The sequence below is a fragment of the Canis aureus genome, chromosome 15, assembly GCF_053574225.1.
Source record: "Canis aureus isolate CA01 chromosome 15, VMU_Caureus_v.1.0, whole genome shotgun sequence".
In the NCBI taxonomy this organism is placed as follows: Eukaryota; Metazoa; Chordata; class Mammalia; order Carnivora; family Canidae; genus Canis; species Canis aureus.
The window spans coordinates 35196979-35341157 of NC_135625.1; the positions used below are offsets into that span (position 1 = coordinate 35196979).

At 37.0% G+C, this 144179-nt stretch overlaps 1 long non-coding RNA gene across 1 annotated transcript; it reads right to left on the reverse strand.

The window, feature by feature from the left end:
- Nucleotides 1-15772: 15772 nt before the first annotated feature.
- LOC144284502 (uncharacterized) lies at nt 15773-73650 on the reverse strand. Its single transcript, XR_013352934.1, has 3 exons — nt 73468-73650; nt 70814-70876; nt 15773-16003 (listed from the first exon to the last, which is right to left on the reverse strand). It is a non-coding gene; the product is annotated as an uncharacterized LOC144284502 (long non-coding RNA).
- Nucleotides 73651-144179: the final 70529 nt, after the last annotated feature.

The following is a 144179-nucleotide window of genomic DNA, read 5'->3' on the forward strand; positions in this document are numbered from 1 at the left end:
TTTTGTTTCTTAAATTGCACACAAGAGTGAGTGCTAAGAGTGCAAACTGTTGCATCCACTCTGGAAAACAGTATGGAAATTCCTCAAAAAGTTAAAAATAGAACCCTACAACCCAGCAATTGAACTACGAGGTACTTATCCAAATGATACATAAATTTTGATTTAAAGGGGCACATGCACCCCAATGTTTATAGTAGCAATGTTCATAATAACCAAGATATGGAAAAAGCCCAGATGTCCATTGACAGATGAATGGATAAGGAAGATGTGATATGGGCAGCCTGGGGGGCTCAGTGGTTTAGTGCTGCCTTCAGCCCAGGGCCTGATCCTGGAGACCCAGGATCGAGTCCCATGTTGGGCTTCCAGCATGGAGCCTGTTTATCCCTCTGCCTGTGTCTCTGCTCTCTCTCTCTCTCTCTATCTCTATCTCTCTCTCTGTGTCTGTGTGCCTCTCATGAATAAATAAATAAAATCTTTAAATAAAAGGATGTGATTTATATATATATATATATATATATATATAAAATGGTATATATAAATATATATAATGGTATATATATAAATATATATATAATGGTATATCACTCAGCCATCAAAAAGAATGAAATCTTGCCATTTGCAACAATATGGTTGGAACTAGAGTGTATTATGCTAAGCAAAATAAGTCAGTCTGAGAAAGTCAAATGACCTATCTTAAAGTTGTCTGTGGCACTGCAGTCTTCTGGTGCTGATGGAAACTGCTGAGCTCTCCTGAGGCCTTAACTGGTCTCAAGGCCAGTTCTCCTCTGGTGCCCTGAGTCAGATGAGACGGAAACCCCGTCCCTCAGGCAGCCCCTTGAATAGCCAGAACTTCAGACATTCAGTCCACTCTTGTCTCTCTTTCTAAGGGCAAAGCCACCAGTTGGGCGTTTTCTCCTCATTGCACCATGCTGTGCTGGCTTGGGTTAGAGCTGTTGTGGATAAAATGCAATGGCTCTTCTCATGTGCTTCAACGCAGCTATTCTTGGTTTTGTGATTATTTTTGTTACTATTATTTTTTAATTGATTTATTTAATTTTCATAAATGCTTGTTGCACAGTATATGTATCTCTGTGATAGAACAGAGTTTCCTATTCTACCATCTTGCTTATTCAATTCTCTGAGGAGCTGATTTTTACACAGTGAATAATTCTCTTCTTCTAATGGCAATGAACTCACTCTGAAATCTTAGGAGTCTGCATTGCTACTCAAGTTTTGGTGCTTTGGGATATATTCTATAGTCCATTCTGACCTACTATGGAGACTTACAGCAATTTTGGGTAGGCCAGGTCATATGATCCAAGTAACAAGACCAAGCGCTTCAGAACCAGAACATGATGCAGAGGCCTCCCTTGTTCTGGTCATCATTCAAAATTGGCAGATTTTCAAGTCACTCAACAAATGTGTTGAGTAATATTTCCCAGTGTATATATGCACTCTCTAAAATATGGAGAGGTTTTTCAAGTATTGTGCCTTTTTCTTAGTAGTCAGAAGTATAAGGTGAAAAAGCTTGTTTTTTACTTTGGAGGGATATCCTCAAATGCCCTAGGCTATTGGTTACCAAAGATTTTGGAAGATCCTTGAATATGTGCAGAGTATCTTCTACTCTCTGTCACTCTTGTATCATACCAGATTTTATCCAGAATACTTTTCAACTTCCTAATCACCAGATTTAATTTGCATGATGTCATCACTCTAAGAAGATCAGCATGACACACTGCAGAATATCAAGATTATCAAGGTCCCTTATGATTCTATTATGACAAAGAGAGGAAAGTTAGCAAAATCTTAAAACAAACTATGAATATATTTTGTAGTTTATTCTATGTGAATGAAAATAGCTTTTTAATGGGCATTGAAAAAATGCATATACTATATCAATAGCTGTATGCCAAAATCCAGAAATCAGTTCTAGTAGAAGACCCACTTCCAACGCATTGGCTGTAATTGAGGTTACCAGTTAGTTAAGTTTATGTAGTCCATGATAATCTGCCATGTTCTGTCCTGTTTTCACAAGGTCCAGGCTGGTGAATTCAATGGGGATGTGATGAGGACTACCTCTGCATCCTTAAGTCTTTGAGGATGACACTAAGTCCTGTCATTTTATCCTTCTGAATTCAAAGCAAGCTTGATTCTAATAAAAAATGTCCCTTCTTAGGATTGTCAGTATGCTTGCTTATTTAGTCATAGATATAAGAAGCTTACCTTGCACTCATTTTGAGTATTAATGTGTTCCCATGCATTGTGGGTCCCTAGTAATTGTGTGTTCATGGTGGACACTGAATACAAACAGAGAGACAAAAAATGGGGGTATATATCTCTTCTTCTCATGTTCATGCTTCATTTTCACATCAAACTTTACTTACAAAACCTAGGTTTGGGGAATTTCAAGAAGACTACACCAGAGCAATCAACCAAGCATGGAGCTCTTCTAAACATGTGGTATTGGGGGACTGCAGAGGTCGCATGCCCATGAGGTTGTTGCTGACCACAGTCTTACATAGTGGAGTTGTCAAGAGTGATTACAGAACCAAGTTTAATAGGAGGTCATGCAAAACTTTCCTTAAGATCTAATCCACTGTGTCCCTAAAAACCATTATGTTGCCAAAGAATATCTTTTTGCAAATTGAAAAATTCCTTAATACTTTTATGTGACTTTTTAAAAGTAATTACTCTGATTTAAATTCAAATGTCATGAAAGTAATGTATTAGTTAATTTTGTTTGTTTATGGATATTTTGTTTCTAGGAGTTTAACCAAACTTTTGGGCTACCGCCAGACAAGAGCTATACTTGGGCTGACTCCCAGTTCTGAAGATTGTGGATCCAAGCCCAAATTTCAAGGTCAAGGACTAGGGACTCTTTGGCTGCTTGGAACTATTAGTATTTAGAAAGAAAGGGCCCCAGTGACCTAAGCATTGAAGAGAGAAATCTTAAAGCCCACTGATTTGTAGCACCTCATTTCCTACTACGTTGAGTTCTCACAAGGGGAATCCATTAGATTTTAGAATAGAAGGAAATACATTACATGTAGAAATTCTTGTTTTTAAACTTCTGGTTAAATATGAAGGAAATAATGTTTGGTAGTCAAGGATGAAGGGAAGATTAAATGATCTAGATCTACCAAAAGGAATCTGGCCATAGAACTATGGATCCAGGGAGAATAGCAGGTAATCATAAACTTGTATGTTTTGCAAATGACCTTACGTCTAATGCCAGGCCCACAAGGCTATGAGAGCCATACTGTTTTGTATTTTGTCAGTATTTGCAACAGCAGTAATGTCTGAAGTTATTTAGCCACCTGCTCTCATTTAACCTAAGAATATTAAGGAATTGACCATAGCATTCCCAATATCTCTGGAACACAAGAGAAAACTGTCACTCAACTATATAAAAGGCCAGGGTAAAACTCAGGTAGATAAGAATGATTACACAGAAGACAGAGATTTGGGCAATGAAAAAGCTAAAAGTAAATTCTGAGTTTCCTGCCCTCCAAACCCATGCTTTTCATTCAAATACATTTTGGTCTGTACTTTAGATGATTTTCTCTGTGGTCTTAAATGGATTTTTACAAGGTCTGTCGAGTTTCTACATGCTGTTACATATGTTTTAGTAATGCTGATGTTAAGTTTTGCATGTGTTTTATTTTATTCCCCTAGTAGTCTTAAAAGTAGGACAAGAATTATTTAAAGGGGAAAAGAGATTATTATTTCAGTTTAAGAGTCCCAATAGAATGGAGAAAACTTGGAAAGTGTAAAGAGTTCTATATTCCTATTAAGTGTGACTCAAAAGCCACCCTTGGTTTTACACTATCTCTATCTATAATTTTACTTCTCCCTAGCATTTTTTTCAGTCTTGTACAGCAGCTAATCCTCATAAAGGAAAAGCCACACATGAAATTTAAACTCCAACACTTTCACTAAAATTCCTGTAGGAAAACATCTTCCCGTTCTCCATGACCATATTAAATTGACTACATGGAATACAGTCAAACTTCTCCTTTTAATATTCACCTTTGGATAGAATCCAGCCATTAACTAAGAAATGTATAGAAATCAGGTGTTATAGGACATAGATTATCTGGAATATGCTTTTGTGGTGGTTAGAAGTTAACACTTCAGGGAGGGAAACATTATTAGGGTGAAAAAACCCTAACAACGTATGCATCAAATTTAGCTACTTATCTAGTCTAGTAAATATCAAAGTATATATGATGTGTACATCTATACTTGCAAAGAATTCCAAAGAAGACCTGTGAATAGGGCCAGATTTTAAGTTTTATGCAAAAAGGGGTCAGATAGTAGAAGGCTCCCCATGTTTTCTCCTCAAATAGAAATTTTTAAAAATAAGAATTCTATTTATTTTATTTTCTCTTCGAATAGAAATTAAAAAATAAAAATCTGATTTTCTTCTCATATAAGAAATAAAATAGAAATTTTCTCTCCAAATTCTTTGTTAGTAGATATTAGAAGGGAGAGACAAAGGTTTATGGACAATAGGCCTACAGAACCCCTTTTCTGGTATTAATAATCAAACCCTAAAATGTTCAGGTCAAAAAGCAAGACCCATGGATTTCACACTGTCATACCTCAGGCTGTTAGGTATCTCAGAGGTCATATTGGAGAACATAAGGAAAACCAAGGTATGGAACTACCAGCTCACGATTCTCATTTCAATTGCTAAGTTCTCCTTTTCATTATTCTTATCTGGGAATTTGCATAAAATTATGTGAGAAAAAAGAATCCTCTTGCTGAGAAAAAGTCTGAAAACTACTGATATTATAAATTCTTTCATTTTTTTCCTTAATATTCAGCTACTCAACATAGTACTATAAATGACCCTACAAGTCTCAATGACCCAGCAGCCATAGAATTTATACCACATAAATTTGTGATCTGTGAAAGTTATCATCCAATCTCATGCACTGCTTCTTCCTTCCTAATGCTCCATTTGCTTATTTCCCCTTTTGATTATCAAAGCTGGACTGTTAGTCACCTACACAGTATCAAGTGTCTACCACTTCTTTATTAACAAAATCCCAATTTTATTTCACTGCCTACCATGCTCAGCTCAAGCATTACATCTCACAGCCTCCTTTAGCAATTATGACACTGAATTCTGGTCAATGAGGTGAGAGCAGAATTATTGTGTGGGACAGCTGAGAAGTCTCTTTAAAGGGAATCAACTTAGTGTAGACGTAGGTCTTTCTTCCCCTTCCCTCTTTCTTCCTTTGGGAGGTCTGGGGTGTAAAGTTGATAGGTGAAGCCTACAGTGGCAGAGCAGATGCAAGAGGTATTTTGGTTTCAGATAATTTCTTGAGGTCTCCATACCAACCGTCTTTTATTTAGAAGAGTAAACCTTTGTGTGTTTAAACCACTTAATGATCTTCACACATACTTTATACCTTATCTATGCTTGTGCTTTCCAGAAAACAACTGGTCTTTATTCCTATATCCATTATAAATCAAAATGAATTACTTCTCTATTTCATTCCCTCAGAATCTCAGGTCTTTTAAGTTTACTTAATAATATTTTCAATAACAACTGACAATGAAGATTTCCCTTTCCATACAGCATTTGTCTAGGACATTCGGCATTTTTACCACGTATTTTATTATATTCTTACTCAGTAAAACTAGGCATACCTTATATAGAAACAATATTAATTGAAATATGTAATTAGCAAGAATGCAAGTGCCCTCCAAATATGTGAAAGAAAATTTAAAAATAGAAATGAAATTACAGAAGTGGATTGTTTAGAGGAATCATTTGAATTAAAAAAAAATTGAGTATAGTTGACACACAATGCTATGTTAGTTTCAGATGTACAATATAGTAATTCAACTTCTCTATACATTACTCTATGTTCACAAGTATAGCAACCATCTATCACCATACAATGCTATTACAATACCATTGACTAGATTCTCTATTCTGTGCCTTTTACTCCCTTATCTTATTTATTCCATGACTGGAAGCCTGTGTCTCCCACTCCCCTTTGCCCATTTTGCTTATCTTGCATCCTCCTTCCCTCTGGCAAACATGTTTGTTCTCTATATTTATAGGCCTGATTCTGCTTTTTATTTATTTATTTATTCTTTTTTTTTTTTTAGATTCCACATATGAGCGAAATCACAGTATATGTCTTTCTCATTCCGACTTATTTCACTTAGCATAATATCCTCTATGTCATCTGTGTTGTCACAGATGGCAAGAGCCATTCTTTTTTTATGGATGCATAATATTTGTGTGTGTGTGTGTGTGTGTGTGTGTGTGTGTGTCTTCTATATCCCTTCACCTATTGATAGACACTTAGTTTGTTACCATATCTTGACTAGTGTAAATAATGTTGGGCAATCCGGGTGGCTCAGCAGTTTGGAGCCTGCTTTCAGCCCAGGGTTTGATGGTGGAGACTCAGGATTGAGTCCCACATCAGGCTCCCTGCATGGAGCCTGCTTCTGTCTCTGCCTTTCTCTCATGAATAAATAAATTTTAAAAATGTTAAAAAAATAATGCTGCAATCTTTTTGCATTGGTGTTTACGTTGTCTTTGAGTAAATACTCAATAGTAGGATTTTTGAATCATATGGTAGTCCTAGTTTTAATTTTTCTTAAGAAACTCCATACTATTTTCTACAGTGACTACACTAGTTTGCATTCCCACCAACAATGCATGGAAGTTCCTTTTTCTCCACATCCTTGCCAACACTCCTGCTATTCCTTGTCTTTTCAATTTTAACCACATTCAGGATTTTGGTTTATAATCAGCCCAATTAGTAGTTCAGACTTTTGAACAGAATGTAAGCTAACTGAAAAGGCAGTTTTACAGTAAGGAGATGTTTATTCTCCCCTTGGATTTTACCTTCTGAACAGTCATTTGCTGGAAGTTCTTGGTTTTAAGTACAGGCTACAGGAAAACCCAAGTGCTTTACTTTGAAATTATTAGAAACTTTGAAATTCTACCAAGTATTCAGGGTGGTTACTAAAAGTGATTTTTTTGTGTGCTTTCAGCTACTACCTAAATTTTGAGAATAATTTGTACTTATGCTTTCAAAATTTGAAGTACATATGCAGAAACCCTTAAAGACAGGATCTGTCAATAAACATGTCCGCCAATAAATACAAAGTACACCAAAGTCACTTCTAACTTTAGAATCATTGAGACATAGGACATTAAAGCTAGATATATTTGGGAGAGTGTGTACTGTAATTCCTTCATTTCTTCTTTGTGTTAGTGGGTATAACAAAATGTGATTTTGTTGACCTGCTGATTTCATTATTCTTTCCCTCAGTATAGAGCATCTGCTTTTAAGTGTAAAAAGGATATGTTGGGTACTTGCCAATAGAAAATAAAGGGAAAAGAAAAAATAGATTGGACTCTAGATCCTGCACTGACTTCAGATCTTTATGAACTTTCTGATATCAGTGACCTTTACTGCCTTACAGTGTTTTGAGGTTGTTGATATAAGAAGGAAGGGAAGGAATGTTCTCAGCTATTTGCCATTAGTCCTTTCTGAGCCTTATTTCTTAGGGAGCTTATCACTTTCTGAAATAAAATAGATGATCCTTGTAAGGTAGAAGAATGACTTCCAGGTGCCATTTTGAAGATCATGTTTTCTGGTCATTTGCTAGTGTCTAAGTAGCCCAGTAAGTTTTTCCACAACTGTGCTTGTAGAACACATACTGTAGATGTGTAAGTAGAAGCAGGTGTAGAGGTAGATGTTATAATATTTAATTTTTCCCCTTTCATGCTCTAAATCCCTTCTGGACAGAGACCTGTCAATAATTTTTTTCTTGTATACAGGGAAATATTAACCAGTACAGTGCCTGGAACCCACTTATAGTATGTTTCCATCATGGAAATTATAATGTGAATCCCGATAGGTTTGACATTCATTTAATCAATTTTGTAGCAGAGCTGAGTTCTTGTTTTATGCTATATGTTCAATTCACCTCAGGAAACCAAGAAAACAATCCATTCACCTAAAAACCAACAGTTATTTCTACTGTGTTTCAGGTGATAGAGACTCTGCTCTTCAAAGTTCTTACAAGCCAATAAAAAATGTACAACATTTTTCACATGCACAAAATTCTGGAGATTCTAAAGATAATCTTTATAGTCACTCAGCTGTCTCATGAGAAGAAGGGGACCAACTTTCTTGGAGCAGAGGGCTCAGGTTGGAGTCATAATGAGAAATAAAATGGAGTTGACAAAGGGGCTTCATTTGAGGAAAGGCCTTAACTGCCTACATGAGAGTTTGACCCTGTTCTGCTTAGCAACAGGGAGCCATGGAAGATTTTTAAACATAGAAGTGGCAAAATGAATGTTGTATTTCAGGAAGATCCTGGTGTACAGGATAGATGAGTAAGCAGAAAGTCACTATAGTCAGAAAGACTAATTAGTTGTTAATTTCTGTCATCAGGACATGCATGCATTGAATTTGAAGTTGAAAAACAACATAAATTCATTAATTTAGAATATGTTTATGAAGCACCTAACTTGCACCAGACCTTATGTTAAGAATTGAGAATACATCTATGTTTTTCTGCTTTGCAGAACATACATACCAATAGAAAGTATTGGTGTGTGTGTGTGTGTGTGTGTGTGTGTGTATAATTGTGGATGTGGGTGTATGTGAAAGGAAAAAAAGAAACAGAGAAAAAGAAGTCAATATTTAATGTAAGAAATGGAGAATAAAATAAGGAAAGAAAAGTTAGTATGAAAGATGTAAACCTTACCAATAATATGCTTAACCTCACTAGATATCAGAGAAACAGGTTTTAAAACCATAGTAAGGTAACATTAGACTGATAAAATTTTTAATAGGTTAACAAATAGCAAATATTAGTAAGGATATAAAACCTAAGAACTCTAAAACATTTCCCATCTAAATATATATTAATATAAGAACTTTTTAAAAAAATATTTTATTTATTTATTCATGAGAGACACAGAGTGGCAGAGACACAGGCAGAGGGAGAAGCAGGCTCCATGCAGGGAGCCCAATGTGGGACTCGATCCCAGAACTCCAGAATGACGCCTTGAGCCAAAGACAGATGCTCAACCGCTGAGCCACCCAGGCATCCCAGTATAAGCACTTTTAAGAACAATTTGAGGGGATCCCTGGGTGGTGCAGCGGTTTAGCGCCTGCCTTTGGCCCAGGGCGCGATCCTGGAGACCCGGGATCGAATCCCACGTTGGGCTTCCAGTGCATGGAGCCTGCTTCTCCCTCTCCCTGTGTCTCTGCCTCTCTCTCTCTCTCTCTGTGTGACTATCATAAATAAATTTAAAAAATTAAAAAAAAAGAACAATTTGACAGTATCTTAAAAAGTTGAAAGCAGACATTCTTTAAACAAAATAAAAATCAACTACATGTCTGTTGATAGGAGAATGGAAAAATAAATGAAGTACTAATCAGAAATTAAAATGAATGGACTGAAGCTATATTTATCAATGTGTATGAAACTTCAAACATAATGTTGAGTTGAAAAAGCAAATTACAGAAAAAGATGTGCGAAAAACCCTATGTAAAGTTTATAAACCTTCAAGTCAATAGTATACACTAATTTCCTCAAAGAAATACTTGAGAATGAAAAGCATGTGATTTAGGACAGAGATTACTTACAGTGGTCTGGGGAGATGAGATTGGAGGTAATATAGACAGGCTTCAAATTTATGCACATTTTTTATTTCTTATGTTGAATAATGGATCATGAGATTTCACTGTATTTTAAAATTTTTTTCATTGTACTATATATATCTTTAGATTTTAAACAATTCCTAATAAATTCTAAACGTCTTACCCATAATATGACATACACATCACAGACATCCTGCAACTGCCTAACAATGAGGAACTGGCTGGTGACATTAGTTTTCAGGTAATTTCTGGCCTGCAATGACAAATATCCCTATTATTTAAGAAAAATGACTTTTTACCGGGAACTCTGAAATTTCCAGGAAATTACCAGAGCTACCAAGTACTGCCACTCTGGAAGATGATGCTTTTTTATATAAGAATGTATTTGGGAGGAGGTGTCTTAGAAATGGTCTATCTCCTGACCACATCTATATAATCAAGCATACCTAGGCAAGACATTGACTTTGATGATGCAAGCTAATGTTCTGCCTATAAACTAGCAAAGATATTGCTAAACCTATTTAAGGACTTAACATAGGTTCAATTTTCCTATTTCCTGACAAAATAATGGTGATGGATGGGTCTGAGTCTTCCCTGGAGTGGTTCAGAGTCTCTGGAGATGGGGCTTTCACTATAAGGAATGTTCTTCCCTGCCCCACTCCAAGATCAATACAAAATCCAGCCTTGGATTTCACATTAGGTGGCTCCTGGCTGCCTGTATTAGGCTGTCCGTCTCCTATTTATGTGCAAAATGGCCGAGTTGTCTTCTGGGTGGTGTGTCCCTCCAAAGACAGAGTCAGGTTTCTTATTAGTTTGCAAAATAGCGTACTGCACTAACTGTATTCTCAGCTGAAATTCTCAACACTGAGTGAGTCACACTGAAGATCCTGTTAAAGCCAGTTTGAGCAGCTTTGTTTACAGCACAGAAAAACTAAAAACATAAATTTGGAGTCTGACCTGCACTTTAGATGCATCCACTTGGACCTATGGGTACTTGATCTGCTAAAGGTTCATTGGACTACTCTCTTCTTTTAATTATAAACTATTGAAATCCACCCAAGAATTCTGACTGAAATCAAGAGACTTGGAGTTATAATAAAATCAGAATTTCTGTGTTATTCTGTGAGGGAGGCAAGGCAGGGATGTTAGAGCCACTCAATAAGCACTAAATAAATCATGTTCCCTTGCTCTGGTGCAGAGGGACCTAGCACTTCCTCTGTTAGGCCCTGTAGATCGACCTCTATAAAAATCTTAGCAGGCACTTGCATCCCAGCAGGAGCCGTACTGGGATGAAATCTTGGAGTGCCTGAGGACAGCACCCCCTCCCCATTCCCATGGCAACTGTCAATCTCACAGGAACAGAAGAGATGTCTTAGGTTTGAGACTTCTTTTGGAATGCTCTCTGGGATGGAAATGCCTTATTAAATTTCAAAGATTCAAGTACAGAGACTCCAGGGAGAAGATCTGCTCTTCTATTGTGCTGGGGTAGGGAAGTGCGCCATTTTCCTTTTATCGGGAAACAAACATTGGCCAAATGATGGAAATTATAGGTTGGCATATTTGCTCAAAATAAAACAGAATTCTTCACAGAAGTAGCGCTGCTCAGTAATGGAGTGGCCTGTCTCAGAAAAATAAGCATTCTCTGACATTGTAATAGTTCAAGTAGAGGACAGATGTCCAATAATCAAAGATGATACAGGCAAGCAAACAAACAATTGAACTGAACAAGGTCCCTGCGAAGGCTGAGACGATGTCAAACACAAAGCTTGAGCTGAAAATTCAAGCTTCATTTTTATATAGAAAATTTGGGAACTGAACGAAATAATGTAAGATAGAAATGCAGGGAATATAGGACAGAGGTTGTGTGAAATCTGGTTTTGTCTTTGTTACTAGGGGGCTGAGGAACCTTGGACTAGTCATTTGAGCATTCTTAAGTCCAAGTTTCCTCATGTGTGTAAAACGAGGAGACTGGACTAGATGTGTTTTGTATTCTTGACAGCAACTTAATATTTTCTTCTGGAGAAAGATGAGGTATAGATACCCAAGTGAATAACTGTCAGTTAGTGAAATCCTTTCTCATCTCTATTTTAGCCCATATAACGCAGAATAGACCAGGACATGGAATCCTGAAAATATATTGGCCTCCTGTTGATTCTGATATGTTCTCCTCATGTTGTCCATTTTAACAACACAATAGTAGAGAATTCCTGATACCAGTTAAGTAGGGTTAGGATATCTGGTGTTGTGTGTAGGTGACTAAATCTTCCTTCAGAAGGAAGATAAAAGTCCCCTTTCATGCCTTTTCCAAAAAGCAGAGGACTTCTTCTGAGTTCCTATTCCATGGTTCTAGCAGAGGCAAGCTCATTGAGCTTAATAAGCTCTCTAGAAAGGAGCTGTACTAAAAGAATAAAATGTCTCTGCCAATGCTACACTTTTCAATGTCACAAAATCCCAAAAGTCTTCAAAGTTCAGAAGAGGTCACGTTCTAGTCACATGGAATAAATATGAAATTGGCTTTGTTTCATATCATACAAACCTATGATATGAAACTCAAAGATGAAATGTATGAAATACATTTGACAAATGAGAGTTTTATATTTCCAGTACCTTCAATACATTTTGTCTTTATTGTACTGAATACCACATGTGATATCTGGATTGGGAAATTGAGCCAATTCAGTACTGTCATTTGTATTTTATAATTAGGAATGGCGTGTAATATATGGACATTTGTGCCTTTTTTTGTAAAGCCTATAATTTTGAGCCAAACAAAACCCCCAATTAGTACAGATTTGAGTTAACTCAGCAGCTTGTGAGTTAAGGAGGAAGAACCCAATGTCAAATGCCATTTCTTAATTTAACAAACATGAAATATTTCTGCCCTGCAAGTGCTGATCTTGGGGATTTCCTGGTACTTACATTTCACCTCAACAAATCCCCATACACCACACAAAAATCAGCATTACCTTTAATATTTCCAATATGATAAGCCTTCTCTCTGCCAAATCTAATTAGCTTTAGAAATCTAAATTTCTAACATAAAAATCTTTGAATAGGGAAAGACTTATAAGTGGCTAAGCAACAAACACATACAGTTTGTCACTTACAATAAGTTTATTACAGCAAATATTGTAGGAAAATTCTTTTAAAACAATACAACTCTTAAAAAACAAGTTTGCTACCATAAGTTTTTTAAGATTAGGAAAGACTATATAGTTCAAAATCCTTTCCTTTTTCTTTATTTAGCTATGTAGCCTCATTCTGTATGTTCATCTTTATGATGCCCTTTGTTCTTTCCTTCTTTTCCATTTTTTAAACTTGAATTTTCTCTTCCTACAGAGACTCTCATTGTCCTCCTCGCTAGGATAGCCAAAATTTCATTTACTCAAGATTGATCTATAGCAAGAAGGATACAAAAACGAATGTTCCTTGAATTTCTGGAGAGATTAAATAATGGGTTATTCTTCAATAATTGGAAATTCCTTTTATCAGAAACAAGACAAAGCAAACAAATACTAAAACATATTGCTGAGTGAGCCAATCTAAGTTCCTTAAACTTAGAAAGTTTTTTGTTTCTTTGTGTTTTAGGAAGCCCAGCCTCTTCAATATGCTCACCCATCCTACAGGTATACCTTCAGTCTCTCAATCTGTAAGTATCTAGTGCCTTATGCTCTCTCTTAAGTCTCAAAAAACCTAAAATTATGTTTTGGATTCAGTCCAGAGTATAAGTGATAACAATACAAAGCATTCACTATCTGGAAGTCAATCTGTATTGAATGGGGAAAAAAGCTCTGAGTGACTTTTTCCAAGAAGATCTAGTATGGCTATGGGTGGGGTGATACAACAAGGAATTGAGCCTTCTTATTCCTTCCCCTGCCAATCATAAAAGCTACCAATGCATGAGACCAGCCCAGACCTGGGCTTCTTTTCACTACAGAGATGTGGTGAAGGTTCAGAGAAGGTCACAGAAAAGGCTTAAGATCTGACCATTTATTTACTGTAATGAATTGATTTCATCAAATAGGAGGGAGTGAGAAGTTAAGAAAAGTAGAACATTTGAGCAGCCAGGGAAAAGTCCCCTTGGTCAGAAAAAGATGAAAGCAGCACACTGGAGCTTCCCATTCTGATGGAGGTTTCTGTTGATTTGAACATAATTTCTAGAATCCCCCCAGCATAGCTTCCTAACTTGACCTTTTGTGATTTGTGGCCTTAAAGCCACAAGACCAAACTTCAATACTTATAGCACTTTGGCACAAGGGGTCAGGCTCTGGAGAATTTTTATCCTTAAGTCTATAGTTTTCTGGCTTTTGCTGGCTTGACATTATCTGTAAACTATCTGGAACACATTTTGATCATCAAAATTTACTATAGAGGTCTGGGGCTAAACCAACAGAAACTGCTCTTTTGGAGATCATCTCATTGGAGCCTAGAAAATTAAGAATCTCTTTAAATCGAAGTTAGTAAAACAAAGTGTCCAAAAGCAGTGGCTCTCAGGATCTTCCATGGTCTTTTTTTTTTTTTCTTTTCTTCTATGGTCTTCTAATCGACGGTCTGATGTAAAACCCAAATCAACTGCATATATAATGTGCATGTATGAATCTACACTTAAATCTTACCCAAACATTTTGAAGTATCATCAGAATTTCATTAACCTAGCCTTTTAAATGCAGCCTAGTCCATCAAACCCTACTTTATAATCTTATCTTCATTGTTTAGTCTCCTCTCTGAACTCCTGCCGCATCACTGGTCTACAAATATTTGTCAGTCAGCTGCAAGCAGGAATTATTTTAGATATTTTAAGTAGAAAGGGGTTTAGAAGCAGAGATTTGGTGCTCACAGAATTTTTCCAAGGGTAGGCAGGATAAGCTTTAGGCTAAGTATCCAGGAGAACCTCCAACAAGACCTCCTCACTGGCCCATGAGAGGAAAATCTGTTGCACTGTTCACAGCACAGGGCACCAAGGGAATTATGAGGCTTATTACCCATTTGTAGAACAGGAATTCAGATTTTTGGCAGATGATGCTACCTCCTGAACTGTCTTTCCAGACCCACAAAATTAGTGACTGGACACTGCAAGGTGGCTACAGAAAAACCCATCTCCACAACCTGGTTTCTAGCTGGCCGTGATGAGGAGACGACTATCTAACTTCTGCCTTCCAACTCTCATGTAATACCTCTTATTGTAAGAATCAAATTTGCCTGCAGCACTCCAGTTTGAAAAGAGTCTAGGAAATGTAGTTTTTAACCTTCTGTACTCTGTAGCATAGAAAATCACACTAGAAGTAATTTATGACACATGATGAGTGTCAGTTCACCACAGCAACCATAAACATTATTAATTAGTTTTCTTTCCGACTCTGACATTGCTTTTTTACAAAAAAAGAAACATGTTGAGAATAAAACCATATCTCAAACTTTGAAATACCTAGAAAAATTCATGTTCAATAAATATTTGTGGGTTTATTGCTTTAGTAAGTAATCTTTTTTTAAAACATGCCGTTAGGGGCAGCCTGGGTGGCTTGGTGGTTTAGTGCTGCCTTCAGTCCAGGGTGTGATCCTGGAGACCCAGGATTGAGTCCCACGTCAGGCTCCCTGCATGGAGCCTGCTTCTCCTTCTGCCTTGTGTCTCTGCCTCTCCCTCTGTGTCTGTCATGAATAAATAAATAAAATTTTTTAAAAAAATAAAATAAAACGTGCCTTTGAACATGTTTGTTATGACACTCAATACTTCCCTTTCTTAATAGGTGGAGTATTTTAAGCATAGTTTATTTGATTTACTTTTTTGGTGCCTGGACATCTTGCGGTAACTTGAGGTCATCATTCTGAACATTTATTTATTTATTTTTTCATTCTGAACATTTACGATCATCGTGCAGAAAGGATGAGAGAGGAGGCAGTAGAAAGCAATTTATCTCCAGTTGGATGTACACTGACTCCAAGCAATGTCCATTTCAGGAAAAGGGCATTGATCTGAATTGTCTTGCCATATTTCATCTTTCTACTAATAGCCAAATGCAGAAAAAATCTGGGTATTTCATTTGAATGAGTATAATTGTGGCAAATCTAAACTTATGCTTAACAGCCTAATATCAACATATTAAATTTCTATTCCAGGATTGATTATCTATCTAGCAAAAATTTCCCCAAAATCTTTTCTTGCAGAGGCAAGTTAGTTGCCTGCAGTGGCCACTGGAAGAAGTTTAGGAACCAAAAAGTCCTAGTGTTATAGAGAAATCAGAGTGGTAATTTTTTTTTTTTTTTACCTGAGATGATTCTCAATTATCCTAATTGATACTATTCTTGCATGAATCCCAGGGAGATGTGGTGACTTGCCTCAGGTCACATACCTGGTAAGTGAAAAAAACAGATTGTTAACCCAAGCCTTCTGATTAGTTCAATGCTTTTTTCACACAGTGAATTATGTACCTGTTTTTAATAGAATTGGGTTTTCATTTCTGAAAAAAGAAACTGGTTTAAGTCTACATTCATATACTAACAATTGTCATATATATGAAGAGGTTGGACTTTTTTTTCTTGGGATATTCCCTACAACACACACACACACACACACACACACGTCTGATTTTAGTGGTGGTTTCAATATAAACATTAGCAAAGGTGTTAGAGTTGACGGAAGGATATCTTAAACTTCCTTCAGCAGTGAAATTTGATGAATTCTGGTCTGTTCATGTAATGACACTTTTAACCAACTAGCACTTGTATCTGCATAATGGATTTCTAACATTTACCATTCACCTTGACTTAAAAATTGAGATCATATTTGTGAATTCAGTTCAGTATATGGTGACACAGGCCCTCTAGAAAGGTTATCAGCACTGTCTACTCTGATGAGGGGATTGGGAAAATGAGTGTCTTAAATATCAAGCAATGGTAGTAAATATCATGCTAACATAACAAATCATTTTCTGGAATTGAAATATCATAGACTCAGTTCTTCTGGGAAGAAAGAACACACAGGAGACTTGGGGAGGGGCATGAGTGAAAAGCTACCAATTCAGTTAGTGGGAAACTTCCCAGGAATAGCAAAATGAGATCTTCTTTTATCATCTTTCTAGTTCTTGGTGGAGGTTTTAATCTTGTTTTCACTGAATTTAGTAATTGTTCATATCTGCAAAGATAGAGTCCATACTGATCAATGAAACAAAGAACAATAATCAGATGTTCCAATGACCTATAGAAAAGCAATTCCCTCCAAGTGCCTTCTCTGCTCTCTCTCAGCATAATGTCTGAAGTAATGAATCTTAGCAGCATAATAAGGGCCTTCCTTTCCTCTCAGGATTAGACCTGATAGCAAATATGTATTGGAAACCACTGTGCTTAGTAAACAGAATAAGTAAAAGTCACTAAGAAAATGCCAATTATTCTGCCTTTATCTATCTAAGCTAATTTCTAGGATTTAAAAGACTAATCCATAATGAAAGAATACTACCAATCTCTTTTTAAAGAACATATTAAGTGCAAGGTCTTTCCTGGTCAGTGTTAACTTCTGCAGTTAAACACTCACAACCCTTTCAGTAGAGAAACTAATGGTAGCTAGTTAGAAAAGTGATACTCATGGGATAGTACATTAGGGAAAGAGGAAAAGTGGTCAACACCCATTAACCAGGAAGGTTCTTGAAAAGGAGACCTTACCTAAATCAATAAATAGTGTGGAGGTGGGGAGTATTATGGATTTCTACAAAGGAAAAGTTATTTTAAAAACACATGTACACTAAATGTGGTATGCTATTTTCAACAGCATTCTGGGGAAGAAAAACAACTATTCTGTAAACATAGAAACTAGATCATTGACTAACATCAACTGAGCAGTACTGTGCTAAGAACTTTACACAGATTATTTCACCCAATGCTTACATCAAATCTATGAGATCAGTACTGTTGATAATAAAATGTACTACTTATCATTTATAATGTGCTAGGTGTTACTCTAATTATATAAATTTACTCTTTGAGCCCTTATAACAGCCCAGTGAGGTAGGTAGTCATTTATCCCCATTTCATAGAGGGAGAAATGAACCACAGACATGTTAAACAACTTGTCCAAAGTATCATGCCACCAAGTAGAACAATTAGGACTTGAGGCCTAATATACCTGTGATGGTTGGTTTTTTTTTTTTTTTTTGTCCCTTTTCCAAAACATTGATATCTATCACATCGTCATGCATTCATCTATTTAACTGATATTCATCTGTTTAACAGAGGGCTATTTGGACAAGCACTGCTCTATGAGCTGGGAAAACCTCAGTGATAAAAATATCCCTGCACTGTAGGGTAGAAGGAACACATTCTTGACAAACTGATGTGAGAAAGGCTATGGTGGACTAGGGATGGGAGGAAAGGTCAGGAACTCAGATTTGAATATCCTGATTCTAGGATGCTCACTAGACTTCTGAGTGGAAATGAGAAGCAGGCAATTGATAGGATTTTGTGAGACAGATCTCGGCTAAAGATCTAGCATTTGGAGTTGAAGACACACACATGGAATTAAGAACTGAGTGGCCAGATGAAACTAATAAGCTACTGGAAGGAAGGCCCGGGACTAGGTCTGGCCACTCCAGCATTAGGAGGAAGAACCAGCAAAGGAAACTGAGAAAGAACAAAGAAGTGAAGCAAGAAAAAATAAATGGGAGTTTGGTGTTCTGCCGGCCTGTAAAGAACATATACCAAAGGGGATTTTTTTTTTCTTTTTCCTTTTTAACTAAGGCCTTACTCTCAGTTCAATTGCTTATTTATATTCAATAGCTATCATTGCTATTGTGGCTGAGCTCACTCCTGAACCAGCAGCCAGCTGGCAGGTCAGCATGGAGCTGGCTGGTGTAGGATGACTGAAGCTTGGCTGATTCAGCTCTGCTCCACACGGTCTCTCATGATCCGTGGGATTGGCACAGGCTTGTCCCCATAGCAACAGGCAAGGGTCCGAATGAGAGCAAACAAGTCACAAGGCAAGTCACAAGGCAAGTCACAAGTATTCAGAGTGTGGAAAGTAGACCTTATCTCTTGATGAGACCAACTGCAAATCACATGACAAAGCACATGGAGAGAGAGGAGTAAACACTTGGGGATATTTTGCAATCCCTACTGCTTAGTACTCTGAAGCCCCAGGTTCTATCAGGAAGCTCCTCAGACAATCCTGTCAAGACTGCCTTCCCCATCTTCTGTACCTTTCTAGGTCCAAGTCTTTCTCTTAAATGCAGCTCACTCCCTCATCCTCTTTTCAAACCATTCTTGCCCATACTTATCTCACCTTCTCTGAGTTCCTATGGCCCTTGGAACTAGAACCCCAAACAATACATTAAAGTGCCTAAGTGGAGGACTGGGACACAACAAGCACCCACTGAAGGGTAGTGATTGCCATTATTCTTCTTTAACACATTACAAATCATCTGTAAATGTTCTCAACTTATTTTTCAGCATTCATCTTATCAGTCTCTCTAACTAGGCCTTAATCCCCTCTAGTAGAGGGAGATGTCTTAAATATCTCTGTGGCCTAACTGTGGCCAGCACAGTGAGAGGCACATAGTGAGTGCTCAATAAAATCTTGTTAATTGTTAAGGATTGATTTAAACTCTGAGCATATTCTTATAATGTGGAGATTATTACATAGTTAAAATGTCATGAAGCAACATTAATGCTGGAAATGCTAAGAAAGGTATGCATCGTGGAGAGAATGTAATTATTAGCAAAAGGATTTTTCTCTCTAAGGAAATTATCTATTTTCTCACTCTTTCACATCAATTTTACTATCTAACTACTTGGAATTGAAGGTGTGAACTTAGGAGTTCTGGAAGCTTGATAAAAGCAGGTAATAATCATTTTTAAGCACACGTCTTATATTTTCAGCAAATGCATTGTCACATCCATTCAGTACCCTCTCTTGAACTTCAGAACAGGTCTTGCCCTTGTTGGTAAGCTTGAAAGAGAAAAAAAAAAAATACAGGATCTCTCGAAATTGAGTCAGGGGCAGCAAAAGAAGAAAAAATAAACATGGAGCAGAAGGAAAATGTTAGCAAATAAGCTAAAAATTGCAATAACCTTAGTGCCTGACTGATTTTTGTGTTTTGAACTATAAGACTACATTATTTCAGTATCAGGTGTCACAATTTAAGAGAAAAAAAAATTAGTGGAGTAGTGCTTTGGAGGTACATGGAAGAACAGTAGAGGTCAAATGAATTATTTCCACAGACTCAGATTTTCTTGCTTCTTTATGATATTAAGCTCTCCATAAATAACATGTCTGTCATGGATTTCAACGCACTTTTTTTTTTTTTTTTTTAGAAATCAAATCAAATCAATGTCAAATAGTCTTAACTGAAAAAAGTCACAGTGAAATTTCTGCTTTCTAACAATTTAGTAACTTCTCCAAATTTCACATTAAGCTTAGTCTCAAAGTTGCAAATATATGGCTTATTAAGTTTGGGTTTTGTGCAATAGAGTCTAGAATAAAATTAAAATTCATCGTATAGAAATTTAAACAATGGATGTATCAAGGTATTTTTTAGTTTTTCATATTTCTAGAGGTTTTCCATTATATTTTTTAAAGTTCTGAACATCTGGTCCCTCTACAGAGACACAGTTGCATTTATTGTTGCTGAGCATGAGACCTTTGTTGCTGAGATTGTAAAAGTGTTTATATTGCACAGGATTATATCTGGACATTTAGACTCTGCAATGATATGAATGAGTTCTGAAATGAAATATGTATTTTGTGGTGTCAATTGATCAATCCTCCCCATTCCCATCCACTTTACCCATTTTTCCTGCCACAGTTTGAATTCAGAAATTATATCCTCCTCTTCCCATCTCCACCCTCTGCTTCTTCCAATTCATTCTTCTTACTGCCAAATTAATCTGTGTTAAGTAACAGATGCAACACATTAGTTCCTTGCATAAAACCCTTCACTGGTTCAATTGGATCTTGAGAATAAAATCCAACAACCTTAGCTTGGTACCCAAGACCTCTCACAGAGACACTTCAATCTACTTTTCCTATGATTTTCCTGCTGCTTTCCATGACACCTCCATTCACACCACTGGTGTAATGATTCTTTTCAATGTATATTGTGTCTTCTCATTGAATACAAAATGAGATTCTCCATCTCTGCACTCCCATAAGCTTTCAATACCTGCCTTCTCTCCACATGTCTAATTCCAATACCATCTTCATAGCGCAGCTCCAGTGCTCACAAATACAACTTTCTCTGACCGATGGGGCAGAAACTGGCAGACAGCTAACTCAACATCATTTCTCCTCCTCTTCCTTTTAATGGAAATCTAATTTTTCACAATGGCACTATATCCAGTGTAAAAAATTTTCCAATCTTGTAGTGATTTTTGTTCAGCCCTGTAAAAGGTAAGTGCATGTTTCTAGATAGGTCATCGGACAAAAACTTAAAAGGAGACAGACATGTTTGCTTGTCCTCAATATTCTATTTCAAACAGCATTGTGCCAAGCCAGTTTGTAGATGAGTATTTGTAAACTTTCTTATATTTTTTCTTAAGATATATCCATGAAAATGGAGTGCTTCTTAAGGCATATTGAAATTACTTTTTTTAAAAAGTACCAATTTAATTTCAGGATGAATATTTAAAAAAAAGTACCAATTTACACCTCTTACAGTATACGAAAGCATCAATTCCACATAGCTTTGCAAATGTTGGCTATTTTTCTTCGACTTTTCAATTCTTGTCCTTTTTAAAAAAAAAAAAGGTTTTGACTCTAATAAAATTTGGCATTGTAAAAGCATCTTCAAACTTTAAAAAAATTTTAGAAATTTCGGTTGACAAATCAATGCCAGATAGTTCTAGAATAGGTATTAAGCTCTGGACATGTTCTTGTCTACTAACATTGGAAAAAACACACTCAAGACTGATAAACATGGTTGTGCTATCTCTGTCAATGTGCCCTTTTACACATTGTGACATGTAACTACAGTGGCAGAAAATAAATTGGCCTAGTGTAATAGCTTCTAACAAAGACTGAATTTTGTTATAAATCAAAGGTAGATGCAGCACAGATCATCATGACATTCTATAATGGCCTCATATGTCCTCATTTAAGTCTGCATGAACTTGGCTGGAGCAAGGATATTATTAATAATCATTATTAGTTTTTAATGGTACCAATTATTTTTTCTAACTATTAAATTTGAAAAATGAAACTTGCAAGTTTTTGTGCTAATATTTTATAAAACCCCATATAAAATGATTCCAATATATGCTCCACTAGTTCAACTTGAACTTTTTCACTAGTGTGGCATTTCCAAAAAATGTGCCACAGAATGCTTATTTCCATTGATAATCCATGGGAAAGCATTCCTCAGATAGATCTATCTAACAAATACTTCGTGGTGAATCCCCTTTTTGATATTTTCAGTGATCATTAGTATATTAGGAGAGCTAAAGAGTTATGCAGCAACCCTTTTTACTTTAACTTGGCATTTCTATGCACTTTTAAAGTAACATCCATTAATATACTTTGAATCTGGTGTTCTATGGAATACCCTTTGGAAAATGTTTTTCTAAAAATGTAGTGAAGTTAATGTCTACAAATTATTAAACTTAAGTGAGGGACAGGTAGTATTCTATTGTTATGTATAATACAGCTTTTGACTTCTTTATGTATTTGCAGAAATTTGAGATGTAACTCCACAGAATTTGAATTATAAGTGCGTTCTTTATAAGATTTTCTGAGCATTTTTAAAAGAGATTTTGAATGTCAGTGTGGTCTTATTGTAAAGAAGCATGTCAATCTGGATGTCCTTTCACAAGTCTGAAATACCTATAGATATTGGATATTTTCTAAGATTTTCTGATTCTATTGGCAAGACCTGTATGTCTGACAATATAATCTTAAATAGAAGCTGCTGCTTTAATTTCTGTGAAATTATATGGTCCAGTTTTACTAGCTAGAGTTTATTTTTAGCTATTATAAATGTCAAATTTTATCCCAGTCAAGAGAATCACTGGAGTATTTCTTTGTAGATTCCATACACAAGGATGATCCAACTCCCTGATGTCATGCAGGAAATTTCCAATTTTTAGAAACATAACACAATAATTATCTCACCTGATGGTTGATTCTGTTGGTGAAACTTGAATCTCCAAGCACTACTGAATGGTGTTGATGTTTCCTCTGCCTGGATGTCTTCCTTTGAACATTTCTTTTGGTTAAATCCAACTCCTCCTTGGGGTTTTGATTTAAATGCTTCTTTCTCAGAGAGAATTTATGTGACTTCTCTCCTCAAAGCAATTCCAAATAGAGAACTAAACTTGTTCTCTTCCACAGCAGTCTATTCTTTTATTATTTGGGTTTGTGTATATCTAATACTTTCTGTCCCACTAGACTCTACAAAGGAGCTTTATGAGGGCAGAGATTTTATCTGTTTTTTTTCCACCAGAGTGTGATCAATACTCCACCAGAGTAAGACCAATTTTGTCACGTAGTAGTTACTTGATAAATATTTGCTAAATGGAAGAATGAAGTGTACATTTAAGCATTCTTCCATGTGATCATATATTTTAGTCCCCAGTAAGAAACATGTTTGAACTGACAGACTTTCCCATGAGTATAGCCCAGTTCTGTGCAGTCATCCTTTGGTTCAAGATAAAATGAAAGCTAGTGATTGATTGACTGATTGTGAATCCCAACAAGCAAATTTGTTGTCATAAAAATTTCCACAAAGTAGTAGTTTTAAATACAAAGATTGATTGTAATGTTAATGTGGTCACATTCAATTACACACTTAAAATATTTGAGAAACATTGGGCTCCTCTTATCCAATTTTCTTTCAGCAGGATCCTTTCTATCATTGATTGAAGAGTGTGTTGGTTAACAAGGTAACAGTCATGGTGAGATAGATACAATTTGTATTACCTTCTGTGCCCATAATTAGATTGATTGTCATGGAGTAGTCTTTGTATATTTAGATAAAACTGTGAGAGCTTTTCCCCATAGGGAAGGATTGTGCAGATTTTCAATCGGGGTCATGTTTCCATCTGACTTCTAAGAATTTGTAAATATGCTGGTGCTGTTCAGTGTAGCATGGCTTCAGTGATAGCAGGTGCTAAAACATGCATAGAGTGCCATAAAAAATAGAACTAGTGAGTCAGAAGAAATGGCAACATTGCTAATTTGTTATAGAAAGAAATGGAGGGGAAAAGAAAAGAAAGGTAATGACTGCTGGAACAACATTTTCTGTAATGTTTTTCCTTCTATTATTTTCAGGTATCCAAGGCTGGCAGTAGGTTTTTACTGGAGGTATTCAAGACAAAGTCACATCCCATATGCCACTGAGGAAATGCTGAAAGTGGTGTTAGGATGTTGGAAGAGAGATTCTCTATCTGTGCTTCCTTCCTCCTGCCCTTAATGGAACATATTGGATGGAAATGCTCAGTGCTGGAAAAATTCAGCCCAAAGATAAGGGGCTTGTTCTTATTTGACAAAAAGGACAAAAAAAGTATCACATTTGTTATTGCCAGCAGAAAGAAGATGGTGCTAAGTAGTAGTGGAAGAAGATTGAGCCTTCTTTCTTCCTTTTTTTTTTACTTCTTCCTGCTATCTACACCTCATAAACGCAGTTCATATTGGGGAAACTATTGGCTCCTCTATCTTAAAATTACCTTTAGGATAAAAATCCTTATCGATTATTATTATTAATTATTATAATTAATAATTTTATAGTGCATTATTTGTAAAGCTAAGATAAAATGCAAGACAAATTTTTTTTATGGCTTGGTTTCACTAGGCTTAAATTGACATAAACTGGTTCATGTGAGATCAATTTAAAGGTCTAGACCTCTGTAATGAATAATTAGCTAATCATACAATTTTTACAGCTGGAAGTTATCTAATCAAATATCTTTATTTTACAGATGAGGATTAAGTCTTTGGCTGTACTCTGAGAATAGCAATAAAAGTTCTTGGCTGCTTAAACAGACAACTCAAATGACCTCTCATTACCTCCTGCATTAGATGCAAGCCCGAATAGAAATTCCTAAAGACCACAGTGTTTCTGAAGTGACTTCTTGGACGTTGGCATGCTCATTTCAAAAGCTGCATTTCTTACTTTCTGAGTTGGCATTTTCTATGGATCATTTTATCTGCTCTTTGCATTTGAGTGACATTTGCTTTTGAGATCAAAGGTGGATAATGTTTAAAATGCATTTAAAGCATCTTTATAAGTAACATCTTATTTTTAGCCCCTCAAAATACAAAGATGATCCTCATTAATGTGTCTTTATTTTGACTATTTTCTTTGGATGGTTCTTTTCAAAAACACAGAGGGTGAAAAAGAAAAAAAAAAGAACGTTGAGTATAAAAGAAGAAAATTCATCAATATTTACACACATTCTATAAAACAATTTAGTGCATGCTTTTACATGCATGAAGTTATCTTGTTTAGTCCTTTCAAAAACTCTGTGATGTAGGTAATATTCTATTTTATAGATGAGATAAACTAAGACTAGGTGATGAATAATGAATGAAATTAGGTGATGAAGTAATGTGCATTGACCACATGGTCAATAAAGTGCAAAACAAACTTTCCATATCTGTCTGATTTTGGTGCTCCTTTTGTTATACCATCTTTGAAGTATGGACTATACTGAATAAAAATAATGTGATAGTAGGACATGTTAAAAAAGACATAGAAGCAGCATCCTGAGTAGGGTCTGCAGAAGGGTAAAGATGAAACTTGGACCAAATAGTCTGGGTGATGTGCATGCTTTCTCTGTTTATATGCTTAGAAAGTTCTCCATCCACGTGGAGAAACAATTCTGTTTTTCACTTTGTGTGTGTGTGTGTGTGTGTGTGTGTGTGTGTGTGTGTGTGTGTATAGCTTGAGTTTGAGAGTTAATGTCAATATCTAAGAACCAGCTCACTAATTGAAACCTATTAACTACTGAAGAGCCCAATTACAGCTCTGGGAGAGAAGTTGCTCCTTCATTAATTAGTCCTCAAATAAAATCTGTTTCCTCAGTAGCTGAATATTACATAAACTTAGAGCATCACAAGAAATGTTATTTTCCTCTACCCAGGAAAAATAAATTCAACTAATGTATTGATTTCTGGATAAGTTTTAGAATCATAGACATCTAATTAAAATCTAGTGGATGTGTTTAAATAGGATTATATTAGTTAAGTATACAATTAGAATTGTGCGTATTATGCTGAATTGAAAAAGAACATAAGATATTCTGCTTCTGAAGAAGGTAAATGAAGTAAAAGGAACTAAGTTTACCTTCCTATATAAAGCAATTTAAAAATTGGACATATATTTGAAACAATGGTTTTAAGACATTGACATCAGGCCACAAGGACCATAATCCTTGAGAGAGGGGGAACAAACAAGATACCTCAGTTTACTGCCTGGATAGAGTTTCCAGGCTGTGGTGCAGGAGGGAAAACCAGGTGGAGCCCAGAAGTCTGGCTGAGTTAAGAAGATAGAGTTAGGAATCCAGAAAGGCTAGGCCCGGGAGTAGTCATAGAACCAAATATCACAGAGGAGAGAGGTGCAAGGAGGCCAAGTTCTGGAGATGTGCAGAGGATCCTCTCAGATCTTCTGGGTATTGCTCAATGCATGTTACCAAAGAGGAAGAAAGAAGAAGAGGGAAGGAGAAGAGGGAAGAATCTCTGGAACTTATTCAGGACACGGAAATAGTTTGTGTTCACACCAGAAAAAAGGAAAAGCTGTGAATGCATGAGACATTCAAAAAGCCATTATCTCAGTCATGGGATAGAATTAGCCCTAGACTATAGGCTGCTCTGTTTCTACCTTACAGATATTAAAAGCAAGCCTCAAAAAATCAAACTATTTTCAAAAAACCATATTCAAAGAAAAGAAGCTCAAAAATATTTGTGGGAATATAAAATATCCAGTACACTGTAAAATCACAACGTCTGACCTCCAGTAAAAAATTATTAAACATACAAAAAGCAGAACAATATGACCCATAATGAGAAGTATCAATAGAAACAGATTTATAATTACATAAATGATAGAATTAGTTGAGGAATTAGTTCTAACTATATTCTATATGTTCAAGAAAGTAGTGGAATCCTGGAATGGATTAAGTAGAGACATGGAGAATGTTAAAGACCTAAATAAAACTTCTAGAAATGAAAAAAATGCAATAGCTAGGATAAAATAAATACTCTGGATAGAATTAATAGCAGACAGTATACCGAAGAAGAAAAGATTAATGGGTAAGAAGACATGGCAATAAAACTATTAAAAATGATAGAAAAAAGACTGAAAAAAAAAAACAGCTTTAATGAGCTGTGTTACAATTTCCAGCAGCCTAATATATGTGTTATTCTGACTGAGTTTTTTCTGAATTAATTAAATTTTCTGCTGCTGGGAAGAATGTTGATGCTAGATATAAATTAAGTTATACAAAAATAAATAATATGATATCCCTTGGGGGGAAAATTGTAGGCAGTCATCCAAGGCTGATATGCTATTCCTTAGTGACAGGAACTCTGCCTCTTTTTCTCTTGTATCTCTGCCGTGCTTAGCTTCCATCCCCAAGGTCACTTCAAGGTCCAAGATGCCATTGGAACTTTAGCAATTATATCCGCGTTCTGGCAATCAAGAAAGAGGATACTTCCTGGAAATGGCAAACTTCTGTCTGTATCCAACTGGTAAGAACCTAACCAACTGTCTCTATCTAGCTACAAGAGATGCTGGGAAACACAATATTTATTTTGGTTGGTCACATATACATAGCTAAAATTCAAAATCTATTAGTATGGTTCAAATGGACAATAGACATTGGAAGAACAATCCACTCTCTCTCCCAAACAGTGGAATGGAAGTTTTTATGGAAAGAAAAATATCAGATAAAAATTAGTATACATCAAGACTGAGTTGGGAAATGGATTACAAGGCTAAGAGGGGGACTCTAGTTGAGAAATATATGGGAATAAAAGCTAGGATAGGATTAGGCTCTTCATAAGATCAAGCAGTATTATTTTTACAGTAAATATCAGGAATACTTTATTAGATATCTATATAGATTCTAGAAGAGACTGCTATATGTCAAAGAAAGATGAAAATATAATTCTTTCCCACATGGAATTTATAATTTAGTTTTGTTGTAACAGTTAAGGTAATACTAGTTTCTGTCTAAGATAAAAGAATATATAATAGAAATGAGCTACTAAATCATGAAAAGACATGGAGGAAACTTGAATGCATATTACTAACTAGAAAAGTCAATCTGAAAAGGCTACACACTGTATATTTCCAACTATAAGACCTTCTGGAAAAGGTAAAACAATGGAGGCAGAGAGAAAATCAGTGGTTGCCAGGGGTTGAGGTATGGGGAAGAGAAGAATAGGGGGAACGGAGAGCAATTTTAGGGCAGTAAAAATACTCTGTATGATACTATGGTGATAAATGCCATTACACATTTGTACAAACCCATATAGAATGAACAACACTAAGAGTAAACATTAGTATAAGCTAGACTTTGAGTGATTATTATGTCAATGTAAATTCGTCGATGTAACAAACGGAGCACTCTGGTCGGGAATTGTGTTAAGGGGGAGGCTGTACATGTGTGGGGGCAAGAGACATATGGGAAATTTCTGTACTTTTCCCACAGTTTTGCTGTGAACCTATAACTCCTCAAAAAAAAAGTCTTAAAAAGTGGATAATGACTCAAACAGGACGGAAGGTTATTTCTGGCTTATATAAAGTGTAAAATGCAGCTCTAAACAAAAGGCTAGCTCATTTCCACATAATGATTCAGGGATCTGGGGCTCTTTCATCTTACAGCTCCACCTTCTTCAATAGCTGGCTTCCAAAGTCCCCATCTTGTCTACAATAAGATGATTGAATGTGAAATAGGATGGAAGATCACATAAGAGGAGGGTTTTGTGGTCCAGGCCTAGAAGTGTGTGTATCACTTCCATTCACATTCTTTGACTAGAACCACAAGGATGAATGGGAAATGAAATTTAGTTGTGTGCTGGAATAAGAGACAATGGATTTGGTGAACAAATAACCAGTCTCTGGGGGCACCTGGGTGGCTCAGCGGGTTGAGCATCCAGCTCTTGATTTCAGCTTAGGTTATAATTTCATGGGTCGTGGGATCAAGCCCTGCATCGTGCTCCATGCTCAGCAGGGAGTCTACTTGGCTTCTCTCTTCCTCTGCTCCTCCTCCCACTTACTCTCTCTCTCTCAAATAAATAATCTTAAAAAAAAAAAAAAACAGTCTCTGAAGTCTACCCTTTTTGTCTCTAAATATATATTTTCCTTTTTTTTTCATACTTCAGAAGAAAACCACCCTCTTCCCAAAAATACAACCCAAAGGCCCATTCATTGACTATCTTCAGCTCAAAATCTAAGATGCTTGGTTTGTGCACAGCCTTTCCTTCAGGTTTGAATGTAACTTTGTTTTCATGACTTATGAACTGGATAAATAGGTATCTCATATACACATGCCCAATATACAACAAAGAAGCAGGAACAGGGAGATCTCAAGAAAAATTCCTGTTTTGAAATGGAAGAATAGAAGAGACACAGTCATCACTGGTCAATGGCTAGACAAATTCTGCTGGGCAGGGCTGGGGAAAGCCTCCTATTCTGTGTGGTACAGAAAATTCCTTGATTAGATCCTGATTCCACTTCTTACCAGGCATTTTTTCTTTGGCCTCTGCCTTCCCCTTCTGGAAAGTTCTTCCTTGTCCTCTACACCTAAATCTGAAGTGATCATTGGGAATATGTCTCCCCAGGGAGATCCCAGCTCTCAACTGGATTTGTGTTGGTAACATCTGAAGTCTGTCATCCCAGCCTGGAATGCCTATTTTTTTTATGAGCATAAAAGTCATATACTTTTATTACTTTTAAGCTACTGTTATTTAAGGTTTTTAAGTTATAATCGGTCAAACTGAATACTAACTGAATTAACAGTGTTTTTTGCTTAAGAGTGTGTTTTGGCTTTTATTAATAGATATTCTAACTTTTGATATTGTTTTGTGGTTGTCAGTATTTCTCTGATATAACTTGTTCCATTTTTAAATTCTCAATGTGCAGGTATGACTTTTATAAATAACATGTAGCTGGATTTTAAAAAATCCATTATGCTAATCTGTCTTTTAACTGATAAATTTAGATGTTCACATTTTTTCAAGTAACTGTAGCATTTGGATTTTTTTAACATCATATGCAGTATATTCTATTTACTCTGATTTTTCTGTATGTATACCCCCTCTTTTTCTATCTCCCATTGCTTATGTGGACAGGGCTAGTTGATTGAGGTAAAATCTGTGTCTCTCCCTTTATTTTATTTTTTTAAAGATTTTATTTATTCATTAATGAGAAACACATGGAGAGAGACAGAGACACAGGCAGAGGGAGAAGCAGGCTCCATGCAAGGAGCAGGATGCGGGACCAGATCCCACAACCCGGGATCACGTCCTGAGCGGAAGGCAGGCGCTCAACCGCTGAGCAACCCAGGCGCCCCTTGCTTTATTTTATTTATTTATTTTTTTTAGATTTTATTCATTTTATGCATGAGAGACACAGAGAAACAGGCAGAGACCTGGGCAGAGGGAGAAGCAGGCTCCCTGCGGGGAGCTGGATGTGCAACTCCATCCCAGGACCCCACGATCGTGTCCTGAGCCAAGGCAGATGCTCAACCACTGAGCCACCCAGGCGCCTGTGTCTCTTAGTTTAATCAAAGGTTCTAGCCCAAGCCTCTAGAGTATGAAGCGCTATGTTTTCTCCCTCTTCTACTTGAGCTACTGCTACTCATTAGCAACTCTCTTTCCTCACATCTTGCTGGTCCACCGTTTACTCCATCTGCACCCAGGTGCAGTACAACAGCACTTCACCTTGTCCACACTGCAGAGCAAAATTCTGCTACTTTGTTAGCTATTAAACTTTACTTTGGTTAACATTCCCAAATATTTTTCACATGTGCTGCTTCAAGATAAGATCTAATTTATCTCTCACCTTTCAACTACTTTTTGTGAAATAAACCTTTTATTTTAGAACAGTATAGAAAAATTGCGCTCACATTAAGAAGAGTTCTTCTGTTAGTATAGTACACTTGTCACAACTAGTGAATTAATATTGGTACACCGTTACTAAGTAAAATCTATACTTGAACTAAGGAGGGCACTTGATGGGATAAACACGGAGTGTTATACTATATGTTGACCAGTTGAATTTAAATAAAATATTTTAAAAATGAAGTCAAATTTCCCTCATTTTTACCTAATGCCCATTTTCTGTTGAGGGTTCCCATCCAAGATACTACCTCACATTTAATTATCCTGTCTCCTTAGACTCCTCTTGCCTGGGACAGTTTCTTAGATCTTCCTTGTTTTTGATGCTCTTGAGAGTGTTGCAGAATTCTGATTAGGTGTTTTGTAGACTGCCCCTTCATTAGGATTTATCGGATGTTCTCATGATTAGACTGGGGTTATGTGTTTTGGGGACAAAGACCTTAGAGGTAAATTGTCATCCTCATCATACATATCAAGAGTAACATACTATCGACATGACTTATCACTATTGAAGCTGACCTTGGTTACCTGACTGATCAGGTTTCTCCTCTACAAAGTTACCTTTGTTTCTTCCTTTCCATACCATACTCTTCTGAAGGAAGGCACTATGCAGAGCTTACATGTAAGGAGTTATGAGTTCTGCTCCACCATGAGAATAGAGTATCTGCACTAGTTCTTTGGAATTCTTCTATATAGGAGTTTTCTCTTCCCTCAAAGTTATTAATTTATTTAATCACTTATTTATATTAGTATGGACTCATGGATATTTATTTTATGTTTGGGCTATAATCTGACACTATTTATTTATCATGGTACTCATATTGTTCCAGTTTTGACATTGGGAGCTTTTAGATAACTCCAGTGTTTGTTTGATATATCCCCATCACTGTGGGGTTTTTAAAAGATGTTTTTTAAAAGATGTCTCATACTATAGTGCATTGCTTTTAAATATCAAATGTACAGATTTGAATTCATTCCTATTAAATTCTGTTCTCTTGGCATTAGTCCATAACTCTAATATGCTAGAATAATTTTCCTTTTTCTTCTTTCAATTTTTACTTTAATTATCTCTCCATGCTTTGGTTCATCACAAAGTTCAATATCTCTGTGTTCACTCAACTACTCTACACCAAACAAGATTATAGCCAGAGCCCTACAAGCCCCTACTAAACACCTCTCTCTCTCTCTCTCTCCCCCATGTATGTATATATATGTGTGTCTGTGTGTGTATATATCCTTCCCCCCACCATGCCCTCCCCAGCCTGACTGACCCTGAAGCCTTAATTTGGTGCCTAGTTCGTTTAGATGAAAATGGACTTTATAATATTATCTTCCAGCTCACATTTCATCCTCTTATCCACAAGAACAAATAAAAGAACAGGAAGTCTAATGGGAGAGTTTCATGTGAAGAATAATAATTATGAGGTGGTTCACTGCTCAGAAGTGAAAGGAGAATGGAGTTCAACAGGAGGAGAGGCTCTGGAATTTTATCTTTCCTAGGAAGGAAACAGTTATCAAGTTTGGAGGACAAAAAGTGAGGAATGAAAGATGAATTAAAGTTACCTCTAATTCTCCACAGAGACTGCATGACATAGCACCAGAAGAGAAATGGCACAAAAACGTTTCAAGGTCACATTAGTTTCCATGATGGGAAGGAGGAGGAGAGAAGAGTCACGCTCAGAAGAGGCAGATAACAAGAAAACCAACCACAGCAGAGACAAGCGTGTACTGCAAGCCCTTAGCATCAAAGAAATCTCTAGTGACTTCAGTTTGCTGCCTGCTTCCTGACGCTTCTGTCATTGCATGAAGAGAAAACAGCACTTCTTGAAAGGAAACTCATACTCTGGCTTAGAGAGTCCAGTGAAAACTTTATCAAGAAAAAAGAGAGAGAAAGGACTTCTGACATTTTAGAAATGTAATGTAAAGGTAAAGGCAGCAAATTCAGTTTATGACTTGAGGCTTCCCCACAATAATTTCAAGCCTGATCACTTTTCAAGGGTATCCATTCAACATATTCAGGGAATCATAGCTACCATCCACAGAAACCCACTATGTGCAAGCTCTTAGATTTTCCTCAATTTTCATGTCAACTCTATAGAATACGTGTGAGTCTTTCCACTTACAAATTTGGAACTGTGCTTCAGAAATTTGAGTAGCCTGTGCATAAAGTTAAGTGAACAGCACTCAGATCTTTGGGGAAGCAAAGCCCCTGTTTGGATCCATTATGTCGCATGGCTTTGCCATAACCCACCAACCCTTGGTGCCCTCAAAAATATTGAATATCTGTTAATGTAGGATAGGAGATTTTATGTCAGAAACTGAGGTTATTTTCCTGTCTGAACACAAGGGACGATAAAAATGAGCATTTCAGCCTTATAACTCCATGTTTGGGTTCAGATACAGTAGATTTTGACAAAGTGGCTTTCTACTCTTATGGCTACATGTGAGCTTGACTCCATCATACTTGATTATACAGCTCAGAACTTTTGGAGTCATAGCTAGCTAAAAAGCTTATTAAGAATAACAATCTTTACCCGACTCCTCAAAAGAATATTTAGAGCCTGGATTTTGATCAAAAGAGGAGATTGATATCAACTCATAGAAGCTGAGACTTAAAATTAACTTTTTTGCCAACAGCAAAGAACGTTTATTTAATCTTGTCGTAGGCCAGAAAACCTCAAGTTTATTCTCCAGGCAGCATTATTCTTCCTTTTTTGCCCCTGCCTCCCCCATAAACTATACTTATATCCTCAAAGGTCTAGGTGATATTTCAATCTTTCATCAATGCAAGTTAATTTATAGTTATTGAAAAAAGCTAACAGCTAGCATATAACATCAGATTTTATTCCGTCTAAATTTGCTCAGGGGAGATTTTGTGTGTTCTTCTTTCTTGCACCTGCCAGAGAATACTTACTGACCAGTACTTTGAGGTCCTGGCTGATTAACGTTCTGGAAGAGACTCTGAGAAAGCTGCTGTTCCTGAAAATTTTCATTAGCACATTCTTCTTAGAAGATAGCCTTCTTCAGTCTGCAGTCTGATTTTTCTCCAGTCTCAGCCAGTCTCCTGGCATGGGGCCACTGTAAACTGGAACATCTTTTGTTTTCTCAACCTCAGTTAAAGTTGACAGGTTTAATTGTTACTGTTTCACTTAGTGCACCACCGTATTTATTGCCACTTGATCCCAGCTGTGTATTGTGCCACTCAGGAAAATTCTTTTAATCTGCGCTAGATTGCTTAGTGTTCTTCAATCCTAAATGATGACATCACAACTCACCTTGAAAAGCAAGAATATGTAAGTTTGCAAAGGAGACACTAAGGAATCTTGGAAATGCCATGGTAAAAGCTAAACTAGACTCTCAGAGTGTGAGAACAGGTGCCAACAGTCTCTGGGACCATTTCAGTGACATGTATGTCCCAAAGTCTGGATATCACTTAGAAATATAGGAAGAGAAGAAAGATGCAGTCATTGAAGAACCCCTAGATCAAGTAATGCCTGATTTATGACATTGACCACTTCAGAATACCTTCGCTAGTCCCTAGGAAGGTACAGTCACTTTCCTCTCTGTGTTGACCTTGGAGTAATTGGTTTTGTAAAGGCAGCAACACAGGAGTCCCCTTGTGACTCATCCACTTCCATCTTTTGGAGGAGAACCGACTGGAGGCAGTGCTAGCAAACTGGTGATTACCAACATCTTTTCTGGATCAGTGTACATGGTTCAGTGTTTGGAGCCTGTCCCTGTCATCACCATATTGCAATGCAGAAGCTCAACCATTGGTATTTTTGTGTCATGTCCTGGCAATTAGATTCAGCAATATGTTGTTCGAACTCAAAGAATTCAAACCAATTTCTAGAATCTGACAACTCTGATCTTAGTTTATTTCTCTTCTTTTATCTTTTGTGATTCATAGTAGTCCCCCTTTTAAACTTTGCTCCTTGTCCATAGCCCTAGGAAACAAATATCTTCTCTTTGTTAAGGCCTCTTTCAGAACTATCTTCAGCTCATTATTGCCCAAAATTACACTCTGTAATAACTAGCTAATGGGAAGAAATTTAGGATTTCATCAGTCCTTTGGAAAAGAATTGAGATTCTTGTGCCATGTTGAAGGGCATGGCTAGGCAGGGGCCAGTGTAGGGCTTCTAAAGTGAGGAGTTCCACTTGCCTAGATTGTAGAAAGGAAGCTTTTATCTCCAAAGGTTAAAGAAAACACTAGCCTGCTGCTGAATTCCTCCTTAACTGTGATGTATTTAATCAAGATTTATATAAAACTACTCTGTTATCTCTTCCACAATCCCATCCCTGAATATGTTTGCATTCTGAATTGGGTAATTACCATGAGCATATATATCTCTGTCTGCTCTGGTGGGCTTACAAGTAGGAAGGAAGGTTTGAGTTCTGTTAATCTGTAGGTCTGGGCTTCTGCCGTTGCACTGGGTATGAAATCATATGTTTGGTAAGGGCCATGTGGAAGTCTGACCCCCAGTGGCTATTATCAACTGATGCATGTCTTCAGAAAGTAGATGTGGCAAGGGTACAAAGCAAACAATAGAATAGCATTCTGAAGCTGTACAGAAATATATGTCATTGCTTGGTTTTCTGGAACACTTTTCATTAGGAAAAACAGACATTTCACAGTTAGAAGAAAGTGTCAATAAACACATTGAGTCAGTTTCCAGAAACATAAAAATAGAGTATTCATACAAAGGGATCAGTTTATGTTTGGGAATAATTTCCATTTTTATAGCCATAGAGATCTCTAAGTTGTCACTTTGGCTTTGTTATCTCCACAAAAAAGTTTGGTCACATTTTTCAGACAGTTTTTCAAAAGGTGGCCCCATTTTCTTATTATACTCCATTTTTTTCTTAACTTTTTATTTTAAAGGGACTATAGATCCACAGAAGGCTGCGAAAATATTAAAGAGGTACTATGTACTTTTCACCCAATTTCCCCCAATGGTATTATCTTACATTAACTAGAGCTCCGTATCAAAACTAGGAAAATGACACTGTTGCAATTCACTTACCTTATTCAGGTATCACCAGTTTTTCCTGTATTTTGTGTGTATGCATGTGTGTGTACAGATCTTTACGTTTGGTCACATGTGTAGATTCATGTAACCACCACCACGACAACAGCGAACTGTTTCATCATTTAAAAAAGTCTCCCTCATGTTACTCTTTTATAATCACATCCACCCTTCCCTAACCCCTGGCAATCACTGATCTGTTCTCCATCTCCATAATTTTATCATTTTAAAACTATTATATAAATGGAATCGTATAGTATATGACCTTTTGAGACTGGCTTTCTTTCATGTAGCACAATTCCCTGGTGTGTGTTAGTAGTTCAGACCTTTTAATTGCTGAATAGTAGTCCATGTTATGACTATGCCACAGCTTGCTTAACCATTGTTACATGGAAGGACATCTAGGTTGTTTGCAGTTTTTCACCATTACCTTTAAAGCTGCTATGAACATTTATGAATAAGTCCTCGTGTGGATGTAGTTTTTATTTCTCTGAGGTAAATACCCAGGAGTATTTGTGATTGCTGAATCATATTGTTCATGTATGTTTAATTTTTCAAGAAACTCAAACTACTTTCCAGAATTGGCTGTACAATTTCACATTCTCACCAAGAATGTATGAGATCCACTTTCTCTGCACCTTTGCTAGCATTTGGTACTGTCACTATTTTTCGTTTTAGCTACCCTAATAGATGTGAAGTTGTCCTTACTTTTAAATAATATACAGTATCATTTGGTGCTTGCCATCAAAACAGCTACACAGAGAGAAAAACATGGCTAACTCTATGAATAATACAAACAGTTGTGTGGTTTATGTCCTTATTTCCACATGATTTGAGAACTTTCTATGAAGGTAAAAGTCCATGAATGATGTAGACATTCAAAATATAGCAAATTTTGACTGGCCTGGTTGGGTTCATTATTAAAACCATTTTTCTCTGGCAAAGTTAGGAAACTTACCAATTACTAGATTAATTGTGTTGATATCTAACTGATATTAAACATAGGTGCACATCTGTCCTTCTTTGTTGAGTTAGGGGTGGGAAGATACTGAAAAATGTTTCTGGTGGCTATGTAGAAACTAAACATACCACTCTCTTACTTTTGTGTTTGTCTTTCAGGTATATTAACATTCAATCAATCCAATCTACCTTCTCTCAGCATGTTTGACAAAACAAAAGAAGGGAGAGTTCTCTCCACTTCTCCCTGGAGACCTAGTCATGAAGAAGATTTCACTCCCTGCCTTCCTATTATTAGGTGTCACCTCATCATTACTTCACTTCCTGGGTCAGAGGATGCATAAGGTGCATTAGTCAGGATCCCAACCTTTGTCTTCCTCTCAAATGGAGCTCAATGGATCAGCTCCCTGGGTTGTTTCACATTAGAAGTGAGGAGCATTATTCTTCTTGAATATGCTTTGCTGTCACATCAGAACCCTAAGAACAGGATAGACTTTACATGCTGTGTTCAAAAATTCCCTTCAATTATATGGGGTTCAGTTGAAACCCCTTGAGCCATATTTTAGTTTTTATGTATTTGAGTTATGAAAGAAGAGTGATCTCAGTAACATGAATGCAATACAAGCCAGCTAGTTCTAATGGAGAGGCACCAAAAATTTACTCAGACTCAGAGACACAGCCTGTTGGGAAGAAAAAAGGAACACAATTATTTAAAACTTTCCCCTTTATAAAAGTGTTCAAATCAAAAAGAACTCTGAATCATAAGTGCCTAGATTTATAGTCTGACGTTTGCAAAAGGAAGAAAAAGTCATGGGGGAAATCTAGAGTGAAGAAAACAAAACTCTACCATATTCTCCCTAATTTGTCATATGTTTACTTTTAGCCTCCTCAGAAGCCCTATCATTTGAGGACAAGCATACAGAAAAACTGCCTTTTTTCCAGAAACCATATTGGTGAAGTGTCCTGATGGGGACCAATCCTGGGAGCTGCGTCCTTCAGCTCTGTCAGCCTGATGGGAATGGGAAACAGGATCTTTTGAAATATTCCTTGAATCTAAGAAGCTTGCAGTTCATTGATGCCTCTTAGTAAATGTTAATGACTAACCATGGAAATATTTTGCCTCCTGGTCAGTTTGAACAGTTGTCTTCCTTTTTTGGCATAGGGCAGGAAGCTCTCTCCAGAACTATCACGAGTCTCACATCTCAGGTCCACAGTTGTGTGTGGCATGTGTTTTTTGCCCAACTTTTATCAAAGAACAAAGTTCAAAGGACATCAGAATCTACAATTCAAACAGTATCAGAGGGAGACAAAACAGGGCCAGTTTTAATGAGAGAGAACAATGGGGAAAAATTCCAATGAAAAACACTCAATCTTTTTTCTAGGACTCCTTGTGAAATACTGTGAGCATTCTTAGAACTCCTTTTTCTTTCTCTTCTCTTGGGCTGTTATCAAGACTTTGTCACTTGTGTTGCTGCAGGATCTAAAGGCTTCTGCTGCCTTCCCCATCTTACTGTTAAGAATAATTCACATTTTTGTCCTATACTCTTACAGAAATATAAATGGATTTTGTTTCAAGGTCTGTTTGTGCCTGTTTATCGATAATTCATCTCATTCTTGGGCCTCTATTGCTTAAAACCTTACACTATACACACATTACTTAAGGTGATTCTAATAGCAATATGGCAAGGGTCCCTACATTTTACTAATCACATCCCTTCTTTAGAGAAAAGCATTATTCTTGTCCCTACTTCTAGAGGAGAAATTATCTCAAAATCATACTATTCCCTAATACACACTAAAATTGAAGATTCCAATCACTTCCTTAGTTGCTAAATATTCTCAATTACTAATAAACTTATACTGATACATGAAAAATAAGAAACTTTATATAAATAGTTATAGATGTATTTTTACTGAAAACTTCTTCCCCAGTATCTACATATTCTGCTCCTCCATACGTTAAGCATTGACCTCATTGCCACTTCTTTATAAACTTTATTTTCTATTTTTTATAGTTTTGCACCAAAATGTTTTAAAAAGTATTTTCAGGGTGCCTGGGTGGCTCAGTCAGTTAAGCATCTGACTCTTTATTTCAGCAAGATCATGATCCCAGGGTCATGAGATTGAGCCCCAAGTTGGACTCTGTGATGAGCATGGAGCCTGCTTGAGAGTCTCTCTCTCCCTCTCCTTGTGCCCATCCGCCCACCTCTCTCTCTCTCTCTCTCTCATTCTCTCTCTCTAAAAAATGATAAATAAAAAGTATTTTAAGAGCATATTACCCAAGGAGTAGCTTTACATCATCAGAAAATTGAAAGGGGATGCTCCTTTCTTCATCGTGTCCAGATCAATCACCCTCTTACTCTTTCCTTCTTACTCATTCACCAATCTGTGGCTACTCTATTTTCTCATAATCTTTTTATTACCTCATGTCTCCATTTCTTGTCTCATCTTAGATTCTACAGACCACCCCCATTTCAATATCTTTCCCTTGTCCTTCCTCTGAATCTGTCCAATGGAACTGCAACTCTGATCAATTTGACCACCTGCTTTCACTGCCTTATACCTGGACTATTGAACCCTGCTGCTGCAAACTCACAAAACCAAAGGGATCAGAGTAGTACTTTCTGAACTGTGGCTGTACACTAGAATCACCTAGGGAGTTTTCAAAAATGCTTCTGCCCAGAAAAAATCAGTATTCCTTGGATGAAAGATTGGGAATAAGTATTTTTAAAGTTTCCCAGGTGATTCTGTTATGAAAGCAGGGTTAACGATCTGAAATAACACATCTATAGTCACCAACCTTGGCTGGATCCTCATCTTCATTTTCCTTCTCCTCTGCCCTCGTCTCTTTCAGCTCTTGACATTGACTTTCTCCCTTCACTTCCTTAAAATAACTGATAATAGAAATAGGTGCCACATCTTTATCCATTCATCTGTCAAAGGACATGTGGGCTTTTTCCATATTTTTGTTATTATGTACATTGCTGCTATAAACATTGTGCTGCAGGCACCAAATGGATAGAGAAGATGTGGTATATATACACAATAGAATATTACTCACCCATCAAAAAAATAAAATAAAATCTTACCATTTGCAATGCGGATGGAACTAGAGCATATTATGCTAAGTGAAATAAGTCAGAGAAAGACAATTATTGTATAATTTCATTCATATGTAGAAGTTCGGAAACAAGACCAGATCATAGGAAAAGGCAGGGAAGAATAAAATCAGATAGTATCAGAGAGGGAGACCAACCCCAAGGGACTCTTAACTATAGGAAACAAACTGAGGGTTGCTGGACGGGAGGTGAATGGAGGGGTAGAGTACCTGGCTGGCAGGAATTGAGGGCACTTGATATAATGAGCATTAGGTGTTATATGCAACTGATGAATCACTAAACTCTACCTCTGAAATTAATAATACACTGTATGTTAATTAAATTTTTAAAAAAGTACTAGGTGCCCCTAGGAAGAAATTCTAACTACTTCTTGCTCCCTATCCAGACCATTTTCACCCTTAATCCTTACCTTTTAAATTAAAACAGGGAAATCTTATTCAGTCTTAAATTAATCTTCCTGCCCATGCCTAGCTCCTGTCCCCTCCACCCTTCATAGTCCTTGCTCCTTCTGTTTCCCAACTTCTCCTAAATCTTCCATCTCTCCTTATCTTCCAGTTCTTTCCCATCAACTTCCAAGCATGCTTAGATTGTTATCACCTTTAGAATACTGCTTCATCCATGCATTGTGCTCCTCTTGTTCTCTTTCCCTTTACAGCCAGGGTTCCTGAATAGCTATCTCTATTTTATCACATCATATGCACTTCTCAAAGTATTCCGAGCATGGCTTCCATCCTTAAATATGATCTCATATTTTGACTGAGTCAATAATGAGTCTTTATTGTTAAATCCAAAGACATTTTCTATGCTTATATTTCTTGAACTCTCTGTAGTATTTGGTTCTGCTCATTACTTAGTTTTGTGATTTCCTTTTTACCCTTGGCTTCTTGATACCTCTCCTTAATGGACTCTTCTGTTCTCGTCCTTGAGTCCTTCCTATTCTTTCTCAACATATTTTCCTTTTATAGGTTAATTAAACCCCGTGGCTCCAATTACCGCCTGCTGCTGATGACTCCCATAGGTCACCTATGCATCCTGCAGCATCTCTCCCAAACTCCTGAAAAGATCTATTTGGAGGCCTTACAAGGATTTCAAATTCTTAGCTACAGTGGATTCGATCCTCTTTACTAAAGTCTACTCTTTCTCTGTCACCAATCTTAGTCAACATAACTGAAATATGCAGCTGAAAAAGCAAGAAACAAAGTTTTCTAATACCACCTTGCTAGTGTCCCTAGAATCCGATCCTGGTGTTTTATGTCCCCCTGCCATAGATCAGGCTCTTCTCATTTCTTGCCTAGATTACAGGTAAGCATTGTGGTGGACTTCCTACTTCTAGTCTCATCCCTATCTAATTGTTTTTCCATATTCCTCACTTCTTTTCTCTCACCTTCTGGATCTGAAGATACTTATTTGGAATTTACTAAGCAGAAATACAAAGAGGTAAAAAAAAAACAAAAAACTAAAGGATACACAGGAAGAGTTTGAAGTGATTATCCATAGGTCTTATCTAGATTGCAAAAGAAATAGAAACCAAAGGTCATAGACAGATTGGAAGAACAGAGAATGGTCAATGTAACAGAGATCTTAAACTTGAAGAACCAGTAAAAGAGTGAATGACACAGTCAGAAGAGAAATTAAATGAAATGCTTTCTTTTCACTTTTTAGATAGACTTAATTCCTTTTTTCATTAAGGCATCCTTTGATAGAGTTTTTAAAGATATTGAAGTCTGTGAAGAATGGTATTGGTAGTAATTGGATCAGTGCTTACGGTATGAGACCCAGGTTCAATGAGAGGAAACCAGATCCTTTCTTCTGTCAAGCACAGATTAAATAGAAGAAATCTCACATTGTTTTCCAAAATATAGTTTTATATTCCTCATGTGAATATATATATGGAGAGACAATTCTGAACTTCTGGAGAGCATTAGCCTTTCAAAATATCTTAACTAAGAAAAAAAAGGAAAAATAATTGGAATCTACAATCTTTATAAGTATGAGTGAAGTAGTAAAAACCCATGATAACTGCTTTAGAAAAAGTTGAAAATCCAAGCATATGTGCGAAATCCTTCAAATCTGGGCATAGTCGACCTTTCTAGCTTCATCCCTCACCCAGCTCATTTCTTGCTAAAGTCCGGTGAGACTGGCTTACATTTAATTTCCCAAACAGTATGTTGTTTTCTCATTCAACTCATTCCCTTTGCCTTTGCTGCTGCCATAACCTTGTGTTCAGCCTGCTGTGCCAGGAAAGTGTTAGGATCATAGTAAATGCTGATTTAATGCTTTGGAAAGAAAAGACAAGGATTTGAGTTAAAAAAAATTGAATGTAGAAGGGTGCCATTGGTAAACAATGTGGTGGATTTTTGGTTTATCAGAGAACAAATTTAGTTTTAATTAAAATGAATTAGTGTGATAATCAGGAGATATTTCCCTAGCCTTGGATTGTCAGGTGTCAGTAAGTTACTGGGCAAGTCCAGGGCTGTGACTGTGTGGATGTTAACAGAGCCACAGGGGTAGTTAGGACAAGCATACAAGGTCACATAGTGCTGGTGGAGGTCTATAGCTCTCCCTTTACACCACCTCCTTCCTGGGCACCTTCCCTGATTCTCAGCTGTGCTCAGGAGCCCAGATTCCATCATAGGATAGCATCTATCAGTCTCACCATCTAAATGGAGATTTTACTTCTTATATTCTGACCTCGTTCTAAAATCTTCTATGGGAACTGCAGATGCACATGGAATATCCTCTATTGCAAAATCCATTACAAATGTATAGTCCTAGGTAGAGAGAGATGTGGAATTGCTGGGTCATTGGTTTTACAGATAAGACCTAACAGTTTGTAAAGATTGTAGCAATGTACATTGTTGCCTGCAGCTTATGAGCTCACATCCTCATCAACACCTGTTAATTCTGCCTGAAAAATGACCTTGGGTATTTCCATTAGTGTTCATCTGCTAGTAATGAATTACCTCATTTTTGTTTGACTAAAAACATTTTTATTGCATCTTTCTTCTTTAAAATTTTTTTAAGGTAAACTTATGTACAGATTTCAAATTGTACAGATCTTTAATGATTCATGATCATCAATATAACCTTATATTTGGGACATTAATTTTTCCCATCATGTTTTGCAATTTTCAGCAAACAAATCTTGTAATGTTTTGTTAGATTGTGCCTAAGTATTCCTTGTTTTAATGCTATTGTAATAGTTTTTTTGAATTTCAAGTTTTGATTATGTATTTGTTCATTGTATCTTTCTAGTTACTAAACTCATTTATTACTTTTCACATCTTTTATGTAGATTCCTTAGTTTTTCCACATAGATGACTATATTGTCTATGAATCAAGACAACTTTATATTTTCTAGTCAGGATGTCTTTTTTTTTCCCCTTGCCTAACTGTACTGGTTAAAATTTGCAGTTGAGCAGAAGAGGTAAGAGTGAACATCCATGCCTTGCACCCAGCCATATAGATAAAGCATTTGGTTTTTCACCATCACATATGATGTGACCTGTAGCACTGTTTTTGGATGTGTTTATCTGTTTGAGGATGTTCTCTTCTTTTCCTAGCTTGCTGAAAATTTTTATCAGCATGCTGTACTACAATAGGTGCTAAGTGAAGTTCTTCAGGCTAATGAAAAATTATATGTTAGAAATTTGGATCCATAAGAAGAAAGGATTCAGGAATTAGTAAATATTTAGGTAACTATACGATATTTTCTTTTTTTCTTCTCTACTGTTTCTGAATTATTTGAAATACGATTAATCTTTGAAGAAAAAATATTGATATGTATAAATGTGCAGTAGGAAAGTATATGATAACAACCACACAAAGGATTGAAGGGATGGAATAGGAAGATTACTATTATAAATTCCCTGAATTATGCTCTGATACCATGTCAAATTATACATCAGTTTATAGCAGACTGCAATAATAGTACACTAATTCATTCTGCTTAAATAATATTAACTATTACATAGCCTTACCTTATAAATAATTTTATTTTTAATTCATTTCCTTATGCCCTGGACATACTTCTTCTTTTGTTTTTTCCAGCACACAGAGCTGGTTGCTGCCCAGAGCCTTAATACCGTCTGCCTAGAACATTATTTCTTCCAATCTTGGAAGGAGCTCCAACTAGACCATTTAGGTCATAGCTATAAGTCACTCCTCAGTGATGACTTTTTTCCCTACTCAATCTTCACAGCTCTATTTGTACTTATTTTATATCTAACATTTTTTTTACTTTAGTTTATTGTCCCCCAGCACCATATTTATTACCTTCCCTTTCCACCTAGCACAATGCTTATGCTTTATAATCCCTGAAAGTCTTCACTTCATGAAATCAGGCATACTCATTTGGGGCAGAAACAAGTTGTAGGCATAGCGTCTAAGGTCATCACGAAAATCTAAAATCAAAATTTTCTGCTGTTAGAGTGTATTTTCTGATGGAGAGATTGCGGTGATTCTCTATTCTATCTCCTGGTAGCCATTATACTCACCTAGCAAATCAAAATTGGTTTTTAATCTCTTCATTTAAGTACTTTTGATGGAATGTTAACAGTTAGTCAAATGATCAGAATCTGTGCATCAAGAAATGCAAAGAGAAGAAAAAAGAGCCAAGTAAATTTATGAAGCTTTAAGTAGCTTAGATTTGGTGGTAACCCAAAAATAGAACCTGTGAAAAGATGTTAATTTCTTATAGCTTTCAGTGAAAAGTTTACTCTTTTGTCAATATAATTTATGCTTTCACTCAGTGATGATCTTTCCCAGATTTCTATGATGACACTAACAGCAATAATCTCTCCTGCTCTCCAGTCATGTGTACTAATTTGCTTTTTCAGGTAATGTGGTCACCATACCTTTTGGCATTTTTCCATACTATTTCTTATTATATATAAATTGCTTCCTGCTACTGTCCACCAAATAAATCGCCTTTTCTTTTCACTTTCCTTTAGACTCTGACTACTTTACTTCAAAATAACTCTTACCAACTTTTGGAGCATTTAACCTGTGCCAGGCTTCAAACCTAGTTATGTACATGCATCATTTTATTGAAAAGCTTCATGAGCATCTATGAGATTGGTTTGTTATTCTCTTTAATAAATTTTAAAAACTTGGGTGAAAGAGTTTTAAGTAATGTTCCTAAGGCTACACATCTGATGAATAATAGAACTGGGATTCAAAGTCATATCTGTCTGACTCCAGAATCTTAAACTGTAACCACTAAGTGGTGCTGTCTCATTTATCTGTATGTATATAGGTACGTATGTATGTATGTACATATGTATGTATGTCTTTAACCTTATGCATTACTCGTTCCAGGTTCCATTTGAACTATATTCTATGTGTCTTTTATTCTGAACATTTCCATTGCATTGAGATTTAAGTATTTCATTTTCAAGATTTATTGTAGTTTCTCCTCCCTTGTTTTATTTCTATATTGCTTAGATGTTTATAAAAGAGTGAGAGAAAAAGAGAGAGAGACAGACTGTGTCTACACTTTCTGCTTTATTTTAAAATAAGTCGCAGAATTCCAGGAGGTTCAGTTGGAAAGCAGAGCTTCCACACACTGTGGATATTCTTTGCAAGCCCCAGAGTTCTCCAGAATGTTGAGTTTTCTCAGGTTTTATTCCAGATAAGACTTCAAGGCTAACTCAGTAAGAAATAGAATCTTCAGATGAGGTTGCTTGAAATGTGGTGGAAGGCCTGAGTATATCCATAGATTTCTCTAGAATCTTGAGGAACTTATTTCCTCTCCCATTTCTCTTACTTGTTAGCAAAAGACATCCCCCTGATTCTTACTTGAGAACATATATGGCTTCAGAACAATCTGTTCAAAGCTTTCTGGACTTCATGCCAACTTGTGTATAATCTAATGCAAGCACTGTGTCTACCAAAGGTGAACCATTAAGCTTGAAATAACCAGCAGAAGATCTGAATTCTTTTCTTGATTATTCTTAAAAATAACTCCCTGTATCACAGGCAATTCTCTTCAGCACCTTGATTCAGAACCCTATTTTGAAAAAGTAGATAAATTTTGGCAATTAAATAATTTTGCATTTTAATGCAATCCAAAATCTAATAGAGATAAGCCTTCTGGTGTGTCAGTAATGTTAACTCTAAACCATTTATCTTTAAGGGGTATTTTCATATGACTGACCCACTAATCCACTAATTGTGACATTTGTCAGTCATGGAGAAGCCGCTATGTATGTGGACTTAGACCACCCACTGTTCAAGTCACAGGGCTGCTTTTATTTGTTTTTTGTTTTGTTTTTTGCCTTTTTTTTTTTTGGCAGACAAGTTCCTTAGCCAAGGAGGCACTGTCTAGTGACTGCTATATACAAAATTCTTGTCTTTTTGATGAGAAAAGGAGTTTTCTTTATCTTGTTCTTCCCATTGTAGTACTGACAGGGGTCAGAGGGGATGGACAGTTTGTGGGCTGAAAGCTACAGAAGGCTGTCCTCCAACACAAGTATCTTCCCTCTCTCTGCCAAGGAGACCTCCACGGGGATGTTGCTAGGCCATCCAAGGTTCAACTCTACTGACATGGGACTGGAAACTGGACAAGAAATGGAAATGCACTGTGACTTCCTCTGTCCTCTTCTGCTCCTTGAGCCAAAAAGCAAATCAAGCTTTGGTTTCAGGGAAGAAAATGAGACTGAAGCAAAGAGGAGGCATTAGTGTTCCTTCGTTCCCATCCCCCACCCCTGATCATTTTCACCCACTACTTTAGCTGCATGGAACATCTGTGCCCAGGTAACCTGACAGACCTTGAGAATAGCACCTTTGGATTCTATCTTTTGGGGGCCCTTATGAAATGTTCTCACAAAATCATGTCATTTGTTTTCAACAAAATCTTTCTCCTTCCCAATTCAATTCTTCCTTCTGTTTGCTATTGAAACCAGGGACAGTGATAATTTTGTTGGAAATTGAATCGATTGGAAAGCACTGGGAATGAGTATGGTTTAAAACCTTAGGTTGGGTTTCTTGGAATTCTAGGCCAAGTCTCTTTCCCAGTTGCTCACAGGAAGTTTTGACCGATGTCATTGGAAATTGTATGTGTGTGTACATATGTGTGTAATTTAGGTCACAGTAAGGCTGTAAGCATGCAGGATAAAACTCTTGTTTCAGATTATATCTAGTGACTATATCGCTTTTCGTGCCCAGCTATTATTTGTGATCCTGATGAGCCAAGCAACAATTCCTATCTTTCTCAGCTTGAGATCACCATTGAAATGCTGCCTCCTTATGAAGGAAATCCGAGATTTTTGTTCAACTCAATGTTTTAGAGGCTTAGACTTTTCCAGAAAACTCCTTCACACTTCAGGATGAGTATATAGATCATCACAACTGACAATTGATATAACTCAGAGAGATGATCTTCATGACTTACAGTATTTCATTTCAAATTTTAAGGGAAATTGATCAGTGTTGCCTTCATCTAAAAGGGAAAAAAATCTTTGGCATATAAGAAAAATAGTTCTTGATGTGTTAAAATAGAAAGAATAGAAAGAAAAAGCCAAACCATGTGAAGAGCACAATTCAACAAAGATGCTTTGAGTAGTCTGGTAGAAGGGCATCTTTTTGGTAATGCATGTATGTAGTTTGGCAAAAGTCCATAGGCAACCTTGCAATCAAATAGGGAGCCATTCTTTATTTTATTTCCTTTCATTTAACCAGGCTCACAATTCATTTTTTTTTAATTTCAACAAAACCCTAATATTTAATGACATGAGAGTTTATAAAGCTCCATGTTTTCCCAACTTTTTATCAAATCTCTTTTTTAGAACCTGTCCTTTTCTTTGTCTTCTTTCAACACAAACATGGTAAATTGTCAAAATATTATCTTCAAGGATATGATGAGAGACTCATTTTTCAAAGAGTGCAGATTAATATATTCTATCTCTATACTATGCTCTAGTTCTCTTTTTTTCCCCTCCTCTTATTTGTCTGTCTTCCTTGGACAAAATTAATCTATTTTCTTTTCTTCAAAGTTCTCTTCTGAATTCCCATACAGTATTTGGCCACCTCCCAGTGACTTTCCTATTCCTATGCAGACAAGATCCAGAGTAATTCCAAAGCTGTGGCTCTAGTCTTTTTCTAATCTTTAAAGTGCAATAGGAAGCATAGGACTAACCCTCTAAATTAGTGATAGTTCTATTTGGATCTTTAGTTGTCCATAAACCTTCCTCAATCCCACTAACCCTTTTGTAGTTTCTAAAGTGTTGGTTACTAGTGCCCCCTCAACACCAAAAGAAATTAAAATAAAAACAAAATTAAAAAAGCCTGAGCAACCTCATAGTTTCAAACGAGCCATAAAACCCAGCATTTTGACTTCTGCTTCTACTCTGACATTACTTGGTTCTTGTTCTGATTTAAAACTCTAGTTTATATCTAGATTTTAGTGAAAATTAAGACTTTGTTTTTCTCTTTCATACTTGGTAGTGTTTTTTATAAAGTGTAACCAAACCAGTCTTGACTTATTTGCTTGTTTGTTTTTAAACAATTTCCTTTCTCTTTGTGACCCATAACCTTCCCAGCTCCCAACATACACAAAATTTGAAACTTGCTCACTGATCCCTGCATCAGTGAACTCTGTCTCATATCCTCCCTTTCTCATTTTGGAAGATTTTGATGCTCTCCTGTGGTGTCTCAGTGTCTGGTCACTCTAAGTAAGTAGAGTCGAACTCAGAGGGAAAATGTAAAAAGAATTTCCAGTGTCTTTCTCCAACAATAGTTTTCTTCCTGGCATTACCAACTTTATCTCAGAAGACAGTGGTTCATCAATTCTGGGCTCTGAAAAAGATACTCTTCATGACTGCAGTGATTTTTCTCTGCCTTGTTTATAGCACTTAGAATACCACCCAGTACACACTAGGTTCCTAATCACTACTCTGTGAATGAATGAATATAATCCATAGATATCCTTTTATGAATTGCAGAACGATTTTTAGTTTAAAAAAAAGGTCAACATTGTTAAGTCAAAAGGCATTTTCATGCTGTAGAAGTTGACATTTTATGCATTTTAAATGGAAAATGAGAGAACATTTTCCTCCCTGAGATTATATAAAAACAAACAAACAAATAAACAATGGATTTGGCTCAGCCAGATGAGGAACACGAACACTTTTGGAAGAACCATCATGATGGCTGCCCTAGGAGAACCTCAAGTTCTGTTTAAACATGTGTTGGTTTGTGATGGTATTTTCAATGTCATTAGACTGGTGAATGTGAGAAATATGTAATCACTTTAGTTGCTGAGGTCCATCACTCTGTGTTTCATACAAACAATAAATTATTTTAATTTATTTTTTTAAACTAAACTCTATGCCCAACATGGGGCTTGAACTTACAACCCCAAAATGAAAAGTCACATGCTCTACCACCTGAGCCAGCCAAGGAGCCCCAATTCAATGCATTGGATGTACATTTGGTGGCCTGAGGAATGGCGTTTGTATCCAAACCCAGCATGACATTATAATACTTGACAGAACATCAAGAGTTACAAGTGTTCACCTAAGTGGCATAGAGATCTTGTAGGACTTGTAGGACTATGTGAAAAGACTCCCATCATATTGCAGGGCAATGTATTGGATGTTAAGGTTGAAAAATTAAGGAGAATCTATTGTCTCCCAGCTTCCTAAGAAACTGACTGGTTTGGGATTTCTTACCATGCCTGCTTTTGCCCCACCAGACATTATCATTGACTCAGTTTCAAGCTCAATGTAAAGTGCAATGTGAACATGGCTAAGAGATTATTCAGAACACTGCTCTCCCAATGAGAACGGTACCCTGTGGGAGCCTGGATGGCTTAGCAGTTTAGCGCCTGTCCAGGGTGTGATCCTGGAGTTCCGGGATTGAGTCCCACATCCGGCTCCTTGTATGGAGCCTGCTTCTCTCTCTCTGCCTGTGTCTCTGCCTCTCTCTGTGTGTGTCATAAATAAATAAATAAATAAATAAATAAATAAATAAATAAATAAATAATCTTGTGAGAGAGAGAGAGAGAGAGAGAGAGAGAGAGAGAATGGTACCCTGTGAGAGAATGAAGCTAAAGTTAGAAGTCTAGATTTATAAACAATGGTCTTGGACACCAGGAGGCAGTGTGTTTGCTACTTTGTTAAATAGGGAAAAAGACCTGTGCTTCATCTTTGGGATGTTAAGAGAGATGAATGAAATTCAGAATGACTGTGGCAGTTAAAAAAAATACCTTTACAGAATCAGACCTATAAATACAGAGAACAAACTGGTGGTTGCTTTTTGGGACAAAATTACCTTTTGAGAGAAGGGAATGTGAGAATGGGCAAAATGGGTGAAGTGCAGTGATAGATCTGGGATTCCAGGCATGGAATGAATAAATCATAGGAATAAAAGGCACAGCATAGAGAGGATATAGTCAATGATATTGCAATAGCATTGTATGGTGCAGATGGCAGCTAATGTGGTGAGCACAGCTAATGTATAGAGAAGTTAAATCACAATGCTGTACCCTTGAAAATAATGTAACATTGAGTGTCAACTATATTCAAATGCAAATTTTTTAAAAAGTACTTCTATATTTCAGACTTATGTATTTGTTTGGACTCCAGTGTTTCTTTCCTGGGTTTCAAATATAAGACTGCTACAGTCACATCACATAAAGAGACACAAAGTGTCAGTGAGTTATTGCTTTTCTTCTGAAATTGGAACAAATATAGGTGACTAAACTATCACTCAGAGAAACCCTAAATATCCAATAGGTTAATAAATTAATAAATCATAATATAGTGTCCCTTTTCCTCAAGGCAAAGTGAAGTCACAATACTTAAATAGTGATTATTAAAAAAATTTTAATAGCATGAAAAAGGCTTATGGTAAACTGTCAAGTAGAACACAAATTATAATTCAAAAATAAAAAGCTCAACAGGAAATACATTGAAAAAGTTAACATGATAGGACCATGGGTAGCTTTTTTCTTTTTCTTTATGTTTTGTAATTTTGATAATAAATATATGAAATTATAAGGAGGAAAAACAAACTTTTTTAATTTTTTTTTATTTATTTTTTTTTCAAACTTTTTTTAATATTAAATTAATTTTTATTGGTGTTCAAGAAAAAACAAACTTTTATTTCAATTGGCAAAAAATAAATTATTAAACACGTAAAAATGCTTTGAAAATTTTTTTAAAGAATGCAAAATAGGTTTATCTTTATCAGATTACTGAGCAAGATTTGCAAATATAAAAAGTTAATTATCATTTAACCGCATTATGGAAAGCTATTAGCAATTAGAATGACAAATGCTTTGCTTTATAATGACTATAGCAAAATGAATTTGAATACACCTCTCAATAATCAAATCAACACAATTGTGAAAAATAGTTTATATCCTCCTTTTGTTGGTTTGTTTTTCTCATATGAGCTAGTTATTTGTGTACTCCTTTGGCCATAAGTGTATAAAACAATGAGTAATTTCAGTGGATTTATTTACTACTCTAACCACACACCTCCCCTACAAATATTTTCCTGGACTGAATGAAGGCAATTATTCTATTAGAAAAATAGTTCCAATATCTTGGCTCACTGGCCCTGGCCTGATTATTGTGATTATAAGCTATTAACTAAAATCAATGCTATTGGCCACATGATAGCTTAGTTACAAAATGTCTTAATTTTTTTGCCCTCTATTTGCATCTATTTTTTTTCCAAGAGAAAAGAAAAGAATAAATTATTAGAGCTATGTTTTAAGGCTACCCAAATATACTATTTTCCATAAAGCTCTTTTTGTTAAACGATTTTTTAAAATCTCATTCCTTGTTTCTTTTTCTTTATTGTTCCTTCCATTCACTCATTTCCCACAGGCACTTTCTAAAGTAAATTCATTGTTTTAGAACAACTTTAGATTTACAGGAAAAAAAATGCAAGGATAATGCAGAGAGTTCTCATATATGCCACAGCCAAGTTTGTCTATTACTGACATTTTACTTTGGTATGTTATATTAGTTACAGTTAATGAACTAATACTGATACATTATTATTAACTGAAGTCCATAATTCATTACATTTTCTTCATTTTGCCTTGAGGAAAAGGGACACTAATAATACAAATGGCTAACATTTACATGGCTCCTTTGAGGTACATACTATTACAAATACTATATGCATATTAATGCACTTAGACCTACTATAGACTAAATCTATGGAGTCAAGAAGCTGGAGGAACTCTGAGCAAGATAAACCAGAGAAATCCATATCAAGATATATCATAATTAAACTCCAGAAAACTAAAGGCAGAGAAAATAATCTGAGAAGCAACCAGAGAAAACTGACATCTTGCCTATTGAGAAAAACAGCTTGAATAACAGCAGACTTCACTTCAGGTAGTACTTATTTATCTGCATTTCATAGGTGAATAAACTGAGGCACTGGAACATTCAGTAACTTGTGGAGAATAGTGGAGAAGCCAGGTTGTTTGATTCCAGGTTCTGTGCTCTAACTTCATGCTTAATGAGGTCAGGATTCGGCAACCACTATTTTACCATCACATACACTCAAGCTCAATTCACCAGAACACCAATTGTATAGGGTTGTAGGATCAACACCCTATTTAATAATAAAACGCTATTCTTTCTGGAATATTTTTCAAACATATATGTGCTTCATGGAACTCTCCCTAAAGTTTCAGAGAAATTAAGAACTGGTAGAGGATTCAAGTGTCTAGAACCTAGAGAGACTCAACTTAGAAATAGTAACTCTATGCATAACTATTTATAAACTTAAGAATGAACATAACAAGAACCATGTGTCACCAGTAAAATGAAAATAAAATACCTACAGCTAAAAGAAATAAAAGAAGATTTAGAGACTTCCACTTCAGGGTGTATGAAGTAGATGTGCTTTTTCTTGTCCTTCCTTCTAATTACAACTAAAATTCCTGGACACTATATACAAAACAAGCATAGAAAGACTGAAAAATAGAAAGAAGGCAGACAGGCTGGAGAATATTAGCACCTGAGGAATGAGATGAATTGCAAACTTCCTGAATTTGATCAAAAGTATGTACAAAAAACATGTTGGTGGTGGGTTTTTTTGTTTGTTATCTCTTATAACCCATTTTTTGGAGCTAAAGAAGCTGGCAACCTGGGAATGCAAACTGCACAGACCAACAAAAAAAAAAAAAAAACAACTATCCACAAAAAGTCTACTATCTGTAGCCAAAGAAACAGAATGGGGCAGCCTAGAAAGAGAATACTTTTAAATAATCTACTTTGGCCAAACACAAAAGCATGGGCCCCATTTATATAGTAAAGAGCAAGTAGAAAGTCTAGACTTCTACTCCAAGAAGTTGCAACAAAGTGCCACAACACCCTTACAGAAGTAGTGTCAAAGAAGGAAGTATGACCTTTGTTACTTTCATTCCTACAGAGAATTAAAGAAGCCTTAACTTCAGTGTTATGGGAGACCACCTGGAAAGTCTGGACTTCAACACCTCCTCAGGATTGATGAAGCATTCTTTCCCCCTCCTAGGGAGTGCTGTTAGAAGAAGTTTACTGAAGAGTTAACATTTATCATTACACTTAGCAATGAGGCCACATTTACCATGCTGCCAGTAGGACACAAGGGGAAGAACTGGACTTGAGGTTTGCCCAAAAATAACAAGGTTCCTGCTACCTTCCATGCAAACAAGGCTGAGTGGGGAATCTGGACTTATATTTTCACCTGACACTAAGAAGGTAATGTCTTACTTCCCACTGCCAGAGAGATATTACACAAAGCCAGAAAAAATAGAGGCTTAAATAAAACTAGTCTCATTTAATCCAAATGTCCTGGATTAAATAAAAAATAACAAGTCATAACATGATTGAGAAATATCTCAAAACAAATGAAAAAAGACAATCATTAGACATCAACACTGAGATGTCAAACATCTTAGAATTATCTGACAAAGATTTTAAAGAAGCCAAGATTACAATGCAATTCTGATGACGCTTGAGACAAATAAAAAAATACAAAGTCTTGAGAAAAAAAAAAAAAAACAGAAGTTATATAGAAGAACCAAATAGAAAATTTAGAACTGGAAATTACTATAACTGAAATGCAAAATTTAGTGGATGGGCTCATCAGCAGGACAGAAGACACAGAGAAAGAATGAGAGGATAGGAAGATAGAACAATAGAAATTACCCAGTCTAAACAACAGAGTGAAAATAGACTGGAAAAGCTGAACAGTCATGGAATTAAAATAAAATATCTAATATTTGTGCCATTGGATTGCTGGAAAGAGAAGGGAAAGAGTGTGTGTAGGGAGGAGTTGAGAAAGTATCAAAGAAATAATGGCTGAAACTCCTCACATGTTGCAAGTGACATAAACCCACAGATTCAAGGAATTTGATGAATCCCAAATAGGATAAACCAAAGAAAGTCTCATCAAGATGCAGCATAATTAAACTTCTGAACACTAAAGAAAAGGAATATGGAAAGCAGTCAGAGAAAAATATATGCTATGTATAGAGGGAAACCAATTTGAATGATAGCATATTTCTCATCAGAAACAATTGGAACCACAAGGAAGTAGCAACATATGTTTTAGGTGCTGAAAGAAACCAACTGTCAATACAGAATCCTACATCCAGGAAAAATATCCTTTAGGAATAAAGTGAACATCAAGATATTCAAGGATGAAATAAAATTAAGAATTATCCACCAGTGTACCTATGCTTAAAGAATGGCTATAAGAACTTCTCTGGACACAAAGGAATGATAATGGAAGGAATCTTGGAATTTCAGTAAAGAAGAGAGAGCATGGTTTGAAAAATCTGAGTAAATACAACAAATTTAACTTCTCCTCTTGAGTTTTCTAAATTATAACTAATGTTTAAAGCAAAAAGATAACACTGATGTGGTTCTAAGTGTATTTAGAGGGAATATTTAAGACAACCATATTAAAAATGAGAGAAGGTAAAAGAAAATGAGACAATGGGTAAAATGACACACCAGTAGACTATGATTAATTATACACATATAATGTAGTAACTAAACCAACCACTGAAGGACAAAGATTGGCAAAGTGAATTAAAAGATGTGACATGAAACTCATTTCAAGATACAAGAAACTCATTCCAAAGATAATGATAGAGTCAGGTTCAAAACAAAAAGAAAGAAAAAATATATCATGAAAACAATTTTTAAAAAGCAGGAATGACTATGTTAATATTAAAGTAAACTTTCAGAATAAGGGCAATTACCAGAGACAGAGATAAACATCATAAAATGGTGATACTGTCAATCCATCCAGAAGACAGCAATCATGAATTTGCAGCAAGCACAGTTGGAACATATGTGAAGCAAAACTGATAGATCTGAAAGGAGAAATGGACAAATCCACTCATTATAGTTGTAGAATTCATCATCATCACTCAACAAATGATAGAGGACAGAAAAACCAGTAAGAATATGGTTTTTTACATGAGACAATAGGATATTTATAGAGCACTGATATTTGATACTTATAGAACATTGCACCCAAAAACATCAAAATGAACATTCTTCTCAAGTACTTATAGAACATATAGCAAAATAGACCCTGGAACATAAAACAAACCTCAACAAACTTAGAATTGAAATGCTACAGATGTGTTGTCCAACTACCACAGAACCAAACGAGAAATCAGTCACAGGTTATCTCCAAATACTTGAAAACTGAACAGGTGTTTATATGACCCATCGGCCAAAGAGGGAGTCTCAGAAGAAATATAAAAAATACATTGAACTGAATGAAAATGAAAACACAACATATCAAAATTTGCAAGACACAACTAAAGCAAGATCAACAGGGAAATTTATAGCCCAAATGCATACACTAGAAAAGAGGAAAAGTCTCATATCAGTAATATCAGTCTCATATCAGTAAACTTCCACCTCAAGAACCAAAAAGAAGGGAAATTAAAACCAAAGAAAGAAGATAAGAGCAGATGCCAATGAAATTGAAACCAGAAAAACAACACTGAATGAAACAAAGGATGGTTCTTTGAAAATATCAATAAATTGACAAACTTTGAACAAGGCTGTCAAAGAAAAAAGAAAGACTTACCAATACCAAAAATGAAATGGGGGTTATCACTACTAATACTACAGATATCAAAAAGATAATAAGGGAATACTATGAATAACTCTATACACATGAATTGGAAAATTTAGACAAAAAACAAAACACAAAATTATTAAACCTCTATATATTAGAAAATAAAATTAAAAGACAAAATAAAAATTACAAATATACTTGGGGAAAATAACAGTATATAAAAAAGAAAACTGCACACCAATATCTTTTATGAATATAGACACAAAAAATCTTTAATAAAATATTAGCATATCAAATTCAGCAATAAATAAGAATTATGCACCATGTGCAAGTAAGTCTTATTCCAGCAATTTTAGAATGATTTGATATAAAAAAAAGAATGAAGGTGATATGCAATATTAATAGCTAAAGAAAAAATATCACATATTCACCCTAATGCAGAAAAAGCATTTGACAAATTTTGACAAAATTCAATACTCATTCATAATAAAAACTCTCAGGAAAAATAGGAATAGAGGCAAACTTCCTGAATTTGATCAGAAGTATGTACAAAAAACATCCTTACTGACCCTTACTGATGAAGCCCTCCTAAGCTTAGGAAAAAAGCAAAGATGACAATTCTCACCACTCTTATTCAACATAGAGCTGAGGTTCTACCCAGTGCAATGAGGCAAGAAAGGAAACAAAAAGACATACAAGTAAAATGTATGACTGCATACCTAGAAAGTTGGATTTTTTTAAGACCAAACTATTAATACACAGGACAACTTGAATAAATCTTCAAAATGTATGCTGCATGAGAAAAGCCAGTCCCAAAAGATTCCATACTATATAAGTCCATTAATATAACATTCTTGAAATGACAAAATTGTAAAAATGAACAATAGATTAGTGGTTACCAGCAGTGGGAAGGGTATGAGTGGTAGAGAGGAGTTGTGGATATAAAAGGGCAGCCTGCAGGAGGTCTCTGGTGATGGAAATGTTCTGCATTTTGACTGTGTCAATGTCAATATCTTGTTTGCGGTATCTTACTGTAGCTTTGCAAGATGTTACCATTGGCAAAAACTGGGTAGATGGTGTGTAGGATTTCTCTGTATTATTTCTTACCAACTGAATGTGTATCTATAATTATCTCAAAAGTTTAATTTTTAAAAAGATTTTATTTATTTATTCATGAGAGGCATAGGTAAAGGAAGAAGCAAGCTCCCTACAGGAAGCCTGATGTGGGACTCAATCCCAGGACCCCAGGATCTTACTCACTGAGCCACCCAGGTGCCCCTAAAAGTTTAATTTTTTAAAAAAGAAAGAAATATAGCTATATAGATCACTCTTGGCTAAAAGACCAAATATTGCTAAGGATTATTTTTGTTGTAATTAATGAGCAGACTTTGTACAAGATAAATCACAATCCCCTAAAATTTATATTATAATTTGACAAAATGTAAAACCTCTTCTATTAAAAAAATATATAAAATGAAAAGATAAACAAGGATGCCTGCCTGGCTCAGTCAATACAGTATGTGACCCTTGATCTTGGGGTTGTGAGTTCAAGCCCCACATTGGATATAGAGCCTACTAAAAAATAATAATAATAAATAAATAAATAATAAATAAATAAATATTTTTTTAATTACAAAAAGGCTTTTTCAAGTAAATACTCAAAACTAGCAAGCAATAGCAATAGGCAAAAAATTGGACAGTTTATGAAAGGGAAAATATGTATGGTCAGTAAGATTATGCAAAGTTTAATACCCTTAGTTATCAAAGAACATGAAATAAAACAGTATTACACATGTCTCAAGTCTCTAGCAGAGCACTGACCAAACTGTGAACCTTTCCACCCCACCTGGAATTCAATTTGCTAGATCATTTTTCCTCAGTAATCTAAATGAATTCATAACTATTCTCTCTGAATACATCCATTAGAATAATTTACAGGATACTGTACTTCCCTTGACTTCTTGGCCTAGACAATCCTAATTTGTCTTCTTGGCCTTCCTTAAAATAACACTAGGATGTTAGTTGGATATTTCCTAATTCCCAAGTCTCTCCCCCAGGGAAGAATGATGGAGTCTAGGAAAAGGGCCTGTAATACAGATCTCAGAGAGGCGCAGGTGTTTATAAGAAATGATACCTCCATTAGGCACATCCCACACATCTCTCCCAGCACCGGGTGTGACACTCTCAGGAGCCTTGTTACGGCTGGTACTCTTTAGCCGTAGGCCAGTATGTACAAAGATATGGCTACCTTCTTAGTTTCCAAATTTTGAATGGGCTTCATGGTTTTGTTTTTCTCCTAAGCTATGTCTCTCTATCTTCGTCAGTTTAGGCTGCTATAACAGAACATTATAGACTGGATGGCTTTAAAGAACAAACATTTATTTCTGTAGTTTTTGGAGGCTGGGAAGTGCAAAATCAAGGTACTTGTCATTTGGTGCCTCATGAGGGCCTTCGTCCTGATTTGCAGATGGCCACCTTCGGGCTATATCCTTACATGGAGGGGAGAGAATCATTTCTCTTCCATCTCTTCTTGTAAGGATAGCAATGTATTCATGAGAGCTCTACCCTCATGACCTAATGACTTCCCAAAAGTCCCACCTTCTAATACCATCACATTGGGAAAAAGGAATTCAAAGTGTGAATTTGAAAGGGACACAAACATTCTGTATATAACACCATTAGACTGAGTTATTACCAGACAACACAAAGTTTCTCCTTTTAGTCTATGACAAATTTGAAAAAAGAGAAGGAATTAGACTTATGGTCTGAGGTTGGGGAGTAAACAGCCTGACCCCAACATTTGCAAGACCCAGGGAGCCACTTGTATACTATGAGCTTCAAGGCATTCAATACAAGACAAGCAATCTTGGCCTACAATCTCCCACCTCTGCCAATATCACACTTCTCAGATGAAAAGGCTAGATTCAAATGGAGAGTTCCTGGGTGCCTTAGAGTTCTAAGCCAAATATGGCAGTTTTGAGAGAGTCAGTCTTTTTCCACCCAAGCCCTACCCTGCAGCCTGCATCTCTCTGTCCTCTTCCCATTCTGAGCTCCATCTTATGTTACAAGGGACCTCAAGAACATGCATGTGGACACACCAGCTGTGGAGTTCTGCACTCTCTCTACAATAGCCAGTCTTTGGTCATGGTTCCTTGAGTATAGATAGGCACATCAACTTTGCAAACTGCTCTTTGGAAGTAGGACATGGTAAAGGCCCTGCACAGGCCCAGAAAGTGTCTGGACAAAGAATTCTGAGGTTGCAGTACCTAAAGCATGGTCTAGAAGGGAATGGTATGGTCTCTGCATAAACAAATTTTTTTGGCCCCAGGACTGGAGGGCCATCATGAATAGCTCAGCTAAGAGAGCACAGTGGAGTTTTCAGAAGCACAGATCCCAGAGAAAAGATGCTTCTTGCCAGATCTAGGGGTAATTTTCCACAAAAGTGGAAAATTTTATCATTCAATCTGTTGACTATTCAAACATGAACAATTTGATTGGTTTCATTCCCATCCACTCACCCAAAATGATCTTAATGAATCACTGTCCATACTTTATCTTCTCATAACTTAGGCATTACTGGGGAAAGTTGAGATAGATCTGAAAGATTTGGCAGGTACTCTTTTTCTTTCTTTTATGTTTGGAATGGGTGGGGGTAAGGGAGATACAGAGATCAGAGGCTCAGAGGTGGAATATGGCTCTGTTTTTATTATTGTTGCAATATGATGGAATGCACAGCACTGCTAAGATGGTAACCAAGGTATTTCTCTTCTATTTATGCCCCATCTCTATCCTAAAAGTATGAGACAGAACTATTGTTCATTATAATTCACCTTATTCTTCTAAGCTTTTGTCATCATACAATGTGTTTTCACACACAGCATTTTATTTCATTCCTGTATAATAGGTTGCATTTGAGAATAACTCTGATTTCTAATTTTTGGATCAGTAATAATAAACAACTTCACATACTCATTGGATGAATATATATTGAACACTTTTTATGCATCAGGTACTATGTAACATGTTGCAAATGTAAAGTGAATAAGATGAATGATTGTGTCCTCATTAAATTTACAATCTAGTAGGAAAAACAGACAAAAAGAAAAGAATTATTTTAATAAGTAGCTTTAACAGGGATAAAACACAAGAGACTGAAATGCAAAATATATAGTGGCATAGGTGAAACTATTTCAAGTCTTTACTTAAATAAGAATCCCTTTTTAAAGAGGCCTTTTCTGACCTTTCTACCAAAAATAACAATCATTCTACTCTAGCATTCATCTTCTTACCTGTATTTTCTCATACACACACACTCACACATATATTTGTTTAATTATGTTGGTTTTTTTCTCTCTCTTCTCATATATAAGTTCTATGAGGATAGGAAGTGGTACCTTTTTACTGTGATGGTTGTTTTTCTTTCTCTTCTGGGACTAGAATAGTGCCTGGTACAGAGTAGGTGTTCAATAAAAACTTATTTTTAAAATTTTTTTTAATTTTTTTTTATTTATTTATGATAGGCACACAGTGAGAGAGAGAGAGAGAGGCAGAGACACAGGCAGAGGGAGAAGCAGGCTCCATGCACCGGAAGCCCGACGTGGGATTCCATCCCGGGTCTCCAGGATCGTGCCCTGGGCCAAAGGCAGGCGCTAAACCGCTGCGCCACCCAGGGATCCCTTTTTTTTTTTAATTTTTATTTTATTTTATTTTATTTTATTTTATTTTATTTTATTTTATTTTATTTTATTTTTTACGATAAAAACTTATTGAATGAAGTCCCAATAGTTCATTTTTGCTTTTGTTTCTTTTGCCTTCGTAGATGTATCTTGCAAGAAGTTACTATGGCCGAGTTCAAAAAGGGTGTTGCCTGTGTTCTTCTCTCGGATTTTGATGGAATCTTGTCTCACATTTAGATCTTTCATCCATTTTGAGTTTATCTTTGTGTATGGTGAAAGAGAGTGGTCTAGTTTCATTCTTCTGCATGTGGATGTCCAATTTTCCCAGCACCATTTATTGAAGAGACTGTCTTTCTTCCAATGGATAGTCTTTCCTCCTTTATCGAATATTAGTTGACCATAAAGTTCAGGGTCCACTTCTGGGTTCTCTATTCTGTTCCACTGATCTATGTGTCTGTTTTTGTGCCAGTACCACACTGTCTTGATGACCACAGCTTTGTAGTACAACCTGAAATCTGGCATTGTGATGCCCCCAGATATGGTTTTCTTTTTTAAAATTCCCCTGGCTATTCGGGGTCTTTTCTGATTCCACACAAATCTTAAAATAATTTGTTCTAACTCTCTGAAGAAAGTCCATGGTATTTTGATAGGGATTGCATTAAACGTGTATATTGCCCTGGGTAACATTGACATTTTCACAATATTAATTCTGCCAATACATGAGCATGGAATATTTTTCCATCTCTTTGTGTCTTCCTCAATTTCTTTCAGAAGTGTTCTATAGTTTTGAGGGTATAGATCCTTTACAAGATAAGAAGCTTTTGCACAGCAAAGGATACAGTCAACAAAACTCAAAGACAACCTACAGAATGGGAGAAGATATTTGCAAATGACATATCAGATAAAGGGCTAGTTTCCAAGATCTATAAAGAATTTATTAAACTCAACACCAAAGAAACAAACAATCCAATCATGAAATGGGCAAAAGACATGAACAGAAATCTCACAGAGGAAGACATAGACATGGCCAACATGCATATGAGAAAATGCTCTGCATCACTTGCCATCAGGGAAATACAAATCAAAACCACAATGAGATACCACCTCACACCAGTGAGAATGGGGAAAATCAACAAGGCAGGAAACAACAAATGTTGGAGAGGATGCAGAGAAAAGGGAACCCTCATACACTGTTGGTGGGAATGTGAACTGGTGCAGCCACTCTGGAAAACTGTGTGGAGGTTCCTCAAACAGTTAAAAATAGACCTGCCCTACGACCCAGCAATTGCACTGTTGGGGATTTACCCCAAAGATACAAATGCAATGAAACGCCGGGACACCTGCACCCCGATGTTTCTAGCAGCAATGGCCACGATAGCCAAACTGTGGAAGGAGCCTCGGTGTCCAACGAAAGATGAATGGATAAAGAAGATGTGGTTTATGTATACAATGGAATATTACTCGGCTATTAGAAATGACAAATACCCACCATTTGCTTCAATGTGGATGGAACTGGAGGGTATTATGCTGAGTGAAGTAAGTCAGTCGGAGAAGGACAAACATTATATGTTCTCATTCATTTGGGGAATATAAATAATAGTGAAAGGGAATATAAGGGAAGGGAGAAGAAATGTGTGGGAAATATCAGAAAGGGAGACAGAACGTAAAGACTGCTAACTCTGGGAAACGAACTAGGGGTGGTAGAAGGGGAGGAGGGCGGGGGGTGGGAGTGAATGGGTGACGGGCACTGGGGGTTATTCTGTATGTTAGTAAATTGAACACCAATAAAAAATAAATTAAAAAAAAAACTTATTGAATGAATGAGTCAGTCAGGAAAAGACTTCTTGAGAAGAAAACATTTAAACGGAGACCTAACAATGGATCCAGTCATGCAAGGGGTAGGTGAGGTGGGAGGAGAGCTTTCCAGGTAGAGGAAAAAACAGATGCAAAGACCCTGAGGCAGGAAAGAGGTTGACATTTAAGGAACGGAAGGAAGGTCCCTGTGCTGGAAGCCTGTGTCAGGCAGTGGATGGAGCTGAGGTTGGAGACAGGGGTAGGGCAGGGTTGTACTATGTTGATAGGCCAAGGTAAACATTGGGTTTCACTGTAAATACATGGGGAAGAGATGTAAGCAAGGCAGAAATACAATCATATGATTTGGGCTTAAACATAATCACTCCTACTTCTGTGTAAAGCATCTACTGGAGGATGACAAATGTGTAACCAGAGAGACCAGTTATGAGACTTGTATCAAGAGTAATATTAGCCAATATCTATTGTGTGCTTACTTTTATCAGGCACTGGCATAAATGTTTTATATGTCATTTTATTTAAGTAAAATTTTAGCTTAATAAATTGATAGATTCTCTCAATATTCTTCAAATTATTGTTCCTAAGTTTCACTTTTCCATATTATAATCTACTTTAGTATAATATAAGATAGAGCAAAAAAAAAAGAAAGAAAGAAAGTCATTACATTAAGGTTCTATGTTAGTATTTAATGGAGCTCCAAAGAGCACCACAATTTTAATGCGTTCTTCATCTTTAAAATTTTGAGAAATGTTCCCATATATATTTAAGAGTTACAACTGATACGTAAGCCTTTGAAAATGGTATTTGGAAGAGAATAGTAATCCAGCAATCTTTGGGATAGTCTGGATTAGGGGATATTCTAAAGTGGGAATTTAGTTGGGAAACAGATAGGGTAATCCAGATATTAGGTGACAAAGCCTAGACTAATAGGACTGTAGTGGGAAACAGGCAAAGAAGATAAATACAAGAAAAATTGCCAAAAAATAAAATGGAAATAATTTTATTGAATATGGGGAAAGCATGAGTGAGAAAAATTAAAGATGTCTTCAAGGTTTTAAGAAAGAGAGATGTATATAGTAGATACCCTGCCCAGATCCCCTTTATGTGCCCATTGCATTTATTCCCTAATTGCATGGGTATCATCTTTTGAGGCCCACAGTTATACTCTTGACTGGAAAGATGCCTTCGAGGATTGTCCTCAGCAGAGACTGGAGCTGACCCTTCCCCAGCTGCCAGAGGGGTTATGGGCCTCCTCCAAAGGCAGGTACAGCTCATGCCTGGCTGATTTGGGATATGCCCTCAAGGGGAAACAACTGGAGAAATGATTCATGCTACCCTGTAAGATCAGGCTGAGGATTGTTTTCAGCTGAAACCACATCTTTGCTTAGCTTCTGTTTCCCTCACTTCCTTCCAGATTTCTCCTGAGAGCACTTCCTCAATGCATCACTTACACAAGAATCCTTGTCTTAAGCTCCGCTTCTATGGATACTGACCCAAGACAGAAGAGTTTGGAAATCCTGGACTGACAGAGAAGGGAAACTTAAGAGAAGGGTGTTAATTTGAAGTTGTTTCATAAATACTATCAATCCTTACCAACATAGTCCAAGTTCTTTTAGAGCACCCATCACACAGGATGTACCCTGCACACAGACTCACAGCCAGTGGAGGAAACTGAGATCCTGAAGAAGTAAGGCATCTTTTCAAGAACGTTTGATCTAAAATTGACTTTCTGATATCACTTCTTTAACTAGAGACCCAAATGCCCATTGAAGTCCTAAGTGCATTTTATCTAGTGACCCAACTTTAAGATCTAAAGACTTTTCAGGTGGAGAGTGGAGAACCCATGAACACCTACGGATCAGCAAAACATCCCCAACAATTTTTCAAGTGTTTTATTTTTGGCAAAACTCAATTTAACTCATTTTGCAAGCACTCTTCCCTCCAGTTTTTAAACCCATGGGTATTTCAAAGGAAATTTAATCCATATGTTTCTGATTCATTTACATTTTAAGTCATAAAAATGTTATTTTTATAAGAGCTGTTTGATATCCAAGAAACTTTCTGAGCCTTTTAAAAAATCTCTTTAAAGTATTGTTGGTTGGAGCCAGGGAGCAGACATGGTGTGTGATGCACCACCCGAAAATGCGATCCAGACAGACTCAACCATAGACTGACCTCAGAACAATGCTTGCCACATCCAGCCAAAAAAATAATGGCAACGAGATGATCAAGAAAGTTGGTCTGGACACCAGAGAATCCTTGTGAAACACAAGAGAAGCCAATGGCAAATGATATCAAAAATTAAAGTGGGATTCATTAGTGTGTCATTGATGTGTTTGGGTAAGGACCGGACTTTCATACATTACAGCAAGCTATCATTCCTGGTAGCTTTCAGGAAGATCTGCAGACTTCTACAGGACAAAGTCCAATATTACCACCCAAATATTTTATGTGAAGAAAATCGTGCCTTTTCTCAGTATTGTATATAATAGTAAAACATCAAAATAACAACATCCAAAGGACCCTTCATTAATTTACTGCACATTTTTACAGAGTACTAGGCAGTGATTAAAGGGATGATATAAATATGTATTTAATGATACAGAAAGATGTTTGTGACACATTTCTAAATGAGAAATATGGTGAGAAAACTGTAAATAAATAATATTGGCACCACATTTTTAGTTAAGAAAAAAATATAAAAATATGTCTTTAAATATGCACATGAAAACACTAACACGGAATTGTGGTTAGGATAATTGATAGGATTGGAATGTTTTTCTTTGCTTAGCTTGGTTATGTTTTTTAGCTTTTCTACAATATGTATTGTGTAAGTTAACAAAAAAAATTTACTTTGCACTTGAAAAATTGTGTGGAATAGTATTCCTGCAATATTGTGAGAGAGCAATGCCCTTCTTTTTCTCCTCATTTCTCCTGCTCAGGAACAATAGTGCATGAGGTCCAAGCCGGAGGGGGTGCTACAGCAAGCATGGATGATCAAATCGTCTGAGATTGCTGGAATGCAGTTGTTCATCTGGAATGGCTGAATCTATGGTGACCATGCTTTCTGAACCCCAAATTGGTCACACGATCTACATGTGGGGGGGGGGGCAGTTGTACAACAGGATAGATTATCTTAAATCAGAACTGATCTCAAAATTCTAGGACATATGGTTGTTCTGGCTACCAGGCACGTTGCTTTAGAAAGAAAGAAAAATTCTAAAAGGCAACTTAAGGAGCACACTGAAGGATAAAATAATGGCTGGTAATTTATAAAACTGCAGTTGCTTATACTGAACATCCACTGAACAAGGAGAACTCTTTTGATTCTCCCTCGTGTAGATGTAGACAGCATTTTAAATCGAAAGGACTATTACTTTCACATCTGTTGGCATGTATTCAGTTGCTGTCTGAAATACTCCCTGCACAAAATGTGCACAACTGCCAATATTAATTATCTCATAAATTCTCCTGAACCTGTAAAATAAATGCTTTCTCCTCAAGAGCCACTCTCCCTAATATCATGAGCACCCCATTCCTCTCCCCTTTACTACTATCCCCACCAGCCTCAGGGCTGGTCGTGAATCACAAGCCATTTTACTTTCTGTTCAGCTAGGGCCCTAAAGACCCTCTTTCATCATAAAGACAGGGGAAAGCAAAGCAGAAACATCCTTTTCTGAGCCCCCATTAGTAGAGAAAAGTTAGATAAATAATCCTTAATGTTTTCATTAAAAAAAAGTGATTCCACAGTATTCTAATCAAAAGGAATAGGATAAATAGAGAATTCAATTAATTATTCCATAAAATTATTTTAAAACCCTGGAAAGACTCTTTCTGTTTTAACATTCTATGATGATTTTATTTAAATATATTGTATTCTCACCTTCTGAAATGACTGAATTCATTTTAAATAGTCACTAACTTTGAAGCCAAAAATGATGAAAAGCTTAACCAACTGGCCTGTCGTGGTTAATCAGACTCTCCAACAAACACTTTCTGCTCAACTCACAAGAATATAAGCTCTCAGTTCCAGGTACTATGGGACAGTTCTCAAATGCTGGCAAATGTCTCTTCCAATAAACACCATTTTCTTTAAAAGTTTATCAGGATCCTAGTTATGGATAAATATCATGTAGAAGCAATGTCCTCTCCATATGGGATCTACATAAATGAACATCAAAAGTCCTTCGTCTCACAGCAAAGCAATGGGATGACCTGAGAAAAGGTGTGTGTGTGTGTGTGTGTGTGTGTGTGTATGAGAGAGAGAGAGAGAGAGAGAGAGAAGTTGATTTGATCTTTGATATGTTCATCCCCCAGTATAACCATTCATTCATTTGTTCGTTGAATAACTAACTTGAGAATCCACTAAACCAAAGCCATTAGGTTTTGGGAACATAGAAATGATTGAGACAAAATCCCTGCCCTCAATTAGTACTCCAGCAGCTGGACAAATGAACCAATTAAAATATGTGGGACAAGCCATACAAAACAATGAAAATCGTATGAGCTATTATGAGAGGGAAGGTAATGTTCTCAGAAAAGTTGGCACTTGAGATAAGCTTTAAAGAATAATTAGGAGTTAGTCAAACCAAGAGTGGAGGGCAAATGGAAAACCTGTGTGGATGCAGGAAATGAATGGATGCATGAATTTTTGGTTCTTCTTTGTCAATGAGAATCATATCCCTACCAACCAGAGCTGGTGGGCTAGATCCTTCTTCCCCAAAAAATATTTAAAAAGAGCTAAGCTCTGATCAGATTTATATTTAAAAACAATCTATTAGAAAAATACATTTTGGTTTACTTAATCAATGCTCCTCATTCTAATAAGATAAATCTTTTTAAATCAAAAGTCCAGTGTTATTTTATTCTACTGCTGTGACCGAGTCATGAAGCTCAGACTTTTCTGGAAAGCAAATGAGAAATTGTGCAATGTTTGAGGATACTGTATATTTTAAATATAGAATTACATGTTTGAAAAAGCATGGACTTAGTCTTGAATTCCAGCTTCCCCAAATAACAGCTGTATGACTGAGAAAATTAAGTTTTCTGAGACTCAGTTTCCTCATCTGGTTTATTAGTGGTAAAGATTTTTTTCTCAATTTAATTTCTTCCATATTTAATATAGCTGTTGGGAGAATTAAATTAAAATAGTGTCTATAAAGGCCCTGATATAGTATCTGGTACTAGTGCATGTTAATTCTATTTCCTTTCCTTTTTCTTAGGAATGGGGGTTCTGAACAGGGAAAACAAGATAGTCATAACTCATCATTTTGAAAGTACTGCCCATGTTCAGGCAACACTGATATTTGCTTAGTTGGTCTCATGTAAGTCAGCCAAGTCTGACTCAGTCTGACCATGTTCCCTTTCACTAGCTGGAAAAAAAATAATAACATTTAGTTATGAATCTTGGATACCAAGAGAGAGCTAGCTCTCACCATTTCATTTACACAATGGAGAGACACCTGCAGCGTAGCTTGTAGAACAGAATAAAATTGTTATAAAAAAAAATATCTCCCATGGCAGCAAAGACACTTACAGTTAATGAGCTAATAAATATTGTCAAGTGACCTTTCTCTTGCCAAGTATTAAATCGTAAAGAGAGGGGGAAGGGAAGGATTAGGACTGTGTATTTGCTATAGAGTTCAAATTCTGGGCTTCTTCTAGCTAACTTTTATTACTATTGACCATATTTTAGGCTTGTCAGGCCACTAATTCTCACACTGCTGGACACTGCAAGCTCTCTAGGGCAGAGACCCTTGCCTTATAGGCCTGTGTTCTGATGGAAAGCAAAATGTTCTTTCTCATCTCAGTAATGGACCTTTCCATGTTTGTGTCTCCTGCTGCCAGTGTAAAGGACGGAGATTGGTCTTCTCTGCTACAAAATTAGCTATGTTCAGTCTCATTTCTCTCTAGAAATTGTTATGAATGCTTGTTCTCAATATTTGCTTAAAAATACATAGATTTCGAAGTTCTAATCCTGATATGTCATTCTAAATACCTGAGCTGTTCTAAGTCGTTTTACTTTTAGTTTTTGTACCACAATTTTTTTTTTTTTTTATGATAGTCACAGAGAGAGAGAGAGAGGCAGAGATACAGGCAGAGGGAGAAGCAGGCTCCATGCACCGGGAGCCCGGTGTGGGACTCGATCCCGGGTCTCCAGGATCGCGCCCTGGGCCAAAGGCAGGCGCCAAACCACTGCACCACCCAGGGATCCCCTTTGTACCACAATTTTATGTGTGTCAAATACATTCACATTAATCACATAGAATACAAATCACATATCATTTGGTAATATTAAAGAACATATATGAAGCCAGTTGAAGTGAGTGCTTATGACAGAGCACAAGAGCAAGAGAGGTGTGAGGAGATAGAAAGGGGAAAAAATGTGAATTTCTTTATGTAGGTTGGGGATGATCAAGGGCAATGAGGGTGTGATTAAATCAACTCCCCGCACCTGCAGTCCAAAATGATAATGTTTTAAACGCTACTGAGGGATAATGCTGAATAAGGCAACCATCACATTATATAACCAAATGGCTGATTATAGGTATTCTGATTCTATCAGAGGAAACTTGGGGTTTGTGTGTGTGTGTGTGATACTATTTTTTATTGGCTATGCATAGAGATTTCAGTGTTTTCACTTAGAATCAGTATTTAGACTTATGAAGAGATAGCCAGTTTCTGGAATATGAAATTAGGAACAAAACACAGCCAATCATTTCAAGTTGGACTGATGCGGACCAACCATCCTTTCTCACCAATTCTCTTTTGAACCGACTGTTATTACAACTCACCATTTCGTCAGTTGCTAAAGACAGCTAATGTGGTAATTTATTTATTTTTTTAATGTGGTAATTTAAAATGATATTCCCAGATTCTTAGATACACCTGCCTTCAAAAAGTAGAGCCGAATTCCCCTCACCTTGAATATGGGATGATTTTAGTGATTAATAGAATGTGGTGAAAATGATGGTGTTAGACTTCCAAGATTAGGTAATAAAAAGCATTATGACCTCTCTCTCACTCTCTCTCTCTCTCTCTCTCTCTCTCTCTGTCTTGGACTGCTTTCTACTTTGGGGAAAATTAGTGCCATGTTGTGAGTATTTTCAAGTAACCCTATGGAAGGAATCCCCACTCCCCTATCCCCCCTCCCCCAACAAGGAATGTAGACCTCCTGCCAATAGCCATCTTAGAAGTGGCTTCTCCAGCCCCAGTTAAGCCTTCAGATGACTCCAGTCCTGGCTGGCACTGTGTCTGCCTCCTCCTTATAGACCATGATCTGAAGACCTAGCTAAGCTGCTTCTAAATTTCTGACACACAGAAACTATGAGACAATATACTCTCTTATTAAGCCATGAAATTTTTGGCTAATATATGATGCAACAAACAGTAACTAATAGAGGTAGATTATAAGATGTATTCCTGTAACTTTTCTGAGGGATATGAGTTCATTAGCTGTCAGATATTACTTTGATTTCTCTCCTGCTTGCTTATGGATTGCAGAATCAGTTTGCTTTGAACACTTTCATTTTCCCCAAAGAAATGGTGTTTTCCTTTATTCTCCCTATAGTTATTTCAATGCCTATCCCTAAGAAATAACAGAAAGAGCATTTTATTTGTGGGCTCCAGCCTTCAAATAGATCTGTAGGCAAAGGTGCAGTCCCAAAGCAGAGTATGATTACACTCTTCTTCCCTTGAGACCTCCTTTGAGTTCTCTGTCTCAATTGTCAGGTCCTCCCGATGAGACAAAGACCAGCTGGGTGGGAGGGCTTGCTGCAGGGAAGGTGCACCTGTGAAATGATTGGGTTGGGAACCAGAAACAAGGCAAGAGAAGTCTTGCCTAAGCCTGGATAAAATGACTTGTTGCTTCTAGAATGGAGAAATGAAAACTAGTCATTGGGGCCCTGGACCACAAGCAAAAGAGGGATAGAAACCTGCCTTCTCTTGAGGTGGAAGCTTAAGATTTGGCTAATGGGGAAACAGAAGTGAGAAGTCCAATGACATCAGGTGTCTTGAGTCTCATTACCTCCTTCTTGAAAATATCCTGTTTCTTCTTTGGTCTTTGGTGAGATCACAAACCCCTGATTTTCCTCCTACCTAAGTTTTTGAACCTTTACCATCTCCTCCTCCACTCATGGATCTATACATTTTGTGATGTCTCGGGTTTTATCTTGGACCTTTTTCTTTTCCTATGCATTCACCTTAGGTGACATCACCTTGACCCGTGGCTTGAAAAAAAATCTATATGGCAATGACCCCAGATTGCTGTCTTTGGGCCCTCTAGAATCCAGATACATTCTTCATATCTCCATTTAGTTGTTTAAAAAGGAACTTACCCCACAAAAATTCCCACCTCACAATAAATGGGTTGTTTCGTCAACTGCCCAAACCCCAAATTTGGAAGTTATCCTTCATCCTCTCTTTTCTCTTAACTCCCAGATTTAAATCACCAGCAACTCCTATTCAAACTTACTTCCAGATGTACCCTTTTCTCTCACCAGGCCTGCTGCTTCTCTTCCTCTCAATGGTTCATTTCCTACATAGTGAAGCATAAACATAAACAATGATTCAAATAATATCTTCTGATTATTTTGGACTACTCTGAGAACAAAATGCAAACCTCTCACCATGCTTTAAGAAGCCCTCCATAATCAATAATCTTTATGAAGCCACACACTCCCTCCTTCCAAACACACTGCCTTCCTTCTCTTCTTCAAACACATTAGACACCTTCTTGCCTTTGGAATTTCACACTGGCTATGACCTGCACTTGAATTCTCTGCTTGCTGATCATTGCATATCTATATCTGGTTTCTTCTTGAGATTCGGTCCTTGATTCTAATACAACTTCATCAGCTCAGTCATTCCCAGCCAACTCTATGAAGTGGCCAGCCAGCCTCTCACCATGTCACCAAATTCCAGCTGTTTGCATAGCTCCATCAAAAACATCATGATGGATATTTTACTTGCTTATTTTGTTTTCTGTAATTTTTTCTTCTTTTCCTTGTATATGCCCTTCACCTATAATAGTTTCTGGCCTAGAGTAAGGATTCAGTTAAATATTCATAAAATAATGAATGATGGACTGTCCCAACATGAGGCTCAACAATATTCCCCAAATCTCCCCACTATTAATTTTTTGGTGAAATTCTTTTATGATTGGCAGTCAGCAATTTGGAAATGAGCAAGGGTTTGTGTCTGATCTTGGGTTTTTTTTTTTCCTGAGAAAAATATAGAGCCTCATTTCCTGGAGGGCTTGGTGACAGGGCTGATACAGAGGCTGCCATATGGTACATTGGTATGCACCTGCCATGACAACAGAGTTTATGCCACTCATTGGGATAGAGAGGAAAATTACAAAAAGTGACTGGCTGCAGAGGACTTGACATTTTGCCTCAAAGCTTTAAGAGAAAAAAGAACTATTGAAAAAGTATACATATTAATTGGCACATCACATATCTCCCCCAAGTAACACTAATTTGAAAAGAAGGGAAAAAACCTTCCAACATTTGTTAAGAGCTGAACACCAGGTACTTTTACTTTATGGTGTTCAGCAGACCAAATTCCCACCCTGTGTACCATCCAAAATCCATATGTGTGATGTGTATGTACTAATACCTGGAGGTTAAGCTCAGAGCCACAACAGAAAAGGTAAACAAGAATGTTTCTTATTTATAGTTATGTTTACACTTTTAGCTTCCAGGCAACTTAATTATTTGATTTTAATGCATATGTCCTTGTTAGGAGCTATCAGCACCTGACAAAATTGACCTAGCCTAATGTCCTGGTTTTAAAGTACAGCATGTCAAGCAAAAAGAACACTAAGAATATTTCAGTCTGTTTTTTAGAACAAGGTTCCAGAGAGCTTACATCACTTCTCCAAAGTTCTGTTAACTCCATAGCTGAGATGAAGTAGAACACATGTTATAGAAATGTAAACACGCTGTAACTTGCTCATTAACATATTAAGAGTGAAGCTCTAAACTCAAGGCAGCAATTTTGAAATTAGAAACATTGAGTTCAATTAACAGAGGGGCTTTCTCTACCTCATGAATCAGTTCCCTCTGTGATGTAAAATTTGGACATACGGTCCTACATACGTATATCACATATATATTGTCTTTTGCCTTTTTTTCTCTGACCTTGATTTTAAATTTAATAGTCACTGCATTGCAATGCTAGCCAAGCTGTATTTTTCTTCTAGGCCTTAGTTTTCAATCTGAGAGTCAGTGAATGACTGTAAAACATTTAACAGACATAAGGCTCACACACAGTGCTTTTTTAATGTAAAGCTTTTCCAGGGACTGGTCAAACATTACAAATGGTAAACAATTTAAATGGCTTAAATAACTTCCACCCGTCTTCGGGGTGCCTGGGTGGCTCAGTGGTTGAGCGTCTGCCTTTGGCTCAGGGTGTGATCCTGGAGTCCAGGGATTGAGTCCCACATCAGGCTCCCTGCAGGGAGCCTGCTTCTTCCTCTGCCTATGTCTCTGCCTCTTTCTCTCTCTGTGTCTCTCATGAATGAATAAATTAAAATCTTAAAAAAAAAAAGCAAAAACAGAAACTTCCACCCATCTTTCTTGGTAACCCAGCTCTCTAAGGAACACTGACATATACAAAAACTATGAGTATCAAGATGATATTTAAAAATGTCAAGTTGCTTTAGGCAGAGGTATTTTAACTATGTAGATGGCTGGAGAGGTCTAAGGCTAAATATTAAGTCAATTTTTAAATACTACCCATACATTAGAAAACCTTAATCATTTCATCTAATTTTTAAATTTTAAAGTTGTAAATGCTTAACAGTAGTTTCTTTGGCCTGGAGAAGAAGAGAAGAGGGGAGAGGAAGGAAGAGAAGGTAAGACAAAAAGAAAAAGTAAAAATGATTAGCTAGACTTCCTTGTGCACAAAAACAAAGAGACATCGTAAAAGAATGTAAAATAAATACATGTCTCGAAGCTGAGGTGACTGTGATATCTGGCTTCCAGAAGCTGGACATTAATGTTGCCACTGTTGGTGGCACCAAAATTTCTATACAGAGCAACTTAAGAGCAACTGTTCTGCTGGAAGCATCCACTAGGAGCATGTCCTGCAGCTACATTTGCATAGCAAGCTCAGCATTCTTACCTTAGATCCTTAGATCGCATCTTTGTGCACATGGCCTTGGGGCATCGATAAAAAGTCGAGAGATGAAAGCACCTGTCACAAATGCACCTCATCCCTTAGATCTGCCACTGCGGTTTGAATATACATGTACCTCATCCATACTCCTTATAATGGAGAGACAACAATTAGCACAGGAGGCTAGAGATAAAGAAACACATATATCGTATTAGAACTGGAAAGGATTTGAGAAATCAAGTCTGTGATCAGAAGGTCACACACAGAGCTAAACAAAATGTTGATAATTATCGAATCTGGGTGATAGGAACATAGAGGTTTTATGATAGCATTTATGATAGCATTCTCACAAATTTAGGCATATTTGAAAACGTTCATAATGAAAAGTAAACTAGAGAGAGAGGGAGGTGGAAAAGGTGACAGAAGGAGGAAGGGAGGTCTTGAGTCCTGTGGAAGAGAAACTCTGATAGTTTCCCTCTCAACCAAGGATAAAAAATGGCCATGGCAAAGGACTTCATGTTCCAAATTGTCCCACCAATGGCCTCAGCTCTTGGGAACAAGTAGCCCCTTCCGACAGGTTTAGCAATGAGGGTCTATCCAAAGGCAGACAATCAGATGTGAAGTCAAAATGCCCCATGCTTCAGTCCTCTGTCCATTTTCTCCATGCCATCAGAAAGGCAAACCCAGCATATCTGCCACAGAGCCACACAGCTTCATTGCCGACAAGTATTTGATGGATTATAACTGCAATCATTGTACAAACTCATTTTATGGATTATAGTTGCAATCATTGTACAAACTCTTTTATTTCTTGAAAATCCTTCACTACTCAGCAGGCTCAGAAAGACATGTCAGCTCTTAATATGCCAAATGAATAAGTGCCTCTTCAGATGCCAAGTTCAAAAAATGTTTAGAAAGAAAATTAAGGGAGTTTGACTTGATAAGCAGGGGGAGTTAGCTCTTCATGGCAAACTGAAATGAGTAGACCAAGCTACTCATATTCCATCCCAAGTGTTGTTTTTGTCTCTGCTGCTGGGCGCTCATCTGGCCATAATGGAGGCTGAAAAACCACTGGAGATGTTGGTGAGGTCCTTTGGAAATAATTTTATATAAGGTCCAATCAATTCACCAAAAGATTTCTAAGAAGCCACTAGGTGCCACATAATGTGCTATGTGCTGGAAATAAGATCCAAATGATGCCAAAAAGGTCAAAGTCAAGTGGGTAAGGTTAAGAAAGAAATCACCACTGATAACACACTATGACACATGTATTACTAGGTGTTCACACAGAGAAATTACACGAAGACAGAAAAGACTAAGAAAAGCCCATGGCATTATGAGTTGGGTCTTAAGGGATAGCTAGGGAGGCACCTGCTGGTGGTGTGGAAAGGGAGAGCACCGCAAGAAGAAGGAACAGAATATACCAAGTCCTCAGACCACACACAAGTGTGGAATGTGCGCACACCACCCCTTGGGGGAAACAGTCTTTGGGCAAACATTACTCTATGCCTCCTATGTTCCTGAGCTAGGGGTTAGGGGCAGAAGCAAACAGGAATCCAAAGTGGTCCCTGCATGGAAGCGCTCGCTGTAATGTCTGCTCAGGACTGCAAGTGAGGGTCTCACCTGGACTCAGGCCAGGGGCAGGAGGCAGCAAAGGCTTTTCTCCGGCCCTGGGCAACAGCATCTCCCACAGAGGGAAACATAAACTCTGCAAGGTGGAGATTTAGGAACAGAAGGAACAGACGAAGGCAAGGTACATTAAAGCCTTAGGAAGAATTTCAGCAAAGTGTAGCTCTGTTGGCCCTTGTCTATTTCATTGGATCCTCCTAGATCCTTTTCCTCAAATCTGCTTCTTGACCACCCTATCTCCCACAAACACACACACACCAAAGACATCACGCGCAACTTGCACCTGATTGCCTTGCCCAGAAACTGCCCTTACTCCAAAACTGAGTTTCTTTTCCAAAATGTGTTCCATCACTTGGACTTACAGGGACCTCCATCTGATGTTAAGAGGAAAACGAGCAAAGTGAACAGAAAGATTTGAATGATGAAAATTCTCTCCAATCTCTCTGGAGACTAATTTTTTTTTCAGCCGCACTGTTTAACTCAAATTCTACGTGGTATTTCAGGCAGTTTGGAAGGGATGTTTTAGAGTGGGAACTTGTTTCAGTGATCATGAGAGCTACAGCCAGAACATAGGCTCCACCGCCCACGGATCAACTTGGCCCAGGGGGAAAAAAAAGGAAACAGCTCTCCCACCTGAGAGAGGAGTCAGTTTCTCTGTTCTCTGTTCTCTGTCCTGGATCTATTCCATCAGTTCATGGGGAGCCCCGGGCTGTCCTGGCCTAATCTGTGTCTCTCCATGAAGGCCCAGAGCCTGTGTGAGATGGGCGTGGAAGACAGCTACCCAAAGCACGAGGAATGTAGCTCTGGGACCTGCGTCTGCCCTGACCTGTTTCCAGCCCCTGCAACCCAGTACATTCAGCCAGAGACTCGTGTGAGCCCAGTGCCTTCCATTAAGAGTGGCTTCCTATCCACCTATTCCCTCTCCCAAGCCTTGCTTAATTACCTGGTTCTTCCCCCAGAGGAGCAGACATTCCCCCAGATGTTCAGGGGAACTGGATCCAGACCCTCGCACCCCCTCTACTGCCCACTGGGCACAGCTCCCACCTTCTCTGTGATTCTTAAATACATTAGGTTGGGGCTCCTAGCATGCCTTGGATCCACAAGCTCCTGTCGGTGCTGCACAGAATCCTTTGTCTTCTGGGATGCAGACCTAACAAAGCTGTCTCTGGCTCAAATCCCACCCCAGCTGGGCCTCCCCTGAGTAGAGAATTCTTCTTTGGGAAACCACAGTGCCAGGTCTTCCTCAGGTTCAACATCCATGGATGAGGCCGGCCCAGGGCCTAGGTGGCTGTTCTCAGGGCATTGCCACAGGGGCCAGGGGTCGCCGAGGTAGTAGTCCTCCAGGGGCTGGGTGTGCAACAGCCCCCTGCCCCACCACCAGAAGAGGCGACTTTGACCAAAACCCTGCCAAACTGGAGGATCCGGAGTCTGGAATGTTTTCACCTCTTTGTTTCTCCAGTTTCAGGAAAATAGACAAAAGTAATCTCGAGGGGTGAAGGGAATCTTATCAGCCGAAGAGAACTCAAGGAAACCTCAGCTGTTTTGCAGGCTCGTTCGTTTATTTTCTATGCAGTCACCCTGATAGTCCCCACTGGGCTCACTTCCCTTCCCTGTAAACAACTGGCTCTAATTAAACTCGTTCTGTTGGATGAAGGTATATAACCTTGGAGAGTCCATAAAAAATGGCTTCGCTCTTAAGACTTCAAAAAGCGCGTGGTCCCTGTGTCAGGCCCTAGACAAGGTTAATTTATGTCGTCGCTATCTTGCTCTGAAGGACTCTAGTTACTTCACATCTGTTCTCTGTCTAATCTTTGTACGAACATTGTGGTGGTCTTGGCAGCTCAACGTATCTAGTGGTCTCTTAACTGTTTCCTGCCCAAAACGTCTAGGCGTTCAGATTTGATTTTCTCTCCTCTGCTGCCCCAATAAAAGCTTTCAGTTTACCCTCCAATGGTATCCTGACTGCTTTATGTTCTCTGACTCCAGCACAGAGGAGCTGTCCTGCTCCCCAGACTGGGCTGACTTCAAGTAGAGCCTGGGAAGGCAATTATTATTTCATTTTCAAAATGAAGAGAAGAGATGACATGAAAGGGGAAGCTATGCAAGAATATATGGATGGGAGACAAGACCTTTTCAGTCTGTGGTTGCAACTAGAATTTTTAAAAATTAGTTAGAATAAAAATATCAGAAGATATTACATTAGGGCATTCTTTTGTAAAAACATTTGTTTCAGTTGTGTATGTGTTTTCTGGGTCATAATTTTAAGATTCATTTTTGAGAGAGAGGGAACACATGATGGGAGGGGGAAAGAGAGAATCTCAAGCAGACTCCATTCCTAGCATAGAGCCCAATGTGGGGCTTGATCCCAGGACCCTAAGATCATGACCTGAACCAAAATCAAGAGTCGGACACTTAACTGACTGAGCCACCAAGAGGCCCCTTCTGGATCATAATTGAAAATTCACTCCTTCCTATAAGTTGCAGTCAAAATAGTTTGAAATGTGTTGTGCATTTTTCAACTGTTTCGCTCTACATTACCATTTTCCACCACGGTGACTACGAACCAATCCATTATCTTCTCTGAGTCTCTTTTTTCATCTTCAAATTGAGAATAATGGTATGCACTCTGCTCGCCTCACAGAGTGGTTGAAAGACCGTCACAAGATAAAAGCTCTATGCCAGTCATGATCCACTCCACAGGGGCATAAAATATCCTCAGGCTTGGTACTGGATAGAAGCCGAGGGCTTGGGCTTGGCTTCCATGCCTCCCACATTATTTCCTTTGTTCACTATTTATTGGATGCCTGCTGTGCATTGGGAACTATTTGAGTGTCAGGGGATAAACGGACCAAACCTTTGCCTTCATGGAGTTTGTGCTCTAGTGTGGGGGGAGCCAAACTAAAAAAAAAAAAAAAAAGTATGTGATATGATGTTACATTCTGTGGGGAAAAATGAAATGGTCTATGAGTAGGCCAGTGCATCTGTTGTCAATATTATCTAAGAACCCATGCAAGGTTTTTTGGTTTTTATCAAGCAAGTTTTGGTGGCTAAAAATGTTGGGAAATCTCTGTACAATGGTGTTACTTTGAAGTCATGGGCTATGTAAGGCACCCAAAGACCCTTTTTGTGATCGATACCCTCAACATAGCTCTCCCCTAAGAGCTTTCTGGGATAATCAGCCTGCGGCATCTCTCAGTTACAACACCAGCAGTTTTGATAAAAACAGACTCTAAAGGAACAGGAAGGTCTTCTTGTCTAGAAGAGAGGTAAACACATGGAATTTGTTATCTGAATTCATTGTAAAGCCAAAACATGGGTTCAAGACAAGTTGAGATAAATACCTAGACAATAAATGGTCAATGACATTCAACATTTTCTAAGGACATATACAAAAAAATCCTAAGAGCCTCTGGGTGCTCTTGGCAACTTTGTACCAACTCATGTGCTTACTCATCATCATCATTGACACTAGGTTACTGCTACCTTATGACTTAAATCCCAGGCCACAAGCTTTTATGATAATTTTTAGCAGCAAAGTCCAAATCAGCAGACCACAGATGTAGAGCGTAAACTACGAAGCAGTAAACCAGCTGGGAGACTGGGGCTGAGAAACCTGGATGCTCATCCTAGCTTCCAGTTTTAACCAGTCAGTTCATATTTCTATGAACTTTCTTTGCAAAACTGTTTAGTCTCAATGCACTTTGAGGCCCCAAACAAAAATTAAAAAAAAAAAAAATCCCAACATGAGATTTGGGCATGAGATCCTATCCTTATGTGGGGAGAACCCAGCCCACAGTTGCCATGATGCTTTATGAGGTAACAATGTGCTTGTGAATTAACTATCCTCAAAGATCTGCCCTTCAGTCTTATGCATTCATACTCTTGTATTTGTCAGCACTTGGAAAGTGAAACTGTTTCTCAAAGGCAGTACACATTAACCCAACTGACCAAGATTTACATATAAAAGAGAAATTCAAATTTTTACTAAAACAAAACAAAACATTTCCTTTTATTGTCCTATGGTCTAGATCAAAGTCAACAAGCCATGGCTTGTGGGCCAGCTGACACCTGTTTTTGTAAATAAAGTTGTATTGGAACACAGTCATGACTCTTGGTTTTCATGTTGTCTAGAGCTGCTTTTGCACCACAGGAACAGAGCTGTGTAGTTGTAACAGAGACGCTATGGCCTACAAAGCCTCAAATATCTGCAATTTTGCCCTTTACAGGAAAAGTTTATCAAACCCTGGGTGTGAATATTTTTGTTAATGCAACTAATGTAATCTCTCCTTAAAAAATTAAACTACAGTGAGAAGTTTGCTTAGCAACCACAAAAACAGAGTAAGTGGGCTTCCTTGGGTGATAGTAAGTAGTAAATTGTCAGCTAAGAGAGAATAGGGTATAGTTGGCTGTTACAGGGAGCATCTGGCCAGGGAGCCATAATATGAAAATCCACTGGATGAGTTTGCTTGTCCATTGGGCTGTGTTTGAATGAACACTGCCCATATTTGCTCTTCTCTTCCTTTCGTTACTGTGCCTCCATTGCTCCTATCAGATCAATACTTTATATAGCATGAACAAAATGGGTTGTATTTCCTCCCTCCATGGAGCCACCTCAACAGACACATATGAATGAAATATGGACATGACTCTTAAGCCATGAGTATAATACAGATATGACCTCAAGGTTCTCTCAAATGGTGAAGGGTGGCTACTCTTGGAAACAGAGCAGAAAAGAAAAGAGAAGAAAAGAAATAAGGATGGAGAGAAGAGAGGATAAAGGAGAAAAGAAATAAAAGAGAAGAAAGTTCCTAACTTCTAAACCTTATTCCTGCCATAATTAATATGTAAATTGTTATGTGTTGAACTGTGCCCTCTCCCGAAAAAGGTATGTTGAAGCCCTAACTACTAGTACCTGAGATTGTTACCTTATTTAAAATAGAGTTGTTGTATACATAATTAGTTAAGATGAGGTCATACTGGAGTTGGGTAGGCCCCTAGTCTATTATGACCTGTGTCCTTATCAGAAGAAAGACACACACACAGGGCAAGTGTCATGTGATGACAGAGGCAGAGACTGAGGAGCTGCAGCTGCAATCCCACCAATGCCAAAGATTGCTGGCAAACACCAGAAGCTAGGAAGAGCCAACGAAGGACTACTCCACAAATTTCAGAACCAGTGTGGCTCTATTGAAATCTTGACTTCATTCTTCTGCCTTCCAAGACTGTGAAGGAACATATTTCTGTTGTTTGAAGCCATTTGGTTTGCAGTATTTTGTTATAGCAGCTCTAGTAAAATAATACATAGATGTTGGATCAAGTCTTATAGCTCACTCCAAGACTTTGTGCCCCTTTAAGAAATTTTAAGGGCACTGGTTTTGTAGCTGAACCCACTTTTCTTTTTCCAGCTGTGTAGAGCTCCTCAGGTTTGGCTCTATTTAACTCTCTACTCATGGGAGGGCAGATATTTTGCTATAAGAATAGTTTATCTCCTATCTGCCTCAATAAATACTTTTTAGAAAAGTTTTGCACAAATGCTGTGCCTTTTACAAGAGCACATTTACTTAAAAAGATGAATAGAAGTACCTTTTCCCAGACATTTCTAATACAAACAGCGTTCTCTCTTCCGTGGGTGTACAGTGGGTTGAAAAACTAAAACACTCACCCTCCTCCTCCAAGGTTCTTTTTCTCTATGATTGTGATTTACTGTACTACCCATTAATCTTAGTGTCTGAAACCAGCCCAAATGCTCCTCCCTCAAATCAGACACAACCCACGTAGATCAACATCCTTACAAAGCATAGCAACTCATGCAGGTTCTGTCTCAGTCACTGGTAAATAGCAGTGCTGATGATGACAGGACTCCTTGGCTTTTTAAGTCATAAACTTAGTTCAAGAATTTTGATTCATAGCTGGTTACAAAATACTGTGTGAACGTTGATTAGCAGGTGGTCCCATCAGGTGGATAAATTGCTTACACTTTCTCCATAGTTATTCACAGTTCATTTTCCCCTCAGAATTTTTTGGTAAGGGCTTGGAGCTCTAACATGTTTGGGTTTTAGATTCTGGAAGGAATGCAGTGGAATTTTTGGCACTCTCTCTTGAGTGATTTATGTACTGCTCCCATTGGATAATTTGTTTTACGCATGTGTGACAGGGCTGGTGCTGGACTTCTGCTTTGGAAATGCTTGTTTCAAATTTGCATGTGGTGGCCCCTCTGGATCCTGCAGCCTTACATGTGAATGAAGAAATCCGTCCCCAGGAGACATTTACACTGCATCCCAGGGGAAAATATCCTGAAATCTTTTCTCTCCTTTTCTAATTGGGAAGAAACATTATGAAGCAATGAGCAGAAACACAGATTTTAAGATTGGCAGGGAAAATACCCAACTAAAATAACTTGGAGATATTTTGGAATTTCTTTCAGGAACATGATCTATAGAGAAACAATAATTAAAACAAGAGTCTCTGAGGCCTTCAGTGAGCAGCAAAACAGCAAGCTCTGCTAAGGCATCTGGTTAGAGTTTCTCTTTGATGATGGTAGCTCACTAGTGGCTCTTCCACTTCTGAGAATGAGCATTGCCCTTGTTAAACAGAACAGGTATGGCAGACAAATCATCTCAATTACCCTGAAAGTAGTTGTGTTGAAGCCTCAGCCCTCTTGAAATGACTCTTGTCAGGTTATCCTCTAGGAGAGTGGAAAACTAGATTCATAAAGAATAGCATCTTTCATAATGTCCTAAAACTGAGCATGGGAAGATGGCAGAGATATTTTGCTGGATTTTGGACAGGCTCTTATGTCTATTCAATGTGCCACCCCTATCAATGAATAGGATAATATAATCTGAATCCTTTACCATAAGTGGGCAACCAGTCAGCGTGAAGGGTCAAGCCCACCATGCAATAATCAGAATACTGCTTACAGGTGTCACATCTGGCAGTATGGTTTATCAACAGAAGCCCTGAATTCACACAGAAGAACAAGCCTGGCTCATTAATATCTATCTTAATTAGGATTACGAGTGATTTTGTAGTGGTCAGTCACCATGATTAGTGCCATGGGAGAGACAAATGTATTCAAATTCACCTGGGTTTTTTTGAGAGAGCCCTGTGTCAGTTAGGGTCCATGAGGCAGACAGGTGATGCATTAAAAACAGTTTGAGCAGGGATCCCTGGGTGGCACAGCGGTTTGGCGCCTGCCTTTGGCCCAGGGCGCGATCCTGGAGACCCGGGATCGAATCCCACGTTGGGCTCCTGGTGCATGGAGCCTGCTTCTCCCTCTGCCTGTGTCTCTGCCTCTCTCTCTCTCTCTCTCTCTGTGTGTGACTATCATAAAAAAAAAAAATTTAAAAAAACAGTTTGAGCAAAGAGAGTTTAATGAAGAAACAGGACTAAGGTAGTCATTGAGGGATGTTGAAGTGTTAGGGAAGAGCAACAACACAAACCTGTCACCACTTGAGCCTGAAAAGGCACCGGAAAGGAGTGGCATTGCTGGAGACTGGACAATTAAAGCAACAGGAGAGAGCACAAGTCCTTTTGCTAGAGACAGTGGAGCCCTGCCAGACTGCTGTCAATTGGGAGGAAGACTTCTGCAGGTGTCATTCATTAGCCCAGACTCATGGGAGCACTGGGCCAGGGTGCCCTGGAGATGCCATCTGCAGGATATAGGCTCCTTAGGCATGGAGAAGGACACAGAAGAGTAAGAACAGATCTGCACATGAGGAGGAGATTTTTTAAAAAGTAATTTGGGAAAAAAAATAAATAAATAAATGAATAAATAAAATAAAAAAAAAGTAATTTGGGGTACAGGCACCTAAAAATGTAATAGGCCTCTCCTTTGCATAAGGTTGTAACTAAAGCTGATCTTGGGGTGAATTACTTTTGTTCTGTATAGGGTCACTTATGTGATTCCCTCCCTTTCCCATCCTCCCTCCATCAGATAGGCTCACTCTATTAGCTGTGTAAATGTAGGATAAATAGGAATTCCTTGCTGGAGAGAGAGGAGAATAAGGAAGCATACTGTTGCCACAAATATCTTGGATATAAAGTAAACCTTGGTATGAGAATGTTGGTTTCTGAAGAGGACTTGGACTAATTTACAAAAGGACTGGATGCCTCCCAAAGGGGAGCCAACCAGGAGGACAGGAGGTAACTGGACTAATAACAAAGGCTGAGGACAGGAAGGCTGATTTCTGTGCCATGAGTAGCTAATGCAGAAGACTTTCCAGGTCTAGCTGATCAGAGCCAACAACATGCTTGAGTAACAACAGTGGGGCGTGAGAAGGTGAATCAGAAAGAGTTGTGCTCTTGGCACCTAACACAAGTCCCTGCTGGGACCTGAACCAACAAGGGTACCCAGCGACAGTGGGCAAACACTCATCAAACTGGAGTAACCTGTCTCCAGCTGCAAGCACAAGTGACAGCAAGAAATAACAGCATTTGTGAGCTGACCAGAATCTGGTTTTCTTTCCACTGCATGGAGAAAGAGACCCAAGCCTGGAGAAGAGACCAATTGTCTCGGCCCTGAGAAGCCTGCAAGACTTAGAGAAGAACACAAGAAGGTCAGCAAAATGGGTATTGGGTGTCAGAGGATTTAGGGGCGAGAGATTGCTGTAGACGGACAGGAAAACTCATAGAAGCTGGGACTGGAGCTGAGCCCAACAGGATGAGGACTATTTAGGGAGGCAGAGGTAGAGGAAAAAGTTAGGAGAAAGCCACATTCCAGCAAGGGTTCCCTAGGTGGGAATACATAAGACATGCTGGGAAGGCGGTGAGTAACTCATCTGTCTGGAGAAGAGTGTGCTGAGCACACTTGAGCTGGGAGAAGTGATGAAAGCAGTATTTAAAGAAAATCATTCTGGCCCTGGGGTGCCAGATGAATTGCACTGGGAAGCGACTGGAGGTATGGAGGCAAGTTAGGAAACTGTTCTAGCTAGGAAATAGTTCAGGCATGAAGTGATAGGGGCTCAGGCTAGAGTTATGACAGTGGGAATGGCAGGACAGGGCAGACTCAAGAGGCATTAGTCAGGGATGATTAACAGGCCTTGGTGACTAACTGAAATTGGAGGGAGGGCTGAGGAGAGGAGGAACCAATGATGAACATGATGTTTGCAGCCTTAGTGACTTAGAAAAGGATGGTGTCATAGATATGGCAAATTAGTTGGGGGAGTGGGGTACAGGGGCTAATAATTCAATGACATAGCTATGATGAACTTAAGATTTTAGTACATTGTTTGGGATGGTATTCATTGGAGATACTCTTTTGCAGAAAATACTTTAACTAGGCTCAAAAGCTCATTAAATGAAAGTATTGTCCAGCATTTTCCCAGACCCCAACCCAAGAATCATCTTCATCAACTCTTTCTGCATTATTCCCCAAATTAATCAGGCTTCAAATTCTATTCATCTTACTTTTATTATCTCTCAGAACTGCCCATTCCCCAACCCCATACTCTTTACCTTAGTTTAGACCACAATCATCTTTCACCTAGAATTTGGCAATTATTTCCCAAACGGTGTCCTGCCCCCTTTCAATCACTTTCCACAAAGAAGCCGGAATGTTCTTTTAAAATAAAAAATCTAATTCTCCCACCTGCCGATGACATACCTTTAGTGGCTCCCTTGGGATAGAGCTTCAAAAAACAATAATCTTAAAGTTGGCACATATTTCGTTCCCTGCCCTCATCTCTCATCATGCCATGTCTCACGTTCTATGTCCCAATATACTGAACTACTTACATTTTCTTAAATGTGTCCTGCTCTCTCTCCCTTCCAACCTTGCACATGACTGCCCCCTCTGTTTAGAGATCTTCCTTCTTTCACATTGCATCATTCTTGACATTACAGGCCAAAATATCCCTGCTTCAGGTAGCCTTTGCTGACATCCTAAGGGCAAACTAGGTAGCTTTTTTGTTTCCTCAATATTTTATTCATCCCTCTAATCATAACTTGCATTGCTGTGTAGAGTTAATTGCTTATTTTATTTATCTGACTCCTACTTAGATCTACGTGCCTGACTACAAAAAAGTATTTGTTTAATTAATGAATGAATAAATAAAGAAAATAGAAACATGGTTCTGTTGGTATTCGGATCAATTCAACAAGCTGGCATGGAGTACCTACTATTTGCATGTGCTATGTGGGAGGTTGGAAATATAATGGAGAATTCACTTCTGCAAACAAATGCAGAGTCTACTATTTTAGAGTCAATGATAAATTGACAAATACATTACACAATGAAAGTGTTTAGTAATATCGAAGTCAAAGACTGCAATGGAAAAAGCCCAAATGTGACTGAGGTTCACATTTGTTAGTACAAATACTAACTTTTTTTCAAGTTAGTAAAAAAAGGCTTAACCTTTTACACCCCAGCCCTTTTATCTATAATAAGGCTATAAATCCTATTTTAGATCTTATTATGACAACTCCTGGATATCCTACAGTAGATGTTCAATAAATGCTATTTCCTGCCCTTTCTATGTATTGCTATTGTACTTATACCTTCATTTATTTGGAACTCAAAGCATCTTCAGACATGTTAAAATATAATAATGAGCAAGGTGTGTAGATAGAGCTAATTTTAATCACTGAAAGGGATTCAGATCTTTCCTGAGAGCTTTTGTTAGGGAATAGGAAAGGGTCTTTGAGAAGGGAGGGTAACACTGTTGAAGAGAGAAGGGTCCAGACATGCAGACAAGGATGTGAGACTATTTCTCCGGCTTGTAGTGGACATTCAGAGGAAGAAGAACTGGGATTTGATTGTCATGTTTGCCTATGGCTGACATTGGTCTACTCCCTTGAAGATTTTCAAGTAGTAGTAGTTCAAAAGTCCACAGTGTTTTCTGGCTAATACTTTTCCACTCACACCTCTAACACATTTTTTCCCTTCTTCCAACCAGCTCAAAAGGACCTCAGTGTGACTGACCCCATCAGTTACAGCAACAGCAGAACAAGGGCTGAAATTGTAGCCTTGCCTCCAGCCAACTATATACCCGCACAGGATCTTTTTTCTTTTTTTTAATCCATCAGCTATTTTCCTGCCCTTTAACGATTGGCAATTTGAGATCTCTGCTAAATTGCACAAGGACAAGATTTTAATGTACTGTTGGATTGTATCCTATAAGCAATGGTAGCAAAAAATTGACAACAAAACAGTAAAATGACAATAAGGAGGAAAAAATAGATGAAACCAAAACTATAGCAAAAGCAAATAAAGGCAGAAAGAAAGAACATTGGACTCTATTTGTAGACAGCATGAAAATACTAAAGAATCTGTATGACAACTATAAGAATTAATATATGCATTAGCAAGATTGAAGTGTACAAAATTAATACCCAAAACTTAATTGTATTTTATATGCTAGCAGTAAACAATTAGAAAATAAAATTTTAAAAATTCTACTTATAAGAGTACCTAAAAACAGCAACAACAAAAATAGTTAAGAATATATTTAAGAGGGACACCTGGGTGGCTCAGTGGTTGAGTGTCTGCCTTTGGCTCAGGGTGTGATCCCAGAGTCCTGGGATCGAGTCCCACATCAGGCCTCCTACATGTTGCCTGCCCTCTCTCTGCCTATGTCTCTGCCTCTCTCTGTGCGTGTCTCTAATGAATAAATAAATAAAATCTTTTTAAAAAGAGAATATATTTAACAAAAGAGATATAGTTTCCTCACTGAAAATTACAGAATGTTACTGAAAGAAATTAAGGAAGAATCATGTAAGTGGAGAAAAATACCATGTTCATAAGTTTATTGAAAGAATCCAATCCATAGTTCATTGGAATTCATGAGTTCATTGAAAGATTCTATTATTAAAATATCAATTCTACCCAAATTGATCTATAGATTCAAAGCAACCCCAGTCAAAATTCCATCAGGCATTTTCATTGAAAATGACAAGCTGGTTTTAAATTTTTCCTCGAAATTTTATGACTCTAGAATAGACAAAACAATTTTGAAGAAAAAAATCGAACTTGATAGTGTAAGAACTTACACTATGTACAAGAATCAAGATTGTGTAGTACTGACATAGGGATAGACATAAGGAACAATGAAATAAAGTAGAATCCACAAATACCATGAACTATAAAGAAAAATATCAATGAGTTATACTTCATCAAAATAAAAATTTTGCTCTCTGAAAGAGATTGTTACAAAAATGAAACGACAACCCAAAGAATGGGGGAAATGTTTGCAAGGCATTTGTTCAATGAAGAACCTGTAATTAAACTATGTAAAGAGCTCTTACAACTCAATAATTAAAAGAAAAACAACCCAATAAAAAATAAGCAAAAGATTTGGACACTTCACTAATGGCAGAAGAAAAATAGCACAAAAATATTAATCCACATAGGTCTTTCGGGAAGTAGAAATTAAAACTAAAGTGAGATACCACCATACATCCATTAAAATGACTATAATTAAAAAGATTGACAATACCAAATGTTGATGAGGATATTGAGCAACTAGAACTCTCATACATGCCTGGCGGGAATGTAATATGATTCAATAACTGAAAAAACTCTTTGGCAATTTCTTAAAAAGTTAAACATATGAACCAGACATTCCACTCCCAAGTATTTACACAAAAGAAGTGAAAACATATGTCCACACAAAGACTTTTATGCAAATATTTATAGCAGTTCTATGCACAATAACCAAAAATTGAAACAATCCAGATGTTCACCAACAGGTAACGGATAAACAAAAAGTGATGCATTTATACAATGGGATATTAGTCAAAAACAAAAAGAAACAAACTACTAATGTGCACAACAAAATGAATGAGTGTCAAAATCATTATGTTGAGTGCAAGACACCAGACATAAGAGTTCTATTTATATAAAAGTCTAGAAAACGTAAAAGAAAGAAAAAAAATCTGTGACAAAAATAGTAGCTCAGTGTTGAACGGGCCCAAGAGTGGAGGGAAAGGATGGACAAAAAAAGGGCAAGAGGAAATTCTGAAGAGTGATAGCAGTATTCTCTATCTTGACTGGGCACTGGTTTCACAGGTGTATATACTGGGTTGTGCGTTTTATTTTTTTTTAATTTTTATTTATTTATGATAGTCACACGGGGAGAGAGAGAGAGAGAGAGACAGGCAGAGGGAGAAGCAGGCTCCATGCACCAGGAGCCCGACGTGGGATTTGACCCCAGGTCTCCAGGATCGCGCCCTGGGCCAAAGGCAGGCGCCAAACCACTGCGCCACCCAGGGATCCCGAGTTGCACGTTTTAAATGAATGTAGTGTTGTACTTAAATGATGTCTTAGTAAAGTTGATTTGAAAACAAACAAGAGAAAGCTGTGTCTCCTCATATAACTACATTTCCTCAGGTAGCTACTGATCTGTGGAAATTGAACTCAAATATTCAAACTAACATCATTTCCCTCATCATTCTCATATAATGAGGGACCCATTCCATGTCAATTTCCTTTTCCTTCCTCTCATGCATAAGCCTATGTTCCACGCATCTGCCACTCGACTAAAAAAATAATAGCATGAAGGTGCCTGTTAACAAATGAAAAATCTTTAGGCTCTTGTGCAAGAACAAAAACAGCAACAACACATGCATATGGTATATGTACCCTTTTCTCCAGACAGCCCTTTACATGGGGGCTACATAGGGAGGAAAGTGATGTAGTTATAGATGATAACTAATGATTGGAAGGGCAGGAATAAAGAACTGTAGGAGTGTAATTGATAATCTGTGGTCATAAGTAAATCATTCCACTTTGGGGTGTATTATTGAGGAGGAAGGAGATGACCATTTTCAGATCAGCTGAATCAACACTGGTCTACAGACCTTCACAGGTGCTCCACACACCCTCAAATCCAGATCATCTGCTACATGGAGGATCAGCTAAATTGGCTTGTTTCCTTCAATCTAATGAGTATTTTCTTCTGATGGGGAATCCTTAAAACTGAAATTAGTTAGCCTGATCCTATAATTTGCTGTGATCCCAAAGACAGTCATAATAATTCCTTCTTGATCCCAAGAAGTTATGTCTAGCATCTAGAAAAGCTTTCTCTTAATGTTCACATAGCCAATCCTATTACTCTGACCAGCTGATGATTGATATTTATGTAGGGTCCGAGTTATGCTACTCTTACATATAAATAGTATTTGCTGACTCAGAGAAGTATCACTGAAGTTGAAGTGGGGGCCTTGTTAATCCCTGTCTCCCACTGAAGACCAGCTGGTATTGCTTCTGAGCTAGGGCATTGGAATCCTGAAATTTTGTTGAATATGTTCATAACATATTTAATTCCTGCCAGTTGCCCTCTGGTCAGAAAATATAATTAAAGGGTCTGCAGATGGTCTGGCAAGGCTTCCAGAAGTAGTAGAAACTAGCAGTTGACTGCACCGCTATATGAAACTAAAAACTGTTTCAAGATATGTACCATATGCACACATATGAATCCTCAAGGGAACATGGTGAGCTTTTTGCACTGTATGGGTATTAGATGCTATGGGAAACTAATAAGAGACAATTTAGAGAAATACATTAAAAAAGAAAAGAAAGAAACACAATAAAAATCTTAACCTAAGCTAAGGATAGTTAGTTTCCCAGACTTAGTAGGATATACTTTGGATGAATACAACAACAAAAACAAAAAACAAAAAAAACAAAAATAGCCAGATGCAAGACTTAAAACTCAAAGAGAACTGTTCAGGAAGAATAAGTGAAAATGGTGATGCCTCTTTTCTAAAATCGCTAAAATATATGAGGTGTCTTCTTTTAAATTAGAGATCAAATTAGTCTTTTTATGATGGCCAAAAGCTTTTATTATATTGGCAAGTCCAGCATTATCATTTTCATTTTATAAGTTTTATAGAATTTCATATTAGAGAAGGAGCAAGGAAAATGATCCTTACACCCATTGAAGAAATTAGCAATAAGAGGTTAGACCAGAGGAGAAATGAAGGGCCAAAGGGAATCTTTGGAAAGACAGTGAGATATTTGAATGTATTCATGAGTCATGACATAACAGTTGAGAGGCATTGGGGTAAGTGACATTTAATGTCCTTTCACAAAAGGTCCCCAAGTATGTTTTGTTGAACAGATTTAAGGCATTCTATAAAGGATGTCAAGGAAACCTGTTCACCAGCTCTTTGGCTACAAGTTCATTTTTAAAAATTCAGAGATGTGTCTGGTCCATTTTGAGATTCTGTGTGTCTTCAATCTCTCCAACACAGCAATTAAAACTGAAGATCTTCTCATCAGTTTTCTGAATACCGGGGCAATGTAATGTTCAGTTTGAAAGCAAGCACATGGTTAGCATTTTTAAAAGTCAGCCTTCTTCCTGGTTTCACGAGCCACTAGGGGACCTCTCCTTTTAGCTGCATAAGCCAAGGCGACCCCTTAATGAGCCAGGGTTCATATGAGCTGAGTTTTTATACACTTTCAATTATCTCTGTCCTAGGGTCAGAGAAGAATTTCTCTTGTTCAAGTTAACTTGACACTGATGGCAAGTACAGAGAGGCCCACCCTTGGCATCCTAGATGATGCTAGGGCTTCAGAGTACTAGTTGATCAAGCTCTGACCTCCTCCACATTCAGACACAAATCAGTAAGAGACATGAGAAGGGTCAAGACAGGAACTCTGGGAGTGGCAAAGAATGGTTCCCCTAGCTAGGGAATTGTCAATGGAAGTTTTCCTTTGGTTCAAGTTTGATTCCAAAAGACTTTTCTCTAAGCGAAAGTTAATATTAAATTAGAGTTCTGAGAGTGAACTAAAACTTTAAACACTGTAATCTGAAGCCATCTCTCTAGCGTAGCAAAGTTGAAATCCATACCCTAGCTCAAGATCTTTGACTTAAGTCATTTTAAAGGACCAACATCACACTTTTTAATGCTCCCCGTTATCATTAGTTCCATTCAAAAACACGTTTCTTACAGGTTCTTTGCACACTGTTAAAAATGCCAAAAATGTAGACACATTTTTCTCAAGTGAGCAGATTTTAAGGGTCTTAAGCCTCACTTCAGTTTATATAATAAGTCGGAAGTGGGTGGGACAATATAAGGATGGCCTGGTATTCATAGGTCACTCTAATTAAAACGGTTTTGAGTTTGTTCTCACCATTTTTTCTTGAATTTTGGTATCTGGCTCTTTTTTGCAGTGACATTTTCAATCTTACATCCTAATTTATAGTTTCACTCCTGCCCCTATGTCAATGTCTGACACACAAACGGTACTCAACAAAGGATTGTTGAATAAATTATTGAACGAATGATTGTTGACTAAATAAATTTTCTACCCTAAAACAAATTAAATACTTTCTATGTCCAAGTTCCTGCAAAATAGAAAGATGAAAGCCCACACACCTACTATGAGAATCTTTGGGCAGTGTTTTATTCACTGGACTAATTTTTCACCTTTAAATTCTTTCTTCCAGCAATAAATGGACTTCATTGCTTACTTTTCATTAGCGTGTTCTCAAGGAGTTTTCCTCCAAAGTCTAACCGTTTTCTCAAATAGTCACTACAAACTCTTATGCATACCTCAGAACCTTTTTTTAGGAACTAGACTCAAGATTCAAAGACTGTTCAGTTTTACTTAGTCGCTATTCAATTTTACTTAGTTACAATTCAAATTTATTTAGTTATGTCAGGAAAGTTAAAGAGCTACTTGGTCCATCAGAAAACACACACACACACACACACACACACACACACACACACACAAAACTCTATAACCTCCCCGCACCCTATCTTTACTCAGGAAATGACGAAGCTGTATGATTAGAGAGCTCATGACAAGTGGGATATCAGATCAGGTACTGCCTAACTACTAAGTACCTAGGATTTTTTTGTTTTTCACTACTCTGTTATATCACCCAAAGAAGGAAGAGAACTTTGAACGTTCTTCCTGTGAATAATTAATGATTGATTTGCTATGCTAGGAATGTGTAATGGTGTGAATTCCAGAGAGTGTGCCTATCGTTGGTAGTGGGCAGGAGAAAATGTACAGATCTTTCTTAAGAAAATATGTCTGATTGGATATCCTGCTAATGATCATGCGTACTGTTGTGTGTTTAAAACCTGCCTTGAAATTCAATGATAAATAGAAATTCTATTTTATATAAACAGGCAAAGATACAGACTAGAAAAATACTACCTTATCAAGTGTGTATTCATCAAAACTCCACATATCTTTCTTTGCAGGAGTAGTCTTTGGCAATAATTCTCATTCTGTCTCTGATGTCCATTAGATTATATGACCTTGGATGAATCAATAGCCTATAAAATAACTCAAAAAGTTGTTTTCAAGATTAAATAAATTCAAAGATGTCAGACATTTAGCATTGTGTCTGGAATAGCAAAACTGTTCCTTAAATGATAGTTTTCTTTCTTTTCTCTCCATATGTAGCATTTTAAACATATTTTGTACACCACTTGGAATTCTATATAAGCTTTGGGAAAATACACTTTTATATGTGTGCTTTAGGAGCACTGTGGAGGAATTTACTCCAGTTACACACCCCATTTACATGGTGAATAAAAGCATATCACATTGTGTAAAAACCAGAGCCAACACTCTTTTGCAGGTCCTGAAGCTAGTTAAGTATTCTCTGCACTGAAACACACTGCTCTCTTTCACGTGATCAGAGGTTAAAACAAGTGTGCAGAGCACTTTAAGGATCTTGAGGAGTCACGGGCATCAAAAGAAAATTATTATCTGTATTACCCTCCTTCTAATAGTGTACTTAAAAATAAAAGAGTATCTGGATGGATTCCAGCAAGGAACCCCCACCCCCTCATGAAACGAGGATGCAGCCAGCTCTTCTACTCAGTGGAATTTTGTGCCATATACTTGGCATGAAAAACTGAGGTCTATAATGGAAAAAAGAAAAAGGTGTGTGTGTGTGTGTGTGTGTGTGTGTGTGTGTGTGTGTTTCTGGGCAGAAAGGGATGTAACTGTGTACTTTTAAAGCTCTAATCCAGTATAGAAAGAGCTAGATTGAAGTCACCAAGTATAAGTGTATTATTATCTAAGTATTTCTTCACTTTGGTTAATAATTGATTGATATATTTGGCAGCTCCCACATTCGGGGCATATATATTGAGGATTGTTAAGTCCTCTTGTTGAATAGATCCTTTAAGTATGATATAGTGTCCCTCTTCATCTCTCACTACACTGGGGGTTATTCTGTATGTTAGTAAATTGAACACCAATAAAAATTAAATTAAAAAAAAAAACAAATAAGGTCTAGAAAATACTAAAAAAAAATAAAAATAAAAAATAAAAAATAAATAAATAAAAAGATATGTGCAAACAAAAAAAAATAAATAAATAAAGTTCTAATCACTCTGGCTAAATGATAGCATGTTTAAAGGGCTATGTTGGGACCAATGTGGATGTCTCTGGTTTTGGTCAGGACTTAATGCATAAGGACATTTAAAAGAACGGCCTGCTAATATTGTAAAATACTCTCCATTCTTCCACACCGGTCCACCAGCCAAGAATTCACCATATGTTGATGACATTCAAAGGAAAGAACTACCCTAGCTGTGATGACACTAGGGATGGCACTTTGTTCTCTCCATGTTTGTCTCTAACCACTTGCTCCATTACTTACAGGAACCGCCTCCCACCAAGAAGAGTGAAAAGGCCTGGAAATTTGCATTCTAGCCTCCCCTTGGGCTAGTGCATGGGCATGTGACCCAATTCTGGCCAGTGATTTTGAAAAAATATTCTGGGGATAGAAATCCCTAGGAAAGATTTTTTCCTCCAGTTAAAACGATATTTACAATACAAAACTGCTCTTTCTTCTTTCCTCTGAAGGTAATTGTGTGAAGACATGATATATGGCAATGCACCAGCCATTTTATAATCACAGAAACAAACCTAAAAGTGAAGGCCAATACACCAAGGATGACATCCCAGCAGAAAGATGATGGGAACACCAGGTCCTTGATGACTTCATTTAGTTCTGGACCTCTTATTAAGTAAATCCATAAAATTCTTTATCATTTGTACCACTTTAATTGAGGTATACTTTACTTACAGCTTAAAACACAGTTGATATAATAGTGATATAATGTTTTTGCTAGAGGATGAAAAAGTATTCCAATCAAGGCTGGTGAATCTTTAAAAAAAGAGTAGATACTTTCCATGTGGTATGACTGAAAAACTATTGAAACATATAACCCTACCATTTTACACTCTTTATCCAAAATTCCTACTAACTAATCCTTGAGGGTATACATTAATTCCATAAACAAACTTTTACTTCCTCTTATGCGTAGGGTTGACAGATAAATATAAATGCTGAAAATGTATTCATCACTTATCTGATCCAACTTTAATTGAATGTCCTTTGTTTTTATTTGCTAAATCTGGCATCATGTACCATGTCCTATGGAAGGCTCTGGGGATAAAACACCATCCCATAATTCAAAGAACTCATCTCCTTCAGAGACTTTAGATGATTCTAATGTGTCATCTGGGTAGAAGTTCACTGCTTTAGAAACTCTCTGGTTCAACTCCACATTCTACATGCCAGGAAACCAAAGCCGAAGAGGTCGTGGGATTTTCCCAAAGGCACAAACCTGCCCTCAGGCAAAGGTGGTACTAGAACCAACATTTCAGGATTTTTTTTCCTAGTATACCTTTTACCAGTTGCCCTTTCTTTCCTGCTCCTGAAGTCTCTTCTTTTAAGGATGAAATGGGAAACTAATACTGTTTGATATGGTAGAGGGAGGGAAGCTCATAATATAAAAGGTCTAATTTCCTTTGATGAGGAAGACAAGCACATTTTAGTCACTTTCTTACACAGAAAATTATTTTGAATAAGAAGACAAAGAATTGTGGAGAAAGAAAATCTTGTTCAAATCCATAGAAATACTTTCTTAAAAAGAAAAATTTCCAAATATTCTTTCATATAGATAATATACATGTGTATACATGTGTGGTGTACATGTGTGCATCATACGAACATATACACGTCACACATGCACTTATAAGTCACATATATACACAGTTTATGACATAGAGGTCATATAAGTGATATGTAGCTGAGAGCTACACCATGACTTGCTATATTTTTCAGTGAGGATGTCTTCCCTTTTTTTCTATGTAGGTAACCTTTGCTAATATTTTGATCAAGACTGCTAAGTCCCCAGGACTTGTAAACAATGAATTTTACTTGAAATTTATTTAAAGAAGATCATGGTACTTGCCAGTGGAAAAAATCACTATTCCTCCTGAAAATGGGCAGCAGATAATTTAAAGCTCTTTGGATAAACTGCCATATATCAGATTTCCAATCCTAGATCATCAGAACAGAAGGCTCAGAGTTTTGTCTAGAAAATTTTTCCTTTTTTAGCCAGTTGAATTCTTTCATTTTGCACTTTTAGTTCAAATCATGTGATTTTGTCACTAGAGAAGACAGAGGCTGGATTAAGTCAATTCTCTGTAGAAGATCTTAATCTAGTGCACACTGCTTATCAATCTTCTTTTCTCATGTTTCCTATAAGTCAAATCCAATTATCCTAAATGCAAATAATAAGGCAAATTTCACTTTAATAAAAAATAATCCCCAAACACATTCCTATAGTATTAGACTTTATTTAAAAAAAAACTATGAAATTTCAGAATAATTAGGGTAAGTTCAGATGGTCTTTGGAATTCCTGATAAGAGAATGTAACTCAAAATCTCAGTTCTTTAGGTCTAGGTATCCTCAATCACTACATCCAGTTATGATGTACTGAGTTTTCAAAGTCTATCAACTTAACTAAGTAGCTACATTTGTTTTCATGGAATGTTCGAAAAGGAGAGAAGCACACATTACCATATCAGGAATACCAACTTTCTCTTTTAAGCTACCCTTACCACAGCCAGGGAGTCTGTGAAAACTGAAAAAGCTCCTATTTGAAAGGAACAAATAAAAGTTTTTTAAAAAGATTGAGCACTGCAACTTCAATCTTTCCAATTATTCCAATATTTCCAATTATTCAGCTGTTTAAGTGATTTCTTCTCTACACCACCTCTAAGCTACCTTCATTTTGGCTATTTACAATATCTAAATCTATTCTCAAAATATAAGATTTGTCATTTCTGAGAAGAGTCAACATGTATTTTATTGCATACCTTCTGTCATGCTCATTGATTTTTTTTATGAATCCCGTTACCTTATAGTCTCACCTTGTGCAGATGAGAATAACATCCCAGGATAAGAATTTCTATAATTGAAATGTGAAAAGTACATCCTTGAGACTTCTACATACAGGGTGGTGGATCCGGTCTCACCTGCCTGGGCATGTTGTACTGAGTTGAGGTCATACTTACGCAAATGACATTCCAAACATTTTTCTCCCACTAAATTAAAAGGGGCAGTTCAAGGTTCTCTCTCTCCCATTGGTTAGGAATTCTGACACAAGGACCTAGAGAGCTCTGCAGTCCTAAAATGGAGCTATTGTTACCCACATGACCTGTGCGAGGGCTGGATCCTTCTCTCCTACATCCCTGCACCACTGCCCCTTTAGTCAGCACAATTCAACACTTGAAAACTGGGCAACCTGACTGAGAATGTTCTACTTGAACTTTGATTTCAGAAGGATGGCATGTCTTAAAATGTTGACCATTTACTGATTAACTTAGAAGAATTTCCCCAAACTGAAGATAAAGTCTGAAGCTAAAATCTTAACACAGAAAAACTTAATAAGGAAACATTCTCCTAGGATCCCTGACATCTATGGACTTGTCTATTAGATCCTGGCTCTGGATAACGGATTAATATACAATATGTCTTTGAGGAATTTCTTCTTTCCTAAGACTCCTTTAGTCATTGGAAATTGGTTCCTTCCTTATTGGGTATTTCCCTATATAAAAATCATTAAGTAACTGCTAATGAAAGGTCTACTGTTTCATAGTTGTAGAGCTATCTCTTTCATACTTATTAGGTAATGGTCTCAAGCACATGATAATAAGATAAAGTATGATTGAGGATAAGGCAAGAGCTGTGCTTAGAGCTGATGGTATAGGTGTGTCTACTGGAGACAATATCCCCAACAGGGTTCCAAATGGCACCCGTATACCACTCTATTTTACTCTTAACCAGTATGATTAAGTATCAACTTGGGAATGTTCTTCCTTTCTCAAGAGAGTAAAGAGATAAAACTGTTTTGTTCTTTAATACACTACAGATATTGGAGGAAGTATGGTGGTGTGGAGAATAAATGAAAATATAGAGAAAGCAGTAGAATAAAACAGTTTGTTTAGAACGGTCAATGTGGCTCTCAGAGACCCCAAGCTCAAAGTCCTAACTTCATGTTCAATTACTTTCTGTTTCAAGAATTAATAAGAATGAACATAAGAATTAATAATCATTACATTTGTTATTATTGCTAAATTCCATCCATTTAAATGTCCTGTTGCCAAAAGCAAGCCCAAATTGATGACAGAATAAGTACCTTTCTTTGAGTTAAGCCTAAAATTACTTCAGCACTGTCAAACTACCCAGCTTCCTTTCAAAGCCATGTTTAAACCTATCATTGATATACTTACCTAAGCTCTTTTGGAATCCACTTATCTCACAGAGTTTAGGCAATTCAACTGAGATAAAAAATATGTTTAGTTTTTTTGATAAAATTTCTCACTGATTTTTTTGTTTTTCTGATAGTGTATGCTGTCCATTTGCTATAGCATGATTATTTTCCTTACAAAGATGATTGCTTTCAAGTGAGAGCTAAACACTATTCCTAGATAGCTTTCTGTTGCTGCTACCTTTAGTTTATATTCAAACAAAAGGAACAAATAGCTTTCTCAAAGATAGTGCTACTATCACTAACTTCCACTTTCTATGATCTTTCTTTAATTAGTATTTAACTGGTGAATAAATATCGGTTGAGACAATTACGATAGGATCATAATGCCATCTAGTGGACAATCTTCAAACTATCGTCCCATGGGCCATTTTCTTTCTATCCTTCAAAATACAATCTTTATTCTTGAAAAAGTGGTCCAAACTACTTGCCAAGAATTATCAGTTAGTATTGTTGAATCCTCTGATAGTACTTCTTACCCTAGTGAAGTCTTAGGTAAAATTAACTTACCATCTTGTGTGCCCCAGGCTCCTTATCTGTTCAATGGATGGAGCCAATTCCTCTGGGAAAAAGGAGAGGTTCCAGAGTGGTAATTCAATGCACTCAGTTCATCCTCAGTAACAGTATTCTAGGTAGTTCATGCTTCCCATCTGGGAAACATAAGAATAATCTCTCAGTTGTCTTGAATAGCATAAGTAATAAATTATATATACATAAAACCTTTTTATATAAAAATTTTATAATTTCATCTTCTCCTAACAGCTTTGTGAATACAGTGGAATGTACTTATACCTGAGGGAATTAAAGTTAATTAAAAGTAAGTGACTTGATCAGAGTCAGATACCTATAAAAGTTCAAACTCAGTCACAGGTTTCTCAATGACTCTTTCGATAAGCCAGCAGTATATTAAAAGAGTGGCATTTTATAACAAAGGAGACCTTTTCTCAGAAATACGGGTTAAACACATGCTTATCTATTAATATGATTCACTACTTTAGCAGATACAAAAGGAAAAATATATGGTTATCTCAACAGATGCTTAATAAGCATTTGATCAAATTCAACTCCCATTCTCAATAATAATGGAAATCTTAATAGGTTGAAAGAGAATGCTTCCATAGCTTGATAAAGATTATATACAAGAATCCTACCAAAATCATCATATATAATGATAATCATTCTTCCCAATTACACACAGTAATAAAGCTAGTATTTCTACTAATATTATTAATTCAATGTACTTAAAGCCTGAGGCAATGCAATAAGACAAGATAAAGATATAATAAATTGGTTAGTTGCTGTGAAAATCAAAAAGAGAAAAAAAAGAAAATCAAAGAGTTAACAAAAAAATCAGTTTATAAAATAGTTATGAAGCAGTGTCAAATACAAGATGAACATAAAGCAATAACCTTCTTATACAATTTGAAAATATAATAGGAAAAAAAAACTATCCCATATATAATAGGAAAATAAAAACACTAAAAATACACAAAAAGCATATAAAGCCAACAAATGAACAAACTGAATATACTTAGAATAAAGCAAATAAGAAATGTGCAAATCTTACATGAATGGAGTTGATTTTATCAAATGCTTTTTTAGCGTCTATCAACATGACAATATATATATTTTTTGTTTTAGATTTACTAGTAAAAATATAGGCAACTTATCTGACTATACACAATTTTATTTTATTTTTTTCTAAAGATTTTATTTATTTATGAGACACACACAGAGAGAGACAGAGACACAGGCAGAGGGAGAAGCAGGCTCCATGCAGGGAGCCTGAAGTGGACTCGATCCCGGGTCTCCAAGATCACGCCCTGGGCCGAAGGCGGCGCTAAACTGCTGAGCCACCCAAGGCTGCCCGTATACACAATTTTAAAATGTACTACGATACAAATTTGACAAGAGACTGAGAAAAATATTTGCAACAATTTAGCTGAAATATAATTTTCTCAGAGAAGCCACCCTTTATATCCCTATCTTCATTATATTTCTTGATTGCTCTCTCTTAATGATTATTCTCATTATTCAGAACATGTGTATTACTTTGGAATAATACATTAATTACAGTGATAATTCCATTAATTTTTCAGTTAATTTCTACATTTCTAGAATATAAGTTCCATGAGAACATGAACTCTGTTTTTCTCACCAAGCACATATTTTGGAAAATAATGGGCTCAATAAGTGTTTGTTGAGTGAAAAAGTGAAAATAAATCTATGTAGGAAAATTACAATTAAGAAGAGAAAATAAACAACCTTACAAGCATAGGAAAGGACTGTGAACAGGTAATTCCTAGAAGGATGTCTATCAATTAACCAATGAAAAAATTTTGTCTCACTATAAGAAAAATAACATTTTTAGATCTCTTCATTTCTCTCCCCCGGTACTTTCTGATCCCAGAAAGAGGAGTGGTCAGGCAAATGTCAATGTAGAAAGGAAGTGAATTACCATGAAAAGAAAATAGTCAGATTAGTAGAGAAATGGAGTGGAATGCCCATTTTTGCCATGCCCATGTGGTAAGGAAGGAGGAGTAGATTACAGAGGAGGAGACATCCCAAAGAAGTATGTTATGGTCTCCTCAACCTACTCAAATCCCAAAAGTTATAATGTTAGTTTAGCCGAAAAGTAAAACAAAAGCAGAAAAGCTTTTCTGCTCCATACTCAATTTGCAAATTTGTGTATGGTGGTGATAAGAGTGGGTCAAATGTAATGAATATTTTCTTACAAGGTAGCCCCATGGTGATATTCCTTGGTTAAAGCAGAGTTCAAATAGTTACAGAGAGACAGAGACAGAGAGAGTAAAAGAGAGAGCACCAGAGTTATAACACTGAATTACCCTCTGATCCCATGAGACCAGAAGTCTTCTAGATTTGCTGACATCTTTGTGAAAGTTTGTTGATGAGACAGGTTGGAGTTCTTGATGGTATGGCTTATAGTTGTGGCCAGAAGGGAGTATCATCACAATTGTGGGTTGCAGGGCAACAACCGAGTAGGAATTTCTTGGGGATGTCGGAAGACCTTGGGAATATTGACAAGGTCCAAATAGATATGAAGTGGGACTGAATCATCTAGGCAGAAGTACAGGCCATGACAAAATCAAGAAAATGGACTCCATGCATTCAGGGGTTGCCAACTTTATCCTCAGTCCTAGTCAGAGCAGTCAGCCCTAAGCAGAAACCAATGAAGATTTAGAAGATAATGCAAGAGTCCAAGACCTTTCTCTCCACTACTGTGAGGTCAGGTAAGTCTGTCTCTGTAGCTTTTATTTGCCAGACATTGTGTCAAAGAAGGGGAAAGAGGAAAAATAGCCTGATAGAGAGTTAAAATTTGAATTTCCTAGATAACTGGTACCTGAAGTTAGATTGTCTTAAACCAAGAGATGCTGATATAACATTAATTTCAAGGTTAAGTTAAGTTTCTCCTAAGGAACATAAAACATGCTATTGAAAATAAAGGAATATAAAGAGAAGTTACATTATTATATTTCACCCAGAACACTGGCAAAGTTGAACAAGATTAATACCATTTTATTGTCATTGAACATGCAAAGAAGCAGATAATCTAAAATACTCAATTGGAAGTAATGTACATTGGCAAAGTGTTTCTAAGGGTAGTCTGACACCATCTTCCAAAATTTTAATAACATGCCCCTTACCCAGCAATTCCATTTCAAGATATCTGTGTCTATTAAGATGTTTTCAAATTCAATTATAGAAAACCTACTTAAATTTAATTAGATAATAAAAATAACTTATTGGCTTAATCAAGGAAAAGTCCACAAATCATTCAGGCTTCAGGCAGGGTACAGTCAAGTCTCAGATATAGTGTTTCCCTCAGTCCTCTGAATTTTACCCACCACCAAGTATCAGCTTTCTGTTTGGTCTGGCATCTTTACTCTTCACTAAATGGCTGCAAGCAGAAGCAGGATTACTAGCTTCTTCATTTATATCCGGGGGAGAAAGTGTTTCTCCATTCAACATGCAGTGAAATTCTGATCTTATTCTAGTTAGACCACCTTAGGCTATCTAGGCCTATCACTGGCAATCACTCAGCATAAGATAGGGAAGATCCTGACAGGCTAAGCCAAATTAAAGCTTACCTTAAGGGTTAGATATAAAGTCAACCCTATCAATAATACGTGGCTGCTATAAAAAGTATATTTGACTATGTACCTACATGTGAACAGTGGGATGCTATTTTGAAATAGTAAACTATTTTCCCCATTGTTTCTGTACCCCATGGACCTTCTCCCTTCCTAGACTGCCAGGGCATCTCATGTTCATTGCCACAAGAGAGGAATGATGTTACAGAGTACAGGCTAAAAGAATGGAGTCTTGACTTTTAAATTGAGAAGATTTGGTAAAACGCAGAGCAATTTCCCACTGAAATGAGTGAATAAAAGTATCAAGGAAGTGAAGTAAATAGGTTACCTATCCATTGAGACAGAACCTCTCAAGAAGGTTCTGAACAGAAGGAGAGATGAGAACAGAAATAATAGACACTCTAGCAATAATTAAGGAATCCAAGAGCAGGGTGATTTCGGTCCACTCTCTACAGACTTTCCCAAACAGTTCCTAAAGCAAACCACCAAGCTCCCTCTGCTTCAAGAAGGTGCCAGAAATGAGTCTGACACCTAAATTACTGAGTCACCCAGGTGCCCCAAACTCTTTTTTAAATACCTGATGTATAATAAGTACTCAACAATGTTAGTTTTATTATTTTGCATTTTGATGAAAATATATTTTTATATTACTTATATAAATTTTAATATAAAATGATCTTATAATTAGGCTGAAAAGAAAATTAATGACCCAAAGTAGATATTGAAGATGTCAATCCAAAATAATACATATATGGTATCAAATACCTTTACATTAAGAGGACAAAGGTGTGTCAATGATGATAGTTACATTTACTGGTGAGGTTAGAGAGAATTTTAGAAGGATATAGAATTTAGATTGATTCTTGAAGATTAGGTAGGATTTGGATTTGGAGGAAACATGTTTTATTGTTAAAAGAATGTGGCTGGTAAAGAAAGGCACAGAGGTCCAAATGTCAGTTGTGTAGTGAATGGTTTTAGATACTAACTTGAGTTTAACATTGGAAGAGTAGATTCAGCTAGATCTCTCACTGAAAGATTTATAGATATTGAAGATAGACAGATGATAGATAGATAGATAGATAGATAGATAGATAGATAGATAGATGATAGATATTCTAGAAGCAATACTTGAGCACTGAGGGTCTTTGAGAAGGATTTATCAAGAATGGTCGTCAGCGGAACAGAAATGGGTCAGAAGTGAGCAGCCCCATGTTTGGAGGGAACTTTATCCAGGCTTGCATACTGAAAATTAAATCACATGGTTTTCTATTAATATAAGAATAAAAACAGGGACGCCTGGGTGGCTCAGTGGTTGAGTGTCTGCCTTTGGCTCAGGGCCTGGTCCTGGAGTCCCTGATTGAGTCCTGGGTCAGGCTCCCTGCAGGGAGCCTGCTTCTCCCTCTGCCTGTGTCTCTGCCTCTCTCTGTGTTTCCCATGAATAAATAAATAAAATCTTTAAAAGAAAAAAAAAAGAATAAAAACAAAGGCAGAAGTCCATTGTTATGAGTCCATAAAAAAAAAATTAGACCCCTGCAGACTCTGCATGCCCAGGACCTCTATGCCCTGTCGCTTTGTGGGTGGGCTGCTGTGTGCGGGCTGCTGGCTACTTTCGTCTGTGTCTGTGTTCTCTCTCCCCCTCAAGACGAGGACCGTGTCTCCTACTAACCAAGGTCACCATTTCACTTAACGACCTGTCCAAACTGGACACACGATAATTCTCAAGGCCTTCCTGATTTGGTGACTTAGTTAAAACTCAGTGGAAATATATGGTACTTCGGCCTTTTGAAATGTAGTTTTACCTTAGTGAATCTTTTACCCTGAGCCTCATGCCTTTTGATTCTCTGGCTTTCTACACAGTTTTAGAAAATATCCAGGTTCTCAGAACTTGTTTTCATTTGCTATCAGAGGTAATAACCTCAATGCTAGTTCTACTATAATTATTCAAAGTACAGCTGAAAAATTAGAACAATAACATATAGTAAGAAGGGATGCAACAAGCCACATGGATGGCTGGGTTCACAAATTAAAATTGCATCCAGAAAGGGGATGTTTGAATATAATTTTCTGCTTTTTGGGAAGAACAGTGAGGACTCATATAAACTCACTTGCTTGGCTATGTTTGGAAAACATAAACCAAGCCAAGTGGATATTATGCAATTGCTTTAGTATTTAATATTACGTTTAATATTATTTTAGTACATTAATAATGCTTGTTTATTAAAAAGTTTAGAAAATACAACTGAGAAAAAGAAATCACAATATTAGTAACCATAATATGACCATTATTAACACATTGTTATATAGCCTTTCAGACATTTTTTATATAATTTTGCAAAAAGGAAATTACGTGCAATTTGTACATATACCATTTATATTCTCCTCTTTAGATGACTTTTGCCACTTTAAATAGGTGAAGACCTTTCAAACATTATTATTCTTTAAAACTGCAGTGTATTCTATTATCCCTCTAGATCAATCTTTGTGATATTCAATTATTCCCACTTTTTCATTAGTATGCAAAATACCACATTTGAACATTTTTGTGCATGTGTTCACACTTGTTAAAATAAGAGCTTAAGATAGATACTTCAAAATCAGAATTACTGAATCAATGGGAGTCATTTTTAAGGCTTGTACTAGAAAGGTTATACCAATTTAAACTGCTATCAATACTATGTGAGAGTCATTCTATTGCTTGCAGGGCTGCTGTATGCAGAAGTTATGGACATTTCTACATGCTACCTTTACAATACACTGTCCACTGGGACTCTGAAGTATCAGTGAAAGCCAGTGATTTTTACTCTTGTATATGAAACACAATCACCCATGAATTTCCTCTCTTCTTCCTTCTATCCAAAATACAGACAACTTCAACCAACTCCTAGTCTCCTGTAGATTCCTAACTGAAGTGCTGGCCTGTTGTGGAAGTCGCCTGCAAAGATGGCCACCAGCAATTCCTCCCCTCACTTTTGCATGTGCCACATAGACATCTCCACGTTCCCTACCAAGACATATGTGCAAAACTCTTGGATGTTCCAGTGCTGGCCAAACTCTCATCTGAAATCAGTCTCGTGAGTGCTCTCAGCAGACATCATGTAGGTCAGAAAAACCATCCATTTGGGCGTCACCAAGCATGAAATTGAAAGAAATGAGAAAATCTTGTTATTTCAAATCACTAAGTTTTGGGGTGGTTGTTATATAACAAGAGGTCATTGAAACGCCAGTTACCTATAGTTTTAGAGGGCTATAGGTAAGACTTGCATTCACAGTTGTGGAAAACATTACTACTCTCTTACCTTAATATGTATTCCTAATTATTTTCATAGTAATAGACCCCCCCCCCCCAGAGATTTTTAGCTGGTTATATGGCTATCCAGAATAAAAACTATATTTCCCAGTCTTCCTTGTGTCCAGTGTGACAATGTGACTAAGTTCTAGCCAAGAAACCTAAGTAGAATTATCATGTGGGACTTCTAAAGAAGTTTCTTAAGTGTCTATAAAGGGCGGGGTACATTCTTCTCTCTTCCCTGCTTCCCCAATATATTTTTTCTGCTTGCTGGAATGCTAATATAATGACTGAGGCTCAAGCACCATGTTAGACCCTGACGCACATAAAAATGCTGTAAAACAAAAAATAAAAATAATTTGGCCCTTGGTGATAGTTGAGCAGCCATGAAAGGCCTAGACTGCCTATGTTCTGACTTCTTTTATGAGAGAGTGAAACAAACTTCTACTTTGTTCCAATCCACTGGGTATTGTTTTTTTCATCCATTCAGCCACTTTTTTTTATCTTTTGATGGGGCATCTAATCTATTTACATTTAAAGTAATTACTGATAGGGAAGGATATACAATTGCCGTTTTGTTTATTTTCTGTTAGTCTTGTTCCTTTTTCTGCTGCTTCTTCTCTTGGTATCTTCTGTATTTTGTCCATTTTTGGGGTTGATCTGCTTTGATTTTTTTCTCTTTCTCTCTCTTTGTGTGTGTGTGTGTGTGTGTGTGTGTGTGTGTGTGTGTGTGCAGCTTCTATATAGGTAGTGTGTATGTGTGTGTTGGTTGGGCGGGGGCGGGGGGAGCTACCCTGAGGTTTATGTTAAGGTAATAGCAGCTTCAGTTCAGGGGTGCCTGGGTGGCTCAGTGGTTGAGTGTCTGCCTTTGGCTTAGGTTGTGATCCTGGGGTCCTGGGATCAAGTCCCCTATCAGGCTTCCTGCAGGGAGCCTGCTTCTCCCTCTGCCTGTGTCTCTGCCTCTCTCTGTGTGTGTCTCTCATGAATAAATTAATAAAATCTTTAAAAAACAAAACAGCTTCAGTTCAATCATATATAAAGCTTCTACATTTTAACATCGCCCCACCCTACCCCCAAAAAAACGCATCTCCCTACCCCCCTACACTTTGCTATCATTGTCACAATTTATATTTTCTGATTTCCCATTAAGGAAATTGTCCATGAGTTACTGCTGAATTGTTGTGTTTGTGGGAGGAAGGAGGATCCAGGGCTTTCTACTTAGCCATCTTGCTGATGTTACTCCAAGCCAGCTCTCATCTTTCTTCAAATATCTATCATTTATTTCCTCTTAACCTTGTATGATATGACTCTAGTCTTCTTGGAGTGTTCTGATATTTAATATAGCACCGTAGGATTTTTTTGAAGGCAGCATTTTAGCTATGAAATTTTCTGTGAATACAGCTAGCTAAGTGTATCAATGCAAAGAACTGGAAGGTAAGAAAAGTAAACTAAAGTAAGTCTAACTGTATATAATATAAATTAAAGAGTCTTGACAGCCGATCCAGGCTTGAAAAAGTCCTCCTTGGGTTCTTCAGGATCTTAAACAATGATGGGCTGATCAATATTCACTAGTTAGTTCTCCAAGCTTGGGGAAACAAATTCTGATGACGTATGTTGATTCCTATCACATAAATACTCCCACTGATGTTGATCCAAACTACCAACATGATGTCACTGAATAGGAGTTTGGAAGAAATCTGTGAAGGGACACCTGGATGGCTTAGCAGTTGAGCATTAAATGCTTTTGGCTCAGGGCATGATCCTGGAGACCGGGGATGGAGTCCCACATTGGGCTCCCTGCATGGAGCCTGCTCCTCCCTCTGCCTGTGTCTCTGCCTCTCCCTGTGTGTGTCTCTCATGAATAAACAAATAAAATCTATTAAAAAAAAAGAAAGAGAAGAAAGAAAGAAAGAAAGAAAGAAAGAAAGAAAGAAAGAAAGAAAGAAAGAAAGAAAGGAAGAAAGAAAGAAAGAAAGAAAGAAATCGGTGAAGGTTTGTGCATGACGTAATTTCAAGGACAGGTAGGAGTCCATCCCTTCAGCACGCTTCAACCTCCCCCCCCCCCTTTTTTTTCTTCTTTTACTCTCTGATTCAGTCAGGTAGAAATATATTTCTTTGGGCAAAAGTTTTGCTTTTATTTTTTTTTAAGATTTACTTATTTATTCATGAGAGACACAGAGAGAAGCAGAGACATAGACAGAGGGAGAAGCAGGCTCCATGCATGACCCAAGCCAAAAGCAGATGTTCAACCACTGAGCCACCCAGGAGCTCCAAAAGTTTTGCTCTTGATACATAATTATTATTTATGCCTTTACATGTGTGTTTATATGTGTTTATTTTTGTTTATTGAAAACAATGGATTAAACTTTTTAAAGAAATAATGCTTTGAAAAGCCAAACTGATGTACTAATGTGCATCTAACCTATATTTCTCTAGATATTTGTTCACACAGGTATGGACACATTACATAGGAGATGCTAGAAGGTTTAGACAGGATATTTGGGATTAAGGATAAATTCCTCAGAAAATATCTATCAATGTCCATCAGCATATAGTAATCTATTATTGGATTAAAGGAAAACAAGAGGAGGAATTCATCTACACTCAACTTCAGTGAAATTAGTATGGACAGAAAGGTGAGTCATGGGGAAAATATTTGTACCATCCTCTGGGCTCCATGTATATATTACTTATATATTTAAATTATTTAAATATAATATATATTTAATCATATATTCAACTTTAGAATGATCTATGTCTTTATTCCTCCATCTTCTCCTCCCCACAGTCTTGCTGCAAAACTTAGCAGTATAGCTAAGTGGATATACATTATTTTCTATTAAAAAAATTCATAACTTTAAATACAAAAGGAAAGGCAAAATAAAAGTGAAATGTAGATATTACACCTTTTATATAAAATATGAGACTGCAATTAAATTTTATGTTTGCCCTAGCCACATCAAATTATACACTAGATTGGTGGTCAATGGAAGAGGGCTAATACAATTCCCATTTCTCTAGTGTTAGGTACTTTCATGGAAAATTATTTTTAAAAAAGACCGCAGTGGTAAAACGTACATTACTCTACTGCAAATGCTCTGGTCTGTATTTGAGGAATATACCATTGCAGATGCCCAGAGGAACAGTGGGTCTCTCTTACTGTTTGTCTCCTTTGAAGTTCTTGTTAGTGTCTTGGTTCCATTTGATTTTCTGTAGCTGAAGGCTTTGGTGATTTCTGGAGGATTTCCCCTGGAGTCATTTTGTAGAAGTAAAAGTATCCTGTAAAAGATTTACTCTTCCTTTGCCTGTTTCCAAGCATCTTTCCTGTTTCAGGACAAGAAACATCAACTCAAAGAGGTCAACTGATGTGTTCAAGGTCACAGACCCAAATCAATAGCTCAGTGTGACTAGAGAGCAGAATGCTGGATATTGGGAGAAAGAGTTTGCCATCATATTATCACCTGAGCTTGGGATGGGTCTCAGGTGGGAGAATGAGTGACTGTGAGGAGGCCAAGTATTTTAACATGTTTGGGCCTCAGTTTCTTCCTGTGTAAAATGGGAAGGACGTCGACTACCCCATTGGTTTTCACACTGTGGTAATGTCTCAGTGACCTCCACAAGGGTGAAGAAGAGGTGCTGGGTTCTTTACTCCCAATTCAACCACAGTTGGGAAAAAGTCTATATCACTTTTAACTGTGGTGTGTACTGAGGTCATGAGAAGATTTTTATTAAAAGAATAAGTGCATATATGTACATATACATATGTATACACTGGACCATTACATTCCATAAATTTGATACATTTATCATTAGAATTATGAAACTTGCTTGCATTTTCTTTTAGTAGGAAAAAGCAAAATCCCCCCAATAATAACCTTGATGATTTTAGTAGTAAAATTCAATACTGGGACTGAAAAACCAAAAAAAAGTTAGCATGTCAGTTATATGGAAAAAATACCATTATTAATCTATATGTGTGCATCATTATTAAAACCTGAAAAAACAGTGACATGGAATTTTTAATAAATGACTCAGGGAAAGTCCTCATCATAATTTTTCCCTTCATTTAAAGCAAAGCATCCAAATTGCAACAATTAGTGAGCTCTAAACAACTCCATTCCTTTTAAACCCTTTTCAGACCCCATGGCTAGAAATAGATCACGCAACTGAAAATAATTTCATTTGCTTTAGACTTTCAGCTCTAGTGATAAGAAAGAGCAAGGTCTATAGAGCTTCTCTCAAGAGCTTCTCCAAGAGCTAGACAATCCAAGGAACATTTTCACAGGTTTTCTCTTTGCAAATGTTTTTCTGGATTAAAAAAAAGTCACTTCTCTACTGGATTGAGACCAACGGTCTCCATATATTTGAAAAAAATTAATCTTCTTAGCAAAAGCTTGGATTACTTTATGTATTTAATTTAGTTTATGACAAATTAAAGTGAGCACTTCTCTACTTGGAATTTTTCATCTAATACATAGATTATTTGTAGGTCTGTCTCTGGAATCTTCTTCCCTTCAGTAATGACATTTTATATGCCAGCCAATTCACATTACTGTTAATAACATGGATGAATACCTACTCTGTCTACCTCTTAATTATTGTGTTTTGACTATTTAAATCATTACAGTTATTTATAATAACAGGTCAAAAGCAATTTTTTAGATCTGGATTAATATTACTGCGAGTATGATCTGTAAATAATCTTCTACACTATTTTAAAGAAAAGAAGTCAACAAAATGCTATTTGCAAAGATTCAAGACAAGTGCCACACAGGGTATTTATATTGCTAAAAACACTATCACTCGTACAAAATATACTATAGGACAATGGCTAGGACATTACGGTGTAATTTTATCAATAATTAATACTAAAGTATTCTTGCTGAGATACAGAGTTAATTTGGAGATGCCTGGACTCATAGATCTCCTATCTAGAAAGGAGTTTTGAGCCATTAAACCAACTGCCTAATATTACAGCTGAAAACACTGAGAACCAGACAAACAACTTTAGAGGTCATATAGAAATTTATGGTAGATCTGGGACAAAGATCCAGGAATACATTTTTGCTCAAGAGTATCAATCAGAAGAAAAGACATGATTATTACTACTTCCCGGTGAGTTGTTATGAGGATCATTGGAAATACAAGTGACTCTTGAACAACATGGTGTTTTAGGGCACTGACCCCTGTGAAGTAGAAAATCACATATAATTTTTGACTAAATCCAAAATTTAACCACCAATAGCCTACTGTTGACTGGAAGCCTTCTTATTAATATAAAGAGTCAACTGACACATATTTTATATGTTTTATGTATTAAATACCGTATTCTTACAATAAAGTAAGCTAATAATAAGAAAATGTTATTAGGGCAGCCCCGGTGGCTCAGCTGTTTAGTGCTGCCTTCCACCCAGGGTGTGATCCTGGAGACCCGGGATCGAGTACCATGGCAGGCTCTCTGTATGGAGCCTTGGAGCCTGCTTCTCCTTCTTCCTGTGTCTCTGCCTCTCTCTCTCTCTCTCTCTCTCTCTCTTTCTGTGTGTGTCTCATGAATAAATAAATAAAATATTTAAAAAATGTATTATTAAGAAAATCATAAGAGGGGAGCCTGGATGGCTTGGTTGGTTAAGCATCTACCTTCGGGTTGGGTCACAATCCCAGGTCCTGGGATTGAGGCCCGTGTCAGGCTCCCTGCTCCCTTCTCCCTCTCCCTCTGCCCCTTGTCATCCACCCGCAATCTGTGCTCTATCTCTCACTCTTGCTCTCTCTCTCTCTCAAATAAAAATCTTTTTTTTTTTTTAAGAAAATCGTAAGCACTGAACCGTATTTATTAAAAAAACATTATGTGTGTATAAGTGGACCTGCATAGATCATCCCTATGCTGTTCAGGGGTCAATGTAATTGTGTGAAAGCATTCTATAAATATAGTAACTGCTATGTTACTATAGCGAATACTAATGCTTATTTTGGTCTCTAAAATGGAGCTGTTGTTAATGAGCTTTGCAAGAAACCAGAATGTTATGGTGCCCCTATTAGGGAGCACTTACTTTACTTCTTACCAAGATTAAAAATGACTGATACGGATACCCCCTTGGTTCCTCAGATTGCCTTAAAAACAGGAAATTGGTTCTTGCAAATCAATACTTACTCTGGCTCTAACTATAACTTTAACAGCTGTTTCATCTGTCTTAAATAGAACTAGCTATACCACTGAAATCTGAGCATAGTCCATGTGACTGACAGTTTTTTTCCTAAAGCTATAACTGAGCTTGTTGGATAAAGGTTAATTGCTAACTGTGGAGTGCTAATGATACCATATTGATGAAATTACAGGATCACTGATAGAGAAAAGGCTCCTAAAGCACTGGAAGCTAGAGGGAAACTCTAAATAATAGTTATTGATTTGTTTCTCTGAAAGCCACTAAGTAGCAAAACTACTCAGAAGAATAAAAATTATACACAGATTCTCCATCCTTTTATAATGCATTTCTTTGCGTCCAATTTTCTACCTGCCAATAGCCAATTATAATTTTAATAATTATGTGCCTCAAAATAAGTAGTTTATACCTTGAAGAAAGAAATACTGCAAATTATTTTATTCCCTTTTATTGAGTTTCGTCTGTTCCGTTGAGTGTGTGTCGTAAAGCATAATAATCAGGCAATAGCTCCTAAACCTCATGGCTTTCAGACAAATGAGGGACTGAAAGAGTGGTGGATTGAAAGTACTTAGCAATAGTTAACTTCAGAAAATGCCCCATGACCTTTAATTCCCAAGTTAGGCTTCACTCTTGTCCAAATTTGGCCCTAGAATGTATCTCTATGGTGTGTCCCATCTGCCAGTGGATCAACCCCCACTCATCCTCAGCTGGCACTTTCTTCCAAAGTCATTTTCACAGTTCTTAGCATATATTTACTGAATTCCCGAACCAAGCTCTGTTGGATCTTATGCACATGTGTCATTTAATTGTCTACCCTGGGGCTTGGTATCTTCTCCTTTTAAGAGTTGAGAAAACTGGAAATCACGGAGGTTAAAAAGCTCCATTAAGTTCATAGAGCTGGTGGTGTCAGAATTGGACTTCTCCATCAATTAGGTGACGCAGGGCTGCAGTATGAGAAATTCCTCCTTTCCACCTGTCCATCTCCTTCCTGGGGGAATCCCCAGATTTCTCAGACCAAGACAGTCATTTTCCTGAAACTTGTTTCATCCAACAGAGAGATCCCTACCAAGTTCTCTGTGTGTTTTTAGTATGTATTTTAATCTACCAAATTATTTCAGTGTCTGGCGTAAATTTAGATCATACATTATCCAAGATTACTCACTTATACCTAGTAATACACCAAAAGATGGTGGAGGAAAGAGTAATGATTTATAGGATCAAAAAAGAAAAAAAAGTTATGATTTAAGGGAATCAAAGCATTCGTCACAAAGGAGGTGAAGTTTAAACTTCGGATATAGGGATGCCTGGGTGGCTCAGAGGTTGAGCAGCTGCCTTTGGCTCAGGGTGTGATCCCGGTCCCGGGATGGAGTCCCATATCAGGCTTGGTACTGGGAGCCTGCTTCTCCCTCTGCCTTTGTCTATTCCTCTCTCTTCATGTCTCCCATGAATAAATAAGTAAAATATTTTTTAAAAATAATTAAAAAAATAAACTTTGGATATATATACCCAAAGGGTCCAAATCTATTCTGTAGTCTAACTTCCAAATTCCAAAATTGGAAGATATCAGCGATTATCATTCTGCTAATAAAGTTTGGAAAAAACAAAACAAAACAAAATGATCTGAATATTCCAAACAAACCAACCAAAATAGTCTATATGACAGATTAAGTAAAAGGTCATTGTAAAAAGGAGCCAAATTTCAACAATTTATTTTAGATCTGAGACTTCAGTGCTCTAGAGCAGGGATGTGGTCTGTGGCAATGACTGGATCAGAAAGAATAGAAAACACAAGGTAGAGTTCTCAAGCAGAAGGCATTTCATAACATAGAATGTGGCCATAATGAAATCAGAGATTAAGTAACTAAGTCTACACACACAGCGGTCATATACATAAACTATGTAATGAGTTCTTCAGTGAACTAGGAGTTTGTAAGGGTTTCCCCAGCTCTTCTCAGTTCATTGTGGCACTAGTGAGCAGAAAACAACTGCTATGGTCATGCAAACACAGAATTCCCATGCTAGGTGGGCCTTATGTTTAATCCAGTTTAATGCCATTGTTGTATGTGATGAAAGACATGAAGGCCCAGGGAAGTTAAGTGATGGTGCAAGATGTCACAGCCACTTCATAGTTGGGCCAGGACTGCAACTTACATTTTGGGTCTGAATTCCCTGCCCTTTCAGCTCCAGCTTGTTCTCCATCAGGTTATGTCCTCTTATAGTTCAGGATAGGCACCTGAAACCATGTCAATTGACCCTGAACAACATGGGGGAGTCATCCAAGCAAGGTGAGTAGGAGATCATAGAGGAACAGAACTCTGTTTGCACCATGGGTCAATTTTATTCACTTTTATATTGCTACTTTATTAGTCAATGCTTCACCGAAAACCATGCATCTCTCAAAATGATCTCTGCCTCTAGACCGAGAAACCTTTCTAGTGAGTTTCCATAGAAACCACTTCTGAAAACAAAAAATATGACTTAATTTTGGCTGTGGGCTGCTTGTGTCCTTGTACATCTTACTGGGCTGTTTGGCCCTATTATAAATGTCCTTTCCCTGGGGTCTCAGTTACCAGTACCAGTTATTATCACCCTCAGCTTGTTCCTACCTCTACTATCTCTCAGGTCCTCCAGAAGGAATTAACAAAGGGTGTTATTTGAAGATTTGAGGCTCCTTTTCCTGCCTAGCAATGCAGAAGTTCACGTGAGCACCCCCATCATCTTTATCTTATTTTGCTGAATTTATAGACTGAACTTAATTGAATTTTACATTGCTCCCCCAGTTAAAGAAACCTCTCACTGCTAAGATTTTTTTTGGTTCCAGAGGCTGTGTACTATTATCAGGTACTCTCCGTCACCAACTGTGCTTCCTCTAAGACATTTCTTAGAGAATGGCCTCTGGGAACATCTGAGGAACTTGTTAGAAGAGCAAATTCCATGTCTACCGAATCAAACTTTGTATTTTCCCAAGTTCCTCAGGTGATTTCTAACGTGGCCTAAATTTTGAGACCCTCTGCTGCAAAGATAGCACACGGAGAATTGGGGCAAGCTCTGTGGGTAGGTGTGTGCCCCAAGACCTCACTTCTAAATCCATGGTCAGCATCAACTGGGAGCTTGTTAGAAACACAGAATCTCCAACCCCACTCCAAACCTACTGAATTAGAATCTGCATTTTAACAGGATCCCCAGATGATTCTCTGCATGATTAAAATTGAGAAGCATTGCTGTAAAAGGTATTTGCTGCAAAGTTAGGTAATGAAGATCAAATTCACTTCTCTTGCTTGAATCACTTGAATAATTGCCACTATCTTCCCTTGCCTTTTGTAAGATAGTTAGTTAGAGCTTTAGGCAAAAGCTATCTTTGATTAGAGGATTTCAAGAGATGCCAGGTTCCCTAGGGCTGCCTGAGGAACTTCTGTTTCAAGGTAAATTCTCAGAGCCTGCTGACAAAGAAGACAGCCTCGGGCCATTGCAGACAGCTGCAGCAAGTAAGTAAATTTGCCTGTGGAAAGGCCAAGCACTAACTCCTTATCCCAAATCCTTGAATCTAGTTGAAGTTTGGCAAGTTAAAGCTCTACTCTATGTTTATGTTCCTGTTTAATTCACTGAAAATCTTGGGTAGATTCTAAATATTAATGCGAATTAAGAGTCATGAATAGATCTAAGATAGATCTAGATGCACAGTATTGTGTAACACAGCTTGTCTGGGTTTGGTGCTTCTCCTGTTAAAAAGTAATTTCACATTCTTCTGTGAAATCAGTCATGAACCAACTTGGCCGACTTCATTTCCTTTCGACTGTACCTATTTTCTACAGTATGATGGAAATAACTAACTTCAGGTCAGATATCCTGTCTTCTTTATTGATTTTATTGAGAGGACTTGAGCAAATAATTTAACCTCTTTGGGTCTTTTGATTCTTTACTTGTAAAATGGGAGCAAAAATACTTAACTATTCAATGTTAACGATTGATTGATTGATTTTAAGGAGAAAGAAAAAATCTTTTTGAGAATACATTTTAAAGCTGTAAGGTGTTTCATAAATATGATTCTTTTTAATGCCAAATTGATGAGCTTCAAGTCATAGCTCACAGGTTTCTATTTTTCAAATATTCCTGGACTCTGTTTTTTCCCCTTCCTGTGATCCACTAATTTCATGTGGACCTAACGCTAGCACCTGTGCATCCTTCCAGACATCACTCTTGCCGTCCTTTATCTTGCATCTTCCAGGCAGACTTCTGAAATGCAACACTGCTTATGCCAACGCAGCCACTGACAGTGTTTGCACATGAGATCCTTTGGGATGCTACATAAGATATTTCCCTGAAGTCTAGACACATTCCAGGGAGCCTACCCCATTCATTATTTATTCATGGGTCTGCCATTTAGTCATCCAAGGTTCCGAAGATAAAAGCTTGCTTTTCCACCTCCTTAGGTGGCATAGATGAACAAATCAAAGAAATGCCTACAACTGGCATAGTGTTTTACACTTTGCACTGTACTGCAACAGCCAGGATCTCATTTTGATTTTCATAAAACAAACAAACAAACAAACAAACTATGAGATCTATGGGGTAGGGATGTTTGAACCCATTATGTAAACCTAGAAATGACTTTCCCTAAAGTCACCAGCTAATAAATGATAGGTGCGGGTCAAATCCAAATCAAGCTCTGCCCGTGATCCCTGGATGTCTTACAGCATGAATGAGAACCAAGTGAGTTGCTTAGCAGAAAGTGGAGTGGAAATAGGGACCCCTATCCCTTAGTATCAACTCTTTCCAAATGTTTTCTCTCCCCCTCTCTCCCCTCTTTACCCACTCCCTGCTCCTAGAATGCTATTTTTACATTTCCATTTTTGTGCTTACCACACTTCATAATCTCTTTTCATGGATCTTTACTGGTATCTGAACTCATGAAGGAAAGGTAACATAGCTGCTTTATATTCGTTGCTCCAAAACCTTCCAATATCTGGCACTTAGTTTCATGCAATGCATGTTTGTTGGATAAATTTCAAGAGTTCATGTGTATGCATTGAAAATAAAACAAAGACACCATATTTTATGTTTTTCATTGTGTCCTCATACAGGAGTCCACTGTAAAGTTAGACCTGCAGCTTTAACCTCAAATACCACATGAAGTCATTAGAAAAGAGCAACGTTTATCTAGACAGATCACTGAGGCTGAGTGCAGATGAACCCAGACTAACTAGATTTGAACCCTGGCTCTACTAGCGATGTGTCCCTGAATAAGTTACCTCGCCTCTCTGTGCCTGAGTTTCCTTATGAATAAGATGAGAAGAAATGACATTATTTACTTCTCTGGATTGAGAGGATTAAATGATTTCATATTCATAGAGCAATTAAACACACTAATAAATATTAATGTCACTAGAGACACATTTTCTCATTTCATTTTGGTATTAGGGCCAACAACATTCAACTGCTTCACTTTTAATAGTAATTTATATGTAAGATAAAACCAAATTTTATCTCTGTTCTTTTCTCAATGTTGCCAAATGATGCCAAATCATCAAATAATTTTGTCTATCTATCCATACACCATACAAATATTTATTTAGCACCTACTATTTATTTGCCTGGCACTATTCTGGGTTCTAGAATCACATTTTCTCATACAGTGTGTGCTATATAAATTTACATTTTTTCTTTTTAAAGATTTGTTTATTTGAGAGAGAGAGTGTGTGTGTGTGTGTGTGTGTGTGTATGAGCTAGGGGAGGGGCAGAGGGAGAGGGAGAAGCAGACTCCCCTCCAAGCAGGGAGCCCCACATGGGGCTGGATCTCATGACTCTGAGATCATGACCTGAGCCAAAATCAAGAGTCAACTGCTTAACTGACCGAGCCACCCTGGCAACCCAATATAAATTTACATTTTAAAAAACATTTTATTTATTTATTAGAGAGAAAGAGAAGCGAGAGGGAGAAACAGACTCCCTGCTGAGTAGGGAGCCTGAGGTGGGACTCAGTCCTAGGACCCAAGATTATGACCTGACCCAACGTCAGACACTCAACTGACTGAGTCACCTAGGCACCCCTAAATTTATATTTTAAATTAATTATAATTAGATAAAATTTAAAAATTCAGTTCTTTGGTTGCACTGGCCACATTTCAGGTACTCAATCACTACATGTGGCTACATTATCGGACATTACAAATACAGAAAATTTCTTTCAGAGCAGAAAAGTCTATTACATAGAACTGTACTACAGAAACAAGTAGAAGCTGACATTCTACTAAGGAAAATAGATAATAAATAGTAGTTATGAATTAATAGTTTTCTATGAAGAAACACATTATATTCAGTTACTGAAACTTATTATTAGAAAAATTAATTTTGATATATAATTCCTGAATGAACTGCTATGTAATTCCATTAAAATTAGAACTAGTTTGTCAATTATAAAAGTAAAATTTAAGGTAGAAAATTTACAAAAAAACAAAAAATTGTAAAAAGGAAAGTAAAAATATACATAATAGGGTACTTGGGTGACTCAGTTAAGCATCTGCCTTAGGCTCAGGTCATGCTGGGATCAAGCAGGGAGTCTGCTTCTCCTTCTGCCCCTCCCCCTACCTCAAGTGCATGTGTGCACTCTCTCTCTCAAATAATCTAAAAAATATACATATAAACATGATAATATTTTACAAAAGATTCATATGCATATGTATCCTGACTTTTTAATCCTATTTGTAGATCAAGCATTTTACCATGAGTCTTTGAAATATTATTTTCAGTCCAATTTGTGAATATGCTGTTATTTATTTTATCACTACCTCATTGAGATTCAAGTTGTTTTAAATTTTTCAATTCTAATATTTAAATGAACAGCCACATATATAATTCTTTGCCTTTTTATTATTTCCTCATGATTTATCCTTAGAGTACTGTTTCTAGAACAAAGTTATTAAACATTTTTATCTTTTATTTTATCTTAAAAATAGTTTTATTTCACTAACCTCTACACCCAACATGGGGCTCAAACTCATGATCCTGAGATCAAGAGTCATGTGCTCTCCTGACTGAGCCAGCCAGACACCCCTATAAACATTTTTAGACTTTTAACTCATACTGAGAAAAGATTTCAATTTTAGTATATGCACTGCTGAAGTGAACATGAGAAAAGACTTTTCAAAAATTTGAACTTATTTGTGGATATGTTTGTTCATCCTTGGAAGCAGTGTATATTTCATCTCCTTTTAATCAGGAAAAGTATTTATTCCCACTAATACTGAAAAGTATTAAATTTGTATTTCTTTTATTAACTGTGAGAATGAACATCACTTGCCATGTTTGTTTGTTTATTTTAAAGATTTTATGTATTTGTTCATGAGAGATACAGAGAGAGAGGCAGAGACACAGGCAGAGAGAGAAGCAGGCTCTCTGCAGAGAGCCTGATGCAGGACTCGATGCCAGGACCCTGGGATCACGACCCAAGCTGCAGAGGCTCAACCACTGCCACCCCAGGTATTCTGACTTCCCATATTTATTAACCATTTATATATTTTTTCTGAATTACCTTTTTTAGTTTTATGCCAATTTTTCACCTGCAGAATTATGTGAGCTCTTTGTACTCTAAGGATAATAACCATTTGTCTTCCTATTTGTGGTAAATGTTACCTCCAATTTGTTGAGTATCATAATTGTTTTTCTATCTTTTTTTAACATGCAAAAGTTCTTAAACCCTTATGTGACAAATTTCTCTCATTGCTTTTAAGCTTTGAAAAGCCCTGTGTTTGGAAGAATACAATGAATACTCAGTGAATATTTGATAAATGAAATAGTGAGTTAATGAAATATTTGACTAATACTGACAAACAATAGCCTCATTCTTTTTCCTACAGATGCAGGTTATTCCCTCCAATCACTTGAATATAACCTGGAACTGGAAGAAAAAATTGGCATTTGTACTGATTTTTCTGATGGTAGCACACTCAGTCAGTACCTAGGGAATTACCGTAGCATCTTGGCTCCCTGAAGGAAGCCTCTAACAAAGCCCATGATTTTGCCTTTTGTGTACATGCACTGATGTTCTCCAGCCCACAGAATCAATGTTTTTTGGTAGTTCTGTTTTTTTAATGATTTTACCCATTATTTAATAAATATTTAAAATCCACTTCTTCCTCTTCCTGGTATCTACCTGGCCTCTTCTGTCGTCTTTCTTCTATTATAATTTTGAGCATATGTATGTGGCTAAGAAAGGATAATGGAAGGTCCATGGCACAAAGCATAAGAATAAAAAAAAAAAATGTTTCCCACTTTTCAATATTTTATCATTAAGTCATAGTGATACAAATTATATTTGGGAAGAAAGGACATAAGTCTGTGTATATATGGGCAAATACACTTGTTTTCATTGACTGTGTGTAGAAATGACCATGTTCATTCATCACACCAGCTGCTTTCCAATGGTCCCACATATCCAGTTCACAAGGAACCACATCCATTCTCCAGATGTGTTCTTTCCTTCCATTTTCCTCTTTGGGGCACATACAATTCCATAGTCCTGAAATATCCTGGTTGGCTTTGAAATATCCTGTTGCCTCTCCAACATTTGTCCTTTAAGTTTCACTGCCAATATTACCTTCTCTGTCAGGTCGCCCTGATGTATGTATGTTGAATTAGGCCCTTATGTCTCCTCATTACCACAGCAGCATGCAAATTTACTTTATAATTTTCAAGATGTTGTTTACTTTTGTTTTTTCTTTTTTTAAAAGATTTTATTTATTTATTCATGAGAGAAAGAGAAAGAGGCAGAGACATAGGCAGAGGGAGACGCAGGCTCCATGTAGGGAGCCAATGTGGGACTCGATCCTGGGACTCCAGGATCATGCCCTGGGCTGAAGGCAGACGCTTTACCGCTGAGCCACCCAGGCATCCCAAGATGTTGTTTTCAATAACTTATTTGTTTACTTTTTAATTCTGATATAATTATACATTCACAGGAACTTGCAAAGTTAATGCAGAAGAGTCTCTTATAACCTTCATCCAGTTTCCCCCAATGGTTTGCATCGTATAATATCAACACAGGAAATTGACATTGGTACATCTATGCTATTTTATCACATCTGTAGACTCATGAAACCACCAACAAGTCAAGTTATGTAACTATTCTATCACCACAATAACCTCCTTCATGCTACACATTTGTAGCCACACCCACCCACCCCCACTATCCCAAAGCCACGGCAACCACTACTTTCTTATTTATCACTGTAAATTTTTATCTTGACAATATTATACATTTTAAAGTAAAAAAAAAAAAAAGAAAATATTATACAAATGAAATTAAACAGTATGTGACCTTTTGAGATAAGCTTCTTTTCCCCACTCAGCATAATGTCTGTGAAATATCATTGATATACTAAGGATTGTGTCTGCCATTTTGCTTTTTAATTTTCTGTGTATCTGGTTTTTTGCTTTTTTTGTTTCAATTTTCATTTATTTTTTTTCTGCATTCATAAAGGTTACTTGAACATTTGTTGAGTCCCATTTTTATTTACCTAGAATGTTTTTAAGTATATCCCTTTGTATTGCCTTTTTTGTAGTTGCTCTAGGTATTGTATTATATTTACATTGATCACAATCTGCCGCTGTCAACATTTTGCCATCAAAAGAAGTGTAGAAATCTTACCTCTCTTTATATTTCTTACCCTCTCCCAGTTACAATTATCTAAGATATTTCCTTTACGCACATTGAGAACCATATCACAAAGTGTTATAAATTTTGCTTCAACTGTGAAATATAATCTAGAAAACTAAAGAGCTGAGAAGCCTGCTGTATTTACCCACAGTTTTGCTCTCTCTGGGGGCTTTCTTCCTTCCAAGTTTTCTTTTTCACTTCCTTTCCAGAACTTCCTTAAGCCATTATTTCAGAGTAGATCTGCTGGCAACAAATTCTTTTAGTTTTCTTTCTTCTGAGAATGACTTGATTTCCCCTTTATTCCTCAAGGTTATTTTCACTGGCCGCAGAACTATGGGCTGATTGTTGTTCTCTTTCAATCCCTGAAAACCACTGTGCTACTTCCTTCTGGCCTCCACATTTCTGATAAGAAATCTTCTGTCATTTGAATTGTTTGTTTGTTTGTTTTTTCCCAATAGCTAAGGTGTCATTTTTTTCTCTGGTTGCTTTCAAGAGTTTTCTTCATCTTTAGTTTTCTGAAGTTTGATTATGGCATGTGTCTTGGTATGAATTTCTTTGGGTTCAGCCTGTGTGGACTTTTCTCAGACCTTGAATCTGTAGGTTTATATCTTTCACCAAATTTGGAAATTTTTCAGCCATTCTTTTTTTTTTTTTTTTTTTTTTTTTTCAAGCCTGTACCCTTTCTCCTCTTTCTGGGCCATGAATATGAACTATTTTGTTAGATTCCCACAGGCCCCTCAAGCTGTGTTTTATTCTTTCCCCAGTCTATTTTCTCTCTGTCATTCAGACTGGGTAATTTCTATTTTTCTATACTCAAGTTTGCTGAAGTGTTCCTCTATCCTCTCCATTTTGCTTTGGAGCTCATCAATTAAGTTTTTTTGTGTGTGTGTAAGTTTAGACTTTCCATTTGGTAATTTTTTTTTTATATATTCTGGTTCTTTGCTGAGACTTTTTTCCAAGTGTGTTCATAAATGCTCATTAAAGCATTTTTATCGTGACTGCTTAGAATCCTTGTCAGATAATTATAGCATCTGTGTCATCTTGGTGTTAGCATCTGTTAATTGTCTTTTCTCATTCAAGTTGAGATTTTCATGGTTCTTTGTAAAATGAATGTTTTATGTTTGAATCTTAGACATTCGGGAAATTATGTTGTAATACAGTTGTTCTTATTTAGATCTTATACTTTAGCAGGCTTCCTCTGAAACCACACAGCAGGAGATGGTTGATGCTACCTCATTATTGCCCAATGGGGGGTTGAAGTCCAGGTCATCTATTTGTCTCCACTGACATCATAGCTGGGGAGAGATAACCTGTTACACTGTGTGGGGGTGAAAGTTCAGGCTCTTCACAAGCATCTTATGGGAGGGATAGGAGTGCCTGGTTACTACTCCCCACTAAGGCAGGGAAAGTCCCTGTTACTACTGATAGTAGTAAAAGTCCCAGCTACCCATTTGGCTATCTCTGATACAATCCTAATGGGGCTAAGGAGCAGAGTGAGGGGTCTTTGCAACAAGTAGTCAGCAAGGGGAGCTGTCTATGTTCTTTATTCAGCTTTGGCTGATGGTTGTAGGATGATGTTTGATTCAAGTAGAGTTCTCTGCAAGTTTTTTGTTTTGCTAAGATGTGCCTTTCCTGGGCTTTTGGCTAGAGACCAATTTTTTCCTATTGCTTTTATTTGTCTGTGCTTGTTGGCATTTCTGGCTTCTCCAGCATCCGGTCCAGGATACATGAGCCCAAAAGAAAACGCAGGAAACTTACTGCTATGTTGTTCCTTGGGTTCTGAGATCATTAGCCAATCTGCCTTTTTTTCTCTTCATCTTTTAGAGTCTTATGTTTGTTTATATATAATGTTCAGGGATTTTAACTGTTCTTAGTGGGAAAAATAGGTAAAAGTACATCTATTCTATCTATCCAGAGTGGATTCTGAATTTTTAATTTTAACAGTACTAATCTCATCTAGATTTTGGATACTTTGATAACAAAAATAATATCTAAGACAGTAACATGCACACTCAGGTGATCATAGAAGATCCAATGAGTGGAATTTTTTTTCCAATGAGTGAAATTGTGTCAACACTGCCTCAAAGAAAAGATGACATGTTGCATTGATGTATTTCATCATGGAGAAAACAGTTGATAAAGATATAACAAATAATTAAGAACACTATTTATTGAGCCATACTATTTCAAAGCACTCAGCTCCAGTGTCTTACTTCCATTATCTCATCAATCCTCATATAACATTATTCTGTACTTATCATTAAAATCCCTTCTTTATGAGGAAATGAGGCCATTAATTTAGCAGCAGAGTAAAAACTTGAACACTGTCAGCCTGCCTCAGAGCCTGATTCTTTAGACAAAAAGGTTAATCATTAAACTATAAAAATATAAAAATATCAAAGGCCAGTCATGTGCATCAGGAAAGGCCATCATGACAGATGCTAGGGATACAAAAATTAACAAAATGTTCTTGTCTTGGGATCCCTGGGTGGCACAGTGGTTTGGCGCCTGCCTTTGGCCCAGGGCGCGATCCTGGAGACCCGGGATCGAATCCCACGTCGGGCTCCCGGTGCATGGAGCCTGCTTCTCTCTCTGCCTGTGTCTCTGCCTCTCTCTCTCTCTCTCTGTGTGACTATCATAAATAAATAAAAATTTAAAAAAAAGAAAAAAAAAATGTTCTTGTCTTCAAGAAGTCCACAATAGAATCAAAAAAAGAGAATTTCAATCTATGTTTATTGTAGAGTGAGATGTGTCTATATTCAATTTCTTAAATGCCTTTCAACTAAAAAATTTCTTATAGAAATACTGCATTTCACACATTCAGAGACTTTGCATACAAGAGTTATGATTATATGATTATATTAAATCAATAAGCATTTCTTTAACATTCTGTTATAAAAATTTTAAATGTATACCAAAATGGATAAAATAATGCAATGAATCTCAGTGTCATTATCACCAAGTTACAATATCTAGGCCAATCTCATTTCATTTATCCCTCCATCTAGTTCCCTCCTCCACACACACAAACACATTATTTTGAAGCAAACCCCAAACTCTTATTAATCCTTCTGCAAGAATTCTTGTATCTATCTCTAAAAGATAGGAAGTCTTTTTTTGTAAAAATCATGAACATAAAGCCATCATTACAGATTAAAAAGTTAAGCTTTCCTTAATATTCTTAAAAATCCAGTTAATATTCTCATTTATATAATTGCCTTAAACACTATATCTTTAAGTATTTGACTCAGAATTTAAGATCCATGTTTCAAGTAATTGAAATATCTAAGTCTCTTTTAGTCTATTAATTGCCCCTCCGTCTCTCTCTTTCCTCACAAATATTGTTGAAAAAAAATAATCAGCTAGTTGTATCTATGCTATACATCTATAGTATCCTTTAAAACAGTCTTCTGGGTGCCTGGGTGGCTCAGTGGTTGACCATTTGCCTTTGGCTCAGGTCATGATCCCGAGGTCCTGGGATCGAGTCCCGCATCAGGCTCCCTGCAGTTAAGCTGCTTCTCCCTCTGCCTGTGTCTCTGCCTCTGTGTGTGTGTGTGTGTGTGTCTTTCATGAATAAATAATAAAATCTTTAAAAAATAAAAGTCTTCTATGTTTTGTGTAAACAGCTAAATCTAGAGATTTGATCAGATTCAAGTACAACATTTTTATAACACACTTTATATCTGACATACAACCTGAATAGGTAAGGCAACAAAAATGTTTGGTTCTATCTCTTTATTATTAGTTTCGGAGTTATGAGTTGGATACCATATAGCAAAGGGGTCAATGGGGCCAATGGGGCTTTATTTTTATTTTTTTGAGTATCATGAACTTATTTAACTTAATGTGTTTTTATTCATTGTGATTGCTATCTTTATTGATAATCAAACTGTCACATCTTTGGGCAGTGGCTTCTGTGTCACTTTGACATGATATCTGTTGTCTTTGATAATTTTTGTGCATTCTGTTATGGGAAAATATTTCAGGTTCATATTGTGTATTTCCAACATCAAACCTGAAATCCAAATTTTCCCAGAGTTTGGTTATTTTTTTAGTGGGAAATGATATGTAAAAACCACTATCTGGGCACAAGGAATCACTGACACTAGTTTGTCATTATTTTCAGGACTTTTCAATGCCAAGAAATAAGTAATTTTTTTAAAGTACATCATGATTTCATACTTTCAGTCAAGTTCAAGATTACATCTGTATTTCTTTTCTCCCATGCTGAAACTCTTGGTTCACTAACTCAAACATTTATCTATCCTTCATCAAACTCATAGAAGTGTTAGAAAATACCAACACTACCACTAACAATATTATTGCTAAAAACAGTTTGAAATTTTTGGGGAGAGAGTAAAGGGACAGATTTTTGTGGTTTTTGTCCTAAGGGTACACACTTTTTTGTCCTTAGCGATGTATAGTCAAATGACTATGTTTTAAGGTCAAATGAGTTACCCTATGTAGTAATGCCACTTTGCTTTTTAGGGCCTGTGTTTTCTTTTCTTTTTTAGATTATTTATTTATTTATTTATTTATTTATTTATTTATTTATTTGAGAGAGAGAGAGAGAGCAAGAGCACAAGAGGAGGGGGAGGGGCAGAGGAAGAGAGAGAAACAGACTCCCCGCTGAGCAGAGTGCCCAATGCAGTCCAATCCCAGGACCCTGAGATTATGACCTGAGCCCAAAGAAGAAGCTTACCCAACTGAGCCACCCAGGTGCCCTTAGGACCTGTTTTTTTTTTTTAATTTTTGCTTTTAATTATGTAAAATATTTAATGTATTGTCTATTAAAGGTGTATTCAAAGAAATTTAATTTCAATATCTACATCTACCATACTTCTTCCTTTTCTTTATAGGTAACAATTTTTTTAAATTATATTTTATCATCCATTAAAAAAATATAAACAAATATTCATATATATTCATATAATCTCCTTCTTAGTCAATTGTTTGCCTATTATACACGTTTTTCTCTACCTTGTCTCTTTACTTAATATGTTGGATATATTAAGATAGAGAGGTATTCCTCATTCCCCTTCAAGCTGCATAGTACTCTATTGAGTATACGTATTATTGTTTATATTCAACTAGACCAATCTATAGCCTTGTTAACATAATCTTTCTTGTAATTTTTTGCCAGTGTAGCTTTGGACTAGTTTATGCAGACACAGGAAAACCCATGTAAATTTGCTAGATATAACTAACTACCTTCCATGGGTGGTGTAACAATTTGCAATCCCTGCAAAAATATATGAAAGTGCCCATTTACCCAGAAGTTCATCAAATGCACTGTTAAATATTTGGATTTTAATCAATCTAATTGTATTTCAATGTAGTTTTAATTAGTGTATCGTTTAATCTGAGCAAGTTTAAGCATTTTTAAAAATTTGGCTAAGATCCATTTGCATTTCTTTTTTAGTGAACTGCCTATTCCTGGTTGTTTTTCTGTCAAGTTGTTGGCTTTTCCAAACTTGTTTTCAGGGATGCCTGGGTAGCTAAGTGGTTGAGTGTCTGCCTTTGGGTCAGAGCATAATCCCAGGGTTCAGGATCAAGTCCTGCATCGGGCTCTCTGTGAGGAGCCTGCTTCTCCCTTTGCCTATGTCTCTGCCTCTCTCTCTCTGTGTCTCTCATGAATAAATAAATGAAATCTTTAAAAATAAATAAACTTGTTTTCAGTAATTTTTTATGTCTTGGAATTACTAGCCTATTTTATGTAAAATAAACTACAAAATTCTTTTGCATCCCGACATTTTTGTGTTACAAGTTACAATAACAGCAAAAAAGCAACTATATAGACTTTTTAAAAAATATTTATTTATTTATTTATTTATTTACGCGAGAGAGGGAGAGAGAGAGAGAGAGAGAGAGCATGACACAAGCAAAGAGAGGAGCAGAAGGAGAGAGAGAGAATATTGGGCAGACTCTGAACTGAGCACGGAACCTAATGCAGGGCCCAATCTCATGATCTGGAGATCATGACTCCAGCTGAATTCAAGAGTTAGATGCTGGGCCTGCCTGAGTGGCTCAGGCTCAGGGGTTGAGCATCTGCCTTCAGCTCAGGACATGATCCTGGGGTTCTGGGATTAAGTCCCCCATCAGGTTCCCCACAGGGAGCCTGCTTCTCCCTTTGCCTGTGTCTCTGCCTCTCATGAATAAATAATTAAAATCTTTAAAAGAAAAAAAGAGTTGGATGCTCAACTGACTGAGCCATCCAGGTTCCTCACATATACTGATTTTAAAAAGGTAACAGGAAAGTCAAGAAGTAGAACTGATTTCAGATAGGACTTAGGCCACACAAAAAGCAATTGATGTCACCAAAGACTAGTTCCCCTCTCTCCTTCATTTTCATGTTCTCCTAATAATAGCAAAATGGCTACAGCAGTTCCAGCCTTCACCTCCTTACACCACCCAAGATGAGTGTAATCACATCTACCGTTAATTCCAAGAGGAAATAAAATTTCCTTCTGCCAAATCCTAGCAAATTTCCCCCTAGTTTTCTTTAGCTTGGATTGACTTATATCCCATTTGTGGCGTTTTGCCATGACAAGTGAAATAGGATACTGAGGAGACAGATTGTGAGCATCCACCTCTGGAGTGAGAGGGTAGTTGGCAATCCTTCTCACCCAAATAACATGGCTGAGAGTGGAGAGGAGTGGTTTTCCAAAGACCATTTGGAGTTCCTGCTTTTAAATGGGGAATGATTAGTAAATAGCCAAAAAGTAAAAATTCCATTTAAGCTAGGAGGCATTGAGTACAGTACCAAGCTCTAAGGAACAAAGCTAAAACAGCTCTTCCAGTCTCCTTAGCTATACTCATTAACAAATTTACCTTACCTGAGGAGTCTCTCCCAATGGATGTCTCAAGCTTGTTTTCACATATCAAATGTTCTTCCAATCTTTATATTTACTATCTTAATGTCTTAATATCTCTACAAAGAATAACTAAACAAAGCAATATGCAATGTGTTCTCAAAAACTATGGGACTTGGAGTGAGAATCTAGCTTTGAGTTTTCAACACGAATAATTACTTGACCCTGATCAAGCACATAACTTCTCAAAATCTGTGTCTTCATCAGAAAAGAAAATAATGGTTATCGTCATCATTATTATCCTAGATAACATTAAAAGGCCCATGCTATGTTCCAGGCTCTCTTTTAAGTACTTAAAACGTCCTAATTCATTTAAGCCTCACAACAAGCATTTCAACAAGAACTATTATTAGATCTACTGTATATGAGGAAACTTGCCCAAGGCCTCCTAGCTTATAAGCAGCAGAGGTGAGATCTGAACCAGGCACTCTGGCTCATTAAATTGTATAAACAAGTGAAAGTTCTTAGCATAAAGAAGTTGCACTGTGTATGTTACTCTCCCTGAATCTAAATAATAATTTTGCTTCACACGGTGGTTGTAAAGTTCAAATAGGATAAAGTTTATAGAAGTGTTTCATGAAAGGTAATTTGCTGTACAAATATAATGTGTTATAGTTCTTATTATGATGTTTCCTTCTTCCCTAAATCTGTCTGAGAGAGATTTGGTTAACGTCCCACATAGATATTCTGTGTGGATATTCAGTCAGCCTCATTTTTTACTACAGCTTCTGTATCTCCAATTAACATAGCTTGTCTTTTGTAAACCCCTTTTCATGTTACACCCTTCAGAATCTTCTTCTTAATTCTTCCTTAATGCTCATTTCCACTCTTGCTGTCAACCTTTTCTCTATGGGGCTTGCATTCCTGGACTTTATAATAATGAGCACATCCTGGCCATATTTGCTCTATTCCATTACTTTATTGAGATAGTATATGGCAGTTTTGGACCTGAGCTCATAGTTTCAGGGATCTTTCTTTTCTTTCTTTCTTTTCTTTCTTTCTTTCTTTCTTTCTTTCTTTCTTTCTTTCTTTCTTTCTTCTTTCTTCCCTCTTTCTTTCTTTCTTCCCTCTTTCTTCTTTCTTTCTTTCTTTCTTTCTTTCTTTCTTTCTTTCTTTCTTTCTTTCTTTCTTTCTTTCTTTCTTTCTTTCTTTCTTTCTTTCTTTCTTTCTTTCTTTTTTTTCCTTCTGGAAATGGTAAAATCTTGAATGCTTCTGCAAGTCTCTAAGTTGCTTTTGGGCTTTAGATTCCTTTCGTAGTATGAATTGGGGGTGGTTGTGCAATTTTCTTTAGCTAGGTTATTAAAATTTAGTTCAATAAATATTTAGTGCGTGCTATGTGACAAATACTATATAAGATGCTGAGTTTAAAAGATAAGTTTCACATCTCAAAATGATCAATAGTGACTTTTAAGGTTGCTACCAAGCTACCAGTCCTTAGAAGAGAAACTTGAATTGGTAACTCTTCTGCATCTTTTTTTCTTTTATTCATTTTTAAAGACCATACTTTGAAGAGTTTGTATGTCTGTGTCTGTGTGTGTGTAGCCTGCAAATTAATATTTTAAAACATTTGAAGAATTCTAATGCTAAAAAACCATTGCAACCAATAACCAAAATAGGAATTTACTCAATTTAAAATTCATTTTATTGAACAATTTAGTATAAAGTTTAAAATAAGTACATTGAGGGGTGCTTGGGTAGCTCAATTTAGTGTCTGACTCTTGATTTTGGCTCAGGTCATAATCTCAGAGTGGCGAAATCGAGCCTTACATCAGGCTCAATTTGCTTGAGGATTCTCTCTCTCTCTCCCTCTGCACCCCCCTCACACTCTCTCTCTGTCCCTCTCTAAAAAATAAATAACTTTTTTTAAAAAGAGAGAAATATTTAAAATAAGTACATGGAGTAAGTTTAAGGAAATAAAGACATAACTGCCATCTTGATAAGAACAAAATTTGGAAACAGAGGCAGAAATGAAACAGAATCATGTGAATCAATTAATTTCAATAATCAATTAAATAACTTTAATATCAAACTTATAGTAATCATTGAAATTGTAGGGCTTTAAAAGGTGGGATAAATGCTAAGTTGGATTCTGTAAAGAAGCTAATTGGTGGATTAGAAAATAGCTCTGAGATGCTTATCCAGAATGCAGTATAGAAAGTCAAAGAGATGTTGTGATGAGCACTGAGTGTTACATGTAAGTGACAAATCACTAAATTATACTCCTGAAACCAATATTATACTATCTGTTAATTAGAATTTAAATAAAAACTTGAAACAAATGAAAAGTCAATGAGAAAAATGTATTGAGATGAGCACAAAAGATAGATTGAGAAGCCCAATATCTAATGCTTAATAGAAATTGCAAAAGCAGAGAATGGAAGGAAAGGTAGTAGACTACATTTGAAGAATTGCTAAAATAATTAAGCAGAAAATAATCAAGCAGAACATTAAAATAAATTAAAATATTATAAAAATAGTGGTCACATAGTGAAAAATGTATAACATCAAGAATAGAGAGAAAATATAAAAACTAGCATAGAAAAGCACTGATAGATTGACAGCAAGTTTCTCATCAACAGCAAAGGCCAGAAAATGATGGAGTGGTTATCTTCCAAGTGCTGCATGAAAATAACTACCAATCTAGAATTTTACATTCAGTCACATTGTTCTTTAATATATAAAGCAAAATCCCATGCAAAACCTAAAAAGCCATATACTGATATTTGCTAAAAGAACTCTTAGAGAATGTTTCTGAAAAGATATAACCATAATCACAGATATTTGCTTAATGTGTATTTAGCTTTTTGAGTAGATTCTGCATTGATATGGTAACAAATTTTGCGTATACAAAATTTACCATGAGTAGTCTTCCTGTCACTTCCATTAATTTTGTTCCTTCTCAAGACACCAGTGTTTCCAGTTTCTTGTTTTTCTTTTCAAGGATAGATTTGAGTGTGTATGTATATTTGGACAGAGAGATTTTCTGCAAATGGTGGTAACACACTATATGTCCTTTTCTACATTTTGTTTTTCACATAAATACATGACCTGGACATGGATAGGAGGTAATATTTTACACTAAATCTTTCTTTCAACTATTCCTGCGTATACTAGAGACTAAGTAATTGGAAAGTACCTAACCTAGATGATCTTAAAACCTCTACTTCTGCTCACCTCCCAACTAATGGATCTCCCACATAGAGCTCCTTATGTTCAAGTAAACTGCTCCAAAGGTTAAAAAACAATTATCAGGCTAGTCCCTAAGTAATGTTATAATCATAGATCATCATAACTTATCCATTTTATACGGTCATTTTTAAATCAGCAGAAATCATCTCTTTTTGACATGATGGCTAGCATAATGGAATTATCTCTAGCGATTGGCAATATTCAGAGGCTGAATTTGTAAAAAAAAGATCTGAAAAATTGGGGAACTTTAATTTTTTTAATGAGAGTTGGAAAATCATATTATCTTCCACTATAGAAGTGAAAAGGTCTTTGCTTCAGAAATGGAGCTTATTTCTTTTTCCAAAAATCTCAGAAGCTGGAAACTCATTGCTGGCAATGTAGTCATAACAAGCTAGTATGTTGAGAATCTCAGGGTTTTTGTTTTGCCATTTTGTTTTTTGAGGGCTTTCCCCCTGCTTTTCCCACCTGTCCAGAATCTCAAGGGGCCAATTTAATATGTGATATACATTGCTTACCTTAGTTGAAGACTTCCAGTTAATTTGAGGGAGAATTTTTGTGGGAACCCAAAGGCCTTGAAAACTTGAATATCTGTGAGATTCCTTCTTTTTGACACAAACCCAACCATTTCTGTTGTCTGCATAGAACAAATATATATTGTTGTCCATATAGACCTTCTGAATAAAAGGTTCTTAACATTGCTGATTCTTACTGATAAAACTCTGGAGAACAAGCCTACTGAGGATTTTGTCTGCCAACACTGTACTAATCTTCCCAAGTTAGTCATATCTAGATATTGAGTTGGCCAAGAAGGTTTTGGAGATTTGGAGTATCTCTTACTTAAAGAAAAAGGTTTTCCCCACAGTTTGCCAAAGGAATGTCTAAAATTCAAAAGAAGAAAAAACAAAAGACATCTGTATCAATGGAAGGCCTTAAGTAAGCAACAACAAATCAATAATGATTTCTGAAACCTAAGTGGTCTCCAGTCACTTGGAGATGGCAAATTGTTTTAATCTCCCATGCCAACCCCAATTAGTTATCAGTGACTCCCTCGAGTGCTGTGCTAAAAATGACCCTGAGGCTGCACACATGCTCCATGGAAAACAGTGTGATAACTCATAAGCAATGTCTGCCATGAACAAAGAGAGAGGAATGGTGGCTAACATGTTATGAAGCTACCACTCGTGTGCTGAGGGTTCAGTTTTAGCAATAATCACTAAAAAAGCTTACTCTGCTGGAAACTTCAGGTCTAGAACTATGAACTGTATAGTAGCTCCAAATAAATATACGTCAATCAAAAAAGAGCAGGAAATCTGTTCATCTTAATAGGTAAGTGTTTGTAGGGTGACATTCTTGTAATGTCTTTTTAAATGAATATTGTTGTTCTTAATTGATGCTTGATTAATTAAGAATGAGTTTAGAGCCCACACTAACAATGTCAGAAGTGGTGTGGGTGATTGCTAATTATCCTCCAAAGCCGGGTTCTCTTTAGCACAGCATGGCCCAGCTTAACTATACTTTTCATAGCTTCCCTTGTGACTAGTTGTGGTAATATGACTAATTCCATTTCTTTCCAGTGGAATGTGAATTAAAATTATATGCACAAATTCTGTATCACTTACTTCAAAGAGAATTGCTTGCCCTTACTTTCACTCTTTCTCCTTCACTTGAGCTGGAATGTTAATATGATAGTGATATTGCTTCAACTCTATAGTCAAGAGCAACACTCCAGAAGGTGTAATTAATTAACATAATTGGTTAATATTAAATGGAATAGGCACAGGTCCCTGAATGAGTGCGTAGAGAAGAGCTGCCCTACCATACTAATGTCTGGACCGTTTCCCCCTGGACTGTTACTTTAGAGAGAAATAAAGTTCTATCTTGCTTAAGCCTCTATATTTGGGGGTGTCTTTTTTGTGGGAGCCCAAAGTTAACCAAATGGTAATCAATAGACAGTGGGGTATGTAAGCAAATGGTTAAGAAGATGGTAACAGGACTGTCTGGTATACCTAGCAAGATTTCCCCTCTGGCTACTGGGGTTCAGAAGCAGGATTCAAAGCCCTGCCAGTTCTTAAGGGATAAAAAGGACTCGAGTCCTGAGTAATGTTAAGCACAAGTCAAGTGACTAAGTGAGTACCTTGAATAAGGAAGATGAGAAATGGAGCCAGTTCCTTGCTCAGACTAGGATAAAGCGGGAGGCTGAATTGATGTCTAAATCATTTTTTAAATTCTTCCCTGCTTAAAATCTGCATTGGTCTCAGGAATTGGGCACAAATAAATCTACATGTGGGAGTTAAGACATCTCAAATGAGCAAAGGTTGCAGGATCTCATGTCAGGGAGCTAAGCAGGGCACTATCTACATTCTTTTGGAAATCCCATTTTTGCGTATATTCTATACCCTTCTATATTACCCTCTCAGCTACCTCACTTCACCTGCCCTGTGACTTCCAGTTCAAATACCCCTTCTAGTCCCTGGGCCAACATGGACCACCATGGACTCTTCAGTTAACCAACACAAAGATTCTTCAGATGATACTTTCCCTTAATTTCTACTTCAAATTCAATCTCTATAAAAGAATTTCCATTGGAAAAAAAAAACTTTAAACATTGATTTCTTTGCAAACATGCCTCTTCTATCCTGTTTTTTTTTTTCTTAAGATTTTATGTATTTATTCGTGAGAGAGAGAGAGAGGCAGAAACATAGGCAGAAGGTTCCATGCAGGAAGCCTGATGTGGGACTCAATCCCAGGTCTCCATGAGCCGAAGGCAAATGCTCAACCTCTGAGCCACCCAGGCGTCCCTCTTCTATCCTGTTTTATTTCTCTCAATGACATCATCCATTCTAGAGTCTTCCTTCCTTTTTCCCCTGACCCTATCATTCTACTTCAAAAATACCTCTCAGGGGGATCCCTGGGTGGTGCAGCGGTTTGGCGCCTGCCTTTGGCCCAGGGCGCGATCCTGGAGACCTGGGATCGAATCCCACATCGGGCTCCCGGTGCATGGAGCCTGCTTCTCCCTCTGCCTGTGTCTCTGCCTCTCTCTCTCTCTCTCTCTCTCTCTGTGTGTGACTATCATAAATAAATAAAAATTAAAAAAAAATACCTCTCAGAATGTCCTCTGACACTGTTTATTTTTTTTTTTTTAAGATTTTATTTATTTATACATGAGAGACACAGAGTGAGAGGCAGAGACGCAGGCAGAGGGAGAAGCAGGCTCCATGCAGGGAGCTCGATGCAGAACTCCATCCCAGGACCCCAGGATCACACCTTGAGCCAAAGGCAGATGCTCAAACTTTGAGCCACCCAGGTGTCCCTGAACATTTTTTTCTTGAATAATGATTTGATAACATTTTTAAAATTTCTTAATAATTTTGTTCTGTGACCATTTAAACTCCCATCAGTAGAGAGAAGGTTTGGGGGTATGGCCCTATAATACTCTGGGGCCATAGAAATTGCACTCAGAATCATATTAATTTGATACTGGTCTCACTTAACATTTCTTTTTTTTTTTTTTTTTTTTTTTTATTGGTGTTCAATTTACTAACATACAGAATAACCCCCAGTGCCCGTCACCCATTCACTCCCACCCCCCGCCCTCCTCCCCTTCCACCACCCCTAGTTCGTTTCCCAGAGTTAGCAGTCTTTACGTTCTGTCTCCCTTTCTGATATTTCCCACACATTTCTTCCCCCTTCCCTTATATTCCCTTTCACTATTATTTATATTCCCCAAATGAATGAGAACATATAATGTTTGTCCTTCTCCGACTGGCTTACTTCACTCAGCATAATACCCTCCAGTTCCATCCACGTTTATATCCAGCTTTATAAGAACTTTTCTCACTGGCTCAAAAACCCTCCTTAGTCTAACTTCTTTTATACCTACCAGATAATTCTTTATAAAATACAGATTTGGTCATATCACTGCTCATAACCCCATACCCCCTACCAAAACATCACATAGCTGCCCATTTATTTCCGAAGAATATGGTCAAAAGCTTAAAACCTAGATTTCAAAACCTCTAAAGATCTTTCAAGCCTTGGCTCCTACAATTTACTCGTAGGATGGACACAAAGGCGTGTAAGACACTTCTGATTTCAGACTCCAAACAAGTGAGAAAAGAGTTAGGTTGACTTCATTTTCTGGCCTTCTGGAGAACTCACGGCAAGTGAATTATATCTAAGCCTTCGTCTTCTACAGGAAGTTCTTTTATTGTTAGACGCGAAATTATGAAAAATAATGGCAGAGACTCCTGCCTTGTATTATATCAGTAAGTGTGCCTAAAGCCTATGAAGAAATTTGATACTTGCAATAATATTCTCCCAGTATTACTGCACGGTTATTTTCCTAAGGCTTTATTGCAGGGAGTCTTTTTTGATATTTTCAATGTTATAGGGTGTTATGATATCAGTCTGCCACGTCGGCCGTATCATATACTGTTTTCAGGTTATCCTTTCTGTCTATCACTTCTCGTATTTTTATGGCTCCTAACCTTTGTAACCAGTGTCCATCAACAAAATCAAGCTGCAGAAAATAAACTATAGATAAGGCTCACTGACATGGTAATAGGCTTTTCACTGCTTCCCTTGAATTTTGTATTTCAATAACTCTTGCTGCCAGAAATTTCCTTTTGATCCTTAAGTCAGATCCTTTGATGTGAATGACAACTTATCACATTAAAATATAAACAGGAGCAACTTACTAGCACCTGATGTTTCCTTTGGATTTTACACCTTTCACATATCAGTAATTTTTTTTATCTTGCAATTACTCTTTGTACTTCATGTAGTTAAGGTGTATCACTTGCTCTATAATTTGTCCTTTTCACTTAATTGTGTGAAGGCTCATTGAGTTTTTCTTCTCTCCATATTACAAGAACACACTGTAAATTGAATCCCAAATGTATGTAGTATAGCACTTCCTGTTCTTTTTTATTAGTAACTTCAATAAATTTATTTTAAGTTTTATCTCAAATTTCCTATCTACTCTTAGCTCCTTTGTCATCTGTATTCCCTTAGATGGGCAAGGATTGAGATAAGTAGTCGAACTGCTAAGGTTGTGTGTTTACAAAAATCCTATTAGGCTGTTTTATTCCACTGAACTATATTGGAAGTTGTTGCTTGATATGAGGTACAACCAAGGGAAATATACCTGCCAAGTTACCTCTCCTCCAGTATCCTCAGTTTCAAGTCCTCTCTAGCAACCCAACCAGAAGGCCCTTAATACATTTCAAATCCACTATGTCCCTCATTAAACTTTCTGTTCTCTTCTATCATATATCTGCTCTACCTCTTAGCCTGTCTATTCTTATTAATATCACCCCAAACTTCAGTCTCCAAAATAAAAGTAATCCTTACACTGGCATTCAAATTCATTTCCAGTCTGGTCACACCTGCATTTCCAACCTTATTTCCCACTCTGCCTCTCATATACCATGCACTCCAGTTAAATCAAAGCATTGATTATTCTCCTTCCACATGTATTTTCTTAGTTCTATTCTCTTCCTTTACCTTTAGGAATTAATGATATTTTCTTTTCCCCATTTTTATATGTCCAAATCTTATTCATTCTGAAAAGGTGAGTTCAAATGCCTCATGTAAAACACTGTGTCTTATAATACTAAAAGTATTCTCTCTCCTCCAAACTCCTCCAAATACATTTTATCTGTATTTCTTACAAGCATACCTCTTTCTTCTTTAACTTTGGGTGATTTATGAACATACATTATATCTCTTACCAGACTGCAACTTCCTGAAGACCTGGTCCACTTCCTTATAAAGTTATCTTTATATATATATATATATATATATATATATATATATATATATATATATAGCACTATGACAAATGCCTTACACAGAGAAGGGCAGCACTTTCATGCATTTTCTTAATTACCTCATGTGATAACTCTATAAGCTCATATTATTTTTGGCCACTTTATAGGTAAGGAAATTATCATCAGAGAGTAACTTGCCCTTAAATGAGTTAAATAGCTGCTTAACTATATTGAATAATGGTTGAGCAAATAGGTTACCTCACATGAATTTCAGAGGGATTTTATACTGAAGGAAAGATGTGCCTCATCAGCCAAGTGTTCACCGCCACATACTCACCTGTGAATTGCATCTGTAATGAGACAGGTGTCACAAAAACACCTACAGAGTCAGTAGGGGTAAATAGAGGCATAAATTTACATATGCAGCCAGGTTTTCAGGAATGGTTAGATATCATTCTTTTCAGCAATGGTCTTTTGGGTAAGTACTTTTAGTCAGTGGCCAGTACAAAAAAGAGGCAAATACTCTTTCTTTCTGGAAAAATGGATGAATCTTCCTATAGTGACTTAGGTACCTTCCTGATGATTGCAGTAGGTGAACTTACTGGTGGTAAGGCTTGAATTCAATTCCATGAATGGGAAGTTGATGTTCACCATCATGCCTGGCTTTTTGAGTGAGTATGCTAAACAGGGAAGTTTCTCTACTTTTACCTTAAAAAAAAAAAAAAAAAAAAAAAAAAAGTGTTGTCTACAGTGAAGGAAGTATGAAGGGGGCCATTACCTAGCAAGGGAAAACACTCCCTTAGATTCTTTATAGCCATCCCAATGAAGGATGTGGCTGAGGGGATGGTACATCCTCTGGTCCTAGGGCTAGAGATTCATCAAAGCTAGAAGAGATCTGTGAACTCATTTAGTCCAATGCCATCATTTTACCACTGGAGAAACTAAGGTCAAGTGACATGCCCAAGATTACAAAGAACATAGTGACCCACAGGTTACAATGTTGTCTCCAAGAGCATAAGGTGGAGGAAAGTTGAAAAAGTTGCCATGTTAACTGTCAAAGGAAGAGTAGAAAATCAGTCAAGCTCAAACCCAATGTTACAGATCCTTACATCACTTCTAGGGAAGACAGCATGACCTTTGACATGAGAAATACAATAAACGTTCTGGTTCTGCCATTTACTGACTGTATATCCTTTAGCAAAGCAACTTCCTCATTTGTGAAATGTGGTTTTCATGATTATCTCCTTGTTGTAATGAGGACTGCAAGAGACAAAATATTTACAAAAGGTCTGACACATAGTAAATAATTGAGAAGTGTTGGTTCTACCTTCAGTAAGTTTAACTTTGAAATTCAAAAAATAAAATTAAGGAATTGAAAGAGAAAAGAAAGCCAAGAAATGTCTATTTCAATCAATAGAGGCCTGTAAAGACAATCTGAATCATATTTAGTCTCTTGGACACGTAACAGAGGATATAAAGGAATTAATATAATATAATTTTTCATTAAGTGTTTAAGACATATGGACAATCCAAGCCTGGACTTTTTCCCTTTGCCCAGAAAACATTCTAGCCACAATAAAACTTGGAGCATGATCAATCTAATATCTTCAATAGAGTTTCTGGTGTGCACATACTTTCACATAACTTTGTCTGAAGGGCTCTCCGTGGAGTCTCTCACCACCTTCCCTAATGGGCAGCAGCTGCCTGGAAGCAATCCTTCCATATTACTCACCTTATCAGGCAACAGTAAAACATCTCTCCTCATTCCATCCTGGGAAGACTATCTTCTTCTTGCTATTTGTAATGTTGACAGTCCCTTGTAGGGTAGTTTTTCCTATACCAGGTGGTTTTGCCTTTTTAGCATTTTTTCACTAAATAGCTAATTCCTTTCTGAGTCTATTGAACTTTGGTTTTTTTCTTTATGAAGACCACATTTGGATTTTCTACTCTCTCCTGGACTCCTACTTGGCAGCAATAATGAGAAACAGCTGTCCATCCTGGGAATTGGCATAAAGATACCGGTGTCATCATCCTGGTTCAAAGCTTGTCATACCCACCCAGATCAACTCTCTCCTTTAGTTGTTTTGCAGTTGGATTTCTGATCCAAAGTCCAATTTTTGTAGTGACAGGTACCATTGGTTTTTTTCTGCTGTTCTCCCATTGTATAACTTTTATTAGATATAGAGGAAAAGAGGTAATTGATGTGGGCTTGATCTCCGTACCTCTGTTATTTTTAGAAAGTCAGCCTTCCATCATATCTGTTGATCAAATGATCTGTCTATCTATGGATATATCTATGCCTTTCTCCAACTCCTCAAATTCCAGAATGATTATAATAAATCTCTGAATCAATCTGATAAAGAAATAATTAATACTAGAAGAAAAAATTGGAAGAAATGACAGAGGAAATTATAAAGATATCTGATGCCTATATGGCTCTAATTTAGTTTTTTGTTTTGTTTTGTTTTTATATATTCACTATCCATTGCTGGAATTTAAAGTAGAGATGATAATGATCAAAAGTGTTGATTCATGGACTTTTTGTCTTCTTCATAAGTTACAGATTGAAGTACAGGTTTTCCTCAACTTCCGATGGAGTTATATCCTGATAAATCCATTATAAGTTAAAAATATTGTAAGTCAAAACTGTACTTAATCCATCTAATCAACTGGAGACCATAACTTAGCCTAGCCTACCTTAAATGTGCTCAGAACATTTACATTAGCCTACAGTGAGGCAAAATCATATACCGCAGAGAATATTTTATAACAAAGTGCTGAATATCTCATGTAACATACTGACTACTGTGCTGAAAGTGAAAAATAGAGTGGTTGTATGGGTGCAGAATTGTTGTAAAAGAATTGGCTGTTTACCCTTATGATCACATAGCTGACTGGGATCTACAGCAGCCACTACCCAGCATCACAAGAGAGTCATCTTGCAAATCACTAGCCCCATAAGAGAACCAAATTCAAAATTCCAATCATGGTTTCTACTAAATGCATATTGCTTCCATACCTTTGTAAAGTTAAAGAATTGTAAGTCAAGGAACCATTGTAAGGAGAGGATTGCCTGTGTCATAAATCATTTAGTGAACTCAAAGTTACAAACCCTGATTTCAAGTTCTAGATGTGGCTCTATGTGACCTTGAATTACACAAACATATACATACATGTATGTTCTATATCTATATGTGTACCTATATAAGACATACACACACACACACACACACATATATATATATATCTTGAAAAAATATACCACCTAATTTCAATAAAGATATTTTAGATACAAATTGGAATAACTTAAGAGATTCACATGTAAGCAATCACAAGTAATGCTACAAAAGCAACAGTAAAAAAAAATACTATAGTTGGATAATTGTATGTGTGGCAGAGACTACCTAGTTAGTCATCAAACCCAATGTATTTTCTTTTTGCACTCAAAGCCAGACTATATCCCCCAGCTTATATATAGTTAGATATAACTGTGTGACTGAGTTGAATCCAACAGTAGTGAGTTGAAGAGGAGGGACTTCCAGGCCTGACTCATAAAAACATATATACATGAATCTTACATTCTCTTACGGCTCTACAGCAAGGACAGCCAACTTGGAAACCACATGTTTCAGATCAATGAAGCCTGAATCCAGGTATCACTGCCTCTCAGATGCTACCTGCCAATTAGAGCACCTCTTTAGAGTGACATGGGCAAGAAAAACTCTTCGTATTGGATTAAGCCTGAGATTTGGGGATTTATCTAGTAAAGCAGCAAAAATGACAGATGGTAGACTCAAGGGGCAGGTTGCTGAGCTGCTGGAAGTGGAATTAGTCTAATTTTAATTGGGAAGGGACCAGTGCTGACAGTTAGCTATGAAAACAGAGTCTATAGTAGGCCCAGCCAATGACTGGTCAAAACATAATCTGGTCAAATTAGCAAGTGCCAGCAGGAACAAATCTGAGTTCCTTAGAGGAGATTTCTGCCAATCTCAGAGGCCATTAAAGTTTTCTCAACCATAAGCAAATATCTCAGAGCGTCCTGATTATCCCTTTAAAAAATGTTTACTCGTGGGTATGTCCATTGTGGAAATATATCCCTGTGAATTCTAAATTAGATGAAATTTGAATACTGGGAATTATCAAGAATGGCAGGTCTCAGTCTCCTTAGATTTAGACTCAGTTTCTTTTTATATTTCTGCGAAGCCTTAATTGACCATGGAACTAAAATCCTGCACAGCTACTCATCAGCCTTTTCACTGACCTTCTAAATCCACTGAGAATAAATTGAGAAACAGCCGAGACAAAAATTGTAAAAACAGCATCCACTTTAAATCGTATTCACATGCCAGCTAGTGATCATAAGTCTAAATAGGAACCAAAGATGAGAAAGCAATCCTCTCCAAAATATCTCTGGTTCTCTACGTCGCAATACTGTTAAATGCCATTTCATATTTTCCACCTCATTATAGCCAAATGTGAGGCCCACATAACTGTATTCAGTAAATTCCTAGGAAGTTATTTGTCTTATAACAAATACAGCAGCTGAGGGTGTAGCCCTTTTCTTCTTCTGTCTAAGCTCTTGTATGCTTTAAGAACTGATGCATCATTCGCCACGCCAGATTATTAGAGATCTGAGCCTTTGGCAAGGACAAGCCCATAAAGACTGTGGCTAAATTAAGGGGAAAACCAGGGGCATAACCTAGTGTTTCTGGTATGGCTGTCTGGTTACTCCACAAACCCTACCACCTGATGTTGCTCAAATATCACACTATCACACAGCAATGAAACCCAATTAGTAACATCAGAGAAAATTGAGGCATATTAAAGATGCCATTAGCATCATAACTAATAGTATAACAACCAGATCCAATTTGTTCGCCCAAAAACTAGTCCAATTGGAGAATTTGAGATTATTCCAAACACAGCTTATTATTACTGCCATACCTCCTCTGCCTGCTAAACCCAAACTCCAGTGAGGATATCAGCAATGAGACTGTCCCGCTGCTGGGCATGTCTGCACCCCCATGCACACAGAGCCAATGCACATGGAGAGTTCACTGGACTTCTAGAGGCTAAATGTGGGGCATATATTATTTAGCGTTTTTGTGTTTTCTAAATAAGTGGCTGTGCATCCAGATAAAAGAATCATTTCATTTTATTCTCCAAGTGACAAGTGATCCAACCTGGGAGATGCTTTTCTCTATTAAGGTGAAACGAGGCATTCAGTTTTTACTCAGATTACAATAGTTCCAGACTTTACACTGGACAAATTCTGGATAACAAGTAGCTTTTACTTTTTGGTTGTGGTAATGCTTTTTAAATAGCACGTGTAAAAGAAAAAAAAAAATAGACAATAAGTGCTGTATAAGAAAGCATATGAAAAAGATCCTCATCTTTTTAGATTCAAAATAAACTTGCCAAAAAAAAAAAACCAAAAAAAAAAACAAAAAACAAAAAATAAATAAATAAATAAACTTGCCTTATAATCAGATCTCCAAACAATAGGTACTATCTACACAATGTTAATCTCTAACACAATTGTCTTGTAAATTTAACAAATCATTATCTCTTGCCAATATCCTCATTTGTAATCTGAGTTTTTTTTTTTTTTTTTTTTGTTAAGACTTTATTTATTTATTCATGAAAGACACACAGAGAGAGGCAGAGACACAGGCAGGGGGAGGAGCAGGCCCCATGCAGAGAGCCCGATGTGGGACTCCATCCCAGGTCTCCAGGATCATACCCCAGGCTGAAGGCGGCGCCAAACTGCTGGGCCATCGGGGCTGCCCTGATCTGAGTTTTCTAAGAAGAAATTTAGGATAAAGTAAAGACATCTCACTGAATTACACGATTAAGTGAGGAAAGAAAGAAAGAAAGAAAGAAAGAAAGAAAGAAAGAAAGAAAGAAAGAAAGAAAGAAAGAAAGAAAGAAAGAAAGAAAGAAAAGAAAGAAGAAAGAAAGAAAGAAAAAAGAAAGAAAGAAAGAAAGAAAGAAAGAAAGAAAGAAAGAAAAAAAAAAAAAAAAACAAAACTTCTATCTAAATCAAATAATACCCTGCATTTAGAGAGTTGATCTAGATAGCCTGCCACTTAATTTCAGTTCTTCGCAGATCTAAAATTTCTATTGCCTTAGTGGATACATTTGCATGGGTATGAGATCTTTCCTGCGAAGCTCTCCTAATTCTAAGTTCTTCATTTTTTCAGATAGAATTATTTTAAATGAATGGATAAAAATGAAACTATTTTATACCTTATTATCCATACAAATATTTTATGTTAATACCACAGGCTAAATGTAATGTTCACACAACATATATTATTCCACGTGTGTTCTACTTCTGGTTAGGATAGGGAAAGTTGTGAAAGACTACTGCTTCCACCCTAAACATCCCTTTGCAGCTCCCTGTTTATCTGCAACCTAGAAGGTTGAGGTCTACCCAAAAGAAACACAGACTGCTGGTCTGTGTCATATGGGATCTCACCAGGATCTCTTGTCAACTCTGAACTCACAAATGAGCAAGCTGAGGACCATATTCCTGCCACTATGGCATAGTCTTCTTAGACATGGATCCTGACCTTAGCATTAACATTATTCTTTTATTCCTGAGAATCATCTCCCTACTCCCTCTTCCTCTGAGTCACTTTTCTGGGTGTGGTTCAACTTTGAGCATATAGGCCAAGAGAACCATTACGACACAAAAATAGATGGTATTTGTGCTTTTAGGACCTGTGAATACCCACTTCAGATACAATGTCCTCTGAGATTTCCTCACCAGATCCCACTCACTTTTTTAGTAACATCAGCAAGCCCACTGGAGCATTTCACTAATGAGCATTAAAGACAGACCCATGTCTCCCATGCAATTCTTCCCAATTCCCTGATGTCTATTCTCAAACCTGAGGGATGCGATCAGTACTAGCCTTTTGATGGGAACATATTCCATCTTTTTAATAAATAAGCTAGCCTTGCTTTATCAAATGGAAATAGAAAAATGAACATCATAAGAGTAGAGTGCTTACAACTGAACATCCCTTAAAATGTTCCCTAACAGAAATGGGACAATTCAAATCAAAACCTATTCGTTCGTGGGCAGCCCCCGTGGCCCAGCAGTTTAGCACCACCTTCAGCCCAGGGTGTGATCCTGGAGACCCAGGATCGAGTCCCACATCAGGCTCCCTGCATAGAGCCTGCATCTCCCTCTGCCTGTGTCTCTGCCTCTCTCTCTCTTTCTCTCTCTATCTGTGTGTGTGTGTGTATGTGTCTGTCATGAATAAATAAATAAAATCTTTAAAAAAAAAACTATTCATTCGAGTCTGTAGTAGATGAGACTATGCTCTGTGACACATACAAAAATAAACAATTATCCTCAAAGGTATATGATCTTATGGAAAATGTTTCCATTGGGCCCCATGTAAATGCCATCACTGAGTAAAATAGAGTTTTACATATTTTTTTTAAAATTATGTTACAATATGCTTGCATTTGTTTCTATTGCTATGTAACAGA